At 48.1% G+C, this 125,686-nt stretch overlaps 1 protein-coding gene and 1 long non-coding RNA gene across 5 annotated transcripts; both read right to left on the bottom strand.

Annotated features, from left to right (window-relative positions):
• Nucleotides 1-15,028: 15,028 nt before the first annotated feature.
• Nucleotides 15,029-87,402, bottom strand: JADE2 (jade family PHD finger 2). Of its 4 annotated transcripts, XM_053956475.1 has the most exons (13): nucleotides 87,032-87,155; nucleotides 84,284-84,402; nucleotides 80,544-80,601; nucleotides 78,049-78,134; nucleotides 66,844-67,001; nucleotides 50,538-50,707; nucleotides 40,774-40,985; nucleotides 36,913-37,080; nucleotides 36,287-36,403; nucleotides 30,317-30,778; nucleotides 25,833-25,950; nucleotides 21,802-21,930; nucleotides 15,029-19,565 (listed from the first exon to the last, which is right to left on the bottom strand). In XM_053956475.1, exons 3-13 carry the CDS (start codon nucleotides 80,599-80,601, stop codon nucleotides 18,709-18,711), a joined length of 2,535 nt encoding a protein of 844 aa, XP_053812450.1. In that variant the 5' UTR covers nucleotides 84,284-84,402; nucleotides 87,032-87,155; the 3' UTR covers nucleotides 15,029-18,708. The 4 variants fall into 4 exon arrangements, with proteins under 4 accessions (XP_053812450.1, XP_053812449.1, XP_053812447.1 ...); XM_053956474.1 differs by lacking the exon at nucleotides 84,284-84,402 and having other exon boundaries at nucleotides 87,032-87,402; XM_053956472.1 differs by lacking the exon at nucleotides 87,032-87,155 and having other exon boundaries at nucleotides 84,284-85,913.
• Nucleotides 87,403-90,275: 2,873 nt separating this feature from the next.
• On the bottom strand, nucleotides 90,276-92,945 carry LOC128795596 (uncharacterized). Its single transcript, XR_008433591.1, has 3 exons — nucleotides 92,869-92,945; nucleotides 91,934-92,029; nucleotides 90,276-90,745 (listed from the first exon to the last, which is right to left on the bottom strand). It is a non-coding gene; the product is annotated as an uncharacterized LOC128795596 (long non-coding RNA).
• Between the last annotated feature and the right edge of the window lie 32,741 nt (nucleotides 92,946-125,686).

Here is a 125,686-nt window from a genome sequence, read left to right as displayed (position 1 = left end):
ATCCAGCCCATTGCCAGAGGGAGTGAGTAGGAGGGTGGCACTGGGCAGGTGCTTGCTGGGACAAGGAGCAGCCTGTCTGTGCAGGCACAGGAGTCCTGCCAGGTGGGAGGAGACCCAAAGCCTGCCCTGGGAATTGGGTGAAAAAATCATGCAAGGAGGGAGAGCAAAACTCCATCCAACCTGGCCCTGAACAGGGACAGGACAGCCTATCCTGGACCGCTTCTCTGGGCAGCCTGTGCCAGGGCCTTACCACCCTCACAGGGAAGAATTTGTCCCTAATATCCAGTCTAACCCTGCCCTCTGTCAGTGTGAAGCCATTCCCCCTTACCCTGTGACTCCATGCCCTTGTCTGAAGTCCCTCTCCAGGTCTCTTGGAGCCCCATTAGGCGCTGGAAGAGCCTGTAAGGTCTCCCTGGAGCCTTCTCAGCTCCAGAATGAACAACCCCAGCTCTCTCAGCCTGTCTCCAGAGCAGAGATGCTCCAGCTCTCAGAGCATCTTTGTGGCCTCCCCTGGAGTTGCTCCAACAAATCTCTGTCCTTTTTATTTACTCCATTTCCATTTCTGATTTTCTCATTTTGCAGAAGAGGCAATCAAACTCCCACCTCATTTTCAGCAAATGCTTGAGCACAGTCCTTTCAGAAACAGATGGTGCCCCTCTATTCACACACAGCATCCCCCAAACTCCTGGAGCAGCATGTGCCTTCATCTCCCCCCTGTGTAATGCAGCCTATAGGGCATGTGTTGCAGCACTGCATCTGACTCCTGTAGCCTATGTTGCTGTGTCTCCATGGGGAATAGCCTGCTCCCAGTCCTGACCTTAGAAAGTTTGTGGGTTTTTTAAGCTGAGTAAAAAATCAGGTGAAGTGGAAAGAGCAAGCCTTCTAGCCCACAAACCCTCCACAGGACTGGAAAGGTTCTCGGTGGAAAGCTGTGCCTGATGGGAAGGATTCAGTGAGAAGCCTCGGCTGGCATCTTACTGCTGTACAAGAGCCAAAGAAAACCCTAAAGCCCCAAATTCTGCTCATTCCCCCCTGCAAATGCACCCATACCCCACATTGTCTGGCTGGGCAGCTCTGCCAGCAGGGAAGTGTTGGTGACTACTGCGGAAATTTTGACTAGAAATTACTTTTAAATAGTTTTACTGTGATCTTCCTAATTTTGTACAAAGGGCAGCATAGAACAGTAGGACAGCAAGAAAAAAACTGTTAAAATTTCCCATCAACTGGCTACTTGCTGTTAGGGAAAATCAGAAATTTATGCCCCAGTTTAAGCTTATCATGGTGTGCAACCCACTTTTGAGGTACTTAGCAGAAATCATCCCAGCTGTAGTTGAAACATTCATTTTATTCCCCCTTTCAAGTTATGTTCTCGTGCTTTTCTTTGCCTTAAACACACAGAATCATAGAACTGTTTAGGTTGGAGAAACCCTCTAAGATCAAGTGTAACCATTCACACAATTATTGGTGCTAAGGCTGCTCTGTGCCCTGTGCATTCTTCCTACCCTTGAGATGAATCCCAGCCCAATTGGAACATGGCAAGGGTTTGCTAGAGCACTCATACTACAGCTGCAAGAGATTTGAGCCATGATTTGATTTATGTCCCACAGGGAAGTGCAGCATCAGGTATTTAGGATAAGATGCTGAGTGTAATTTAATTTTGACAACTATGGGGTTAGAAGGACAAATGCTGCCAAAAGTCATAGTTTCTTTTCTTTATTGGCACTTATTCAGTTGCAGAAGGACAGGAGGAGAATTATTCAGGTTTTGGTGCATAGGAAAAGCAGGATCAAGCCTTTCATTTTGCACCTTTAAACTCTCAAGGCTCAGTTTTGCTCATGCAAAATTTGTTCATCCCTCACATGCTGCTGGTGCTGCATTTGCTGGACTGGGGTGATGTATCTCTGAGTGACGGGGGATTCTAGCTCCAAAAGAGCCCCTTTGATTCAGATTTCAAAAATATATAGTTAGGATCTGTGTAAGAGCTTCAGTGAAGTGGATAATTTGGATGGCGGCCTCCTTTTCCTCATGAATTTTTGTAATTAGAGGTGTCTCATTAGCAAACAGTTGTGTTTTCTGCCTCATGGCAGTTCATGGAAACTTGATATTTCCAGGTATTTCAGCTCTGTCGTTTAGATACTTGACTCTCCTTGCAAGCAGTTGTATTTAAACAGCAGACAGATCGGCAGTGAGATGTGGTTCATGTGAATGCTCCTCATAAAAAACTATTACAAAAGCAAACAGAATGGTCACTCCAGGTTCACCGAGGAAAAGGAGCAAACCAAGGCTTAACCAGCCGTGAGTCAATGCAGAAATTAAGTGTCTATTTATTGGTAAATAAAGGCTGGCTCCCATTCCCTGCTTCAAAGCCCACGTGCCCCCAAGGGGTTTGGAAAGTGGTGATGCAAACTGATGAGTCACAGTTTAGAACAATAGTTTCTTCATGTGAAATGACTCAGGATAAAAGAAAAACAGGTTTTTCAAGAAGCTGATGAAATTTAAAAAAAAAAAAAAATAATAAAACAGTAGGACATCTTTAACCCTGTGCTGAAAGTATATCTGTTTTTAAAGGGTAAGGTGGTGGGTGCCTGGGATCAGGGGATCAGGCTGTACCTGCTTTCAGCTCATTTTCTACTTCCAGAGCATGCATGGGGATAACCAGAGCAATAAATAAAAAAATGTGTATGAGCACCATGTATTGAACAGCATCTCATTTAACACTGAAGTGTGGTCTTTGCAGCATAGTCCCTGCCCTCTCCTCTCTGCCCAGTGTGAGGTAAAGGTTGGTCCTGCTGGGCAGAGGGCAGCACGGCTCCCTGTGAGGTCTGGTGGGATTCTCTTGGGATGGGAGAGGTCCCCTGCCATGGCCCAAAGAGCCTCTTCATGAACTGCTAGGGACAGTGCTATAAAAATAACACATCCATATTATAGATGTGTTATCTATAGCATTACCTATATTAGACATCTCCCTGTTTCCTCCAGTGAAGGTGGAATATGCTGCTCTGTAGTTGTCATGGCCCCACAAATATCCATTCCAGGTGTTTTGTAGAGTATTATTGCAGAAATTATCACCTCAGAAATCTGAATGCAAATATGTACAGTTTTTTTAAGGATTTAATTACAACAGAACAAATAGGCAAAGGGGAAGGCAAGCTACAGTCTGTCAATGAAAACACCATAATCAGATTAATACAGCAGGCCAAAAGCCAGGCTCTCTGCACTATTTGTATCACATGATGGGTAGCAAAGTTCCCAATACATTTCCTCAGCCCTTTGTGTCCTGCACTTCGTTGGGCTTGTCTGAAGAAGGAGGAAGCTCGTGTCTTTCTGGGCTGCTGGCATCTCCCCAGTGCCAAGGACTTCACCCACAGTTCAGGTGTCCTTCCAGTCAGGCATGCTCCCTGGAAGATTCCTGCTCTCACTGCTTTCCTTCCATCCATAGGTGGCAGCAGGCTTTAAAATCTTTAACCTCTCAGCACTGATGTTTTTTAAGAGCTCAGGGAGTTGTGCAACGATCTCCAGAACTACTGTGCACAGAGCTGGGGTAAGAGGAACGGATTCTTTTCAAGGAATGAAACATCCTTTGCAGCTGTTTACCGAATTGCTGAATTGTGAAGACAAACAGCAGAAAGTCAAACTCGGGAGCAAGAAAGGGCAAACAGGTGCCTGTTTGGGGCCAACACACCCTTGCAAAGGGCAGCAATTTCATCAGATAAGCAGCTCAGGAAGACTAATGTGGTTAACAGCTTTCCCCTGCAAAAGTATGTGGATGCAAAAAGCTGTGATGTGGATTTTAGCAGCTCTGCTCTAATTTGCTTCTGTGTGCCTCTGCCTGCAGCTGGGGAATCTCTCCTCTCTCTGCCGTGGTGCTGCTTGGCTGCTGTCTGGCTCAGCTGCAGGTGGCAGGGGACTCTGCATGCTGGGGACACAGGGACAGCAAGGGGCAGAGTGGCTGCTCCTGCTCCAGCAGCACATGGACTACCATCTGCTCCATGGTGGTGTTAACTCCAGCTCCAAAGGCTGCTCAGGATCTCCAGGGCCTGGGATCTCCACCCTGATGCCTCCACCTGCCACAGCGTCTCACTGGCTGCCCTGGGCTGGGCAGGGCTGTGAGCCAGCCCCCCTCCAGCCTCCCACCCCAACTCCTTCTGAGCATGGAGCAGGTGGAGGAAGGTGGTCAGCATCACTGTCTCTCCTCACATTAATTTTGGGTTGTGAGTCCCTGCTTGAACTGCTTGGCACATCCTGGGGACCGTGGTGCCACGTGCCAAGCACACTCCAGTGGCTGGCTGTGGTTTGCCTTTTATTCCCATGTGTGTCGTGCCAGGCTCACACAAACAAATCAGATCGTGTTGACAAGTACCAGCCAAATCCACGTGGGCTGGAGGCAGGGCTGGAGGTCAGAGGCCTCCCCAGAATGAGGCATGGCTTGCTTGGAGGAGGCACTGAGTCACGGTCACCTCCCAGGGTGATTAATTGGGAATTTGTTAAAGCATGGAGAAAGAAAAGGTCAGCAGCCCGTGCACTGGCCAAGGGTGAGGGAAACCCTGCACAGAAGTTATTATACTTCAAATTAATCACTACTTCAATTGAAGGAGACATTCTTTTCCACCTGCCCAGTAGCTGATGGGGTGTTGCTGGAGCAGTGGTAATGACTCACTTGGAAACCACAAAAGTGACAAGAATTTTGACAGACAATCCTAAACAAAACCTTGCAAGCTTTACAGGGTGCTTGTAAGATTAAATAATAATAAAATGATAGTTACAGTAGTGCCTACATGCACAGGGAGCTCTGCGACTTGGCCTGGAGGAGAGGCATCCAAAGGAGAAGAAGAAAGCCTGGGATTGTGGATGGATGTCTTGAGGCTGTGAGGGAGCAGGATCAGGCCTGGTGAGCAGAGAGGCTGGAAGGGGACATGGTTTTCCTTCAGCAGACACAGAGCCCATCCAGCTTTCTGCATGTGCTGGACTGGGGGCTGTGCTCAGCTGAACCTCAGGGAAAGGCATCTTCCCCACATTTATATGCTCAGCCTCATTTTCTGATCCTGCAGGGAAAAGTACATGCTGACTTAAATTTAACTTTTCCCAATACCGTGATTAAATAGATGTTTTACAGCTGCCTCGCACAAGGCAAGGAGGCGATTTCATGTGGGGGTGCAATGCTGGTACCGGTGCTGGGACGTGGGCTCCGAGGCTGCCACATTCCCTGGGCAATCCCTGCCCCACACCAGTGGCCAGGGGATGTCCACAGCCCCTGCTGCACTGCAGAGCTCTGAAGTGAAGCACGGCCGCTTGTTTACAGCCACGAGCTGGCTCTGCAGGCAAAATTACCCCTATTTTGACACCTCTCAGAAGCACTGAGTGACGGCTCTTGGAGAGGAGCAGAAGCTCCACTCAGGCTGCCGTTGACAGATCCAGATGACAGGAATATGAAGGCTTAATTATGATATAATTAAGTTGAAGTGATCATCTCGCGTCTGTTTAGTGTCGAACATAAAATGATCTGGTGATCTCCGTCTAGTTTGCAGTGGCCTTTGGTTACAAACCAAAGCCTGGGGGTGGGAGTGGGTGCTGAAATCTGGGGGGAAAGGGGGTCAGCGAGAGAGGTCCTGCCTGGGCAGTGGAAGCTGCTCAGGAAACTGGGCTTCTGCAGTGTTCTGCCTGTATTTGGGTGGCTTTTTACTTTGCCTCCTCCAGGAACTTCCCAAAGAATGATTTCTGTGTCAGACAGCTGTGAGAACAGCAGTTCTTCATCTGCTGTAGCATAAAATGCAGATTTGTGCATGACACAGGCAGAGGCTGTCCTGTGCTGCTGCCTGGCCGGGGCTGGGAAAGGGGCAAGCCTTCAGCCTGGATCACCCTCGCTGGTCCTGAGCATCCATCTGCCATGCTCCCAATACCCAGGAACACCAGAAAAAATAAAAATATTTTCAAGATAACCACTACTCAAACCACTGATGTATAGCCCAGCTTCTTGGTAGCTGCCAATGTCATATTTCCTTGGAGGCAAAGTTCAGAGGATGGATCCTATCCAGGATGAGCACCTGCCATGGGGCTGCTGTGAGCAGCCCAAGACTGAGCCTTGGTGGTGGCTGGTGCCACACAGGATCAGAGAATATTCTGAGTTGGAGGAGACCCACAAGTATCATTGAGTACAGCTCAGCACACGAGTAAACACTTTCTCTTCCCGTGTGGAATTGGATTTTTCAACTTTAAATTCTAGGAATATAGTTTTTCATTTACAGATATTCAATTTATCTTGACCATCTGCAGATGAAAAACTGTATTTATAGAGGTATCTATAGGTATCTATAGGTATCTCCCCATATAGATTTTCACATATAGATATCTCAAGATATTCATAATAGATGTGCCTGTAATATACTTTTATAAGGCTAAAAACATTTGTAATTTCAGGAAGTGTGGATGCTGGCATTGGTGGGTTGCTCAGCTGTAATTCCTGAGTAGCTTCTGTGCCTGTGGGTGGGAGCTGACTAAGGAGAAGCTCTTTAACCCCACAGCTTCAGCACAGATTTGCTCCTTGGTGGTTGCTGGTGCCATCCAGCCTGGTATGGTTGTTCTTCTCTCATCAAGACTAGGGTAGGAAACGTTAGGACAAGTGTTGGGCAATGTTTGTATTTTAAAGGGATTTCATACTGGGGTTCACATCTGCCTTGGGAAAACCCAGAGAGGAGCTGCAGTGAGTGGGGGACATTTACATTTTAAGTGTCACACTCGGTAGAAGCCCGTCCTGCTCAGGCTGGGCTCTGATCTGTCATTCCCAGCCTCCATCTGTCCTGCTGCTCCAACACACCAAGGGCCTGCAATTGTTTCCAGAAGTTCAGCCATTCCCCTCTGGCTCAAGCAGTCCATGCCTTTACCCAAAAAAGATCTCCAAGTGCTTTTTGACTTTGAGCTGGGGATGCAGCAGCTTCTGGGCAGCTGAAACAGGGCTCTGTCTGTGTCATATGGATTCTGCTCCATCACTACAGCAAATGCTGCTTTCAGTTATTTTCACCATTTCTTTGCATTAACCACATGGGAAGTAGCTGCTGTACAGCCAAGCAGTGTTTGTACCTGACAAGAGCCCACGATTTCAGACTCTCCACCCTTCCCCTGTGGCTTTGCTGCATTGTTTGCCACTCTAGTGGTTCATGTGGAGCTCACTAAAAGTGCCAAAGCTGGGAGCCATAGCAGAGTTGTCCCTCCACTGGCACAGCAAGTGCCGCTGCAGGCAGTAGGACAATTTCCTCAGCTGCTTCCAGGCTATCCCAGGGAATGAAATCGCTCTGCAGGCACTCAGCGTGGTCCACGTGGCAATGCAAACCAGCCCAGTGGCACTGCACTCCCAAAAATGCTTTCCCCAGCACTGGGATGCCTGCCCAGAGTCAGCAGTGTCCAGACTGGAGCATGCACAAGTGGGGTGTTCATCATCAGGATCTTGGCAGTGGCCTTGTTGGGGCCTCATATTCCTGCAGAAAAGAGCAATTCCCACGTGCTGCTACCACAAAAGCTGTTCCTTCATCCACAGCCCTTTGTCACTCTGGGCCACCTCTACTCCCTGTTCCAGGGACTGGTCTGGGAGAGTTGGAGTGGGCTCGGGAAAACCCTGTCTGCAGCAGGCTGAGTGTTGTTCCTTTATGAAGGTTTTATTTATTATGGATTTATTTTGCCAGCTCCAGCCTAGCTCCCACCCACCAGTTTGTTGGGTGATGAGCCACCAGGACAGGCACACAGGGACCACCCAGTGTCCTTTGAAGGAACACGATGGCTCTGGTGTTCTGCAGCATAACCACCTGCCCATGGGGCTGGAGTGCCAATTTGCCATCAAACTAGACTGGAAAAGTCATAAAATTATTGTGGTAACGTCTTCACACTGTTTACATCACTAAGCAAAAACTCTGCACGCACAGAGCACAAGGAAGCCGGTCCCCAGGCTGCAGTGGTGCTGAGCATCCTGGCATGCCCCAGGCTCCATGTCCTTATCCCTGTCCCCATCCCCAGGCTGCAGTGGTGCTGAGCATCCTGGCATGCCCCGGGCTCCATGTCCTATCCCTGTCCCCATCCCCATCCCCGCTGCTGGAGCAGGAAGGTGTCCAGCAGCGCTGTGCAGCAGCAGTGAGGGGAAGCTCTCCTGGAGCAAAGCCCCTCTCACTGCAGCAGACCCAACACAAACTGCTCGGAGAGCTGCGTCAGGGAGGGGACACCAGCCCTGGTTTGTCTAAACGAAGCCAGCTGGCCCAGATCGACCGCATAAAACCCCCAGCCTTCCGACAAGCAGCAGAGCCTGGAGCAGGGCCGGTGGCTGCGGGGCGGCGGCGGGGGCAGGCAGGAAGGAGGGGGCGCCGGGCGCTGCCGGGAGCCGAGCGCGCTGCGCCGGGCCGGCTCTCCCGGCAGCGAGCGGGTCCCGCGGCTCGGCCGACACCGGCTGCTGCTGCGGAGATGACTCATGTGTTTCGCAGCGAAAATGATGCTCTCCGTGTCGCCAAGTGATGCCTTTGCTTTCCTCCCCTCCTCAGGTGAAGGTGCCAAAAGCCTTCCAGTACCTAAGGGGGCTGCAATAATGCTGGAGAGGGACTTTTATAACAGCATGGAGTGACAGGATAAATGGGAATGGCTTTAAGTGGAAGGGGGTAGATTTATATTCGATATTAAAAGGAAATGCTTCCCTGTGAGGGTGGTGGGGCACTGGCTCAGGTTTCCCATAGAAGCTGTGTCTTCCCCATCCCTGGAAGTGTTTGAGGCAAGGCTGGATGGGGCTTGGAGCTACCTGGGACAGTGGAAGGTCCCTGTCTATGGCAGGCGGTTGCAAATGAGCTTTAAGGTGCCTTTGAACCCAGTTCAAACTGCGACTATGAAAACTGCACTGAGGGCAGATGATGGCTCTGGGGGATGGCAAAGCAGGGGTTGAGTCCTGCACGGGACCGGCAGCACCACAGCTCCTCTTCTTCCTTAGGAGGGAGTCATGTTCCCTGCTTTGATGACTTGGGGACACAACTACTCATGCTGGAGTGGGAACTGGGCATCCCCCAGTGCTGCTGAGCTGCACCAGAGCTCAGCTGTGTGGGACCACTCAGGGAGTGGGATCAAAGCCAGCATATGGGCTGGGGGCTAGTGATGAGAGGAACAGAGCTGGGGCTGGGTTGGGGGCAGAGGTGTTTCAGTCCAGGCTTTTCTTTCAGATTATGTTTGATCGTGAAACAAATTTGTCGGTGGAGGATCTGGGCCTGTCAGTCCTCTTGCTCAGATGGGGGCTAAGAGCATCCTAAAAGGGGGTGCAGCACCCATGGGAGACCAGGCTTGGGAGCAGAGGTCTGACAGGCAGAGGTGCAGGCACTGAGCTGGTGCCAGCCTGCCCTCGGCTCCCGCTGTGGGTACAAGCCTCCCCCGGCTTTCGGTGTTTCACGTGTCATTTGTTCCTCCACCCTAAGAGTTCTGGTTCTGACTTTTAGTCTGGCGTGACTCAAACTCTAAGACCAAAGTGTGAATTAAATTGCTGCCTGTGGCTGGCTTTCCACTTGTACCAGATCGCAGGAGCACCCTCGGGGGGGACAGCCCTGCTCTGAGTGTCATGTCCTACAGGGGGACACAGTCACAGCCCCACACAGTCTCCCTGGGAAAGACAAAGAGGCACAAAATGAAGAGAAGGGGATGGGATATTTTGCCAGCAAAGCCCCTGCTCCTGCTGCTTCCCTTCTGAGGGCTGCAGTTGCTCATTCCAGCTGGGTTTAGCCTACGGATGAGTCTGGAAGGTGCTTCAGTTGCTGCTGCAAACAGACTCCTTGTTCTTTCCAATCATTCAGCAATGAGACAATTCCTTGCTTATTCACCCCAACAGTACAGCCCTCCAGGTCCACAAACCTTTTCCGATTCCCTCATTTCCAACAAACTGCTTTCATTGATACATTACAGAAACCAAAAGGCAAAATGAGTTTGTATATGCATGACAATTTCACTTCTGCCAGCCCCCAGCATCACAGCTCTCCAGCAGCCAGCAAACACCACCCTCAGACTGGAAAGTCAGCTGAAATGTGATTTCTGTGAGGGCCCCAGTGTGGTTCCTCTGGCTATCAGACAGTGCTGCCACCTGCATTAGTGTAAGGTAATTCTGTTTGCTGAAGCAGCTGTTGTCCACTTAATTATCAAGAGTTGAAAACCCTTAGCTAAGCCAAAGACTTTATGAAACTATAAAAAAAAACCAGCAAGCAGTCTCAGAAGCCAGTAATGGCATCCTGTGTTCCCCCATTAGGAAGCAGAGAGTTATACTGAGTTTCAACTCTCAGGTCATGTTTTCCAACAGGCAGCTGTGAGCCAGGGCCAGCAGTGACATCTCCCTTGGTGTCAGGTGCAGCTGTTACTTCATCATCACTGAATATCCTCTAATGCTTGGGATGGAAAACACTGCAGATCCTGTCAGGGGGGCTGGTGGGATGCTGGGCAGGAGCTGGGACTGTTGATGGAGTGGGGGAAGTGCAGCCACTCTTGGCACACTCTTGGCTCTGGTTGTGCCAGTGCCATGCCATGCCCTTGCCGCTCCCAGCCTGTGCTCCTGGAGCTCAGCTATTCATGCTCCTTTATTTTTACTCCTCCTTCCTCCTGGTGTGTTTGTATGAGCTGGTTTTGGAGCTGTTGTGCACCACACACAGAGGACTGGGGAGATGCTCACAGGCTTCAGTTCAGAGCAGTGACCTCAGTCCTCACGGCTCTTGCTGTGCCAATAAATGTGCCTTGTGGCTGACTGTGCCTTGGCATCCTTGTGACTCAGCCTAAAATATCAGCCATGGGTCCTTCTGCTGCTAGGAGAGAGCTGGTGCCGAGCAGGTGATGCTCGTGGCACAGGGATGAGTGTCCCCAGCCTGCCTCTGGCCACACAGTGATGCTGTGCTGCGCCAGAGCTGCTCCCTGTGGGGTGGATTAAAAAACCTGACTGGAACCAGCTCATTTCCCTTGGCTCTCCAGAAGAGCCCTTCAGGGGGGCTGGAGCACGCCAGGTCTGCGTGCTGGTCTCTCTGTGTGTCGAGGACTCCTGTGTCCCCCAGCATTGCACCTGGCTCAAGCTGGCTTTGGGAATGCAGGGCACAAGGGCTTGCATCCCTGCTGCTGTGCTTTATCCCCCAAACTTACTCATTTTAAAGCTGGAGCTGCAAAAATTGCCAATTTCCCTCTTTTAGAAATGCTTTATTTATCCTGCTTTCTTATTAAGGGCAGGAATTCATCCCCTGCCTGACAGTCTCTCTGTGGAGTGTCAGTGTTATTTGTGGTATCCCACACAACAAACACCTATTTATAGCTGAGCATTCTTGGAAGGGGTTTCGGTACCTTGTTGTCTGCAAAGAATTTTCTCTCTTCCAGGGAACTGCACTCCAGCCTGCACAGGGAGATGTTTGGATGGAGGTAGAGCACGTGGCAGGTCCATTCCCACATGCATGGCTGGTGTCCTCAGCAGCTCTCTCCTGAGAATAATTTTCCTAGGAGTTATGGCTGCAGATGTGTTATTTTGCTTTCTTGACCTGCCATTTTTTTCTCTGGAAAAACTCCATTTCATTGATCTGACCATTAGGAGCTCATCGCAGGGCTGCTAATAACCAGGTGTAACAGCAGTATTTTAACCTCTGCATTTTCTCCTTGTGCTCAGTGTCAGCATTATAAAGTACCACTTAAAATGTAAGCACAGGCAGTCAATTACTTTAATCTTTATTACATCTAAATTTACAGCAGCTATTCCTGAAGAAAAACACTGCATCTGATGCTCAGCAGAGTGGGTTTAGCTGGGAAACACCATCCCAGCACTTTGGGAAATGCTAAAATCCCACCACTTTGGGAAACTCCATCCCAGCACTGCACACACCAGCAGAGCTCAGACTCCCCCAGGGCTCGTTTTCCAGGGCACCCACAGCACAAACTGTACCACCAGCACCTGACTTCTGATTTTGGAAGGAAGCTGCATTCCTCTTATCGCCTAATTCCCCTATAAACTCTGCCGTTTGCATGACTTATACCCGATGGCAAACAAGGTCCAGGATCTGTGGCCATAGCACCCTCTCATGGATGAGGGATGGATATGGGCAAAGCTCTGGGCTCACTCTGTGCCCCCAAGACTTGGCTGGGGCTGGGCACCTCCCCACCATGACTTCATGGTGGATCTCCAGCATATTTTGCTGTCACGGGAGAAGGAAGAGCTGCCTGCAACCAATACCAGTCCCAATTCCTCCTCAAGCTAAACTGCTTGGGGGAAATGTACCTGTTTAAACTCTTCATGAAAAAATGTCTAGTTAGACCCTCCATAAGTCTAGTTTTCACTTGTGCATTAAACAAACAGGGAATGAGTTTGTCAAATAGAGTTTGGGATGGGCAAGACGGCAGAGGCAGTGCTTGTGAAACCCTCTGGATCAGCCAGGGTCGATACTGGCTGCAGTGGGATTTTTCCCTTGTTTTGTGGGTTAGTCATACGTTTGTTTATTTTTTTAGAGATTTTTTTTCTTATTCATCTGTTGCAATCACAAGAGACACATCATTTCACAGCCCTACATGGAAATCCAAGACCAAGGAACTATTTTTAGTGCCCCTAAATGTATTAACTTCGGAAGAGTAAATATTAAATATGGTCTCATCACATTAGAGGCATTTATGCAGAAGTACAGCACCAGCAGTTTTAATGGTTAGGGGAAATTATGTTATACCACCAGCACTTAATCAAACACAATAAAACAAGGTCTTACTGCAATTCTTTCAGGATAAGCTGAAGGAAAATTAATTCCTTCCACATCCGTTGCTGATGATTTACTGACACTGGGGGGTATTTGACCCATTAGTATTTATGGTGGCACTTGCAATCTGTATGCAAAACATATAGGGACTAGCCTAACATTTATTTTGAAATTAAATTGAAACGATTCTTTGGTTACTTGCTCCAAACCGAGGCATTCAGCACCATCTGTGATAAGGATACTATAGGCAAGCCCTGAGTGAGTACCATAGCCCTGTGATAGAGCCCTATGTGCTCTAACTGCCTGCAAATTCATGTTTAATGATAGCTTTTTGTAACTTTACTGAGGAATCATTTCTCAGGTTGGGCTGTAGGACAGTGTGGTGCTGCTGGTGGAGCCCCAGTGCCCCAGGTCTGCCTGTCCTCCCTGCTCTGTCAGCAGTGCCCTTGGTGGCTGGTAGCTCTCCTCTGGTGATGGTGATGGGCCGTGGGGTTGCTGCCTGGGTTTGGTACTTAGGGTTGGGGACCTCCCTCCTGCACCTCACTCCTTCAAAAGCCAGCTTAGAAGGTGTCTGTCTAAACAGAAAGATGTCAGCTGCTGGGCTGTTCCTGGTGAGTTGGTTTTGTTGTCAGCTTGGTTATTTTATCTCCTGTGAAATGGGGTCTCTGGGAGAGGAGGCAACATACAGAGGTGATGTAGTGTTTTCAGCAGCCCAAAATGCTTGCAGGCATTTCTGTTCCATTCCCCATGCCCATTTCCACGATACATCCAGCTAGACCATCCCAGCCATCTCTGGTCTAATGCAGGTGCCAGCAGGCAGGGATGCACCTTCCCAGGAATTTGGCTAGCTCTCTCTTCCATGAGCCTTAAATATTTTGGAGACAAAATCCTTGCCAGTTTGTAAAGATGATGCTTCATGTTCCCCAGCATCAGATCTCTGAGATCCATCTGGGCTTGGCATCATCCCCTTGGACATTTTAGGGCTGGGAAAGGAGTTGCTGTTTCAAGTTAAACAATAGCAGTCAGGCTGGCCTTGCTCCCTGCTGTATGGAATTGAACTCCTGAGTATCTCCCTGCCTAGAACAGGTGAAAAACTTGCTACAGAAAGCAACTCTCAAACTGGCTTTTTGACAGGTTCATGCACTGCTGTGGGCATCACACCTGCCCTGAGGGGCTTTGGGGACTAGACTGGACTTTGAGTTCCTCACTGTGGTGCCTGGAGAGCTGAGAGCAAGAACACAGCCCAGTAACAAAATCCTTAGTTTGCAATAAATCAATCCTTTCCCTTTTCATTGAAGAGCTACGGCCATGGTAGCTGCTCCACCCCGCAGAAGACCCATCTCAGATGAATGGTTTTGCACTGTCTTCACTGTGCACCATGACCTGCCCAATAATCACTTCACCAACAAATTGAACGAAGTATGTCTACTAAATAGCTCATTTTCCTTCAGCAGCTTGGGCACTTGGGCAATTTTACAGAGGGCAATTTTTGGCCGGTAGAGGCCAAAAAATGTGGAAGGGAAGAGCCATTCCTTAATGACTCAAATATTTGCTGAAGCAAGGCAGCACCCTTGCTTGTGGCCTCCAAACCAGCCAAGCTGCACAAGATGTGGATCCCATTCAAGTTTTTAAAGCTGTGTGATGACCCCTGTGCTCCCACCACACTCCACAGGTGGAGGGTCAGGCTGCCAACCACAGCCCATATCAGCAGTGTCACAGAATGGTTTGGGCTGGAAGGGACCTCAGAGACCACTTAGTTCCCATCTCCTTCCATGGGCAGGGATACCACTCACTAGACAGGCTGCTGGTTGATATCAGCTGGGTACAAAGAGTGTCTTACAAACAGGAACACATCACTGGAGTATTTTGGATTTCACAGCTTGCTTTTGCTCCCATGAATAGCAGATCTAGCAGTTTTTTTCCCTGCCTGTTAAACCAGCTCCTGGCGCAAGAAGCTGTTCCTCTGAGCATCCTGTCTCGCAGCAGGACTTCCTCTGTGGGCTTTGCTCCAAGTCTGCAAAACAAGACTTAAATCTCCACCAGAAAGGTGGCTACCTGGAATTACAGAAACTTTCAGGCATGGGGAACTTTGTGAACATCCTCTTGCTTGGGCTTGCCCTTCCAGCTGTTACAAATGTCTCCAGCTGTGTTTCCCAAGAGCTGGCTAAGATTTGGCAATGGAAATGCAATGAAAGTTCAAAAATGTGCTACTCACAGGCAGAGTGGCTGCATCATCCGGGCTGGACCAGCTCTGCATCCCCACAGAGCTGCATCCCTGGGATGAGTTTGCTCTGTGTGACCATGCTCACTAGACCGACACGGGGTACACAGAAAACACTGCTTTATTGACTGCATTAGCCAACACATTGAGGAATGCAAAGGGGTTTCTTTTCATAAGCAATGGGCCATGGTCCCAATGTGTATTAAAGCATACACTGTATCTAAACAGGATGAAAATAATGGCAGACAGAGCTATTCCAAGGCAACACAAATAGCATGCATAATACAGTCTCACACAGAACGAGTTTGATAACATTATATTGCTTTAAGGATTAACTAACATGGAAAATGTACAAAAAGGAGAAATAGGTTTTTGCATTAATGAAAAATACATTTTTTCTCTACAAAGGAATTTCTAATACAAGAAAATAAATATTGCAACATAAGCCAAAAATAATTTAAAATTGCTCTTTTCAATATATTTTCAATATTTCTCTTTTGTATTAACAAATGGCACATCACGTTCTTTGAAACAAAGAAAACAGAAGGGTTTCTCCTCCTGTGACATTCATATCGTTTCCTGTAACTGATGTGAAGTGGGTTGTTTTGAATGTGGAATGGTGCAAACTGCAGGGGATTTCCTTAAAGAACAACCAAACCTCATGCCCTGCCCTGTAGCAGCATCTTCCTGCAGCCTGTATCCATCCTGGCTCCATTCTGCATCCAACCTTGGGGTGAGCTCCCTGGGACAGCAGGCATCCCAACCCCATAAAATAGGTGCAAGTGGAAAAAAAAAAAAAAAAAAAAAAAAAAAGAAAAAATCAAAAGATGGGTGTGGGGAAAATAGGAGTGTGGAACGGGAGCTGTCCTGGGGAAACTCCCTCAATCATCAGGACTGGGGCTGGTGTGGGGCTGTGCTCCATCAGGGAATGATGCTTTCTGCATCCTCATCTCAACAGCGGCTGCTTCTCCAAGGAAACAGGTGCTCTTACAGTGCAAATGTCAATTCCTGCAGTTTATATATCTTAAAAGATAACATTTCTGTACTAAAATAAACCCTTTTTTCTTCTCTTTCTATTAATTTCAAAATACATTTACATTAACATCAAAAATATTTCCCTTGTGCATTTTCTCTCCAGAACACCAGACTCCCCTGCTCCGAGGATGCTCCAGGCAGGGGATGCTCTGGGGTGGCTGCAGCCATCCTGCCATGGTCCAGCCCTTGCTCAGCCCCAAAGCTCACCAGAGCCCTTTTCCTCCTCTCTATTCCTGCCATCCCATTCTTCTCCCTGCGCCCCACCAGCTCGCTTAGCTTTTCCCCCATCTCTTGATGGCAAAACACGATGCCTGATGTTTTGGGAGTGTTTCGAACTGTGCTATTGCCCAATGTTGGAGGTGCCAAGTTGGTTGTTCTTTAAAGTTTCCCCGTTTTTGCTTTCCTTTACTGAGAAGACAAGTAGTGCAGAAGCTGATGAATGGAACTGTGTACAGTGAAATTTGTGGATTGCTTTTTTTTTAACCATAATTGAGTGAAGCACACGGAAGCAAGATTCATTAAAAGGCAGCATATTGATTATTGTTATGACTCGTATACTAGGATACTGGAGCTAAAGCTAGCAAGCCTGATAAGATAAACTAAGTCCTATTTACTGTATTTAACATTATCTGAACATACTGAGCCTTAATTAATGAGCAGATTTTCATTTCCAACCTCAATGGATTATGCTAATTTATAACAAAGGTAGTTCCTGTTTTGTTGGTATTTTGCTGTTTTTTGTTTTCTTTTTTTTTAACACTAATAACTTGTGTCACATTTTTCCCATCTGAGGAAGATTCCTTCCCAGGCACGGTCAGTCTCAGCCAGGTGAGTGTTGGGCTTAGGCAGGGCTGGGCATCCCACCCGAAGCCCCCACCGGTCGCCGTGTCTGGGATCAGCTGGGCTGTCATTGCTGATCTTTGCTGCAATTTTATCAATAATAAGGACTTTGGAAGGCTGATAAAGATGATGATCTACTCTAAAACATCAATCGAAATAGTCTCAGAGTTTCAAAAAGAAAGCTCACAGTGAAATGAGCAAAAAGCATCGGAAACCGAAATGGCAGGATGCGGTCTCGGAGCAGCAGCATCCCTCGGAGCAAGCTTGGAACCTAATGCCGCAGCAGTGTGGTATGAGTGTGTCTTTAGTCCTTGGTTGCTAAATAACTTCCAATTTTTTTTCATAATGACAAGTTTCCGGTTTCTGGCTGTGCTGCTTGACTGTCAAAATATTTCTTTGGCATCCACAAAATTCTTTGACTGACTGGTTTAACAATTGCAAGGTTTTTTTGTTTAGTGATGGGTTTAACCGGTTGCAGAAGTGTCCCAGGTTTGGGTTGGTTTTTTTTTTTTTTTTTTTAGTTTTTTTTTTTAAACATTTTTTTATTTTTAAAAAACAACAACAACAAAAGTTTCAGTGAATTCCTTTTTTTTTTTTGTTCCCTGAGCTCACACTGGGGTCACTCCAATAAAACACGTAGCATGACTTAACTGTGACCTTTGAAGCCAAAACCGAAGTAATGGTGCAATTAAGTGCAAACATGGAAATTCGCCTGACTTATAGGTAACATGGGCTTTTAAACAACATTTAAGGCTTATTGGGGACATTTTATGCATTAAATTATTGTAATATTTATAATGTCAGCTTCTGTGAATCACCCCTCCACAACGAGTCAACAGCTTGTAACCAGGATTTAAGGTAAAAAAAAAACCAAAAAAACAAACCAAAACAAAGGATGGAGAGGAATAAATTCACCATTTCCATTGTAGCATTTAGAAGGAAAACATAATAGTGGTGGCAAGGATTGCCATTTCCCCTCAGTGATGGCACATTTGGCCTCGGGGCCATGGTTTTGGTTTGTAAGGGGGATTTCAAATGTGCTGCCCTGGCATGGTGAGACCACAGCAGCACTGGAGGGAAGCATGGGCAAAAAAATTGCTCAAGCTCCCATGTTACACCAACCCTGACTCCCCATGGTGGTTTTAAAGGACGCTTTCCTCCTCCTCCATCCTGCCCCACATTTCCATTTTCCACTTGCTGATCTATTCACCTGAGTAAACCACTTCAGTGTTTCTAAGAACCTCAGTGAGGGCATGGACGGAGAGGACTTTTGCGTCCTGGCCCCTGGACGGATCCCAACCAGATGGAAAGGTGAGGGGAAAAATAATGACCAAGAGGTTTTTTCCCTAAAAATAGAAATGTAACATTGCTCTCTTCCACCCCAAGCGTTTTCCTCCAACAAGCTTTTTGTGCTTTAGTCATTATTTATTTTAGAATCGCTTATTTCGCCTCCTTATCTCCACACACACAGGTGGGAATTTCCCCTCCCACAGCTGGCCACTGCCGGACCCTCTACTCGCTCCCTGCTCTGAGGGCAACCGTCCCAGGCAGAAATCTGCCCCTCATTAAATAATGCCCATTAATTGAACTGTCATCCCTGCAGAAAGCACGGGTACCAGCACCCTCCACCCTCTCAGCACCCTCGACACCGGTCCTGGTGGGTGCCAGCTCATGTTCCCAGGAAGTGGGGTCTGGCAGGGAGCCGGGGAGGGACCACTGCTGTCACAGTCGTCGATGTCGGTGAAGCTGAAGCTGTATCTCAGGCGTATCGAGAAGAGAAAGACAACAGTGCCGAATTTCCAACTATATACACATATTAAAACCCCCCTCGCCGTGATACCAGGCAGAAATTGGACATGGCAGTTGGAACTGGGTTGAGGCCTCATCGAGCCGGCGCGGTCGGAGGAGTTAGGATGCCAGGATGCTCATCCTGACGATGTCCTCGCCGGCCGCGTCCAGCTGGCCCCGCGGTGCCCGGCTGCCGCAGGACTCCCCGTCCGAGTCGCTCATCTCGGCGTCGGAGAAGTATCCGTCCGTGTCGGCGTCGAAGCGACGCAAGGGAGCTCCGCCAGCGCCGTCAGCCTTGGGGGGCTGCGAGCGCCGCGTCCCCCGGCTCTCCTTTGGTAATTTGAACCGCACGATGGTTTTGGGGCTACCTATGGAGTCAGGCACTTCGGCCGCGGGGCTGGGCTCTGTCTGAGCGCAGCGCGGCGTCTCCTCCTCCTCCTCCTTGTTGACGCAGCCCCGTGTCCCAGCAGGGGGATGAGGCTCGCTGGCTTTCTGGAGAGAGCCCTTCCTGGCCACCTTTTTGGCCTCACCTGTCCCTTTGCGGTCGGTGGGAAGCTTTGCTGCCCCTTTTTCCGACTTGCTCGGTCTGGAATCCAGAGCGAAGGGCTTGGCGGGATCATCCGACAAGTTGCTGGCATTGTTAGTCCAGGGCTCTGAGCCCTCCGGGTGGCCCCCACCCACTGCAGAGGGGCTGCTCCTCGGCAGCTTTTTCTTAGTGTTCGTTCTCGTTCTGCTTTTCACTTTCTTTGTGGTCTCACTCTGCCTGAATGGGGACCTGAGGGAATGGTCCATCATGAAGCTCAGCAAGGTCTCCTCATCCTGGAGGAGCTCCTCGGAGAGGCCAGGGGTGCTGTCCTCATGGTGGGCGTTGTTGAGTGACCACTCGCTCATCGCCATGTTCTCCGCAGTGATCTGCACTGACTGCGCCAACCAGCTGTTGAAGAAGGTCCCATCAATGGGGAAGGAGGTTGACAACCCTGGGAAAAACAAGAGTGGAAGATTGCCTCAGAAACCAAGAACAGCTATGTTGCCCTCTATCACCATCACCCACTCCACCAAAACTCCCTGGCACTGGAGAAACACTCAAAAGATCAGCTATAACACACCACACCAGACAGAGAGCAGGGTTTACTCCAGCCCTAGTGCTGAACTTGGGGTTCACTGAGGTCACAGCACAACAACCCGAGCAGTCCTTCACATCCAACTCTCCATAAACCTCTCTGAATCCAAACCAAGCTTCTTCCTTCAGCGAAGATGACAAGCAGTGACACATCCCAGCTAAGGTGGAAACACTCTCATGCAAAGGCAGAACACAAATAATTCAAGTGTAAGTTAAAAAATATGGTGACAGAGCAAGACTTGTGCCCAGACAGGGGATGACAGGCTCTCCAGGCAGCAGCTGCTGCAAGGCGACCACCAGTGTGGTGATGGGACCACTCCACTGCTACTTCTGCAGGTCTGAGAACATCTCAGAAGGCATGGAAACTGAAGAAGAGGAGCAGAGATGAAGGCTGGAATGGAAAAAGCTGAAAAACTTCCTTATAATGATCACTGGGAGCAAGAGTGAGCACTGTGGGCTGGGCTAATTGGGTCCAATTAGCAATGGGATGGTGCACACCTACACAGGCACAGGCAGTTTTAATCTCTGAAACAGAAACCCACAGGTTCAACATTTGAGTTGGTTTTATGGATGGAGGAAAAATGAGGTCTAATTCTGGATTTCAGGAAGAGCTTTCCTTTGAAACAGTCAGTCTAGCAACAGAGAGGGAAAGAGCAGTGGCCCGGGCAGGGTGACTCATGCCCGCAATGTTTGCTGGTAGCAGTGTTAGCCGTACATCACTCTCACCTGTGAGCAGCAACACAGGCTGTGACCCTGCACCTCCTGACACTCACCACAGCCTTTTTGGAGAAGACAGCACCCCACCCTGACACCAGCCCAAGGCAGAGAAGGTGAAGCAGGAGCAAGGATGAACTTTGGGCATTGCGTGATGCCCAAATACCAAAAAGCCCAAGTTCTGTGGGCAAGGGCATTGCCCAGCTCACCTTCCCCAGCCCTGCTGTGATGACAGCAGTCCCAAGGGATGCTTCAAATCCTTCACAAAATGCAGAAGGTAACAAGACCTTGGTGAAGCTTTGGGTCAAGTTGCCTGGTTTCCCAAGCTCGTAGCCATGCAGCTTTCCTCTGAGATTCTCCAGCCTCCATTGTTTGCTGGAATTTGCCCCAGTAAATCTAAAACTTCTTTAGCCAAGAACAAAGCAGAGACAGAATGAGTGCAAAAGCCCCATTTCCAAAGATCCACCAGCTCTGAGATGACCAGAAAGCAGTATAGTCAGGTGAGCAATGTGCAAAGCAGAGCAAGGCAGGGTGGTCCAGACCACCAGACCTCCCACAGAAATGCCCTGTACCCCCTGGAGGGTTTTACAGCATCTCCAGACTGCCTGAGAGCCTCACAGGACCAGTGCTCCCCTGTGCCCTGGCAGCTAGGCACACATGAACTCATCACCTTCTGCCTCTGCTGGTGGAGGTGGCAGCACCAGAGGAAGTCAAGCAACAACCCAATTCCATGTAAAAACCATATGCAGCTGTCAAGGACCTTGTCCAAAACAACCTTTTTGTTCTGTTTCTTTTTCTTCCCCCAGTCCTGCCTGCTGCTGTAGGCGATGGGGACTTGCTGGAGGTGGCTGAAGCATCTGTAGGGCCAGACTCCTCACCCCCTGAGCAAATTCAAGAGATGGATGTGCTCTGTGCCTGACTTTTGGATGTTCCTGCACCACTGGCACAACCAGCATGGCCATATGTGCCATGGATGGTACATGAAACCTCACAGCCCACGTGCTGTACTCACCATCACTGCACAGCACAGAAGGCACAGGGGAGCAGCCCTGCCATGGGGTGGGTAAGTCTGATTTTATCACCTGAAAGTGAAATCCCGCTCCAGCAGCACACCACAGGTTTTGTAACACATTCTCCCAATCCTGGAGCTACAGAGGGGAATTTTAAATCCCCTGCCCTGCCAGTGAGCATGTTTCTGACCCAGTCTCTCTCGTAGGACCTGGATAATTCAGGCTGATTCCCACAAAGGAGAGATGGAAAGTGTAACTCCACCATGTTACGTGCAGGAGGGATCAGGGGCTGGGACTCCTAACCCTGCTCCCCAAAACAGGGAGCCTCCAGCATCACGGGTCAACTCTGCGCCATAAAATCAGACTTACCCAGTTGTCCCAAAACAGTTTCGTTGACCGATTTCCTTTTCTCTGTCTTCTCAGGACTATTTTTTCTACCATCTCTTCCTTTCCTTCTTGGGTCACTTTTCTTACCCTTTGTCTTCTTCCCAGTTTGTTCTGGCATTTTTTAGAAAAAAAGGAAAACGCCGTGTGAGACGAGGCATCAGGGATGCTGCGGTGAGCAAGTTCCCCTGGGGCACACCCCTGCAGTGGAGATGTGGAGCAGACCTGCAAACAACTCCAAGCCAAAGGGAGAACAAGGGCCACTCTTTGGCCAGCTGTAGGCTAAGTCTCTACACGTTAAGAAAATCTTAATCCTGCAGGTTATAAAAAAAGGAGATTTTAGCCTTGGAGAGGAGTGGCCACAGGAGCAGCCCCACTGAAGCAGGTGGCTTGCTGGAGATTCTACAGGCACAGACCTGGACTTTACTCCCACTAGGGAGTAACCCCAGATCCTGCTCAGACACCTTGCAGGAGCCATGGTGACCTATAAACCTGGTGCTGTGTCACCCATCACCAACAAGAGCATCTCCAGAAGGGATTCAGCTGCACAGCCAGACTGGCAGAACAATGGTACCAGCAGTTCTAAAGCCAACCTTGATTTGACCTTTTGACAAAACTATGCAGGAGTGAAAAAAACCCAAAGTGATACAGGTACATGAAGTAGGAAAGATGACCAGGAGTGCCAATGGAAAGGTAGGGATCTAACTCTTAGCTGTAAAGACATTCAGCTAAAAATTAGCATTTCCTAAATGGCTTTGAACTTCTACTGGATGTATTCCTCTTGGGTAAACAGGACAAATACCCTATAAAAGTACAAGTTGTATTGCCAAGTAAAATACTTTCAGCCGTTTTTACTTACTCTGTTAGGCCATTCTTCTCCAGAAGTCCATGCTAAAACTTCTATTAATTTTCAGTGAGGGAAGGATATTGCCCTTAAACCAAAATGTGGGTGGCTCATGGAAATGGAGGCAAGACAGGCAGTTTTTCAGAGTCTGGCCCACATGCCAAACAATGATCTTAAGGAAGAAATCAGTTTATTGTGTCAGCCAGCAGCAAATCCTCAGCAGAGAGGCCATGGGGTGGATGGGTCAGAGGGAATAACCTCGGCTCTCCCCCTGCAGCAGCAGTGGAAATGTACTGGGTGAGCAGGGGAGAGACTTTGCATTGCACCTGCCTGAGTCTGAATTAACAGAGGATTTACAGTCCTGGAGTTGCCAGCCAGGAACCCCTCCTGACCAAAGGACTTACAGAAAGAAAGAAATGCAAAAGCAAATTCGGTATTTGCTACGTTCCTGCCAAGTAATGGGAGGAAGGCAGACACATTTTTCACTTTGCTTACAAAATCAAAATCTAACTTTGTTTAGACAGCACAACGGGGCTAAAGAGAAACCCGAGCAGCACTTTTTGAAGAGGAACCTGTCAAAATAGTAGCCGTGTTTCAAAGCCAGACAGTGTTTACTTTCCACTCAGTGCAAGAAAAATACAGGGAAGAGAGGACAGTTCACTTTACATGGGAAGTTCTCACTGATTTTATTAAGAATCTCCTGCTTAAATGATCATTTGACAGCGGGAAAAATAAACCCCTCCTGTTCTGAGTTTTGTGTGGGAGCCAGTCCAAAAAAACCTTTGTGCCAAAACCATCTTTGGAACAACCCCAACAGATCTCAGTCAATGGCTACTGTAACAGCAGCTAAAAACTACCCTCATCCTGGTGAAATAATGGAGACTTCTTCCTTTCTCCTAGGAACCCCAGGTATGGAGAGCACCCTGGTCAGGAGCTGTGGGGGAGGATGCTAATGGAACCAGCCCCACTTTCCAAACCAGTAAGTGCTTTGTAATGCTGGAAAAGGCAGCAGAGAGTTATCCAAAGCTTTGGTTCCACTGGATGCTCAGTATCTGCAGCTCCTGGTGTGGTCTTGGCAAGGGAACCCCGTCTGAGCTCAGGACACTCTACAGACTGATGCTGAAAGGCACGCGGGGCCCTAATGTCCCCCTGGCATGGGAAGGACCCAGATGCCCAAACCACCTGGAGACCCCAGGACTAAATTCCTGGAGCTGGGCTGTTTCCCTGGCAGCAGGGACTCATGGGAGCTGGGTCCCAGAGGAAGCAGTCAGTCCCTGCTCAGGCTCATCCAATAAGTTCACTTCTCCTGGGGGAGACAAGCAGCTCAGCTCAGTCAGTTCAGAGTGGAGAAGTGCAAATGCCAGCCAGGCAGGGCAGGAGAGAAGGGCATCTGCATTGCAAGGTCTGAAGTGATCCTTGCACACCAATCCCCACCAAGCCACCCTCCCTCTGTGGGTTTGTCTTTGATCACTCACCTTTAGGCAGAACAAATATCATGGGCACAGCAGCCATGCTTTTCTCAAGTACACCCGTGACATTTTTGGGAAGGGCAATCGCACAGCACTGACACTGGGCAGGGCAGACAACCCCAGAACACCATCAGCAGAGCCTCAACATCAGCTCCCCATCATTGGCTGGCATCTGCACCCCACTGGTGAGGCTCCCAGCTCACCTACTCCAGCTCTCCCTGGGAGGAGCTGCCAGCTCTCATCCCACTGCTGCATCAGAGAGAGGGTTGGACATGTACCCCCAAGGCATTTTGGGGAACACAGGTCCCCAAGGGCATTTCCAGCTATCTAACACCTTGTCTCCAAGAGAGGAGAGCTTAAAAACCCATCCTGGCAAACTACCCTGTGTCTGTCTCCTTCTGAGAGCTGAGAATGCTGGGCTGAGTTTGCCCAGCATCCTAAAGTTCCCTGTGATGCCTCAAAACCCACAGAAGCTGGCAGAGACAGCACATGGCAGGTGGTGCTGCTGGCTAGGGCGGTGAGGTGGGGGTCCAGCTCAGGAATAACGTGCACATAACACCCTGGGTGCCAGGGAATGGGTGTGCAACGTGGGGTCCCAGTCAGTGGAAACACAATTTGTGTGTGCTCAGACTGCTGAGCTGTACCTCTGGTCCAGTAAGGACATGTGGAGCAACAGAGAGTATGACAGGGACTGGGATTTACAGGAACCACATCACCCCAGAGCACACCCGGGGGCCCCAGCCCTCCTGTGCCCCATCGCTGCCTGGCCTTGGCTATCAAGAGGAATTTGCATGGGCCTGAGTCACAGACATCTCAGCATTCACATTCCTCTGCCTCCAAAACTTCAGTCAAAGGAGACTTTTGTCAAGGAAAGCTCAGCCCAGACAGTTCCTGAAGAAACCCCAACCATGTGATGGCTTCAAACACAACTCCAAAGCCACAAACACAACAACCGTCGGAAGCAGCTGCCAAAGCACCAGATGCTGCTGCTGGAAAAACTGTTCTGCAGCCACGGGGTCTGGCCTGCCCTGCCACAAGGCAAAGGAGGAGAAGGAGGAGGGAGCAGGAGCTGTGGGCTCCGGCACTGCTTGTGCAAAAGGAAAAAAAAGTAGGACAAAAGGAAACCAGCTTTATTTCAGCTCCTTAGTAGAAGTTGGCAGAGGCTTTGCAGTCAGCAGCATGATCTCCACTAAGGGGTATGTGAAGCAGGGAGCTGCAGCTGACTGGAGCTAAAGGAGCTGGTCTCCTGGAGCAACAGACTCCCCACCAGCAGCTTAACCCTTGATTCTTGACAGAATGCTCAAAGGCATCTGCAAAGAGCCTGAAGCAGGGCTTCCACCCTGTGCCAGGGAGCCAGCTGCAGAGCAGCCCCATGCCCAGAATGTGCCATCTCCTCCCAAGCAGTCCCAGCTCACAAAAGTCACCAAATACTGTCTTAGCATCCCCACCTAAGCAAATGCTTGGTCCTTCTGACTGATTTCTGGGAAGGGGAGGCTCAAGAGGGATCTGTGAAAACAAAAAGCTCCAGCACTCCAGTCACCCAGAGTCTGGTTTTATTGAGTGTTTCTGAGTCAATATATGAACCATGCCAAAATAACATATCAGGGGAGGGGACAGCTCTGGCTTCCCTGGTGAGGGGAGCTGGGGCACGCAATTTGGCTTCAGTGGGAAGCATCTGTGAGAATGAGTTTTGTGGTACTGACCTGGGTAAAGATCTTTTTCAATAAGCTTCATCTGGAGATGGAAGATCTGCTCCTGCAGTTTACAAATGGTGTGTTTCATTTTCTCCCGTCTTGTCACCATGTAACAGAGATTTCTAACCTACAGAAACACAAGAAACGGCGTCTGTTTTAGGCAGGGTCAAAGCAGGTCCCCTCAAGCTGTGCTGCTGCTCCTGCTGCCTAGGGAAATCCCCACTCCCTGGGATTCCATCCTTTTCACCTCACCATCATCTGTGCTGCACTCCTACCATGGCCCTTTGGGTGAGCCAGGGCTAGCAGTGAGGGCTTCTGATCCAAACTGTGTGGTACCAATGGGAAAAACCAAGCAGTGAGTAATTCCAAGCCCAAACACCTCCATCCTGGCTCCAACAGCCAGGACCCCACGGAGGGCAGGAAGGCTGGGAAAGGAAGATGCTGTAGAAGGAGCATTATAACACAGTCATGCAAAGGGCCAGCACCAACCATCTGAGCACTGTGCTGAGTCCTTGGCCCAGCAGCTGCATCATGCACATGTTCTGTTCACACCTGACATGGCCACCTGCACAAAAAAATGCCAAATTCAATGAAGCAGCTTGGTGCCCTGAGTCAATGCACCAGTTCTCATACACAAATTGCACTTTTGCAGAGAGGGATAAACCCTCTTCCCACAGCCAGGGAAGGGACTGAGCTGGGATGGGGATGTCAGAGCCTCACAGAACTGCCCTAAAGCAGATACCAGGAAAAAGCATAGAAAATACAGCAAAATACGCTGGTGGTGCTGACCCAGGTCAGCAGCTGGAGCAGCTCCCTTCCTCAAATCTGGCCCCTCCATATGGTTATTCACACTTGCTCCACAGCTACCTGCAAATCACTGGTGCATTGTGTCCCAGTTCAAGAACTTTCATTAACCATGGCAGTGGGGTTGGAAGAAGATGATCTCTTAAAGACCCTTCTAACCCAACCCATTCTATGATTACCTGAAGCTCTGAACACAAACAGCAAAGCACAAAATGTAACTGCTCACGTGAGCCAGTGCAGCAGCAGCAGCTAAACCCTGCTGCTGATAAACACCCCCAGTAGCACAAGATGACAGAGCTATTGCTGATAGCTCCTGGCACCTGGCACTTGATGAGTTTCAGTGCCATGCTTTTGCCAGCCCCACGTAAGGGTGGCTGGAGAGCCAGGCTCTGGCACTGCTGCCACAATGGACATCAAGGCTTTTGGAGCAAGCAGAGGCTTTCAGCTGCAGAGCATAAAATGCTAATGGCAGCTAACAGGATTTGACAGCATTTACTCAGCTTTTTGATGCTCTGAAAGAGCAAAGCTGACTGTAACAAGGTAAGGAGGAGGTGGCCTGAATAGGGGAACATGCACATGGGTATGTCCACACTCACATGTGACCCTGATGTCTCCGATTTCCTCCCCTCCTCATGCTCACACCCTTCTCTGCAGAGAATATTTCCAGGCTTGGGGGACTGTCCCAATGTGGCCAGGAGCCTCTGTGCCTCTCACAACAACACAGCAAGCCAGGACATCATCCCACGCTTACCTCATATCTGCCACCAAAGGCTGTGAGGGCAGCAGGACAACTGCAGTCAAGCCTAGTACTACCTCACTAAGGACAATTTGGGAATGTTTAGAAAAAAAGGAGAAAAAGCTGCTCTTTTGTTGTTGTTGTTGAATCCCCTAGCTGTAAATACAGGGCAGGGAGTTATATAGTGTATTTTACTATGTTCTCTCTTTTTCTTTCTGGATTGGAGAAAACATCAAACTATTTCTTTATGAAGAAAACAACTGCTTCTGGCAACCTGACTCTTCAAGAGTTTGGCCATATCTCTTCTCTATGATTTGATATTCCTGGAAGAAAACATTACTTTAGCTTTGCTTAGAGATTGCTGGTATTTACCCACACTTACACAGCTCAACACCATCCAGAGCTGCTTCCCCAAGCCAAGTTTAGATGCTGGTGTGAAAGCCTGGAAACCACAGCTTTTTGTTAAAGCTAATTTAAACACACAGTCCTTGGAAGAAGTTTTTTTTAAAAAGGCAAAGAGGGTTAAAAATGTCCAAAAATAAAATGGAGGGACTGTATTAGGATTCCCAGGTAATAGCTTTAATTTGCTGACACTGTGAAGTACAGAAAAGTCAGGGATTAAGAAATTACAGAGAGAACCACCATCATTCTGGCTGTCCCCATGTCATCTGCTCTCTCCTTCTGCCTCTCAAACTCCTGAACCCCTATACCATTATCAGCCTCAGAATCACTTCTGCCAGATTAATTGCTGAAATTGCTAAAATCCAACATGACCTCCTGTGGACACTCTCTGAAAGCCTTCAGAGCTTTTGAGGCTGCTCCTCTGATCCCAATTTGATGTGATTCCTCACTATTTGCAAGTGAAACAGGGTGGCCATGACCTGCCAGATGCGGGATCAGATACCTGGGATGCTCTGCTCACAATTGGATTTAAACCCCTATCACCCATCTGAGCACTGGACTTTGATCTGGCTGGTGTTTATTGTTCCACTCTTGGAAGCAGAACAAACAAACAGCTCTTCCAGGGCCAGGCAGTGAAACCTGGCAGGGAGTTGCTAAGCAGAGGCTGAATGCTGATGGGCACACCCCACAAAGCCTGGAGGCAATTCTGGAAAATGAGAAATCTGGTAAAACACAGAGTTTTGACACAAAGAAATCAAAGAGAAGCTGCCGTGAGCAAAGCGTGGTACCCAGGGATGCACAGTGGTTCAGTGCAGCTGGAAAAGCCAAGCTGGAACAAAAGGAAGCAGCAGGAGGCTGGTTTAGATTTACAGTATAGAGCAGATGAGGGGAAAAAGTGAGTTGAACTTGTCACCCTTGGATCAGGCAGATGCAGCCTGTTGCTGGAGACCCACTAATGGTGGCACCAGCCCAGCACAACACAGAGATGGAAATGTGGTAAGTAAAGGCAGGAACAAAGTGGGGACAGACTGGCAGAGGGATGGCAATGATGACCACAGGGATGAAAGCCCACAGAAGGACAGAAAATAGACCAGTAGGTTCAAATCCAGCTATTTCTACACAGAAGGAGGCTCTCAGGCTCCAGGATCCACAGGGGAGGTGGGTGCAGCAGGGGACCAGGGCAGGCTGGTCCAAAGCTGAACCCCCACCTGGACATGAACACAGTGCCCACCCACACTGCCCTTCTCCCCATAGGTTCAGTTATGCTACAGACCCACAGCAGCTTGAAGAGAGGGTTCAGGGTTCAGGGACATGCAGGGGCAGCATCCCCACCACCTTCACCTCCCAGGGAACGGCATGTCACCTACAGCACCCTCAGCCCCTGCTCAGGAAACCACAGCATCATATCCACCAGGTCAAAACAATGCTATTTTCCTGCTTTCCTTCTTCCTTGCTCCTAGAGACTCCCTAAGCCGTGGGTGGGTGGTCTAACAGAGACCTGGGCAAGGGCAATGGATTCACCCCCCTGGCAGGAACAGGGGAGAGGGGACCAGGCAGGGCTTGGGTATTAAGCAAAGGAGGAGAAGGAGCTTGGGCTGTGCGTGCCAAGCTGCCCTGCCTGTCCCTGTGCCACTGCTGCCGTGTGCTACGCCCCTGTGCCTCCCCAGCAGCAGCACTACTGCACCTGTCCCCTCTCTGCCATCTCACCCCAGGTTCTGTGTGTGCTTCTTCTTCCCCTGTGCTTCTTCCTCTTGATGCTTCTCACCTTCATGGCTGCTGCTCCTCTCCAGCCTCTGCCCCATCCCTGCTCCAGCCCTCTGTGCAGCCATGACAGCCACATCCACAGGCAGCTGCACGGTGTGGCAGCAGCCCAGCCCAGGGAGCTCTGGCACCACTTGGGCACTGGTGCTCCACCAATGCTCCCTTCTCACCCAAAAAGCTGCTGTGGAGGCTGCATCCTCTGCTCTGGCTGGGAGGATTCATGGATGCCCTGCACCACTGGGAGCTGCAGGTGCCTGCATCCTCCATCTGCATCCTCTGGCCTGGCTCTGCCTCCGCCAGCAGCTCCCTGAGGAGCTGACCCACTTTTGGCTGCAGCAGGGCAGGGGATGCCCAGTCCCACTGGCCCTGCTCTCACTCTGCCTTTCACTCATCTTTGATGTTTAATCTAAGTAAATAACGATGTGTTCCCAAGCCTTGCTGCTGCAAAGCATCTGAGGGGCAACACAGGATAGTTTTGTGAAACTATTTAGGTATAGTGGACATAACCTGAAGCATCATCTGCCTTCCATCCACCCAGCCCTGCCTTGGCTCTTCCTGCACACATTTGTTCTTTTGAACACTGGATGAGCCCAACACTAATTTATTCCCTCAATGTCAGTGTTCTGGCAGTGATGATGTACACACACCGAGCACTGCTAAGTTTCTGAATGAAGATGAAAGAACAAAACTGTAAGGGGAGTCAAACTGAGTCAGGGAGAACAGGGCTTGTGCTGTCTGTGGGTGCCAGCAGCCCTGATGGGTACACCACTGAAGGAGAAGCTGTACTCACCCTCTCCAGGTCTTGCCTGAGGTGCATGAAGAGCTTTAAGCGTCGGTAGAGAACATCCTGCTCTTGCTGAGCCAAGTTGTCCACTTCATCAGTTTTTGGTGTCAGCAGCGGTTTGTTGGAGTTTGCTTTCCTCTTCAGCTTCCAGTACTGGTAGACAAAGTCCACCAGTGATTCACTTAAGTCAAGGTTCTCTGCCACCTCTGAAGGCTTCACGAGCTCATAGAAGTCCTCCTCCAGCTGCTGGAGCTTCTGCTTCCGCAGCGTGACCTTCTCCAAGTCCAGCTGGGCTTGGTCAGGCTCTGTCCGTGCCTCCTCGGGCAACTTGGTGGCCCCGGTGCTGTGCTCAAGGCAGAAGGACTTGAACTTCACTTCATCGTTGTCTGCAAGGATAGTCCGCATGTCGAGGTTGTGGTCGAAGGCGCAGGTGACGTGGAACGCGGTGACACAGGCGGGCATGGAGCACTGCGGGAGAAGGACAGGGCTCAGGGCCAGGCACCATCGCTGAGGGGACACTCACAACACAACAGGCAACGTGGGCATGCCACCAACCCAGGGAGACCTTCAGGGTGACACCTGCCATGAAGTGATGGATGCTCCGCAGCAGGAATCCCTGATGGAGGAACACCTATATTGCCCCAGTCGCAGAGACCCAAGGGCCCAACACCACAAACACAAGCAGAAGAACCCCAGAGTTCAATAGGTGGCATTTTCCCACCTAACCTTCTTTAATCCACCTCTGTAATGGGCCCTGCTCATCTCTCACCTACCATAACCAGAAGCTTCCAATGGTTCTTCCAACAAGACACGTCCAAAGCCAAAGAACAGCACGTGCCAATGGGATGCTCAAGACTGTCAGTGGATTTCTCTTGATGGAGAGATGCTCACCTCTATTTCACCCTCAAGCTACTCTCCCTCTGTTATCACATCTAAAGCCAATATGCCATTTTTACTGGAAGCATACAGAACATGGCAAGATTTAGGAGTGAACATGGGATCTAAGAAGCAGGAAATACTCCTAAATGCCTTCCTCCTCAGGAAATTACACAGCCTCTAACTTGCTCCATTTAAAAAAGAAAGAAAAATACAACTGGAGCAAAACATCACAAAATGAATGCTATAGAACTTTTACATTGGCTACAATGTTGTCAAACATGCATCAGAACAATTTTTTTAATGATGTTCCAAACTTACCTCAGGCTTAAATTACATTGGATCCCACAGGAAACAAATCTCAGCCTGGTGTCCTACAGAGGAACTCCCAACAGCCACCTGTGCCTGTATCCATGTCAGCACCTTCTCCCCCTCCACTCATTAACTGTTTTTAATGGCTCAGAGTGTCAGGTAATTATTTCAACCATAATCCATAAGAAATCAGTCTATTCCAGCTGCTAATGACCAGTTAAACTGCAATAATGAGACCTTTTAAGTGGGCTATTACTGTAGGCACTACTTTGGCATTAATACAAGAATTGTTCTTGTGGGGGATGAAGATGCACTTGTGGCCTGAAGGACCAGGTGGAGGCATGTGAAATTTCCTGAATGTTGATGACAAACCATTTAATTTAACTGGGGCTCTGCTGCACCTTAATTCTCAATAAGAAAAATATATTCTGGTAGTAGCTGAGGAACAGAAGTTTTACAGCTTTTTATCATCATCCCATCCATCAGCCCTGAATCCTGCTCAGGCACCCAGGGGCAAACTTTTGACGCTGCTGCTTTTAGGTATTTTCCTTTGAATTTTTTTATGAGTCTGCTGGTACTCAAGAAGCTGCCAGGACCAAGAAAAGCACAGGCAAGCATTGTCCAAATCCTTCACTTCCAGAGCTCTCCAGGCCCTGCTCCAAAGCCTCAGAGTGCAATGGGAAGAGCTGGATGCAGCTCTGACTGTACCAGCATGGCTCTGGGCAGCAATGCTGGGCACTAAGTTCTGCAGGGACCACAAGCAAGCTGATTATGAACTCTGACACCACCTTCATCCAGTTTAAAAATGGTCATTTGGTCCTAATTTCAGTCTGAAATTGTTCACAGAAATATCTGGTAACTTGCAAAACTCAACTCCTTCTGCTATGCTGCTGGCACTCGCTTGGAGCCTGGCATTGTGAGGGAGCCACTGATGCTCCCTGTGCCAGCCCAGGGCACTCACCACCGCAGCGGGCAGAGGGTGCCTGCCCTGCCACCCTGGCCTGCCCCTGGGACAAGCCCTGTCACAGCCACACACGCAGCTGAAGCACCAGCTCCGTTCCCAAGTATTTATTTTTGGCAATGAAGGAGGGACAGAGGAAGCCCAGCCTGACTTGCAGCTTCCAGATTTACTCAGGGCAGTCAGTATATCACACGCTGGCTTTGAAAGCACACACAGTGCTGTCCCTTCCCTTCTGTTTCTGCCATCAGTGCTAAAAACAGCATTAACAACACGCCCATGTCTTCTGCCAGGACAGTGTCCTGCTAACAGGAATGACCATCACTCCACCTTAGGAATAAAGCAAATCCAGTGACACTCATCCTGGATCTCTCTACTCCAACAGATGGCAAGCAGCACTTGTCAGAAACTGTGCCCAAAATGCAAACAGAAAATAATTGGCAGTTCAGCTGACAGGGCAACAAAGAAAGATACCTGGTTGGCTACAGCCACAGAGGGACGCTGGATAAACTAACGATAAAAACATATTGATCCATCCCAGAATGGCGCTGGAACGAAGCCACTTGTGGCAGGAGGGAGGGATCTGCCACAGAATGAACCAGGTTCAAAAGACTGGAGCAGTCCCCACTTCGTTATCGATTGTGCTTCATTATCTTACGGCACCTTTCATTCAAGCACTTCAGCACACTTTGCTTATCCAGGCAAATCCATTCCCAAATAAAATTCTGAGAGAGAGAGAGGGTAAAAACTGCCCCAGAGACTTAAAGTGGGCTCCTAATTAGTCCTAAAAATCATTCTTACTGGGAAGAAACAGAGAGATGATTTTAGATGCCAAGGTCATTCAAACAGAAGTTTAGCAGCTTGCAGTGGTGCTCTGCTGCAGTTTGGGGCTGAGGGGAAGGAAGTAGCTCCTCCAACAGACCTGCGAGGGGAGCTCAGGAAGGAAAAATTAATTACCGGTGCTGAACACTGGCCAAGCCATCAGACACAACACTTCTGCATCCTTAAAAAACTACCATGTCATTTTTCATGACCACAGATGGTCTGGAGCCTGGTAGAGCTTCTCAGCTAAAAATGGCAATTTCAGCCTCACAGACTCCTCGGATATGTGGGGCAGAGGATGGATGGGACTGGGGCAGCATGGGCAACACACTCTGCTCTTATCCCTGATGCCTTTTCAGGACTACAGGCAGAAGACAGCTTTGGGAACTACCAGTTATTCCAGTGGATGAGGACTAGGGGCACTGCTTGCTTAATGGGAGGGGGCGGCAGTGGGCAGAGAAATGATGATGAATGGGGGAGTGATGGAGGATATTTCCAAGGGCTTTTTCTCCAAAAAGTGACAACAAAAAGAAAGCTGGAAGATGATGACTTCTTTGGAGAAGCTTGCCAACAATTAAGAGAGCCCTGGCATTCTGTGCTGCCTCTGTGATCTCTTCCAGTCGCTCTGACAAGCAAGGAGGAGGGAGCAGAGTCCCAAAAAAGCGTGGTCAGGACTCAGGCTGCTCCAGAGTCTGGCTCCTGGCACTCTCTTTTCCATCTCAGAAATGCAAACAAGAAAATTCCTCCTGCGTTCTGAGCTCTCTGGCATCTCCTGATGTCTGACCACAAGAACCACCATGAAGTAATGACTTCCCCTTAACAGGAGTCAGGCAAAGGGTGTCTCCAGAGCTGCATCCCTGCACAGCATCCAGTACTTTAGGCTCGGTCACGGTCACACCAAGTTACACTGGGCTCACAGCTCTGTACCAGAGAGCAGGGGTTGAGTTACGTGCAGCAGCAAGGCCAAAAGCATGGACAGAAGCAGGGAGACCTTTCTCGAGCTTCTCTGAGTTTCTTTCCCTTTTGATGGTCAAATTTAGATGGGGGAAAAACACCTCCACACACAGAGGTCCCTACAAAGACTTCTCATGTTTGTCTCTGCAAATGTGGCTGAGGTGGGTGTTTTCTCAAGCTGCAGTGCTGCCTCTGAGATGCCCTGCTTGGATGACAGTCCTCTACTCCTCCAGCCTGCCTCCAAGATTTCACCTTCACAAAACCCTCTTGGCCACTTGGAAAACTCCCTCCTGGAAGCAGCTTCCTTCTTTCCGCAGACCTGCCCACCTGCAGCACCTGACTGCTGCTGCCAGGAACAAACACCCAATGCCTTTGCAGAAAACAACATCCTCCTTTCAGAGCTGGGTCACCCAAAACCCAAAATGCTGACAAGGGTAGATCCCACCTGTATAAACAAGCACTAGCAAAAATGTGCTTCATAAAATGCACTTCATAAAATATGCTCCAGAAAATATGCTCCATAAACACAAGCTTTCAAAACAGAGCTCTGTGTCATGGATGAGTACAGAGCGTATTTATTTACCTATGGATGTTAATTTATCCCTTAAATAAAGGCACTGCCTGCTTTTTTGTCACTTCTCCCCCTTTTCCTTGAAGCAAAACCATCCCGCAGGCACACAGCAGGGTGGCCTCAGCAAATGCTCCGGTGGCAATCTCGTGAAGACTTAAACCATCTGAGCACATGAGGCAGCAAGGCTCCTGTTCTGTCTCAGGTGACCTTTAATGCAGATCCATTCAGTACCCAGGCTCTCACAGCTCCCGTGTCATGATGGCACTAAGAGGATGAAGCCTGAGAGACACTGAATTCTTTTTGATGCTGCCAAGCCTGTTTGCTTCCTTCCCTGCCCCTCTGTTCTTTGAAAGCAGTTGCCATTCTGACACAGTATCTCCATCTGGCAGGGTGAATAAGCACCCAGAGCCATCAAAAAAATGAGTCAATGCGACAGATTTAAAGAAGTATTGTGAGATTTCATTTCAAACTGTGGGGATTACTTTTAAATAGCTGCCTTTAAGGTATTAAACCCAAGGCAACAGCACAAACACAGCTCAGCACTGCAGAGCTCCTTTCCCTGTTGTCTTTCTGCCACCAGCCAGCAGCTCCTGGTCTATGGTCACTGCTGCAAACACTGACTTCCACCGTGCAGCTCCTGCTGAGGTACCAGAGCTGATCACTTGGGGTCAGGACACATCCCTAAATTTCTCTCAATTTTTCAAAGCTTAATGGCTATCCTCTGGGACCACCAATACATCACACTGGCCAAGCAGCTGGAAGGAGGGAGAATCATGGGGTTCAGCAGGGCTCCCCAAATGCCTTCACACCAAGAGTGCTGCATGATGGATGGGAGCTTCTGCTCTGCTCCCCAGGAATAGAGATCATGGTGTAGGAAGCTATGTCTCACTTTTGCAATAGAAAAGCCTGGAGAATCCTGCTTTCTATCTGAAAACAGAATGTCTGCCCCTCCTGTTGTGGGAGGGCGGGCAATCAGGTATCTGCAGTGGTTTGTTTAGGTGTGGCACAACAGAAAATGTGGAAATGTAATACATGGTAAGTACTTTATTTTCCCAGCCAGCAGGTCAGTGAGGACTATCCAACTCTGGTGCACCCTGATACCCCCACAGCTGAAAGGTTGACCCCCTGAGGTTTGTGAAATACTTATTTTATGTATCCCATGAGCATCTCACTTTCCTGGCAGCCTCACAAAGCCCTTCTCCTGGAGGTTTCTGATCTAAATCAAGGTCACTTGCAGTCCCAGTAATTAGTGTCACTACAGCAACACCACTGTGTTATGCAAATAAAGTTAATCTAGATTTCTAGCACTCAGTGCATTAAATGATTGCAAACAACATCTGACGATGCCTGACAGGTTCTTGTCATTAGGTTTACTCAGAACAGAAATAAGAGTCATTCACACCATGTCCTTCAGCATCTCAAGACTCTCAGGTAATACAGGTACAACCCCTGAGCTGAGTTTCTCCAGTGCCAAGTTACATACCTGAATGCATGTCCCAGTGCACTCCTTGCAGAGGCTGCAGGACAAAGCCCATCTGCTTGCTGGGATATGTGAGATCTTCGTAATGGGTTCCATTTTTTCAGGACATCCAATGCTAACCTGGCCACAAGATAGAAGACAAGTTGTAAATACTGGCTATGGTCCCAAATCTCCTACAAGGGGGTGTCTGTGGCAGTCTGAATGAGGGATGGATTATATTTCTTATTCTTCAGGGTCAGTTGTAATTTGGAAAAAAACCCAAACCCCCAAAACCAGAAACAAATCTGGATGACAAAGAAGGAAAAATTTATGTTGGTTATCCCTCTGCATGAATTCCTCATCTGAGGTGTATCTCAGATGGGCATATGAAATTAGCTTTACTCTGCTCAAAGATATGCCTCCCACCTCTGTGGCCTTGCAGCCCAATTCTCTGCCCTCTCTTAATAGGGTGCTCCTTGGCTGCTAATTAAACACACGGCATGATAACTGCCTGGCGCTGTGGCTCTGGCGCAGCTTGACGAGCCAAACGGCACTTGTTATTTACACTGTTAACCAACACCCTGGGCCAAGAGCTGGAAACCAGGACTGTGCCCACCCACGTGTCAGGAGGAGGCTGGAGAACGTCTTACTTCAGGTATCCATAAGGCACAGCTAACGTGGACCCATTTCGTCCCGCTCCGCGTGGGCTTCAGCGCTCCCCCCCTCTTGGGGCACAGCAGACACTTGGGCTGAACGCCGAGGGCGCAGGTCCGGCACAGCCAGCTCCCGATGGGGACCTTCAGGATGCCATAGCACGCCTGTGGAGACGTGAGGGACAAGGGTTAATCCAGCAGCCCAGGATGAACGCCCTCCCAGACCTCCTCTGTCATTCCCACCTTTCTCACTGCCGCTCCATCCCAATAAACAGCAGACAACGCAGCACAGACAGGGAGCTGAAGTTCTTCCTTACTACTTTCCCTGTTTTCACATGGATGCTCATGGTGGATCAATGTGTCCTGGCTTTTAACTAAAAGCTAAGTATAAAAATGTGCTGTGCATCATGCCAAGCACACACCTGGCTCCAGGCTGGGGGTGGGCAGAGCCCCCACCACCAGCAGCTCTGCGGTGCAGACATCTGCCCGCTCATGTCCTGCCTGTTCCTGAACCACGATGACTGGGAAAAGGCAGAAATGCTGTGCAGAGAAATCTTCTGAGGTCAATGAGGGCTGAAAAGCCGCAAGCCCATGATTGAGAAAGTTGACCACACTGGTTAGAGACCCAGCACAGCCCAAAGGGGAAGCAGAAATAAATACGGAAAGGCAAAAAGGGGAAGCCAATAGTCATGAATGTAAATGAGATGGGAGGAACCAAAAGGGATAATAAATCTTAAGGATGACACATCTAAAGGGGGCACAGACAAGTCTCCAGCCAAGAGAGTGAGAACTGAAGGACTCGGGCTGCCCATGGAGCTCCCTGACCTGCTGGGGTAACACAGGACACCGAGAAGCTGAAGCGTTCCATAAATATTTCTCTTCCGTACTTGGGGAAGAGCCAAATGATAAGCCATATCACATAATGATAAATACTTCCCACTTTCACCACCATTTATGACTGTATTAAACAGCTACTACTAAAACTAGACAGTTTTTAACTGGCAGGTCCTGATAACTCACACTTAAAGGGTTTTCAGAGGTCAACACATTGCCTTGGGCACTAACACAGGGTTAGTCCCTATTTAAAGCGAGGAGATGTAATTAATTCTACATCTGGCTGCTCTGACAACCCTGCAGAAGGCAAGCAGCCAGTGCTGACAAGGACCCCCAGCACTGGTGGCTGCAAATTGAGCCCAGGCATTCATCAGCTCCACTTCTTGAAGTTTACCTCCAAAAAGAGCAGCTTTTTCTCCTGCTGCTTCAGGTCATTGTCACTGTAAGTAACAGTGCTGTGCATGGAGACAGGAACAGAGGGGGCACATGGAGATGTGTGAGCTTAGCAGAAGTACATCATCAGTCTCTACTGGCCCAGAAGACTACAACATGACTTTAGGTTGCCCCAAATCACAAATTGAGAGTGGTTTCCAAGTGGAAAAAGCCACTTTGTGAACAGATTATTGGGATAACAAGGAATTAAGAGAGGAAATATTATTGCTGCAAGTGTACATGGTTCAAAGAGACTTAACTGTATGTTTCACAGTGCCTCCAAAACTGATAGATAAATCATTTCTGTAACACAGTTTTATAAAACGTGATTTACTACCTACCAGGCAGGAATCAGCCTGATATGTACTAGCAGCAAAATGAACTGGCAGACTTATCTCAAAATCCAGGGGAAAGCAGGAATTATGACCATCTCTAGCAGACTCTTGGATCTTGGTTATTGATTTCTAGTGATTTTAGAGTGCTGAAGGTGTAATTCTGCTCCTGTGAAGCAAATACAGGGCTTCCATCCCAGACAAGGAGCAGCTCTAGAAACAAGGTGCATTATCAGCTAAACACACTCTTCCAAGTCCAGCACCAAGCAGAAGGTGCTCCAGAAATATGAAGCCAGAGGAATGCTGAATAGGAGCAGCACAGCTATTTTTATTGCTGCATCTATTTGGGGTGCAACATCACTGAGAACAAGATGCCAAAAAAACAGGGAAGATGCCAAGCCATAGACAAGCTTGGTGTGATCCATGGAACAGAGGGTGGGTTCAGCCCACAGCAGGGAAAGGGAATTCAGTGATGACAGGCCCATGGCATGAAGGTGGATCATTCCCATGCTAAACAGAAGTGTGATGTTGTCACTGTGAGAGCAATGAACTGTGATTTAGCAGCGAGGGGCATGGTTCCACCTCACTGACAATTTTTAAAAGGACAACTGCATGTGCTTTCTAAAAGCTTCACTTCATAGGAGTTAATTAATAGCAAGCCTCATGGCTTGTGTTATGCAGATGAAGTGAGTACAAGGATATCACCTGGCACATAACCCACCACCGTGTGTCTTGAGCCCCTTCCCAATGGGATGCAGGAGGACAAGGCATGGCTCTGGTGAAGCCCATGGCACCAGCACCCATATGCCTGCAGGGAAGTGTTATTCCCAGCAGGTTTTGGATGTGGTTCTGGCAAAGGCATGGTGCAGGTTAAATAACCATGATGCCATGTAAGACCCTACACTGTGGCTCTGGACTTCGTGGCTTAGGGTGTAAATCAGGGCAGAGATTAGATCACGGGCAGCTTATGGGCTGGCACAGGGCTTAGGGCTGGATTTTGCTTCCTGAAAACAACTGAAAATCCCTGTTTTCTTTCAACAGCCTTGAAATCCAGGCTGCTGTGTCCCCTTCTGCAGCACTGGGGCTGCTACTTAAAGTGGAGCCCACATGGTGCCATGGTTCCTCCTGAGTCCCTGCTGTGGCTCATGCCAGCTCACAGCCTGACAGTGGCACTTGGGCTTGTTAAAAAAGAACCCAAGACAAAAAAATACCTTGAACCCAACCCTGAATCATTCTGGTATTTTGTGGAATCTGATTCACTGATGGAAACCATTCAAAACACCCACCACCCGCAACTATAGATATCTCCAGTGCCCTCCCACCTCCAGGAAGCACTGATGGAAAAGCTGCCCAAAAGATGAGCAAATGGCTCTCTTTAGAACGAAAAAACCCCAAAACCATTCACACAGAGGATGAAGCCCAGGTGCTGCTGCTGCCATCCCAGCACCACACAGCGCTTCCCCTTGAAGCACGAACAGTAGAACCTCCCTGGGTCCACGAGGGACCCAGGAGACCCTCACGTGGCTGCCTTCCCCTTGTCAAGGCTTCCCCAAAAGCAGGAGGCCCACAGAGTCCCCTCAGCAAGAGCTTGAAGCATTAGTATTCAATTCTAAAAATAAAATTATTTTCCTCCTGGCAGCAAAATAAAATGAAATCCCACGCTCACAGAGTGGGGAAGTTGGAACAGAAACCCTGCGATGTGAGACCGCACTGGTGGAGCTGGAAGGTCCAACCATTCTCCAGACAAAGCAGAGGAGGAGGAAGCTGGAGGGTCTGTGCAAGCCCACCCCTCTAGTGAGCACAGGACTGCAGACCCACATCCCATCCAGCCACCTGCCAAGTCTTGCACATAGTCAAGTGTCACCTGAAAGTGCTAAAGATCCCACTGGGGTTCAATAAATGGGGTAAAGAAGAATAAGCATATTAAAGGACGAAGAGATATAAAATAAAATATTACAAAGACCAGAGAATAAGGAGGAAGGGGCACTTCAACCTCTGGTTGTGTGTTTCTGTGGGCACTTATAAATGGTTGGGGGTAAGAAACTAAGAAAAGCAAGTCTGCTGTCAGCCAGCTATCCAAGACTGTCACAGGTGGGGTGCTATCCCCACTCCTGTGGAGCTGCACTTGGGATCCATGAGGAAAGCTTAACAGGCATCTACAGCAGCCCAGGGGAAGGGATGGGAGGAACCCAGAGCAGGAGGGTACCCGAGTGTGATGAGCAGAGCCACGCGCCGCCACCCCGGCCCAGCCCGGGCTCACCTGGTGCACGCAGACGTTGCACTTGTCACAAAACACCATCTCGTTGCCGTCCTCCCCCTCGGGCGAGCGGCACACGTCACACACCACGTCCTCGTCGTACTCGATGCCCAAGCCCTCCTCGGTCTCGATGGCGATGTTCATGTTCTCGTAGCACATGGTCTCCAGCTCCTCCAGCACTCGCTCCAGGGTGATCTCGTCCAGCTCGGGTTTTTCTGCAAGGCAGAAGGCAGAGCGTGAAGGCAGAGCCACCGGTGCAGCTCCGATGCAGCTCCGGCACAGGCGCCCACCCGCCTTCGGGGAGCGTTTTGCCAGGGGCTGAGCATTTCACATGGCAACTCAAGAATGTGGCAAATCCACAGCGACGGTAAAAGCGGCGATTCGTAAAACGGCTGCTCCTTACTCGGGATGCAGTTTATATTTCATAGACAGTAACAAAATATTGCTGCTGGCTGAGAGGAAGGAAACCCATTCAGCTGAAGCAATGCGGATAATTGGGGCTGACAGTTTAAATGTTCAAGGAGACAAGTTTTGCAAAGATGCTTTCTGCAGCGAGGGCTCAGACAAGCTTTGGCAACACAAAGTCAGTGCTTTAATTGTTAAGACTGAAAATTGACCATTTTAAGGCCAATTAAACGGAAATGTAAAACTGAAGCCAAAGGTACAAACTGAGGATAAATGAGGGGCTTTTTTTGTGTTTGGGTTTAGTGAAATCAGGAGGTCAGACCCCGCTGGGTCTTTTATTCCCCCCACACCAGGATCTTTAATGGAGAGAGATGGCAGAGATGCTTTACCAGAGCTTTCTCCACAGAGACAACCAGGAATATAAGGTCAATAACCAGCAGAGGTTTTTTAGAGCAGCAGCCTCTAGGATTGAGATACCCAGCTGCCTTTACACAGGGCATGCTGCTACCAGGAGCTCAGCAGCCCTAAAACGGTGCCACACAGAAGGCTTGTCCCAGAAGTGCTGCATCCCACCTGCACACAAAGATCCTGGTGCCACAAATGCAGCGTGAGGTCACTCCAGGCAAGGAAGAAAATCTGTCAGGAGCAGGAGTGAGATTTTCTGTAAAGGGTTAGACGCAGGTTAAGCCCCCATCACACCCTGACTCCCAATGAGCTCTATGTCATCAGAGGAGAAGGGGCAGGGACAACAGAAGTACCAGCAGGATGCAATACAAAACAATTAAGACTTTGTAGTTCATTAGTGTGAAATATCCACAACTGGCCAGACAATGGAGGAGCCTGACCGAAACTGCTGTCCACCCTCCTTACTCCAAAGCAATGGAAGAAAATGCCTCATTTATAAACAGAGATGGAGAAAAAGGGCTTGAGGAAGAACCCATAAGGACCAGTTACTAATTAAATGTTCAGTGAAAGATCTGGCATCCTGGTCATCTCTCAAGCCACAGTGTGATGTCCCAATTCTGGGCTGAACTCTGGGCTGCTCTAAAGCCCCAAGGGATGGGGTTGCAGGGGTCCCAACACCTCTGGCTGGATGGGGCTGGCAGAGGCTGCATCTTTCCCCCCATAGCCACTGATCAACTGAAAAAACTCTGTCAAGGGGGAAAGCATCACGTAGGCGAGCCCGGCAAGCAAACACACCATTGTCTGCCTTTTTAAGCTCTTCCCCAATGTTTCACTGGCACGGTTTCCCTTGGCTTGACAAGTCCCTGCAAACATCCAGCCTGGCATTTTACACGTCTGTGTCGAGTCTGAGATACCATCTAAGACAGACAACACTGTTCCCTATCACAGCCCTTTCAAGAGCTCGGGCTGCTGTGCTACAACATGCCAAGGAACCTGCTGATACCTGTTTGATTCCACAGCAGCCCCGGCGATGGGCGTGGGATCTCAGCCCCAGGCTGGCACAGGCTGCCTGTGGCCTCTGCAGCTCAGCAATGTGAAGCATCCTGCACTAGCACAGTGAGTTCTGAGCACCAGGGCTGGGATGGAGCCACCATCTTGCTCTTGGCATAGTTCCGGTTGGATGTCATGGCAACATGGAATGGTTTAGCTTGGAAGGGACCTTAAAGATCTTCCTGTTCCAGCCTCCCCTCCAGGGACAACTTCCACTAGACCAGGTTGCTCCAAGCCCTGTCCAAGTGTTCCCTTGAACACTTCCAGCCACAGCTTCTCTGGGTAACCTCCCCACCCTCACAGGGAAAAATTTATTTCCAGTATCTAATCTAAATCGATCCTCTTTCAACTCCAAGCCACCCCCCCTTGTCCTATCATTGCCTGCATGTTACAGAGAAAGTCAGAGCATTATTTCTGCCTTAATGGAGTCCTTTTACAAACACACCACCCGAGGTGCACTTGCTCAACATGACTTTATGTGAGTATTAAACCAGTCCAGCAAGAATATTCTCCTCTTGGTCAGGGTTTCTACTCCCCATCTGTGACTATGAACCTGGGCATCAGAGTGCCAGTCTGGAGTTACTCCATTCCTCCCAACATTTCAGGCTCTGCTCTTCTGGAAAGCAAAAAGATCAAGGTGCTCCCAGTGCTTCTCCCCACACACTTTCCAGAGCTGCCCTGTGCTCATGGGAGAGGGCAGGCAGAGAGCTGGCAGCTGCAGGCAGCATGAGGAAGGAAAGGGAGGGGGTTTTCCACAGGAATCATGAACTCAACCTTGCCCAGGGTCAGGATCGTGCTGGCATTGCCACCGTTCCACTTCACCTCGAGTGGAAAGAAGCAGCACCCATCCCACATCCTGAATTTTCCACCATCACCTGCTTAACCCTGGGAAGAAAGTTCATGCTGATCCCAAAACTCCTGCTCCAGAGGAAGGCCAGGGGCAGAGGGAGAGCAGCACTTTGGTGGGGTTCCCTCATCAGCCTCTGTGGCATGCAGCTGTTACAGCACTACATGGGGAGTATGGATCTGTCCCCTCTCACACTCCATTTAGGTGTAATTACATTAGGAATGCGCTTGCCAAGCGGCATCCCAAACACCTCGGAGCTTATTGAATTGACAATTGCACTTGATGGGGATGAAGCGATTAATCGTTTATGAAACACTGAACAATGGGGCCTGGGGGTGAAGTGCTTTTTCCATTTGTGCTCCATTTATCTCCTTCTGCATCACATGAAGTTTGTGCTACTAAACTCCATTCATAAAATTGTCATCTTTTTGGCTGCAAAAACTCTCTCTTTATTGATCGTGGCCAGCTAAACAGCAAACAAAAAAATTCTCCACCAAACGCTCCCTGTGTACATGCACAAGTGACACTATTATTGTCCCCAGAGAAGGAAAGCAAAGACACAGACAAGTGATCTTGGCCACAATTAACAAATCCAGCGATGTCCACATTTGGGACCATCCCCAGGTCGGCGGATTCTACCTGCTGACCAAGAGAACAGTATTTTCACCTGGTTGAGGTGTGCCAGGGTATTGGGCAAGAAAACAAAGCTTTTCTGAGTCCCCAAAGAAGACAGCAGTGATAGCCATAAACTTCTTCAGAGTTTCTGTCTGGAGAGACACAGGCAGAGGTGAGACTTCAATCCTGTGCTAATATAATCCCTGGCTATTTCGTTCAAACCACCAACACAGGAGGAATATGTCCCATCACCCCTTCCAGGAGGCCACCCACACCCTTTCCCAATTAACACTGAGTTCATTAATGATGATGGGTTTTGATGTGGCTACCCAGCCTCCCTGGAACACCCCAGTATTGCCCCACAGTGGGAAGGGCAGTAATCCAGGGAATGTTGCCTCTCACGGCCTCTCAGATGCACAGGGCAGGATGCTGCAGGGTAGCACCTTCCCAGCTAAAGGAAGCACCAGAAAATGGGGCTTGCTTCAGAAATGGAGGAGAAGAGGTGACAGATAATGATGCACTACAGGAGGTCTCCAGATCTGATTCATGAAAAGAAAATAGGAAGGAACTTTGCTTGAAGCAAAAAAAGTCTTCTCTGTGTGTCTGTGTCAGGGTCTGCCATGATCCCTGCAGCTCCACAGCCACCCAGCATCCCCATCATTCCAGGGGCCTCCTAAGGAGCCCAGCTCAACTCCACCCAACTCAGCCCTTACAACTGCCCATACAGCACCTGAAACACAGAATTTTAGCACTCTATCCCAAAGGAAGTGGGATTACTGGGCTGGCACTGCAGCCACAGCGCCGCGCCGGGGAGAAGTACCAGGCACATTCCTTCACACAACGCCGCCCTCCGTTGTAATTATTCCTGTAATATCGTAATTTATGTGGCATGAAGGAGCAATATTCTTCTGCTAAATGAATTCTCAGCTACTCCTTGCCGTGGTGTGAGCCAACACTCTGTGAGGGGAGAAAAAAAATAGCTGGAGAGCCACCTTTCACAAAATAGAGACCTATTTCTGACTGAACTGTGCTCCACTAATATCAATTTACTGAAACAATAAATCCTTTCCCCCTGTGGAGAATACCTGGAGATAGAAACAGCTCATGAACAAACAGCTATCAGGACTGCAGGCTGTGCCATGCGCTGATTCACAGACTATAAACCTGGGAGTCTACTTTTCAGGAAATATATATATAAAAAAACAAGCAAAATTACTGCTTTTTAAAATTATAATGGAAAAGGGAAAGCAATTGTGAGATGATGTAGGCCTGTCTCTGACTATCTTTGAAAATCTGAGGTGAAAGAATGACAGGTCCCTGATGGGATGGGGTGTTCACACATGGTACAGGGACCACACACTCCAGAAATCTCCTTCCAGCTGACTGGCCCTCCAGCTCGCCCCAGGCAAGCCACTTCAAACCTGCCTGCTTTGGCACTCGTGGGGACACCAGCCACCCTGCCCTGGGCTGAGTGCCCCCCTGGGCATCCTGCAGGGACATCAGGGGATGACAGCCAACCACCTGAACACCACACCAGACCACCTGGGACTCCCACAGCCACCTCCAGCCCACCACCTGCAGACACATAACCCTTGGACAATGCAGCAATTGTACATTAATCTTTTATCAGTGTTATTTATAAACAGACCATACATGTAAAGCGTGACCAACACACAAACAGTGAACTGAGCATCCACAGTGAAACCTCCAGACATTTTGTTACAAACACAGCCTGCTAATGCACTTAAAAGATTTACAGGAACCAATTATCACCCTTTCTGCCACCCACCGACATCAATTATTGCTCAAATTTAAGATGATGACAAAATGTTTCAGAAGCCACTTTAGAAGCTGCTGTCTCTCTGCAGCGATGCTTGGCTCTGACAGGGCTGTCCTAGAGCACTCCTGATGAAAGCCTCCTCACCCCATCAGCAGCAAAACTGGAGTATTGCTGGAAACTACTGCAATTACTGCCAGGAATTTATGGAAACAGCAAAACAGCGACTTGATGTGAAAACTGATTGTGCTGAAAATGTGGAGGGAAAATGTGTTAGGAGTCTCCCACTGATCTCCAACCCTGTTAATCTATACATTAATGCATTACATACAAACAATTAATACATTCATTTACATGTGGTATTGATTATCTGAATCTCTGAGGAGATAAATAAACTCAGATCCAGAGGCTTGTGGTATTTTACAGAGGGGAATAGCTTCAAACTGACAGAGGGCAGGGTGAGATGAATATTAGGAAGCAATTCTTCCCTGTGAGGGTGGTGAGGCCCTGGCACAGGTTGCCCAGAGAAGCTGTGGCTGCCTCATCCCTGGAAATGTTCAAGGGCTTGGGGCAATCTGAGCTATTGGAAGTTGTCCCTGCCCGTGGCAGGGGGCTTGGAATGGGATGAGCTTTAAGGTCCCTTCCAAACCAAACCAGTCTACAATTCTATCCTGGGGTGTCCTGCACAGTGGGACATGGGCACATGGTGGTGGGCAGCAGCTGCTTGGAAACAGTCTCTGCCTAGGGAGTACCAGCTTCCTGCCTCAGGGTGAAAACAGGGCTCCCAGAACCCCAAAAGGATGCAGTGGGACGGGATCAGCCTCCGAGTGTGACACCCAAGACTGCCAGGGTGGGAAGCAGCCACGCTGGGAGGAGCAGGATTGACAGCAGCCTCTGCTCCACTGAGCACATCTTGCCCAGGGTACTCCACTGACTCCAGCTGATTTCACATCTACTTGACCAATCTCACCTCCGCCGAGGGAGGTATCATCTCGTTAGTGCACAGACATATCTCAAGTATGCAGCGATGAATTCCCCCCGGAGCTTCAAAAGCAATCCATGTGACCTTTGCATGTTCCTGCCATAAAATACCAGGAACACCTCCAGCTCCCAAGATAGAAGCTGTGGTGGGCATATGTGAGCAGAATACACCATATGGATTAAGTCAAGGGAATACTTAGAAACTTCGACTCTGCCTTCAGCAAAATTGATTCCGACAACAATTTTAGCAATTTCTTGAGGATTTTCCGTGTGTTTATGAGGTGCCGATCACTGCAAAAGGATCTTTCAGCCTTGGCCTTTGAAGTCTCTCTAGCTCCACTCTTACAATAGCTTTGGATTTAGTGGAGATCAAAAAACACAGCATAAAATGTTAATATAAAAATGAAGACTTATGGCATGGCTCCTGTCTAAAAGGACAGGCCTGTGCTGCCTGGAGTGGCATGGACATTAATCTGGCTCCGGGCTTCATTCAGTCTTCTTCAGATCCACTCTTTTTACAATCTCATATTGCAGCAGCAACAAATAAAACACTTAGGCATGCCTAAACACTGACTTCATCTCTAGCACACAAAGGTTCTTTAAACAGCACATTTCCATTGAGTACAGCAACAGCTACTGAGGCATCTTACTAGGGGGTTTAAAACTATTTAAAGCTCTTTTATGTTTAAAACTTTTGCTTTTCAAGTAAAACCTTTGCTTTCTGGAGCAATTCCACTTAATTGGGAGAAGAGTCAGCAGGCAGAATGCAGAGAGCTGGAGCTATCTGGAGGTTTATCTGATCTTGGTGATAAAATTCCATCCCTGGGGTGACCTAAAAAGGACTGGAAAAGGCATGTGCTGTGTGCTACGTAGACCCACGAAAGGCGAGCTGGATGATCTCATAGGTGTTTTCCAGCTCTCCTCCCCACACATCCTCAGGAGCCAGTCAGAGATCTGGATCCTTCTTTGTCATTAAATATTTTGGGAATGACATATTGTGCCCCTGGACAGCCCAGTGACAACAGTTCAGCCAAACACCCATGAGGAATTTAAACTTCTGCCTGCCTCCTAAATTAATGCTGGGAGATAACTCCTGACTCCTCTGAATGGGAGGAGAGGCTGCCCTTCTCTAGTTAAGTCATGTTAATGATCTCAGAGATTAGCAAAGCAGGTTTGGAAATCTCAGCGAGTCATTAACGGTGTCATTAATGTCAAGGGCTTCCGGGAGAAAGCGCTATTTATGGACTGCCTTTGGACCAACCCAGGCAGCGGCAATCCTCTGCCTTGGGTGGTGAAGGGCACCCAAATCCCACCCTGGCTTTTCCCATCTGGGAAGCAGAGGGAGTAAAGCCCCTGCTCTGTCCCAGCCTAGGAGCTGAGCAGCAATGCATTTGCTACAACAGATTCCCTCTATGAGCTCCCAAACCCCATCATTTCCATGGGAAGGAAGATGCATCCCATCAAAGAAGCCCGATGACCTCCAGCCTCCACGGCAGGCACAGCTGCCACAGGTGATGTGACCGTGGCCCTGCAGCCAGGAGCACCAGCTCCCATCCTGCTTCCCACCTGCCAAACCCCCAGCTCCCTGCAGCATCAGGGATGGGGTATTATCAAAGCCACACCTTTTCCTTTCCAAGTCACTGGAAAAAATGTACTAGCCCTTGCACTGCTAGAGAAGTTGGGAGGACTGGGGTAGGGGGAAGGATAGCAGAATCTATTGGGCTGAAGCTGTATCCACAGTGGATTTCACATGCCAAACACTGGTTTTCAAAGCTACTCTCTCCTCAGCATATTTAAGGCTCAGCCAGTAATGACAGTGCTCCCTCAGTGACAGGAATGGGCTGGAGAAGCAGGTGATGGGCAGTGACGTTCTCTGCACTAGCACTGCTGAGATCACCTTGGTCCTTATCACCATCTAGAGGTGGTGATGGCAGGAAGGCTCATGGGCTTCCTCAGATTCTGTGGTTTCATCCAGCCCGGCCCTGGACAAACATCTCCTAAGGACACTCCTTGGAAAAGGTGACTGGCTGATAAATGATGAGATGGAGAGGGAAAAATGCAGCTTGCTCAGAATGGCCGAGGGTCAGCCGCCAAGCACTGCCTGTGCCCTGACTTGGGATTCCCTGGGGTGCTGAGGTGCCAGCCCACGCACAAGCACGGAACAGGGGTATGGCTGGCATGAAACTCAACTTCCCCTTCTAAACTCAACTCACTCCCAAGGCAGTGCTGCTGGAGAAGCTGGCACTCTACCCCAGCACTCGTGGGTTTGGCACATGCCAGCCCAAAGGTGACATGGGGACAGCCAGCAGCCAGTCTGGTCTGGGGCAGGGACCTTTCAATGATCTCAGCCTTCCATCACCCCAGGAGCTCCACATCTGGACACTGCATTTGAAACCTAAGACTTTGAAGAAATTATAAAGCAAGGCAAATTTAATCCAACTGAGCTGGAGAAGCCAAATCTCTGCCCACTTCATTTCTAGAGACTTATGAAATACACACAAGAAGAAGTGGAAATAGACACAATGCTTCTCTGGAGCCCAGAGACACTTCTGATGGCCACGAAGCCGTGGAGATGGCAAGGGAAATGTAGCAGGGGATACAGTGAAGGCACAGTGAGGTCAGAATGATGCCCAGTGTGGTTGAAGGTGGTTTCTCGATGCAGCAACAGCAGCTGCGCAGGGTTAGGAAGGGTGGATCCTCTGCAAGTCCTGAGCAGAACTGAGGCACTTGGCTTTATCCAGCAGCACCCTCTGCTCTGCCCAAGGATTTCACTGTAGCTGCCAGTGCCTCAAAACCTGTGTGTGCTAATGACAGAGCTGAGGCTGCTAATACAGGACCAGCTAATGAGGGCAGAACTGACTTGTAATTTCTCTGTGATGCTACAGGCTCCACAATGTTGAGATTATGGGAAATCCAATACACAAGATACCTATACCAGATAATCAGACAAACTGTGAAAGCAGCTTCTACAGCTTTCTCAAGCTCATGGTAACAAAATTTCATTGTAAATCATGAGTACACCAGAAGGACAGATCTTCCAAAACCAAGATCAGTCAATGTCATGGCCAACTTCTGAGCTCGCTCGTGCTCCATGCAAGCTCATTGAACTGCATCTTCCTGACCTCATCCTGAATCCTGCTGCAGCCCTCAACCAGCTGCCTGTGAGAGCCAGCACAACCCTCCTGCTCCGCAGTGCACGATCCCATCTGCTCAAGCACCTGGTCAGCCCTCACTGACCTCACAAGGTGAATGCTTTATTGAGGTATTACTCTTACCTGTAGAGCAGCAGCCACACCACAGCAACCCTTCCCTAACAAGGACTGGAAAATCCCTCCACAGTCTGGCAGGACTACACACACCCATGGGTCTGTGCCAACAAATTTGCCCAGCAGACCATGTTAAGCACTCGTGCCAATGGTCAAATTCCAAGCTCAGGTACTTGCACTCAACCAAAATCCACTAAAGGATTTGAAGAATGCGCAGTGATATAACAGCAGTGATGCAGGCAATGTTATGCTGTGATATCTAGAGATGCCTGAAACAGGAAACAATCAGGACCAGTGTTTCTGACATTTCTTCTTCAAGGCCTTTAGTTCCACATGCTTACTCAAAAAGCCCAAATGCCCACTGTGGGACACCCAGGCCACAAAGGAAAAAAAAAAAAAAAAAAAAACCAGCAATACCCACCCATCTCCTTGAGCTCCATGTTAACAAGTTCCAACCAGCAGGCATCAAGCTCGTCCAGGTCATAGCGGCTCATTCCTTGCAAGTAAGTCCTTGTGGCTTCTGAAATCTCAGAGACAGGCAGGCTGCTTGGTGAAACCTGTGAAAGAGAGCTCTCCAGCTGGGGGATGATCCTGGAAGAAAAGAAGGGGAGGTTGAGAAAGAGCTACAACTCAGAAAAATATTGTGTTTCTTGCCATGGAGGGTGAGACCACACTGGGCACCTGACTCTGAAGGAAAACAAAGCCACTGCACCTGAAGTCAGTCCATGGGCCAGCACTGACAGACAGCCTCAGCAGAACTACTATAGCAGGAGTGTTCCCATTCATCCACAGAAATTAACTCTTTACATGAGAAAAATGAGGTGCAATGGAGATGATGATCTAGTACTGGCAGCAAGCCCCCCAGCCATTAACTGCTCCATGAACACCTCCAGTGTGCCTTACACTGCAGTGCCACATCCACGCCGTGCTAGGCAGCATTTCGGCACGCTTGGCACTGGGGAACATCCCATGGAGGCCTGTGAGATTTGCTCTGAGTGTTCTCTAATCACAACCACAGGGATGGGGAGAGGAGCTGCCTCATCTGCTGCAAACTCCCTGCACAGAGAGCAACCAGGCGCTGGCTGTCAGCTCTTCTGCCTCTCCTTGGCAACTCTGCAGCAATATGCATGATACTTGCCATGCACATGTCAACAGTGTCACGCCTAATGACATGCAAGCAGAGGACAAGCTGGAAATGAGAAGCAGCCTGTGGTGCCAGCTGACAGATCTCAGCGAAGTTGGGAGCTGGAGCTTGCTGCAGTATTTGCACAGCTCAAATTTCCTCCCCTGAAATCCTCCACCTGGCACAGATATCAAGCCAGAAAGATGCTGCAAAGAAACAGCAACCAAACATACCTCACTGCAGCACGTCAGCCCCTTCCAAACAGCTTCTCCCCATGCAAAGCTGGAGGACCCAGCCCTGCTTTTGCACCAGTGCCAGCTGGGAAGGCTTTTATTTGCCTTCTGTCCTGCTATGTAAGCTAATGTCAGAGCATCGAGTGCCTTGTGCTCTGTGATGTGTCTGAGGCAAAGCCATGGTGTCCATCACAGGACCAGATGAATTGTGGCACCCAATGCTCCAAGGTCTGTATGTGCCAAGGAGAGACACTTGAGCCCAGCTGTCCTTGGGAATGAGACCCTACCTGCCTTGCCCATGGTCAGGAAGGAAAACTGTAGCAGGGCAGGAAAATGAACCTGGAGGTCCTATAGACCCAGACATGCAGGTTAATTGCTGTCCTCTGTGGTCACAAACACTGGAGGTACTTCCAGAGCCACCAGCAGGAGAAGCAACAATTTATGGCTCAGAGAGGGAAACATCAAGAAGTGGGTTCTTATAATCTCTTTTGCTTTACTTTCCCCATCAGTATATTGAAAATAAACACGTGACCCAGTATCCTGGGTACATCTCCAAATTTAAATTAAAGAACCAAAAGGAGCCACATGGAAGGACAGGTCTCAGTCCCCACATTTTAAAACAATCTCACTGTAATCTAGGATAGGACTTGGGGATTTGTCTCTAATGCAGAGAGCAGTCATTAACACTGAAACTAGGCATGCTCCAGCCACAGCTACAGGATTGGCATCTAAGGAGCTCCCAAACCCCTAAAATCACAGAATCACAGAATAGATGGGTTTGGAGGGAACCTTAAAGATCACCCAGTTCCAACCCTCCCTACCCTGGTCAGGGACAACTTTCCCTATCCCATGTTGCTCCAAGCCCCATACAGCCTGGCCTTGAACACTTCCAGGGATGGGGCAGTCAACAGCTCCTCTGGGCAACCTGTGCCAGGGCCTCACCACTCTCACAGAGAAGAATTTCTTCCTAATATCTAATCTAAATCTGCCTGCTGTCAGTTCAAAGCTATCCCCCCCGTCTAGTCACTACATACCCATCTAAAACATCCCCACCCAGCCTTTCTTGTAGTTCCTTTAGCCATTGGAAGATGCTATTAACAAAAAAATAAAGCAGGAGCTGCTGGTGCAATGTGCATTGGTTCATGTCACACTGAACCTCTCCTTCCCACGAGCCCAAGTCTGGTGTGGGAGCAGCCAGGCTGGGCACAGCCTTGTTACAAGAGAGAAAAAACCAGTCTTCCACCTGCAATGAATGCTTCTGTTGGGAAGAGCTGCCTGAGCAGGCACGAGGTCAGGGCCATAAGCCCTCATTAAGCCAAGTTACACAAGCTGCTCACCCAAAAGCCCCTGCAACAGGTGATGCTCTGATACCGAGCCAGCCACGGATGCTCAGGATGGCAGGAGGAACAGGGCTGCTATTTTTACCATGGCATAAAATTGCAAAGATTAATGATCTGTGTACATATCAAAGGAGTATCCTGAACAGGTCATTTACTGTATTGACAGCACTGAAATGCACTCAGTGTGATAAGGATGCTGATGTGACTGGAGCAACCCCTTGGGGTTATCTCACACAGTGCACAGGATACTGCCCGGGTGTGGGACACAGCACCTGCCTGAGCCTGGGCACGTCCACTCCCAGCTGGGCACACAGCCTCCACCTCCCTTCTGCAGATATCTTAGAGAAGTTTTGCTGAACCTGATGCTCAGAGACAGGAGACAAGTGACTCTCCCCTCGAGTCATGCACCCGCTTCCCAGTGCTCCCAACCCCCCCCCAAATCTGGATTCATGCTTAGACTCTCAGGTCCTGGCTTTGCACAGTCCCTGGTGATGCAGAGGTCACAGGGAGCTCAGGGGCTCACCGATGGCAACAGCTCCACCAGTGATCAACACCCAGCTTTTTCTAACACTGTAATTAAATGCAGTTTGCTTTGGTTTAATGGGAACTGGCACTTAGAGAGTGACATTTTGCCTCTCACCACATCACTGATGATGAAGATCAAGGTAATGAAGATACAAACATCTAACAAGCTCACCAGCAGTCTGTTAAAAGGTCTGAAACATGCCAATGCAGTGATGGCAGGTGCCTCTCCCCGTCTGGGAACACAGGGATCAGGGAGGAATGATAGATGCTGCAGCACTCAGCAGATACTGTCCTACAAGGAATAAGTATTAATATGAAAAGTATCTTCTTAAGAGGATCACTAAACTTTACTTTTGAAGTTTCCTTCCCATAACCTCATGCTGATCTGGCAGCATGGGCTGGGATCCCCTGGAGTTAACTCAGGCATGGGGATGTTGGGACATGTTCGTGCCATTTTCTCAACATTTCAAATATCAGCAAACAGAGAAGGTCAGAAATTAAGAAACTGAAATAGCTGCTAAATTATTTTTCATACAGTGAGAAACTTGTATAACCCTATGAAGACCTGCTGGAAGCCTGGTCCAGATCAACTCTCTGACTCATCTGCAGCACTCAGTTAAACACAAAGGTTTTATGGCTTGCAAACAATTCAGCAAACCCTAAGAGAGCCTGTGCCTGCTCCCATGAACATTCCTCTCACCCTGAGGGGAGCTGGAGGCTGCCAGATGCTGAGGCTCACATGGGGCATCCCAATGCCCCAGAGCTGCACAGCTGCCATTGATTCCTGGATTTGCTTTGGTGGATAAAATCACGTTCCTAAAAAGCAACCCACTCCTTCCTGACACATGCTAACACACCTGGAAAGGGCTTCCTGGTGTTGAGATATAAAGATCAGTGACTGCACTGACAGTGCCTTAGGCTAGGAGGAGCTTCAGAAGTTTAAGTTTACTACAGTTACTACTTAAACTACAGTTTAAGACAAGAGAGCAATCCTTTGGAACAGACCATGCCCTGCCTCACAGCAATACAGAAAACAGACCAAGCTGGGCACCCTTCCTCACCTCCAGTAGCTTCAAGAAACTGGAGCCCAAAAAGTTGCAAGCTTTGTCCTGTCCAAACACTGCAGAGGAGACACAGCGAGAAAAAGGGAACAAAGCAGAGGCTGCCCTCACCAGTGTCTATCCATGTCCTGCTGGGCTCCAAGAGATGGGGATGTCATCAGGGCTCCCCTGTTGTGCAGGGACAAGTCTTAATCCATTGGGAAACCATGTTTCCAAATAGCTGCTTGGTAGACAAAGAAATACCCAGGCTGGGTGATGAGGAGTCTGCACATGAGCCACCAACCCACACAAATTCCCTGGACCATCATGGCAAAGAATCACAGAGGCAAAGCCCCAGCCAAGAGCCAGAGCATTCACAGAAGCTCGATTACACAGGAGGAGCATTTACTCCTTTATTTATCCAGAGACACAGCATTTTTTTAAAATCCTGTATCAATCAAAGGCTCATTTAAATGAAGGGCTGAAAATTGGGATCAGCCAGAAAATCACAACAAACCTGAGGCCATTAGTCTGAAAGTGGGTCTCAAGGGCACTTGAGGAAAAGGAGTAAGTGGACCCCAACACTCTTGAGGATCACATCTATCCCTAGAGAAGATTACACAGTAATAAAATATACTCAGCAAATTCCCATGGTTAATCATCTCTGTAAACTGAATGCTTCACGTGGCTGAAGGGAGAAGGCTTTTTTTCCTGTGTGCTCCCTTTTAATATATCAGATAGAAAGAATTAATCTTACATAGTGTTTCTCATCTAAAAATACTTAATTTTATTACAACGAAGACATTAGTCAGTAATATTTTCTTTACCTCCATTCCAGTCTAAATTAGTCTTGTCCAATGTCCATAAATAAGAGAGCTTAAGGAAGTCAGTGGAAAGACAGCTCTGCCAGCAACCTTCAGTGCTGATACTGTTCCTTCTGCCAGCTCTGCTTATGGAGGAATTCTCCTGTGGCACACAACGGCTTTAAAAGGGCAATTTAAAGGGATGATTTTCACTTTCTGTTTATTAAAATAGTATCTAGCAGGCCATTTGGACTGAATGCCCCATTTTCTTATGAACTTAAGCTAACAGATTTTATAGATGCTGCTGCCTCTCAACAGCAGAGCAGAATTTAAGCATTTAAGTTAGAAAAAGTGCCTGGGGGTATAAGGGTGAAGGATAGCGTTGGAGATAGTGGTGGATGGTCACAATAATGAGCCACAACCCACACACAAGGGTTTGTGATCCTCAGCATTCCCACACCCAGATTTACTGACCATGTTACTCCTACTTCTTGTATTTTTATGGCTTCTAGTAAAGGCTATAAAACCATGAGCCAAACTGTACTCCCAAAGCTGGGCTCAAAGACGAGAGGGAACGCCAAGAAGATAATATATGTTTGGGTTTTAAATTAACTGGCCTGAGGTTCAGACCTGCAAGCAAGCTGGCCTGACCAGCTGGATGAGCCTAAAAGTGTCTTTAGGATCCAGGTCTTGGTGCTAACAGGTACCTGTGCACTTCACCCATTCCCTCCTTGGCTGAAGATACTCCAGGTAACATCTGGAGCACCCTGGTCACCAGCACAGAGAGTTCAGAGCCCTGTGGGCACCCTGCTGTCACCCCTGGCATAAGCCACCTGACACCAGAGCCCCTGGACCCTGCAGGAGGGACCACAGGTACCCAGAGTCTGTCAACACATCCTCCTGTGGATGGAGAAGAGATGGCTGGAGGCAGCTGGACCCAGAGAGGGAAGAGAGAGGTGACACAGTGTCTCTCAACAGGGCACTGTCACCAAACTCTTTTATTTTAAAACAAACAAGAACCTGAGAAGAATGAGATGGCACTGCTGGGACCACTTTGTGCAGAAAATAAACAATTTGCAGTATTTCCTTATTGGCTGCTGGAGCCAAAACCCCCTCAAGATTTGGCAACAGCCTCTGAAAATCCATGAAAATTCATCACACATACATCAATAGAGCAGCCACGGGAACGGGAACCTCTGGTCTGGGAAGGGAAACCTGCAATGCCTGATGGCCCCCTCTGCCACCCATTTTGCACCATTTGTAGGCTATCTTCATGGCAGGGGCTGTAACAAGCTCATTCCTAGCACTAAAGGTTGATGGAGGGAACTTAACATCAGCCCTTCTCCTGTACATCCATGCTTGAGCACACAGCTCATGCAGTTTGTCCCCACTGCCGCTGATGGGCACAGTGGGTGGCTGGGCTGGCACTGCCCTTTGCTATAACCCAAACCCTCCTTTAAGTGCTTGTCCCAAAACCTGCACGGGCAGTTACACACACAGTCCCGCCAGCAAGCTCCACTCGGCTTTTGCTGCTGTACTGAGAGAACAGCGCGGCTGAATTTGGCCCCAGGAGGATCTACCAAACTCCAGTAACAGGAGCAGCTGTGCCCAAAACACACCCCCGACTGCACAGACATCGGTGGCTAATGCTCAGCTCTGTGAAGGTCCCTTTGTGTTACCCAAGCGGCACTGAGGATGTTCAGGAGGGGGTTAATGCTGCTTGCAGCAGCGTCCTGCCCCCGGGTACCAGCAGCCAGTGAGCGCAGCTCCGGGTGACGTAATGCCTGGGTGGCTGTGCAGGCTGCGCTCCCCATCCCTCCCGCTGGAGATGGATGCGTCAGGGACCACAGGATGCGTCAGGGACCCCGGCATGTCTCAGGGACCCCGGCATGTCTCAGGGACCCCGGCATGTCTCAGGGACCCTGCTGTCCCCTGCCAGGCAGGGACCAGCCCAGGACAGGGTGCCGCAGCTACGCCCACCGTCCCTTTAGCTGCCGCTGCTGTCTTTCCCAGCTGAATTCTGACACTCGACGCTACCCAGTGAATGTTAGAAATTTTCATTATCAGCTTTTAAAACATCCCCAGCCATGGGGAGCAGCTGATCTGTGAGCAGCACAGCACAGCTCCGCAGGGCACAGCCTCGGCGCCCGCAGCTGCCGGCACATCAAGCTCCTTTCGGCTCCAGGACCATTCAAGGGCTCTCTCTTTGGGCTTGGAAATCTCCCTGTGACAATCCCATTTCCATGCAGAACATTAGGGATGGGGTAAGGTGACCCCTCTGGAGCTGCTAGCAATTTAGGATTTACATAGGCAGGTTCTGGAAGTTTTACAGAAATGCAGCTGAAGCTCCCAATTACAGTTAACAGGTGCAGTAAGAAAAATGCTTAGTTGTTCCCTCCCCACCTGAAATCTCCTGTAACAGCCTGTAACCATAGTGGGTCCTTCCAGGCCCCTGCAATAACATAATCCTCTAAGCAGAAAGTGATTCACTCTTCTTTGATGTGGTAAAAAGAGGAAAACAAGTGAACAGGAGGCACTAAACAGCCATCTTGTGAAACCCAGACAGCTTTTCCAATTCCATTTCTGAGCTGTTTATCACCACATAAAAAGCCTGATACCCAGCAGACTGGAGGAAGACCACTGCTGATGTCCCTGTCTTTCTCACATTTATATTCCAGCCTAAATCTCACTGAGATTTAGCTCAACAAATGAATTATTTAAATGCAGCTCTGATTCAGTGCCCAGAGAATCATTTTGATATAGATGGGAGCAGGGACCTGGTACAGAAGAATTGAGGTGCAGAGCAGTGTCTGCTTTCCCAAGGCAGAGGAGAGCACCATAGCACAGCTGAGTTCATCTCCACAACTTCTGTGAGAGGAAAACCACGGCTGCAGGGACACAGCAATGGCTGGGCAGTGTTTTGCTGGTGGGCTGATTGAAACAACAAAATGCAGATGTTTTTCTGGCAGACTAGACAAAAGCAGCATCTGGGCTGAGAGCAAAATACACACATAATTTCTGATGCTGTGCAAAGATCTTCTCCATATTCCTTTCCCCCTTTTCTCTCTGTGCCATTCAGCTCTAACAGTGGTGTTGAAAGCAGCAGGGGGACTGTGCCCTGATACTGGGAGGTGACACAGCCTGTGCTGCTCTTCTGGCTCTGAAACCCAGCAAAACGCAGCAGCCTCCAGATCCAGGGCAGTTAAAGAGGATGCTCACACAGCACCTTCTCCCTGCAGGCAAGCAGGGCAGAGCCAGCCCCAGTACCCACAGGTTCCTCTCCCCCTTCTCCCAGAGCATCACTGACCCACCTGGGGGCCCTTCAGGGACCCACATCACACAGCAACCTTCTCCAAACTCAGCCTGAAGGCTGCCAGTATTCAGCTCATTTCCATTTATGCAATATATGTCATGGAATTGCTACTAGAGAAGCCAGGGACATTTGAGTGTGTGCTTTCTGGATGTAAAAAGACAAAAAAAGTTGCTTCTTTATGTAACTTAAGCCAAGCTACTAACATTAAAGCATCGGGAATTAATTATCCCAGCCAGATAATGTTTCCATAATTACTTCAGTAATGCAAACAGCTCCACTTGCCTTTGTATGCACCTACTAATGGAGACCAGAAACAGAAGACATGAGCAATGGTGGCAGCTCTGCACCTGCCATGGTCTGAGCATGAGCCACGGCAGATCAAGAACTGGACAAATCCCCCTGACACTGTTACTCACAGAGCTGAGTATGGCAAAGCTCAAAACACAGACACGGGCACAACATGACAGCTCCCATCCACCAGCATGGTGTCTTCACATGGGTCTCCTTAAAGAAACCCAGCCCACTGAAAGCAAAGCTTTGAGGAATTTGAAAAGGCAGCATCCAGACTCTTTTAATGTGTTCTGGATCACTGAACTAACACTGAATCCTGAAACACATGAGAATAGTTCTGACGCTGAGACACTCGAAGCAGCCACAGCCCATCCCAGAAAACAAGGAGGGATCAGTCTGCCTCTTCCACCATCCCTGTGCAGCTACACTTGTTTCGGTGCACCTCATGAAACCCCAGAATGGTTTGAACTGGAAGAGACTTTTAAAGGTCACATAATCCAAGCCCCATGCCATGAGCAGGGACACCTTCAACTAGATCACATTTTCCAGATCTTCAAGTGCACCGAGAGAAAGCACTACTGGCTCTCCTCCGCCTCCCCAAGGTCCTGGCAACATAGTGAAGCTCACTTTCCAGCAATACTTCACCTAAATTCAACAGGATTACCCACAGCAGCACCAAGAACTGAGCAGCTGTTCCTGCTGCTGGGCTATCCCGCTCCTCCCATTACTCTGGAGAGCACTTAAAAGTAATAGTTGCTTGCATTGTTCAAAGGGGACCCAAGGTGCACTAAATCACTAAGGGGTGATTTCATTAGCACTGCGGTTGCAGGCCCAGCAATCAGAGCTGTTGGGGTTTGCCTGGCTACACAATAAATCCATGGTTCTGGATGGAGAGCAGAGGCAATGGAGTGAGATGTGGAAGCTCCCAAGGCTGTACCAAACCAGAGTCAGTCCCAAGAGCTGTAAACCTTGTTACAGAGCGCAGGAAATCAAGCTCACTCGTTCTATACATTTGCTGCTGAAGTACACTTGACTTTCTGTGTGCTTGATCCAGTATAAACCACAGGCATCCACTGGGAAGATTAGCAAACATTCAAAATAAAAGTCCAAGTGGCTCAGAATGAGGTAAGAACAGGCTGGATTAACACATTTCCCATAGCAAACTAATAAAGGTGAGGACTTGCTGAAAGCCCACACAAGAACTTGTCAAGCAGAGAGTAAACCAGAAATGACAAGTAACAGGCAGAGTAAATCACGCTTACTCCTTTGCGAAGCACTCGCAGGCACAGGGCATGAGCCAACAACCTCCTGCAGCACCAGTACCACCTCCTGCAGCACCAGTACCACCTCCTGCAGCACCAGTACCACCTCCTGCAGCACCAGTACCACCTCCTGCATGGCCCAGACCCTCTGCTGCCCTGGGTGTGATTCATCCCATCCTAAACCAGGTACCTGAAGCACTGGCAGGACAGACCACCCTGGGCACAGGCCATCCTTCCCCACTGCTTGCAGGGACAAGGGTTGCCTGAGCAGATCTGGCTGGAAACCTCCCCTTGCCAGTGGCAGAGCTGGAGACCAAACTCAGTGATGTAACATCACTAGGATTATTTTGCAGTCCTGGATCAGTGCCACTGGCCAGCCCATCCTCACCACAGCCAGTTGTCACTGTGGGGGTCCCCAGGAATGGGCAGGCAGGGAGCCTTCTTCTCCCCACACATAGCCCAGGGCTTCTGATCAAAACATTTAGGCCTAGGGCAATTGGGATTTTCATTTCTTTTGATCAGAGCACAGTCTCTGGGGGAAGTGTACATGTATTTCTGGAGCATACCAGAACCCAAGCATATTTAAGGGCAGGCAGCCACAGAACGGGGATAACCAACCCAAGAAATAGCCCTTTGTAAAATCGCCAGCATGCCATCTGCAAGCTCCAAACTCACACATTTTTCATGATGAGCTGGAGGGAAGGGAAAAAAAAAACAGGGAAAAAAAAAAAAGAAAAAGAAAAAAACGGATTATGTTAAAAGAAAAAAAGCTCTGCTCCAAAAGCTACTCAAACTGCTGCAGAATCCTGCCTGCCCCTTCTGCAGCAAAGCCCAAGGGAAGCAGCTGATGAGTCAACAGCCAGCCTGCGTCGCCGACCGAGGAAAGGAAGTCCAATCTCACCACTTGAGAACAAAGTGTGCTGGTTCATCGAGTACACACTGAGAACGCAGCCTCGGGAAGCCCTCCCCGGGCTGGGAGCTGCAAGGATACAGCCTGGCTGCCAGCCAGCCCTCCCGAGGGACAGGGAGAGGTGACGTCCAGACATAGCTAGGACATCTGCATTGTGCCACCCTGCTGCCAGGCCAGCCTGGCCATCTTTCCTCAGGCTACCATGCTCCACATTGCAGCAGAGACTGCTCCTGGAGGGATTTTCTGCCTTTGCTGGAATCGCTCCCTCACAGCACTGGGTGTTCTGGATGCAGCACCCAGCCCTGTGAGGAGCTGTGGTGTCTTTTCACTGCAAGATGGGGGAAGGGATTTGTCCCAGTCCTACACCCACTACTGGTGCACCAGTTCATTCTTCTCCCCGCCTCAGTGCACTCATCTCCAGCACTGCTTCCCACAGACAGACCTGCTCCGTGTGCCTCCTCTGCCAATGACACTGGCATCACAAAAACACCACCTGCCAGCAACTACAAACCCTTGGAAAGAGCTACTGGAACTCCTGGAGACATGGGGGTAACTCCTTATGGGAGTCCAGTAAAGGACAACGCAGCCCGGAGGAGATGAACACCGAGTGGGCAGTGCCACACCATCACAATCCACCAGCTGGATGTGTTCCCCTGAGCAGAGCCAGGAGCTGCCTGAGCTGTGTGTGTGGCCATTAGAGAAGGGCAGCAGGGACTGAGGGAGGAGGACAGGACAGGGACACAGCCATCGTGCCCACATGGCAGACGGCGTTTGTGTCGGTGCCGCTGCCATCGCCGAGCTGGTACTCGCCAGGGTTGTGCCTTCCTGTTAGCACAGCACTTTCTGTTTTCTGTTCAAACAGGGCCACAGCGACGATGCAAGTATAGATCTGCAATGCCAAGAATATCTGGGAAGCCTGCCAGCAAGAAGCAGCCTTCCTGCTCGTCCTCCCGCTGTGTGCAAATTCACAGGAAACAGAATCTACAGCACATACTAATGTGGCTTAATGCAAGATCCAAGAGCCACCTTGAGATCCTGCTTCCATCCCTGTCAGCCTGGGGAAGGAGCCACATGCCAAGAACATTAAATCATTAAATAAAGGAGGAAATAAAACCTGCACAGGTGCATAAAATCCCATATAGGTGCCGCTGCTTTACGAAGTGATGCTCTGCTGTGCAAGCTCAACATGCTGCCAGCATTGCCACCAGTAGGAAGGGACAAGCCCAGGTCCCTGGCACATTCACTGCTCAAAAATGGCTTCACAGCCTCCTACAAGCACCCATATCAACCAGCAAAATCTGTGTCCTTTGGTGTTTATCATGGTGTGACTCTGGGAATACAAAACTCACCTGAAACATCTTCCCATTTACAACAGGAGGGGTACCCAAAGACCCTGATGCTCCCAATCTGCTGATAACTCTTACTTTACCTTTTTTAATCCTGAAGCTGTACTGCAATGAGCCAACTTTGCCTCCAACACCCAACTGCACCCCACAGGAGACTGAGACCTTTTAGCTGGATCTCCTCATGCTGGAAATCTCTGTGCCTCTGTTTACACAACTGTAAAATAACTGCAGAGTTCACACAGGGGCTGTAAGGCTCAGCTCTGGTCCAAGAAAGCCAGTGGAGATCCTTCCACTATGGGCTCTAGCAGAGGTGGAACACAGGGCACCACGGGGATGCAGTGTCACCACCACCCACACTGCAGGTGGATGACCAGGAGACACATGGGCAGGGGATGCCAGCCTGCCTGTTGGAAGGGAAGACTGTCCTGACTACTCACTCCTCTAACAGCTCCCATCTGACTGGAAGTGGCTTTTATCTCCACAGAGGAGCCCTTCAAGCTCCGGGCAGTTCTCAGGCCAATAAAATTCTCAGGCTTAAATAAAACCCTTTTGAATAGCTGTGAGCCAGAAGAGATTGTGGAGAGGAAACAGCTGATCTCCTGTGCTGCCTCTGATGACCCTGGCATCCAGGTGGCTGCCAGCAGCATCCTCCTGGGACAACAAGCCAAGATATGCTGCACCTCTTCCTTCCCTGCTTTCCTCACAACTGCACTGCAATTTGTGCTAACCTAGAAAGGACCCTTGAGTTTAAGGTGGCTCTTAGAGGCGGCATTTTGAGACAGCTGCTTTCTGGAGAAAGCATTCCTTAAAATACAGCTCTTGCCTTCTGCCTCTACCCCAGCTTTTGACATTTTACATCTCCAGTAAAACAAAATGTTTTTAAAATCTCATTTTCAGCTTTGGAGGCACAAAACCTAGAGCCAGTTTCCAAGCAGCCAGGCGGGAGATGAAAAGAGCAGCAGCGGCTCTGTGCACGGCACCTTTCGGACGACTCCATCTCTGCTCCAACACAAAGCACCTTTTGGACAACGAGCTCCATCTCTGGAGTGGGAAGCAGCTCCCACACACCCCACAGCACAATCCACTGGCTGCTGATGGCTCAGCCCAGGAACCAACTCCTGAGCATCAGCACCATGGGCTGGCTATTATTTTGCAGGCAGTGCTTGTCTGCTCACCAGCTCCCGGGGCTCTTCTCTCCAGCCTCCCCACCTCCCTCTAGGAATCTCACATGGAAGTGGCTGTCAGGAGTGATGACATCAGGACTGGATTAGCACAGGCATCCCCCCCTAAGGGCAGGATGCTCTGTTACACCTCTGAGATGGGGAAAAGCAGAGCACTGACAGCGAGGAAGAGCATCAGCCGCTGGGCTCCACATTTCCAGTCCATAAGAAGCATCAATGCTGGGACTTTTTTCAGCAGATTAAAGGAATTTGGAATGTCCATACCCAACACAGAGAGGATGTTCGGTTTAGACAAAATTTTTTGAGTAGGGAGAAAGGAAAATTTGAAAGCAAAAGAGGAAAGCGATGCCAAGGCCATGGGGCAGCAGCCACAGGGTGAGGGGCAAAAGCAGCAGCTCAGGCAGGAGCTGCCCAGGGTGGCTGCTCCTGGGAGGGAGACTGGGGTGAGCAATTAAACAGGGGAGGTAAATGGAGTTGTAAGGCCTTTTAAGGCTGCTCTCTTAAGGCAGATAAAATAGAGTCATCTCTTGTGAAAAAATATTTGACATTTCTCCAAAACAGGGCAAGATGCAAGGAGTTGTCAACCCTGGAGATAGCAAAATTACTGCAGTCTGCACTGTCCCTGGCAGTCCAACACTGCCCTCTCCACCTCCCATTCTCACATCAGTGGCCCAAGTGGGAAAACCTTGAGGGCAGGGATGCTTTGGGAGGGAGAGCTGCTCAGCAGAAGCACACCATCTCTGCTCTGCCTTCTGGCGTGCATTCTGTCCTGATTAAAAAAAAATCTGGCAGTGTCACTGCCTGTCCCCCTGGGAGTGCATCATGGCTACAAACCAGGTGCAACCATTAACACTGCTGTAAAATGAGCTCTTCATTTCACTCCCATCACACTGGGGAAGGCAGAATATCCCAAACAGGCTTCTATCAGAGGACAAAGCCCTCCAGGCCATGCTTGCTGTCCAGCCAGCAAAGAGAGATGGTTCAGGCAATTGAGACACAGTGCAAGACAGAGCAGAAGGAGAAAAAAGAAGAGGAAACTGAAGCTGTGAGCAAGCAGCACAATCTCCAAGCAGCCCAGGAGCAGCCTGGGATAAACTGGGTGTGACACAAACTAGAGGGGCTACAGAAATCCACCTGGGATTAGCTGGGAGTGACAGAGTCAGCAATGAGTATCTGAGTGGTCATAGAGAATGGGTCAGATTTCAGAATTACAGACCTACAAAGGACTTTAAAGGGATCATCTAGTTTCAATACCCTGCCATGAGTGGGGACACCTTCCACTAGACCAGGTTGCTCAAAGCCCTGTCTACCCCGGACATTCTTCCAGAGATGCAGCCACAGCTTCTCTGGGCAATTTGTGCCAGCACCTCACCACCCTCACAGGGAAGAATTTCTTTCTAATATCTGTTGCTTTAAAAACAAAACAAACTCTTTGTAGAGCAAGGCTTGAACTCAAAACAATGTTGAGGTACTGAAGAAAGAGCTGGAACTATTTCAGGAGGCAATTCAACAAGGATTATGGAAAAGTGCCAATTTTCAGAATAATCAAACAAGCAAAATAATCCAAAGAATTAGGAAATTCTTCAGAGGATAACACTGGAAGTGAAACTGATACTGGAAGTGAAACTTCACACTCAAGATGATAGGGCAGCACCAGGATGTCCCCTCCAGAAACCAAAGGGGAACACCACCACCATCATTGTGGTGCTGGGGGTGCCAGAGCAGGACAGAGTGGGATGGGGACCTGGGAGAGAATGATCTGTTCCAGGCACCACTCTAGGGATATTCATGTATGAAAACATGCAGCAGAGCTGCTCCAGGACCCCCAAATCCACGGGCTCGGAAACAAGAAGAGAGGTGCATTTCCAGCCTGTCCTGCACCCCAGGAGCCCCTGGCTGAGAGGTCTGGGATGCCAAATCCCACTGCTGGGAAGCAGCACTCCCTGCTCTCCATGGGCACTGCCAGCCCAGGCGGTGCCAAGCTATCACTTTTCAGCTGGAAATAGCCCCAGCACGAGCCCTCAGCTGGGAAGCAGAGCACTGGCGAGGCCAGACTGCGGTTAGCTATCAAAGACAACTAAAAAAAGATATTTCACACACAGGCTTTTTTTTTTCCTCTTTTTTTTTTTTTGGTTGCGTTTTTTTTTTTTTTTTTTTTTTTTCCAAGGATTAAATCAACTCAACAGCCCCCTTTACAACTTCCCTTTTGATGTGTTCAGACTCATTAAAGTTTCATTTCTTTCTCTGTTTTCCCCGGGGGAGGAAGGGGAGCGTACACAAAAGTTTATTTCAGAAGCGGGGTCGGCAGCTGCAGCAGCAGCAGCTGCTGTTGCTGTGGGACAAGCGGAGCCTCCACCAGCCTCTGCTCCGTGCCTAAATCCCTTGGCAGAACACATCCCCCAGCAGCCACCCCACTCCCATGAGCAGCCCCAGCATCACCCTGGCATGATGCTGCAGGATGCACACATGGTGTCACACATCACAAAGGGAACACACAAGAGATGCAAAGCTCCTCTAAACCCTGTGGGGAGTTTTGGGTCTGATCCTGCAAGTTTCCAGATCTGACCCGACATCTACAACAGACCCTACAAGTTCTGGGGTGCCTTCCCAGCCTTTTCCATTCCCCCCACTGGCAGCACCAACCTTTCCCCCACAGCTTTGGCCACTGCCCTGGGATAATCCCCCGCACACGTCAAGGGAGTAGCAGCTCCCCCATGTTTCCTTCTCGCCTGAGCAGCTGTTTAAGTGTCTATTTTAAAACTCAGTTCCCTATTTTAAAATAGCTAATGAGCCCCCAATCTCTGCTGACAGACGTCGTCTCTACAAGGTCTTGGGAGATGCTTCTGTGTTTGCCGGGCTCCTTTTCCCAAGCCCTGAATCTCAGCATGCCCAGCACGTCTCCAATCTGCACAAACATGGTAAAGGGGGAAGTTTTTAATTTAAGGGCCAACTCCTGCTTCCCTACTGTGAAATACCAGCGGTACAACCACGTGCTCCTAGACAGAAAAGCATCGAGCAGCCAGGCAGAGGCTGGCACTCTGCACGGTTTTCTGTTGTTATTTTTTTATCGTTCCTTCAATTTTATCAAATCTTTTTTAACATTTCTTGACCAAGAGCAAACAAGGAGCTGTCCCAGCTGGCCACTGCCCAAAAAAAGCCACGCGCATGAGAGGGACTTTTCAGGATGCAGTGGGAGGTCCCCTTGCATCCCTGTGCAAGCCCAGGATCCCAAAACCCATCACCTCTATGTGCTCTCCAAGATGCTGTGCACCCCACCAAGGCAGAGGGAACCCCACAGAGAGGACCAGGCACAGGGGGCCCCGTGGACAGAACCAGAGGGACGAGACCCTGCTCACTTACCTGACCACAGGTTCAGGGATGGCCTCGGCACTTGCTGGCACCTGGACACCCTTCTCCCACTCCTGTCTCCAAGGATCAGCCAGAACGTAGTACTCGTCAGGACTCAGCTGGAAGGAGTCAGGGATCTTCATGGCTGTTATCAGATCAGTCCGGAAAACCTGCACCAGGAAAAAACCCATCCTGAGTGCAGAGGCCAGCAGAGGCTGGGGGCACACGTGCCCAGGGGGGGTGCCTTGGGAAACTGCCCCCAAGGCACAGCTCAGGGGGTGTCTGCATCACCAACTGAGTGGCTTCAGGGTGTCAAATTAAGTCCCTGCAAGGCAAGTTTTGGGCAGGAGAACATGGCAACAAGCAGGGACTCCCCTCCAGCCAGGCAGTGCCAAGAGCCCAAGCCCTGCAGCTGCAACCCCTTCAAGGTCCCCCATACCGGGCAGTCAGGAAATCCAGCCACAGGGAGTGAGCTTGGACAAGATGCAGATCAAAAATTAGTTTTTAACTGAAGAAACAGGCTGCTTTATCTTAGAGGATTGATGGTTTCAGCACAACCACACAAATCTACTCCAAATGCCAAGGGATGTACAGCTACTGGGCTTCTCCACATTTGGCCTTCACAGGACACAAGAAAATGTTGTTCTTGTCTTGAATGAAGATGTGGGAAACACAGAGACACTTTGTCCCAAGCACCTTCATATCCTCCTCATGTCACTTCACCATCCTGAGCACCTTTGTGTCCCCTTCAGATCACCTCCCTGCCCCCCAAGCACCTTCATGTTTCCATCACATCACCTCATTGTCCTGAACAGGGACAGACAAAAGCTTAAGACAGAAATTATCCAGCTAAAATGTGATCTAGGTGCTGCTTACATATCCACAAACACAGATTTTTCCTGACTCAATAAACCCCTTTTGAGATCAGCACTGGTCCCCTCCTGCAGGAAAATCCTCCAGTCCTTCAGTCAGTGAATGGGCTCATTCTCCATCTCACTTGTGGCCCTGCAGCATCTTCTCCCAATATACAAGGATGAAAAACTCATTCTAAAAATATCCCTCACGGTAAGTAAGGTTTTCCTTCCAGAGGGCTGCCTGAAAGCAATGACTCGAGCAATCCTGCCTCTTGCAGCATAAAAATAAATTGTAAATGAAAATGGATGACTTCTCCTCTCTACCATCTGCTATTAGCTGGAATAATAACTGCCAGTGCCAGCAATCCTGCCTGGACACCATCTCGCTCCATCCCTGCTACTTCTGCATTCCTTCCACAAGGCTGGGATGGATCAGGTGTTTTCTCTGGATATTGTTTAATCTCTTCACAGTCTGTTCTCCAAATGAGAATTGCTTTGTCAGAATCACAAGATATAATACAGTATAGTTTTAGATTTTTTTGACACAAAGATAACACACTTTGGAGAGTATTTGGGAACCCAAATCGACTGAAATGCAGGAAACTAGACATTAAGTAAGACCACTGAGACCAGTATTTAGGTCAGTTTGTTTAATCCTCAGAGCCTCAGCTGCTAACCCAATTAGAGTTAAATACAATATATAAACAACCTTTGCTATGTTGGGACCTCTGAATTTCACTGGTACTCTCCTCCTGATGCTGCTGTTTGGAGACATTTTTAACTATGTCCATATAAACCTGATTTGAGTTGGTCAGACACAGTCTAGGCACACCCTTCAACAAACATAATTAACAGCCTATATATTACAGTCAGCTCAGCTTGGGAAAGATCAGGCTCCTCTAAGCCTCTGTGCGTTATAAACACCACAGTAACCTTTTAACAAACCGCCAGTGTGGGAAATTAAAAAAAAAATTAAAAGAGACATTAATTAAACATGAGAAGGGATATGTGAGATATCATAGTCCCTCCAGCAGTGTGGGTCAGTGATCCAGACAAGTGCAGGAATCCCACTGTAGAGTGTTTTCTAAAATAAAGGGTAGGAATACACCATGTTCTTGACAGCCCTGGCTGACAGGTCACAGTCTGGCTCAACAACATCTCCTTAGCCCAGTTTCAGTGCCCAGCTCCAATGAGGACAACACAAACCTGAGTAATCCCTCACACCTCAGAGCTTGGGTGGATGAGATGCTCCCCTGTGCCTGAACCACAGGGAGCTGAGGCCACCAGGGAGGTCAGTGCCACCTCCTTGCTCTGGCCACCAGCACCATACAATCATTGAAGCACAGAATCATTGCAATTGGAAAAGCCCTACAAGATCACCAAGTCCACCTGTCAACCCAGCACTGCCAAGCTCAGCACTAAAGCATTGTCCCCAAGAGCCACAGCCACATGTCTTTTTAATTCCCTCCAGGGATGGTGATTGCACCACTGCCCTGGGCAGCCTGTGGCACTGCTTAACCACCTTTTCGGAGAAAAACTTTTTCCTAATATTCAATCTAACCTTCCCCTGGCAACAGCATGATACTGTTATAGAAAATACTGTTTTGAAGACAGATGCCCTAGGGATTTGTGGGCATAGGCAAGCAGGAATGGTTTCCAAAGGTGCAGGGCACCCAAAAGCTTTTCTGAACGACCTGGACTGGATCCTGCTGACATGTGAGTACCCTCCTCCCTCAATGCCAACTCAGTTGCCTCCTGGGGACACCTCCTTTGATGCTGTGGGGTGCAGGAGCATGCATTCTTCTTTCATGCAGGCAAATACACCCAATTCTGCCAGGAAGCTGCTCAGGGCAGTGCTGGCAGGGCAGGATGGCAGCATGTTCCTGCTCCCACCTCAGCGCACAGACCCGGCAGCCAGCTCCAGAGCAGTGCAGAACAGTGGGAGTGAGACTGGGAGTGGGACTGACCTTTCCAGAACAATCAACCATTGGGAGGGTCCAGCCATATCATTACCCTGCCCTGAGGCCTCCCCAGGCACCCACAGCAGCTGTGGACTTCCCAGACCCTTACCCCATGCAAAAACCACCATTTTCTTTTGCTAGGTCAGCACCAGATGACAGCAGTGAGGTGACAAGCCCTGTCTCTTTGGGTAACACCAGGGCTGGGCATCCATGGAACGGTGTCAAAATCCTGGCCTGTCACCCTCCTCCTACTGATGAAGAGGGAGGCGGAGGAGCACAACGGGACCAGCCCTCGGAATAATTTCTCCCCTCTGCACGGTGCAGATCCCAAGCCCATGGTTTCCTGCGTTAAGTCTTCCCCAAATTCATCCCTTCTGGCCTTTCAGCTCGCATCAGAATAGAAGCTTAGTTTTAATTTTAAGCCAAATAAGCACGATTGTATCTATTTCCCTGAAGATAAGGCACATCGCAGGCTGGATTTGCAATCTCACTACTTCATTTATTTAGTCCTTCTTGGAAAACAGATAAGCTCACCCATCCGACGGCAGCACGCGCGCCCGCACTTTATCACAGCGACGCCTCTGTCTTTTCATGAAGAACTGGATATGCTCAAATTATTAACTATCAAAGCAGAACACTTTAGAAATGATAGAACAGCACAGAAATTGTAAAGGAAAGCAGATCAGTTGTCTGGAAATCTCCCAACAGCTAATACGCTCAAATTGTAATCTAAATGTCTTTTTGTTTTGAATTGTCTGGGATTAGGGTTGGGAAAAGACTCAATTATTCTACTCAAACTCTTCTGAATTATTTATGAAAACCAAATAAAGGATAAATTGGGCACTGATGAACCAAGGACCTGGCGATGAAGAGAAAGTTGGGTACCAGAAAACAAGCAATTTTCCCTCAATAGGAGTGTTTACTGTTTCTCCCCGGCCGTGGGAGCTGACAGATTGTCTGCTGCCCTGCACCCGCTCCCCCCACCACCACCACAGCCCTGGCCAGGCTCTGTCCTTCCCTTTCAGCCCTGAATGGGATCTGAGTTATTGTCTATCGATCTGCCAGCAATGGGAAAGGCCAAACCAAGACGTTCCTTTATTACCTCTGCTTGCTCAGGAACCTCATGGAGGTTTAGTGATGCTCAGAGATGCATCACACCAGTGCCCAGGGCCAGCCTCTCCCTTTGTTATTGTCAGCTTTAAAGACAGGGAAAAAGAACATGAAATTTCAAAATCCCAAGATATTTTTTCCTTCATATTTCCAAAAGAAATGGACATGGAGTCCACAGCAGGTCGGTGTGGTTGTGCAGCCTCACACTCCAGGCAAAGAAAGAAATGTGGGGAAAACCTTAATCTCCCTTGTATTCCACAGGCCAGGCAAGCCTGGACTACCCACCCCTAGTACTTCCCCATCCTTGCAGCCCACCAGTTTGTGGTGTTGGACTGACTCACCAGTAGAGCCAGTCCTGGCAGTCCAGCAACATGAAAACACACTGGGACACCATAGCCATGGTGCTCCCCAACAATACATCGGTACTTTTGCAATTTCTGCAATTTGCTATTTTGAGGCAAAAGCTGTATTGCTTTCACCTTTAAAAAAACAAAACAAAACAAAAACCCAACAACAAACCCTGAGCTAATTAAATGTAACATCCTCTGATGTTCACATCCCAATGTGTCACTTGGATCCAGCCTGGCATTGGAAGGACGATCCTGCAGGTATGGCAGAAACCTGCAAGGCAGGGGCTGGGTTTGGCTCCTCCTTGAGCCCCTGGCACCTTGTATATCAGCTGCTCCACTTTGTTGAGGAACTGCTGCTTCTCCCACTGGACACAGCCCTGCAGCCTCTCCCTGTACCCTGTGACACCTGTGAGGCATCTCTGGGAGCTCTCCATGGACCAGCATCAATTTGTCCAACAGCTGGACAACCTCAGAGAAAAACATACCCCTGGAAGCTGCCGAGGCAGAGTGCCTCACCACAACAGGCAGGACGATGGACGTGCCATGAGGCATCAGAAATGCTGCTCCCCATCCCTCCCTTAGCTAAGGACTCCCAGGCTGTGCTGCTTTCCAGCATTCTCCTCCTTCTCTGCCTCTGCCCCATCACCATCCAGCCCCTCTGGGAGTATCTCCACCACCTTTCCATGCAATTCTCACATCAATTTCTAGGCTCTGTGATTCACTCACAAACCCCTCTTAATGAAGTGGCCAGCAATCTCCCTGCCATTCAGTTCCCACTCCATGTGCTCTGTCAAGGACGTGGCTTTTCCAGTGACTGTGCTGTAGGTCTGAGCCTGCCAAATATCCCCTTTGCCCCAAATATCCCACCCGAAAGCACCAAACTCAGATCCCGTGGTAACGACTTTCCTCTTGTACGAAACCAGCTCTGGGCGAGAGCCAAAGAGCCGGATCTGTTTTGGGCTTTAAATCGAAATGAAAAGAAACACTCGTCTAGCACTGGGTTTAATTAGCTTTTAAAGCAGCAGCCAGCCCGGGGACTGCTGTGCCGGATCCGGCGCAGCCGAGCGCGCCCGGCGAGGCGGCACGGCCTCGGCATCCCCCGGCACGGGGACTCGGCTCCAGGCGCCTGCTGCAAGCCAGCCCAGGAGAAAACAGCTCCAGAGGGACCAGGCGGCTCAGCCCAACACAGATGGGCTCCAGCAGGCTGGGTCCCTGCACACCAGGCTTCCTGAGCTGGCAGGAATTCTGTTACACATTTTCCCCTGCATCTGCACCCAGCTGACTTTGGAGCTTTCAGACCTTGCTCTTGGGGCAGAGGAATAAACTCAGTCCCTCCTCCTTCAAATCCCAGGATGGGATGCTGTTTTTTTAATACATAATAACAACTCTGTTTCTAAAAAGTTTTAGCAAAAAGAACTCTTTCCAAAGCACTCCACGCTGCAAAGCAGCGGTACACAATGTAAGAGAAGAGAAGCCCAAAATGAAGTGCGTGCAGAAAACACAGCACTCACTAGGGTGAGGGTGGGCAGGAGAGGTGAGAAGGGATGGTCACAGCCTGCATCCGAGATCTCACCTTTGAATTCACTCCCTCCATCACCCAGCAGAACTGTAATCCTCCCTGATGCCCTCACACCCACAGCAGCCATGTGGTATCTCACAGTGATGACCCCTCCATAGCAAGCAGGGGTGGTGGGTGCTCTGAGAGCTACTCCCAAGCAGGGGCAGCAGCAGATCACTGCAGGCAGGGTGTAGGACTGCTTCCTGCCATTGACATAACAGGTTTTCTTCAGGCTTTGGCTCAACACTCTTTTTTCCCTCCCTGACTGCAGTCCTGGCAGCTGACTCCTGCATACTCCCAGCCATAACCACCTTCCTCCATCCACACTGGGACCAGGGAAGTCTCCAGCTGCCTCATGCACAGGACTCCCTCCTCATTGCCAGCCAGCTCTCTTAGCCCTTCACTCTCTCAAGCATAAAATTGTTTGTTATAGCTCATGAGTCACAAGGATCTTTAGAGAAAGAGAAAACAACGGGAACAATGGGAGCCCTGAGAATAGGTTTTGGTTGTACAAACTGTCTTGATATCAGCTTGAGATGGCACCTCTGTCCGTGCAGCCCTGGCTGCCCCACCCCACTCCCCTTTGGACCTCCCAGTCCTACATCCCTGCTGCTCCATCACATTTTTCCAACCCTTTCCAAAATGAGAAGAGAGTTGATACTCAGTAGCAAGGTTTTGAAATGTGGCAATGCCAGGAGTGTGTTTGCAACCAGATATTATGTGCCTGTGGGGGAAGGAATCCTGAACTCCCATGTCCATTTGGGGAGCCAGTCTCCTATCTCTTCATCTAGTCTTGTTTCCTCTTGAAATGCTGGGTGTTAAAGATTCAATGAACAACAGAACTCAAAAGAGGAACAAGAGACATTTTTGTCCAGTCCTTCTCAGCATTCAGAAGACAATGGTTTTAATCTGTTATCCCCATGCTGGCAAGGGAAAACTGACAAAGCCAAACTGCAGTCAAACCTTTCAACAGAAAGGGATTTTCTCCCCATCCAGCCCCATAAAAGCATGTCCAGTCTTGCTTGGCCACATCCATTAAAGCTCTTCTCCAAGCACAGGAGAGTACAGGAACTAAATTCACACTGCACTGGGTCATTATATATCTAATGCAGGAGGAAAAAAACATGATCCAATGCAGTAAGAATTACTTTTTAGAAGGGAAAAGAGTTAAATCCTTGTAAAGAGATACAAAAAGGCGCCTTTCAAAACACGGAAGTAATATCTAAACAAGGCAAGCAGAAAATAATGTAAATTGTATAAATTTGTGGTTTCCCCTTCATCCTGAGCCCAGCCTGCAGCTGCAGTCCCCTCGCCTCCCGAAGGTCCAGAGTGAGGGAGAAGGGCAGCGAGGATGTCCGGTGGGATGAGCAGCACCTGCACAGAACAGCCCAGACTGCACAGGGCTCTTCAGCTGAGGAAGGACAGCTGGAGGGCTGGCAGGCAGGTGTTCTGCACAAAAAAAGCAGGCTTTTGTCCCTCCAAAAGATATTCCAGGTGAGCATTGTGGATCTCAAATAGATCTGGAGGTAATGACTAACATAGCAGCTACGGCAGTGACTCAGAGGCAGCATCCGAGGGAGTCCCTGGGCCGCTGATGGCTGGGAGCTGGCAGATAGAACCAGAGACTATCATTACATACTTGCCTTGTTCTTAGATTCTCTCCTTAGACACTGACAACTGTTCCCTGTCAGGAACAGGAAAGAAGCTTGAAGACTGCAGTCAGACCAGCGAGGCTTGTGCTCACATCCCCAGCAGCTCTACAGCCGGGGGCAGGATTGCACTAATGTGCCACTAACAGAAGCAGAAATCCGAACTTCAGGCATGCGTTACTCCCTGCTGCACTCAGATCCATGGCAGGGATAACCTGAGCGAGCATCCCCTCCTTCCAGCTCCCAGGGTGGGGAGCATGACCAGCAGCTCCTTGCAGGGACTCGGGGAGATGGATACCAGCCACCATGCTCCATTTGCAGACAAGTTAAGAGACAAACGAGCACTAATGAGATTAATTAAAATCACCAGATTGGTACTGCTATCACTGCAGATGCAAGAAGCTGTTGGCAGCTGCCCACGTTCATCCTCTGCCTTCAGGCAAAGCAGTGCAGCAGAGCCATGCCCGGGGCACCATCAGCATCAGGTTTTAGCCTTGAAGGCTCCGCTGCCCAGGCAAGGGGCAGGGAAGGACAACTGTCACCTCTGCGAGGGAGAGAGCCAAGACAGAGGCCTGGTGCCTGGGACAGTCAGGAAAGAGCCCGGGCAGAGCCCCGTGACAGGCACAGATAAATATAATCACCCTCCCTGGCAATGGCCCCTTTGCGGATGTTTACAAACAGCTCAGTACTTTTCCATGTTAAGAAGCTTGTTTTTCCAGATGCCTTGTATCGGATGGTTTTTAATGTGTATAGTTAATCCCTTCTCACAGAGTCTTTCATAATAAACATCACCCCCTGACCTGACTAATAACTATGTAACACTAATGCTTTCGATTTTTTTATCTCCTGCCCAGTTGTCAGGAGGAATGTGTGTTTCTCTGGGACAGCAGCTCCCACAGAAATGGGGACATGACTTGGAGAAGGGCAGGACAGGCTGGTGGGTCCACACACACAAATGCCATTTCCCCAGCCCATCATCCAGCATGGCCTTCCCTCAAGACAGGCCTGCACCCACTGCAGCTCTTGAAAAAGCTACAATGTGTAAACCTGGAGATTGAGTTATCCTTTGATGTGTCCAGACCCAAAATGGCTGGGGGTTCAGTATCTGATAATGCATTCATCCTGCTCTCCCTATTATTCTCCTGTGGTTTCTATCTGTCAGTGATGATGAGATCAACATCCATCCTCAGCAGGATGGACAAAAGAAAAGGTGATTCACTATTTCATGTGAAGTAGTTTGATAGTGGTGTAGTTCGTGTTTTACATTTCTCAGTATTGCTCCAAGAGGATATGATGCCTGTCACAGTCTATGCCTGAAATCCCCCAGTGTTCCTGGGAGGATGTGCCAAACTCCACAGTGTTTGGACCAGACACGTTCACGGGTGCTCACAGGAAGAACAGAAGTTGGGTCACTTATGGAGAAGTTTAGAAGATGCTGTTGGAGAGGAAATTCATACTGGAGTGATCTCCAAACCATCTCCCTGCACTGCTGCAGGTCTTGAGGTGATATATCCACCTCCAACAATCTCCTGACCCCTGAGTTTCAGCGGGTGCTGATTTCCAGCAGAGCCAGACACCAGCAAGTGCAGGGGCAAGGCACAGTGAGGGGAGCACAGCTGAGATCTGGACTGCTCCATCTGCTTGTGTGCCCACCATGCTTTTGTAAAAGATGGTTTGTCAGCTTGAGCATCCTGGCCAAACTCCAGCTTGAGTAATCACACATCGCCTCCCCAAATTCCCCTAGAGTCTCAGCTCACATAAGCCACAGAGGTTCACTTTCTGTCCCAAATGTTGCTAAGCTGGGCACTGTTCAGCTTTTGCTCCACTTTATCTGTTCCACAGCAACATTTCACTGAGAACCCTCCTCAGGGGATAACGGAGCAGTAAGCAGAGGGAGGAGCCCTCTGCAGGCATCTGATGTCTCCCCAAGTGCCATGGACTAATATCTAGTTTTCACTCCAGCTGTTGTAGAGCAGCAACTTGGATCCAGCTCTTGCCACACTTCATCAAGTCCAGAAGCATTTGCACTTGAAATCTTGGACTTATATTCAGTAGCAGCCAGGTAAAATCCTAGATGGCTGATTAAACTGACTCATATTAAAGACAAAAATGTGTCTGCACCAGTGAGGCAGAAAGATGTCCCAACTCCTGGAGAAGGATTTTGCTGCTGGGCAGCAGCAGGGTGGCACCTATGACACTGTTGTGACATGAGCCACATCCTCTAACATGAGGCATCTCTGTGGCAGGGACTCCTGACAGCACCTGAAGGGCTCACCCAAGGCCTTTATGGACACACCAGGCACAGGGATGGGCAGTTATTTCAGAGAGGGGTAACAGTGCCACAGGAGGAGGAGATGCCCGAAATGCTTCACTTTCCAAAGGAGGATTCAGCTCACAGAATTCTCTCCCACACCCACATTGAGAGACACATCTATAACCAAAACCCAACATTACCAGTGCTAATATTCAATTTTTCAACAGACTTGTTAGCAGTCAGTGACATCTGCACCCCTGGTTCTTGCTCTCTGGAGTATTTCCAACTAACTCAGCTGGTAGTAACAGCTTTCCAGTCCCTCTCTTTACCCAAGGCACAAATAACTTTGACTCTTTCAGTCTGTATCCTTTGCCAACACAGATATTTCAATGTAAACCCAACAGAGCAGTAAGAACCAAGTGCAGCTGTAATTCAGGCAGTGACCACAGGAAAACCTCAAAATCTCTACTCAGATGCAAAAGGAGGATGTTACAGAGGTTTGTGCTCACCAGGCCACAGCGTCAGGAGAGGTGAAATGGGGAGTTCACATGAGCCATGCCAGCTTCATCTGCCTCTAAACTTAGCACTGTTTGACTCCAGACCCCAGTCCAGAGGGAAGGGAATGTGAGAACAATGTCCCTCTGGCTTTGCTCAGGCTGCTGCTGAAATGAAGATGACCACTGCCAAACACTGCGGTTGCTACAACAGCAGCTCATGCCTGGTATAGTTTCCATGGCTAGTGGAAATGTATCCGAGGCACAAAAGGAAAACAGGACATAGCACCACCCCTTCCAACACAGTCCTGGGGACAAACAGCCCCTCCCACCCAGGGCCCAGACCCTGCACTACAGAGCCAGCAGGTGAAGCTGGGCAGTGTCCCCAGGATGGGCAGCACTGCCCAGACCAGCGAGGGGAAACCCTGCAGCAAGGTCAGACACTGATGGCCTCAGCTTAACATGAGCCCCGTGACAGGGGGAAACAACACAGCACAATCTGCAACTCAGCTGTGCTGTCTCTCATTTCACAGCTCTCCACGCCTCCCACTTGCTCATGGGGAGGAGTCTTTACATCACCCTCCCCTGCCATCAGTGCTGTGACCTGTGCCATTAATGAAAGGGCACCCAGGAGGGCACCCAAACCCAAATCTTGGTATGCAGACACCCAATACTGCAGGACCTCCCAGTCCCACCAAACTTAACTTCTCTTTACTTGCCTCAATAGGGATGGAGTGGGCACAAGGACCCCCACCCTTCACCAGAGATGCTCATTGTGTGTCCCCATCAGCTCCCTCCCCAGGGGGGCTGGGGTTGACACGGCTGTTGGGAGTTGTGGCTCTGCACCATGGGCTCTGGCTTCTCAGGGATACCTTGTCCTGGCACCCACTGCCCACAGCCAGCCATGGGCACGCTGGTTGCCACATCTGGGCAAGTGCAGTCCCATGGGAAAACTCTCCTTCAGGAAAAGCCTAAAAGCCCACGTACCTCAGAGGGCTTTTTCTCCTTCTGCCGTGACCAGGGGGATTTGGTATTCGGAATTTTGGAGCATCTGGAGGTGGATGTGGTGTGACCTGCAACAAGGCAACAGAGACAGGTTACCTGGGAAAGAGCCAAGGCTTTTCCTTACCTCACCAGCCCCACAGCGCCAGCCTCAGCCAACACTTTGGGTCAGCACTAAGATGGGATAACACCTTGACATGGCTTTTTTTTTGTGCAGTATCATCACCACTGCTGCCACCCCTGAAAGGGAAGAGTAGCTAAAACCTGAAATGTACTGGGACCATACATTACTGATCTTTATTTCCAACCCATTTGTGTCATTACCACTTAAATGTAAGACTGTATTTGTTAATAATAAATAACAAATTGATTATTAGTATTTCTGTATAATAATGATGACAGTTCAGTCTTCTGTACAGGAAGCCCTCCATATTCCAGGATATAAAAATGTTTCTGTGAGGTTGCAACAAAATAACTATCAATAGGCCCATTTAACACTGATTTTATCCTTGGAGGGCTAAATAGGAAGAAACAGCACTGTGCACATTAGCAACATCCAAACACGATGGAGCCAGGAGCTGAGCTGACTCAGGGATCAGGCTGTGGTACCACTGCAGTGGGAAACTGCTGTTCCACCAGCTCAGGCAGCTGAGCCCAGGTAAATTTCACATGTCCACTTTTCCTGGCAGGGGAAGAGGCACCAGCTCAACCTGTATTCTTTACTTGCAGTGCACTTTCTTGTATTTCACAAAATTAAGTGAAGGGCCATCACCTCTTCCCAAAAGACAGCTTGTTTTTTGAAGTTGCAGGCTAGATGTTATTAAAGAGGGTTCCATACAAATGAAATTCTTTATAACACTTCAGAGCATAACAGGACTGTGTAGACAAAGCCCAGAGCAGACATCCTTATGCTGCAGCCCCACGGACAAACTCCTTTACTCAGCAAGCTGCTCCAAGAAGTGCAGCAGCAGCTTTCATGGAGAGATCAGCCACTAATTTCCACCTTGCCCCCTCTTCTCAAGCTACAATGTGATGCTACAGCTCTACAGGCTTGGATAACACACCACAACTACCCTTTCCTGGCAGAGGCATGGAAAAGAAGGTCACCACTCTGTTTACAACTATCCTGCAGGAGAGCATTTGTCAAAAGCTTGGATATCACCTGCAGCATAAATATCCAAGCCCCATAGAGATAAGGCCATGTTGTTTAATACCATGATTAAAGATGCTTTACCCCCGAAAGGCAGTGAAGCCAGCGAGCACAGCTCGGCTCTGTAAGCCTTTGAGCATCTGGGGATTAGGAGACGGGAAGTTTGGAGCAAGGCTTCCAAAACAAACCCCTTTCTGAGATAGAGATGTTTCATTTTACGAGAAGCGAGGGTGTTGACAGAGCCTGAAACGCTTTCTGTAGGCACGGCTCAGCCCCCAGGGCCCCGGGCTCCAGCAGGATGGGGGTCCCCGCTGGCAGCCGAACAGCAGGTTCCCGTCGGCACTTGTGGTGCAAACTCCACTCACACTGACTATTTTTTTGGCTGAAGCTGTGGGAACAGCAGCCAAACCCAGCAAGATCAGCCTTTCCATAACCCCCTGTAATCTCTCCATCATCCTGTTAGGAAAAAGCCCACAAGTTTAGTGTCTTTAGTAAAGTCCCTTTCGTTCTCGGATATCCAGCAGCCAGATCCTGTAAAGTGTGGAGAGCAAATTCCCAGCATGGCCCAGATGAAATTACTATGACATTTGTAAGAAACCAAGAGCAACTAGTAAGAAACTCCGGAGTCCAGACAAGGGATTAGGCTGGTGCCTTGAGGGTACTGAACACCACGGCACTGCAGTATGTCTGCAGTGGGTGAAACCCTGGGATAAGTGGGAGAGGAGAGTGCTCCTCTATTTATAGCCAAAATTCAGCACATTTGCACATGTTTATTGTTGAACACATGCTTCTGTGCCTTCCTGAATGAGGATGAAGTGAGGTAGATGTTGAAAAGCAAGCGTGGGCTCGCAAGTTTTGCCAGCTTGAGCCTCATCCCTTTTCCCACATCACTTCAGTTTGCAAGAAGGGAACAATGTGGCTCCAGTTTTATTCTGACTCCAGTAAAAACTTCCCTTTCCCCTGGTACAACCCAGATCAAGAGCAAACTAGTCTGAGGTTACAGCTCACAGGAAAGGACAACTCATCTACGAAGGGTGTTTGCTGCTTCACCAGTTTGCTGCTTTGTTAGCAGATCTGCAATCAGCAGCTCTCCTCGCCCAGACTCCTCACACGAGGGAGACACTCTCATCAGTTAAGAGGAGCCACAGCCAAGTGTTTAAATAAATTAGTATCAGCTTGTTGCTGCATTTCTGACAAACCCAGCCCTGTATGCTATTCATTGTGCAGAGACTTCCCAGTAAATGCAGTTTCCTCCACTGTAAAGTAATTATTCAAGCATTTTGACAGCTGGAGGTGAATCTTGTTCAAAGCTTTGAATTAAAAGTCTTACTGTCAGTGGTGTCCGAGTTATCACTGCTGATGGAGTACTTGCGCCGTTTTTCTTCCATCTGTAACAAAAGAAATTGAACATTACACTCCATGTCCAGAAAACTCATCTCAGCACCAAAGCACTGCTATATGAATATCCACACACCCTCTTATCCCAGCACCAGTCAGTCCTTACCCTCAGGACAGACAACTACCCAGAGGCTGAAAAAAATGCAACAAAACAATTCTCATGGATTTTTTAAAAAACTTTAATTGTCTTTCTATTAGCTTTTCCCGATCCCAGTAGATCCCAGTAGTTACAGTGGGTGCATTTGGATCACTCAGCTTTGCACGGAAATTTGTCTGTGCAGGATTTGCATCCAAATGACTCTTCCTCTGCAAGAGCACTGCCAAGGGAAGAAGCTCCAACACAGACTGGAGGATGCCCTCCAGGAACCGTGGTGCTGTTGGATGGGAGAAAAGATCTCCTGGGAACCACCTGTCCCAGCTGCAAAGTGAAGAAATGTGAAGACAGAAGAACAGAAACTGCAGACTCTCGGTATGTCTGCAGGGGGAAGTACGAGCATCCCAGAGCTGAAGAGAACCCCTGTGTACCACAAGCCTGGGGTTTTACCCTCTGACTCATCTTCCCATTCAGCCGCTATCTACTTCTTTTAAGGCTTCGGGAGTATCTGTCTACACAGGAAGCACCTCCCATCACTGCGCACTGCCCTGCCGGAGCTCCCCCCGGCAGCACCGCGGGCACCAGAGCTCCCAGCAGTGGGCAAGCGGCTTCTGCACACCTGCCGTGCCTTCTCCATCCTCTCAGAGCTAAAATCACAGCAGCGGGTACCATTGCACTGATGGAGACCCGTTTCAAGCTCAGCTGATTTGCTTTGAGACTTTGAACAAGCCACAGGAGCGCTTGAAACCAGCAGGTTCTCCTGAACTTGCCCCTTGGGAACCAAGCACTTGGAACTCAAAGTAGGTGCTTCAGGAAAAAAAAAAAGAAGAAAGGTATTTTAACTTTTGAAAATCCAAATTTTACCAATGTGGCTGGTGGCTGATCAACATGGCCCCCAATACAGGGCTTGGGCAGCTCTGGATGGAAAGGGCTGCCTGTGGACCAGACAACTGTCCAAGAGTCTGTAAGCCAAAACACATCCACAGAAAACAGTCTTAACCTCATTGAAATCTTCCTAGTACGTTCTGAGAATTTTTCGAAGAATCTGAATGTGTTCCTATGTCATACTCACTATGGCTTCCACAAATGGTAAGTGGGAATGATAATGAAACACTGGGTTTGTGTGGTTTGGTTGCAGCAGGTACAAGCAGCACACAGACTGGGATAGCAAGCTAGAGCATGACATTTCCCCCCAAACATCAGGAAATGTTCTACATAAGCATATAAAAACCTTGTAACAGCTGTGTTTTACAATATATGTGCTATCACAGAATTATAAAGGAAAATACTACAAAATATCCTAAACATTTTAACTGTCAGTGTTGTGGTAAGGCATTGCCCTGTCAAAACTCCCTAAGAATATGGCAATATCAATACTTTTCCCCTGGTGATTCAATGGGCAACAGATGTTATTAAAACGGCCTTGCTCCAAATAGCCATTAGATTTTGCTTGGGGGAAATGAAATTGAAGATAGCTCTAACTGCAACTTATTTACTTTTAGTGAAAATCCTACCTCAACCTTTGAAACTGGTTCCTACTGGTCTGAAGTGACAAACAGACATTTGGAGCACAAAGATAGAGCAATGCTTTTATTGATTCTGGAGTTCCTAATCACAGAGATTAAATAAGCCAAAGCCAAGAGGAGGGAAAAAAACCACCTAAGGTGAAGCAAAGGAATGCTACTGATAGCCAGTGAGATTTCCCAGGTTTCCCATCTTTGCTTTTACAGCAGGGCAGCATCACTGACATCACTCTCCTTTCCAAGGCAGGGAAAAAGGTTTGCAATCAATGCTCAGCACAGGTAGCAGGAGGCTGGCACTGGTTTTGGCTGATATGCATGAGGAGATGCACTGATCATCCCTCTCACTGAACTTGGTCTCTGCATCCTGCTTCTGTCCTACAGCTGCCTACCGAATTAACACACTCACTACGTAACAAGATGAATTGATGTTCACATACAGAAATGGTTCACATTGCAGGTAAAAATAGCGTCTGTACTTCAGTAAATCATTTTGCCACTGTTTGGCAGGATGCATGACAGCATCCTCCAAACCAAACTGCGTTAAATTTGTGAATGAAATTCTGGCTTGAGCAAAGTACGGACATCTCTGAACAGCAGCACTGAAAGGCCGGGCAGGGGATGGCACACAAGCTATTGTGTGCCTCAAAAGAGCAAAAGTTTTGGCCAAAACCAGGCCATTCCAGAAAATTGTTACATTCCAAGCTGTGCTAAGAAGCTGTTTTCTGAGGGACTCATCTTGAGCAGCCAAACAGTAGGAAACCGCATGGCACTTAAGAGAGGAATTTACTGTAGAATGGTAATTGGGCCATTTCCCCATCTGTAACCCAGAGTTATAAAGTCTGATGGTGGCTGAGCTCCTACCACCCTTTTGGCACCCTCGGCGGGGCGAGGGGGTGGCTGGGGGGTGGGGAGGACTCACTGCCCACATCCCTCCCAGGGCTGGAGCTCCAGCTCCCAAAAGCTCTCAGGAGCAATTCAGTTGGTGAACTACTGAGCAAATTAAGTCCCCACAAAGTATCGTCTCTGCTCCAAAATTAATCTTTTGTTTACATTAGAAGTTAATTTCACCTTTAACTGACCCATTCCCCACATGGCATCATTAATAAAGTCATAAACAAATACCAAAAAAATTTGTAATACTTTGAAAAGGTCACTGTTAGGTCAAACTTGGCCCAAAATCTAGTTTTTACAGAGCCAGAAACCAAGTGAAAGGTTTCTATGTAGGCTTGCTTAAAAAATTCAAACAGAAACAGATGTGGGTTTCTTTTATAAACAAATGAACATCCCCCTGAAGTGTCTGCAACTCAAATCCACAGGCATAGCCCTGGCTAATGCCTGGAAACCAAAAACTGAACTGCTTGCAAACCAACACATGTTTAGCATTGCCTTTGTTCAAAGCTGAGGAAGGCAGATAAATGCTAAACCAAGGAAGATGATGGCCCTTCATCAGCCTAAACAAATGCAAATCACTATGTCCTTGGACAAATTAGCACCACGATTGGTGTTGAAATGGAGGAGATGGCCTGAGGCTGGCTGGTCCTGCCTCACAGCAGGGGAAGGCTGGAGAGGAGCTCTTGGGAATGCAATTTTGCCCAGCCCATGCAACCTGGGAGAGGTGAAGGCAACTACTGCTGGCACACAGAGATGCCTGTGCCCAGACCCTGAGCTCAACAGGGCACACTGCCAGGGACAGGCACCGGCTCCCATCCACACTAAACCGAAATGCCTCATCCAGCCTTTAGCTAGCACAGAAATCTTTCTCTGCATACCCCTCCTCCACCAGCCCTGTGCTCTGGAGAACCCCCTGATGCTTCCCAGCTCCCTGCAAACTCTTCTGCACATCAACTCCACGTGCGATTTGGAGATTTTTAGTGGCATCCCAGCACCCCGTGCAGAGGCTGTTTCCACTGTTTCCAAGAACGAACCATTCTGAACTGTGGCAAGCAAACAGAGAAATTCATACATGCCTGTGATCCTCACTTCCACAGGGAACAGGCACCAGAAACCTGCATAAGTTGCAGCAAAAAAAAAAAGAGGAAAGTATTTGGTCATCACCTCTTCCCAGCCTCCCCGCAGGTTGAGGGATGCGCCGCGCTCGGTCCCCGCGCCGTCACCTCTGACGCTGTGAGCAACACCGGCTGAATGATGTGCTCTGTTTGTGAGCTGCAATGAGACTGCAGAAAAACCACTTCCCTGTTTGTTCTTCCAGCCCAGAAATAGGAACACAAACAGAACATAGTGCCCCCAGCGGCACGCACACGGCTCCGGCCACCGACCCCGCGCCGGGGACCCCGTCCCGGACCCGTCTCGGCACCTGCGCCCGCCGGCTGCCACCGAGCCCTGGGGCTGCTCCCGACGCATCCCCTCAGCGCTTCCCCTCTGCCTTCAGTGTGTTTTTCCCTCTGTCTAGGAACACCAGCCAGTTGTTAGAAAGTGTAATAAAAAGGGTGGAGGGCTGGAACATCCCAGTCAGTACACCGTGGGAGGGTTGTCCTCGCCCCACTGCGTTTTCCCAAGAACAAATTCTGTAGCCAAGCGCTGCTACAGGAGGCTCTGAGAGAGCGGCAGCATCCCCCAAATTGGCACAGCTCCAATTTCATAGTAACAGGACAAACTTTTGGACCAAAGGATGCACATCAGCGGGGCCAACAAGACCCACAGCAAATCGTGGTGCTCAGCCCCTGCATCTGGGAGAAGCTTTTCCTGACCTCCCTGGCAACCCTGCAAAGCATAAATGCTAAAGTGCAGGATCCTGGTACCTAGAACAACCATTTTCTGGGCAGCAGGAGCCTGCCCCTGCCTGCCGGGGCTCGTCTGTCCCTCGCCTCCTCTACAGGCTGCTGCCAGCCCCAGCTTTCCAGCAAAAGCTCAGGTGCCCAGGTGAGGAGCAAGCCATCCCTCCTCTCCTCCATACCAACGCTGCTGTCTTGGCTCCCCAGGGCAAAATTTAATCTCATTTCAATTTAAAACAAAACAAGCCCTCTTTTACTTCCTGCGCTTTGCCTTTCTCCACACCTACAAGGGGCTTTTTTTCTTTACTACTCACATTTACAACTTTACTTGCCTCTTCTGATTCGTTACCTTATAATTATCTACTTTTTCTTTAGCAAGCCCAGACAGAGCACAGGTAATCAGAAAGGTTACTGAGGGCACTGGGGCCACCCCTGCCTTCGTGGGGGAAGGTGCAGGCAGGGACACAGGGCATGAGAAGGGACACCAGGCACAGCTCCATGCCCACAGCCAGCTGCCCCATCCTGCAGGTCTCTTGAGTATCAAAACAGGAGCTACAGACATGCCAATCTTTGTGAATGGTGAAAACCCACAGAAAGGTAAAGACCAGACCTCGTCTGAAGGACCACCCACCCACCAACTTTCAGAACTTGGGTGTCAAACACTCTCAGCAGCCATCAATACTTTAAAGGAATTGCGTCTCCCCGCCTACAGACCCCCCTAACATCCTTTGCTCCAAGCCTACATTTTTGAACATCAGCTCAATTTTCTTAAGAAAAACAAATTTAACCTTCGATTTAACCTTTCTGCGAGCTATTTTTACTCCTATCTCAAGCTTATTTTAACCCCAGTAGCCAATAAATGCTTAAAGGTCAAACACCATTCCTAAAAGCTGGGCTCCTTACCCCTGAGGAGAAGGCTGAGATCAGATAATTGTTCTTTTTTTTTTTTTTTTTCCCAAGCAAAACCTCCTCTTAGAACTGTCCAAGCGGTCGGTCGGAGGATCCTGGCTTCAGCCCTTCAAAACAATTTTCACTGTGGGGGCTGAGAAAGGCACTGAGAATTTTCCCTGTGAATGCCATGCCATCCTTCTCTTCCCACTCGAAAAGCGCTCAAAATGTATAGGTATGGAGACAGAGAATTTTATTTTCCCCTAACTGCGATCGAGGTTGACAATCCAGCAGCCTCCCGCCTTTACAGCGCTTCCCAACTTCCAGCTCGCTGCTCCCACCCCGGGCGCGGGGCAGCCGGGGGGCGCTGCCAGCCCCGCATCCTGACTGGGGAGCGGCTCGGCAGGTGGGGAAGGGGCAGGAGCGCGGCGGGGGCGGCGCGGGCGCCGCCGGCTTCCCCGGAGGATGCAGGAGGAAGCCTGGGGAGGGGGCAGGTGGCCGGGGAGAGAAGGAGGGGCGGCCCGGGGGCACAACGGCGCGGGGGGACGCGGGATGTTTCCGAGCGCGGGTGATGCCGTGGGGGGAGCGGCGGTGCCTCCGGGCTCGGCAGCCCCGGGACGCAGCGGCGGGGGGAAGGCGGCGGGGAAAGCCCCGCGGTGGGGAGGGAAGGGGGGAGGAAGGGGAGGGCAGGCGGGAGCCGGCAGCCGCCACGCCCCCGGGCACCGCCATCCCGGCCCCGCGCAGCGCTCCGCGCCCGCGGCCCCTCCGCTCCCGACCGCGCTGCCCGGCCCCGCGCTGCCGCCCGCCGAGCCCCCGCTGCCCGCCCGAGCCCCGCGGGGCGCCCGGGCGTCCCCTCCTCTCCCGGCGGGCAGGGCAGGGCGCGGGGCCGCTGCCGCAGTCATTAATTCGGGGAATAAAGGGGCGAAGCGGCGAACCGAGCCTTGAAAAGTTCTTGTTTACGTCCCCGCCGCCTCCCTCCCGCACTTCCAAAGCGGAGTGACCACCGTGCGCCATCCGCCCCGGGAATGCTGCACATCCCCCCGCCCGGCAGCCGGGGGAGGGAGGGAAAAAAAATAAATAATAATAAAAAAAGACATATATACAGCAAAAGCAGGGGGAGCTGCAAAATAACCATCCGCTGCAAACCCAGCCCGCTCCCGCCGCCACCCCGCCGAGCCTTTACCTTGGCCAGGAGTGTCCGCCCGGAGTTGCGCCGGTCTCTGGGGTGACAGGCGGGAGGAGGCGGGGGCGGGGGATGCTCCCGCAGTCCCCGGCCGGGAGAGCCCCCTCGGCGGCTCAATCCGGTGTCATTGCCAGGGCCGCGCCGCTCGGGCCCTCCTTAGGAGCGCCCGCCCGGTAACTCCATGGATGCGGTCCCGCTCCCAGCCGAGATGGCCGCTCCGCCGCGGCCGGGCGAGCCCTGCCCGCCTGTTTCTCTTTCTTTTTCACCCCGCACTTCCTCCGGCGCTCCGCGCCCCGCCGCCGCCCGGGCTCCGGCTCCGGCAGGGAGGCGGGGAAGCGACTTTCGGAGCGGGGACGGATAATGGTGGCGGTGCTTCCACCCCCCCACCCACCCCCCCCCCTCCTCGGCCGCCCCAAATCTTCAATTTCTTTGCCTTTTCCCCTCCCCGGGCGCCGCGGCAGGGCCAGGTGCGGGCAGCGCGGGTCCCATCGCGGGCCGCGCCGCCGCCGCCGCCGCCCGCCCCGCGTCACCCCCCCGCCGGCCGCCGGGGCCCCATGGCGCTGCCCGGAGCCCCAGCGCCGCTCGCCCGCAGCCCCGGCGCCCCGCAGCCCGGCCCTGCACACGCACTCACACTCGCACACACTCACGCTCTCCGCCCCCCCGCCCGCTCCCCCTCTCCGCGCTGTGCACACGCGTACACGGGGCGGCTTCGCCAACCTTAAAAAAAAAAAAAAAATAAGCTTATACTTAAAAAAAAAAAAAAAAAAAAAAAAAAAAAAAAAAAAAGAAGGGTTTTGGCGCCATATTAATGACGTACTTAAAATTTGCCATTTCTCCTGCGTCAAAAAGACGGCTCTTGCCCATCGCGGGGCGGGCGGGGGCCGCGGTGCGGAGCTGCTCTCTCCCTCCCGCACCCGCGTAGCAAAGTTCCGCGGCCGCGGGGCGTGGGAACTGCGGGGGGCTGGGGGGGGGGGGGAACGCGGAGCCTCCGCGCTGGCACCGCGGCTGGTCCGGATGGGTGAGGAACGGCGGGGCTGGGGATGCGACCGCAACAGAAGAGCCCCCCGAGGCGTGCGTGTGTGTGTATGTGTGTGTTCCCCCAAAAAAACTTCGCAGAGTTTCCGCGGAGAGGTGCGGAGCGGCGCGGCTGCCGCGCAACTCCGCACAGGGTGACCCTCCCCAAACGAGTATTCTGGGCTCTGGGTGGTTCAGGGCTGCCTGTTGCCAGCTGTTTTCCTTAGGATTAAAAACAACGACAGCAGTGCTTTCGGGATAGAAACGGCTTCTTAAATTAAAATAATTATAATAATAATAATTGGATGTACAGCATACATCTACCCCAACTCCCAAGGGCCTTACAGAAGTTGGCTTGCACTGTTTTAAACCATTGCTGCAGAAGATTAAAATTCAACTTAAAGACTGTCTTTCAATGACAATCTGCCATCATCTCTTTCGATTCATTAAGCTGGTCAGCCCTAAAACTGTGAATTACCAATTATAAGCCATTAGGAACCAGAGCTACAATAGCCAGATGCTCCCCAACTTACATCCCTGTTGTGGCTTCTTATAAATCACCAAACTTGAATGAATTAGGCTGTAACTTTCTGCCTTGGCAGCCTGGGCTGGATATTTTCCGAACGTTCCAAGTCCTTTCACGCTTCCAAGGATGACAGCAGAGTAGAAGAGCATCACTTTGGGAATTCTTGAGCTTTCTGTGGTTCTTAGGACTAACACTGAAAACAGGGTCTTGAAATTTGGCATGAAGCAGCCTTTTATGGTCCTTTAGATAAATCCACCCAAATTAGTCCTGTTACTGGGTTTTGAAGAGCAGTTCACTACATAGCAGTAAGCATGCCCAGTTCTGGCAGCTGAAATCTCTCAAAATGCTGCTCTTAGGGCACCTGCTGCTTCAGGTGCTCGGAGCCCTCTCAGCAGCCCCCCAGGGGACAGGAAACATCAGCTACTGACTAAAAAGCTTTTCCTTGGATTACAAGAACAATGGGATTCATGAGCACAGCTCCTGTCTTTAAGACCCTGACAGGACTTCACCTACACATCCCACCTCGTCCACAGCACAGTCTGCCTTAAGGGATATTGTGAAGGTCGCTGTGTTACCTGGTCTGGACATGAGAAATGTCCAAAGTGAGGCATTCCATACCAATTTCTGTAGATTTTCTTGTGCACACTTACTCTAATGCAGTTTTTTAGTTACACTGTCACAATCTGATTTCTCTGTGACACCTGCACAGCACAGATCTGCTCTGTAAGTCAAAAAGGAAACAAATTTTAGCCAGGTTCTCATCTTACCTGCATAACCAAAGACTGCCCAAGGAGCGATGCAAGGGCTGTAAGACACAGGCAGACTGTGACAAAAGGATAAAACTCTCCCAAAGAAGCAAATTCTTCCCGTGCCCTTGCCACAGGCTATGTAACACTACAAGTCATTAACCCAAACTTTTGGCTGCTGATGGCTGTATTGCCCACACTGTGGTGCGTGGCTGGAAGCCTTTAGCCTGAATTGCTGACATCCATCTTTGTGCAGCTGGAAGCAGTGGGTGCTGTGCTTGCACGTATGAAGTGCTGTATCATGTTAAATGCTCTGAAAACGCAGACGTTATGCTTTTCAGATGGAGTACCCTGAATTAGTCAAAACTGACCTTAATCCATCCATGTGTCACTCTGAGCCATCTTCAGAATGAGTGTTTGGGGAGGATTAATGAAGGTGCTGAAGCACTGAGGCAGTGTAGTGGAAAGTGCTATACAAAAAGCCATGAGGAAATTAATAATTCTGTCTTTTGAGGAACCTGCAGGTTCCTGCTCTGGTCCTGTACAGCATGCTACAGTCTTACCACCCTCTGGGCCATTTCTCCAGGATTTCTGGATACACCTCTAAAGAAGGTCACAGCACAGCACGGCAGGTCCACAGCATGCCTGGTTGCAACCTCAGCAGATTTTTACCATCCAGAACATGAGCACCTTGCTCTGTTTTGACAACTGCACAGAGAAATATTGGAGCTGTATTTTCTATTGCTGTGAAATCCAAAAGTGGTCAGACATGTGAATAATGTGGTGAATAATGTGCTCTGCCTAGGCTCATGTGCTGAACAATAGGCATTGCTGAGCCCCTCGCTGACCATCTCACTGCACACACAGTGATGCAGAAGGAAAAGAGTATCTGGACATGCAATTGAAGTCTTGTTCTGCTTCAACAAAAGGGTGTAGATGAAGTTGCACTGACAAGAGTTTGGACATTTCAGCTTTTTGAGTACTCCCCTTAAGAGATTTTTGGCTACCATATATGCACACTTAAACACAGCTTGTGTACAAATGCATAAACGTGACACACACAGAGACAGTACTTGATGGATGGTTCTTCAGAAAGGTCATGTATATGTTATATACAACACTCAGTTTACATAGTATGACATTCATGTAACACTTATGAAGAGCTCTGACAGGGTGTTGCAGGGTGTTGTCAGTTGGCATTTGCTAAGAGAGGAAATAAATCTAATAATAAAAACAAAAAAAAAAGCATTTTGGAAGAAACAATACTGCACAAATCCTTTAAAAGGACAGAATTGTCTGCACAACAAAGGCTTGGCTGATTGATGCTAAAATAAGCAGTTATGCAACAAGTAAGAAATACGATCTCCAGGGAAGAAACCAGCAACATTTCTCTTTCATCTTCATTCACCAGTGCTTATTTTCACAAACCTGAAAGGAAAGATATAGGCAGCCTTTCGGTGATGAGCACACAAGTAGAATTAACAGATGTTTTGAAGTGAAGGACAGAGTCTCTGTGAGTTTTGTATGAGTTCTGCAGAGTTAAATCCCATCACTTACCCTGAATCCCCCAAAATGCTGCAGAGCTGTCACTTCAGCACTGCTTTCCCACCTTGGAGGAGCATCCTGCTGGGAGTGATTAGGTGTGAATACCTGAATTTTAGGGGTGAATTGGCTCACCTTAGAGCTACAAAAGTGTTAAAGCAACTTCAGGAGAACAAGCATATGAAATAGTTACTCTTCAACACTTTGATTGAAAAAAAAACCTCTCAGTAAGAGTTGAGACCAGTGAAAATCTCAGTGCAGACAGGAGAGAGAAGGAAAGTCCAGTTGCCATGTTGGCATCAAATTTGATTACCAGAGTACAGGAGAACCAGATGGATAGGACTGGCCCATGGGAGAGCAAGTAGTCACCAAAGAGAACAAAAATCCAATGTCATTTTGAAGATCTTTAGAAGTATTTTGTTTTCTGACATTAGCTAGGGAAAAAGCCACGAGAGAAGCTCAGCTCCCTTAGCCCATTCCTGCTGCGACACCCAGCCAGCCCTGGTGCTGGGTGTGGGAGGACATCATGGAGCAGGGAGCTGCTCCAGTGACAGAGAGTTCCTAGAGACCCCTCAGAAACACCACACAACTTGAAAACAGCACAGGAGACACACAGCTACTACTTTACTGCCTTAGATGCCCTCTTTTGAGGCCTCTGGTAGCCAAAAGTCATCAAAATAGCCTCATGGCTACTTTAATGCCTTTCGAGGACCAGGGCAGTGCAGAGTCATTCCAGGAGGGCAATGCAAAGATGATAAGAATCTTGCTGCATCCATATCCCAGCTGGGGCCATCCTCTATCCCAGCTATAGTCAGGATATTTAGTTTTTATTAAAATATGTGTTAATTTGGAGAGTGGTAAGCAGATGCAGCAGAAGGAAAATGAACAAGCTCTGTTCTAAATGACAATGATAATAATTCACATCTTTGAGAATGAACTATGACAGATCAACAGAGAGATGGCTGCGATGGTCATTATATAAACAAATCCCTTTCTAAACTAACCCCTTTTCTTTCTCATTCATTCTGCATAATTCTTTTCCTTTCTGAAGCTAAGGAAAAACACTATACTTACAGGAGGAAAAATTTGATTTGGCAGATCAGTGGATAGTGAGATTTTGTTTGCAGTCTCAATTACCTTCAGTAGCTGGAAATTTGGTATCAAAATAAACTGTAAATTAAAAAAAAAAAGTAGCTATAGCATTACAAATGTCCATCCCTTGACAGATAGCTCAGTAATTCTCTGTGTTCTAGCAACAGCTGCTTTAATATCTTTCAAAGAAATGGCAGCCTCATACTGTCTGAAGGGATTACCTTTAAGGAATGCATCCATAAGTGGCTTTGTGCAAAGATACTCATGTTCTTGTGGGGTTTGCACTACATTTTTTTCTGCCAAATTTCAAGATTCCTTTTTTCTTGTTGTTGCTGTTGATTTTCCTGTTTTCTCTAAGTTTGCTGCAATTGCCGAATGCATCTACTACATCTCACATTTCATGCATTCCCCAGAGTGGAAGAGCTGGGGCTTTTAGAGGGCTCTTAAAGGTAGATTGGGGAAAATGAGGACCATCAGTAGTCAGGTGAACAGCTTCAGTGTCCTTCCTGGGACAGGAGAGATGCTGCAGCTCCTCCTGCTTCTGAGGGATCCTTGGGCATCTCAGCAGACTCCCCTGCAAATCCCTTCCTGGCTTCCTTTCCTTTGCTGCCTTTTTGCTGGCTTTTCACACTTTCCACATGTGATGTGGTGGGGGGATAGCACAACTCCTTGGACCACACAGGGCTTCATATGAAGACATTTGACTGCTACAGGCAAAACTCTGTGGTTCTGGGTGATGGATGGTGAAAATAGAAGTAGATTTAAATAATTCATTTGGAAGGGACCTACAAGGAACATCGAATTCAGCTGCCTCAGTAGCTCTGCTCTCCCTCGTGAGAGGCTATCCCGTGGGTAGGACATGCCATTGCAAGCCCTTGTCCTGCCCAGTCCCACCCCACAACAGAGGAAAGACCAACCGAGGTAAATGCCGTCGTGCTTTATCCTTGAGCAGGCCAGCAGAGCTTTCCTCCTCCTGTGGGTCTCCTGGCTTGGGAGGGAGGTTCACAGTCCAGTGACAGTGAGTGTCTTTGTACCTGCAGATCCCACCACAGAACATGCAATTACTCTCCCAATTCAGAAAAAAAAAGGGAAACATTAATGATCCCAGTCACAACTCAATGCACCATTTGAGTGAATGGTACATATGCTAAACAATACATGCATCAGGACTGCATTAATCCACATTTCATATGGATTCCCTCTAGACATTCAGTTTATAACCAAGTTGGCTATTTCCCTGTATTTCTCTGGAGTTGGAGGGTGTGAAAAAGACATTTCCATTTCATTGACTAAGTTCCCAAGGGGAGAGTTTATGAAAGTGCAAGTGCATAATTTACTGCCTGACAGGATGAAGATGGTATCTGGTTTTAAAAAAATAGTGCACCCTGAAAAACAAAATTGCTAGAACAGACATTTGTTTTCCTTAAGTACCATATTTTAGAAGCATTTAATTTAGCTTAGAAGCACCGTTAAAAATATATGCATTGTAAATTGCAGCTGTATAACACGATATTTATCAGATAATGTCACTGAATAGTCTCCTGTTGCAATATAAATGCCATGGCATTTATAGAAAATAAATGTTGAAGTAGCAAGCTTTCTTTTCAAAGTGGAAAACCATTATCTCATCCAAAAGCCATAAATAAAATTATGAAGGTTTGCTTACAGGGTTGGTTTTAACCATAGGGGGGCTGACATGGACACTCCATCAGTGTTCCCATGCAGCAAACCCAGCCTGGATGAGGGAAGCACATGGAATGGGAAAGTACATCTCAGAAAGACCTGAGAGTAGCCAGAAGGACAAGTCACCTGCTAATGCATTTAGGGAGAAGCAATAAAGATGGAAAGTCAGGGATTTCTTGATCTACAACTTAACATGATATTTATAATGAGATTCCTGCAGCACTCTCCTGGCTTCATGAATTTATCTTTCTGTGGTTCTGCTCCTTTAACCACTTTTTGAATGGCTCACATGGTGTATTGGTTGCTTCTTTCTCTCTCTCTTTTCTCTCTCTGCATTTTTCTTTGGACAAACCAAATCCACTGATCCTCTTCAATGATCATACTCGTAGCAAATTATAGTTATCTGCCTTTCCATGCTCACTTGTTCCTCACACACTTTGGTCTGCCCTGTAATATCACACAGTCAGAGCTGAGGCTGGATGTGCTGAGCTGAACCAAATCCCTCTTTCTTCTCACCAAGTTCCTCCATCCATCCATCCATCCATCCATCCATCCATCCATCCATCCATCCATCCATCCCATCTCCCAGTCAGAGGAGCAACACACACCTGCACAGCTCATTGTCAAAAGCATTTTATATGATGAATGATATATGTCTAAAATAACTTTTACATACAAGAAGTGGCTGGATGGATGGACAGCTGATTCACTGACACATCAGCCATGGAAGGGAAGCAGAGCACATCAGCAGAACACACCACACAACAGCACCCAGGTTTCTGGGCCACATTCAGGAGAAGATAAGTCAGTCTTGGTAGCTCCTTGGAGAGGGAGTCCCACACTGAGCATTTCCCATCTGTGAACACTGAGGACCTCTAGGCTATGCACTATATTAATAAAATGTCAGAGCAACAAGAGCATGGAGACATGTGAGATCACCAATTCTCTTGTCTCCTGGGACAGGATTACAGCCCTTCTGCAGAGGATGCTACTGATTTGAATTTACCTTTTCCCTTTGAAAGTAGCCACTCTGCTACCCTTTCCAGACATCTGTCTGAGATCCATGGATGAGCTTTGGTGAGCTCCACAGATGACGGGCAACCATTGAAGCAACAATTCCTGCATGCCAGGACTTTAAAACATTCTATATGCAATGCATCCCCCCTTTATAGTGGTTGTAATCTTCAAATCAATCCTACCTGGCAGTGGAAGTTTAACATTAATGACTTTCCTATTATGGATGGAAAAACCTTTCAGAGCTAATGAGCAGAAACAAGATCGCTTGGCTCCTGGCTGAGGAGGTGACTCCGCGGTCACGACCAACATTTGGAGCAGAGCTGTACAATGCTTGCTTTAGCACAGCCTCAAGAGTTTGTCTGGCAGGTTACACTGCCTCTGCCTTTGGAGCTGAGACCTGAGTTCAGAAAATGCTTTAAGGGTCTCAGCTCCTTAAAATAAAGATGTCAGGAAAAGTTTCTTCCCCCAGGGGGTGGTTGTGAACAGGGGCAGGCTCCCCAGGGAATGGTCACAGCACCAAGCCTGACCGAGCTGAGGAGCATTTGAACAATGTCTAAATTCCCTTAGGATGACACCCTCAGGCACATGGTGGGATTTCTGGGGTTGTCCTTTGCAGGGCCAGGAGTTGGACTCGATAGTCTGTGTGGGTCCCTTGCAATTCAGGGCATTCTATGACTCTATGAGCGCTGTCAGCAGGGAGGAGGCAGCTACCCATCACCCTTCCCTGCAACAGGAGCTGGGACTGTGGTCCCAGGTGCAGCCTTGCTCTCCCCAGCCAGGGACAGCTGCTGAGGTGTGAAACGGGGTGGGGGGTGTGTGTGGGGGGGTCAGTTTAATTTTATCTTGACAGCCAGGAGAAATCAGGACCCGACCAGTTACACATTTAATTTCCAAGCTGGTCCCGCAGGGCAGGAGGAGCGGGTGAGCCAGAGAGGGTGAGCTCCTGCCCCAAGCATGTCAGGCATCCCACAGTGCCCTGGGGTGGTGGCATCTGCCCTGGCATACCTCAGGGAGCAGCAGCCGCAAGGCTGGCTGCTGGAGGAAAAATAAACAGCTACAGTGAGTCACAAAGGAAAGCGGCATATGACGGGGACAGGTACTTATGCAAATAAACTGTTAACACCCAGCCAGACAGAGCTGATAAGCCTCCTAGGCCAGCTGGAGGCTTCTTCATCCTGCTGGGGGAGGAGGAGGAAAACAGCTCTAGGACAACAATAGAAAACCGAAAAGCAAGAGCAAGGCAGCTCTGGAAAGGTTGCACAGGGATGCCTGGTTTGGGTACCAATCTGCTGCACCCTGCCATGCCAGTGTGTCCCTGAGCTGCTCTGCTTCCAGAAGCATCCTGCCGTGCCAGCGTGGGCTGGTGTGTGCCGTGGTGCCCATTGCTGAGCTCTCCTGGGGGTGCTGGGTGCCTGCCAGGACGCGTTTCCCCACACGCCCACGGCAGCAAGGTACTGCATCCTGCAGCAAAGTTTGAGATACGTGAGGCTGTGGCACAGGGGCTGCATGGGGAGCTGCCTTCTCCCCATTTGGAATATCCCTGTAACTCTTCCCCTTGCCCTCTCAGCTGACCAACGCCCTCAGAAGCATGAATGAGAGGCAAATTATCCTTCTGCAACACTGCCGGGGATCCCCCAGAATCCCCATATCTGGCCTGGCTGGGCTGCTGATAATCAGATAGAGGAGTTTAAAATAATCAAGCCTAAGCAGCTGAAAACCAAACTGGAATAGGTAATGGGGTCAGAAAACAAACACTGCAGGGCACCACGCATGCACTCGGAGTGGGCTGAGCTGGAAGCTGTGGTGCTTCCTCAGGATGCTGCCCAAAAACCCAGAGTCTACCAAGCCCTGTTCTTTCCTGGTAGTGGGAAAGCTGTGCAAAAGTCCCCAGATGTTTCACAGGGAGTCCTGAGAACCAGGTGGCACCCTGCTTCAGCCACCACCAAAAGCCTGAGTCAAAGGAGAAAGGATTTTGCTGCCCCAGAGCTCTGTTAGTCCCAACCCCAGCAGTGCCAGCAGCTCAGAAGATGCAGGACACCTTCCTGCTCCTGTAGCATCATCAGCCACTCCTCGTTCCCTGGTCCCCATCCCATGCTGGCTCTGCCAACAGCTCCATCTGCCTTGCCTGTGGGCAGGGAAGAGGGACAGAAGCACCAAGGGAAGGGGGAATTATTAAGTTCAGGGAATTTGTTTTGCCCGCTGCTCAGATTTCCAGCTAGTTTTAATGACGTAATGCTCCAATGGTGAGAAGCCAAAGTTTGCCCTTCCTGTGGTATTCCCTTAGGAAAAGCATATTACTGCAATGTAAAACTGAAAATTGAAACAGGCTGGTGCTTCACCAGAGAAAATGCCTCTCCCTTTTCCCTATTCAGTGAGGCGGGGATGAATGTTGTGAGGTTTGAAAGAAAAACTGAAAAAGCCTTTAATTAATCCCTGGAGGCTAAACCCTGCCAGATATGGACAGGATTTCTCCTCTGCCTCCTTTTCGGAGCAAGAACATGAAGCTGCCTTCCTGCTGCGGCTCTTTCCGGGGGATTCTCAGGTCCCAGAGGAGGATCCAAAGCATTTTACAGAGCTTTTTTTATGGAGAGAATGGCTGCCAGGGAAGCCTCACTGCTGTCCCAGGACAGTGAGGAGACAAGGATCCCCTGCTCAGACTTTTGGAAGCTTTTACCTGCTGGGAGGAAACTTTTTGAGTTCAAGGTCAGGTCTGTTTGTCTTCCCTTCTGACAGATGTAAACTGTTATGCAATATTCAGGAAGTCACTTTTATCAGACTCAATTCAATTTCTAAGATTAAGAGCATGGAAAAACAAATACTAGTGCTGGATGGAAAGTGCTGGCACTAACCAGTCCAACACTGTTTGGACAGGGATTGCTAATAGGGTATCTCTTATTTCCACAAGTCGGTAGGAGCAGGTCACAAAATGTGCTGCTTTTTATGGGGGGCTGATGAGGAGGAAAATTAACCCTTGCTTAGAGGGCAGAAACCATAGCAAAGTTTTTTTGGAGAGCAACTTCTGTGCTTGCTACTGCAGCGTCTGGGAGCATCCCAGGATGTAAATTCAGGGCTCAGCCCCTGGCAGAGGGCACAGGACTGCTTTGTTAACAGTATCTGTGCTGGACACCTTTGCCCCGGTGCCTGGCAGGGCCGTGGCTGCAGGACAGGTAAAAGCTTTGCTCACAAGAAACCTGACTTGCAAGGGAACAGAAAAAGTACAGAGCGTGTGCAATTTTCACAGGGATCATCACTTGGCACAGCACAACAGCCCCATTCAGAAAATGCTCTGGGAGAAGGCACTGGAGAAAAGAAATCTCTACTTGCAGAGGAAAATCTGTCCTAAGCAAGACCCAAGCTGGTCCTATGATCCAGAAGTCCTGAAGTCCTTAAAGAAAAGCACCAGGAACTGCAATGGAGGAGGATGGATCATTCGATCTGTGGAGATCCATGCCAGGGATCACACCAGCCTCAGCCCAGAAGACATCCCTGCTTTCATGACAGTTTTCCCAACCAAGGCCCTTATAAAGTTTCAGTAATAACCACTATTGAGATTAGTTCAGTGCTTTCTGTTGGTACAAGAAAAAAATTTTGAAATTTAGCTTCCAGCACTGTGAACTCCCTTAATTCAGTACCTTGTATATAGATATTATACACAGAGAAAGTTAGAATGTAGAAATAAGGAGCTCTGGAGCTCGATAAAAGCTAAGGGAGAACCTGAGGTTTGAAAGAAAACCATTAGCAATAGCAGATTTGCAAGTTCAGCTGTGGGAAGGACCACAAAATCCAAGCACATGTTATATATCTTCTTTTTATTGACTGCTTTGTGGGAAGCTGCATTTCTTGTTGGAGTTGGGAGCTACAGCTTGCACTCTGTGTTGATTTTGATTATAGAGTGGTGGTAATTAAACCTCTGGAGCATTAAGTTACCATTTTAACCAAATGCCTGCATTTTATCTTGATGGGAAATTGAGAGTGAGACTCAGATTTTCACAGTAAATAAAAACTGTTAGCTGTTCCACAGATAATCCTTTTCCTCAGCTTATGTATGAGAAAATCCTCCTGTACAGTTTCTTCCAGCCTTTTGCAAAGGCACACACTCCTTGAAGAACCTCAGCAGCAGCCCTGCCAGCTTCTGCACACTATTTTCAGCTTGTAAAATAATAATTATAATCATAATGTGCCTCTTTAATGACACTTTTAATCCAGAGACTAGTATCCTTATCTCCATGTAAGCAAACAGAAGCATGCAGAATTTTGCTCCAGTGATATGTGGCCAAGGTCAAAGTCAGGAGTTACCGAGCACCCAGGTTCAGTCTATCAGCAATATCCCCTGCCTGTCTCTGAGGTAACGCTCTTATCTGCAGACAGATAGGGAAGGTGCAAATGTGGTTAATTTTTAGACAGTTCTGTGCTGACAGGCACAGGTCTGCCTCGCTGCACACCTGTAGCTTAGGATTTGGGCAAGTGCAGCCATTTCAGGTTGTTGCTGTCACCGTGTACCATCCTGACCTACCCGACAAGTGACTGGAACAGGTGAATCCCTTCAATCCACGGTTCTATTGCAATTAGCAGCAGATTGCTGAAGTAAGCCTGCGATACTCAGCAGAAGGCTGCGAGGCTGCAGTGTGTGCTGGCTGCCTTCGGTGCAGGCAGGGCATTAATGCTCTGGAGATCAGTGATTCTGATAATAAACAGTTGCTTGTGCAGAGGATTGGGCTCAGCCCTTTCAAAGAGAAGCCGTTGCCACAGAGTCTTTCATCCTCTGCTTTCGGAGTAAAGTGCATCCTCCCTTCCCAGAGCAGCAGCAGCTTTACCACAAAGTGTTTGCAGGATTTGTGTCTGCAGAGGCAGGTATTACTCACCCAGTGGCTCTTTATGCAAATGTGCTGCCGTCACCAGGATGGCAGAGCCAGGAGCTGGGATTCAGGCTGCTGGAGATGCCCGTCTGTGCGTGCCACCCCAGACCAAGGACAGCCACAGGGTTTCTTGGGGCCGTGTGTCTCAGCAGAGAGTGCTCCTGCAGATCTGTGGGTTCGCTGGTCAAACTGGAGCCTCGGGAGCTGCATCTTTTGGTGGGGACCAGAGTCTGAGACTGCACCACTTCACCTTCCTCATCACTCCCCCTCCAGCCATCTGTTGAGAGGAAATGTCTGTCACAGCACGTGGGGGCAGGTACAGCGACTCCTGCAAACCTCAGGGAGCTCCTGGCTGCGCAGCTCCCTCGGGGAGAGCTCTCAGGAGGAGATGCCTCAGGCACACAGAGCTGCTCCCTCCTCAGCAAGGCCACACGAGCTCAGGTGTGATCCACATCACCTGCCGGAGACCCGGAGCAGCACTGCTCCTCAGCATCCCACCCCGCTGCACGAGGGGTTTGGGGTCTCCTTGTGCAAACCCTGAGCCAAGGTTGTGATGAAGGTTTCTCCACACAGAAACACAGCTGTTCCTGGTGTGGTTGTGAGGTCAAATAGAGTTAAATCTTCCAATTTGAAGAGGATCACAAAGAAGTCACTTATTTTGGAGAAACCTTGAAAGAGTACAAATTATTCCATTATTCTTATCTAATAAAGGTAATGAAAACTGAAGGAAGTGTTGCTGCTGATGCTACTGGATGCAGGGTTTCACCCCTTCTTCCCATCATACCATACTGAGATATGATGTCCTCCAAGATAAATCCCCCAGCCCATTTGCAACTGTTCTACATCCTGGTCGTATACTCCAACACAAACAAACCAAAAAAAATCAATGTAAAATCCCTTTTATTTTCCCAAACCAAGCACACTAAGGAAGGAAAACAAATCTACTTAATGTTTCTAGATGTAAATATTTAAGGTAAGAGAAAGAAAAAGCTGATTATGTTCTCCATTTGACAGGACAAATATAAAAGTGTCTTCTTTGAAAAATTCATCTAAGCATTATTCTGCATTCTGACATTAAGGGAAATAGTGCCTGATTACATCTTTTCCCAGAAATGGTAAACTGCTCTGGTGGTTTGGAAAAACATAAGGAGGAATCAATTTTTCAATTATTTTTTTTTTCCACAGACCACTGCCATTTTTTATTTGAGTGATGGCCAGAGTTATAAAGGATAAGCCACCACAAGACAAAATTTTCTCAGAGTATTTTTCTGCTATGAACTTCTGGAAATATCAAAAGAAACCAAGTAGGTGTGAAGCTGTTGTCCCATGAGAAGAACCAGGCTGGGTACACTCACAGTCACCAGTGTTTTGTGACACTGGGTAAGTTACCAGAATCACTAGTGATATTAAAAAAAAATCCATTAATCAAAAAATAAATTGGGGAAATAGCCAAATAACTCAAAAAGACTGCAAGAGCTCTACAGAGCAGCCCAGTCAGCATTTCCCCCCATCTTACACCCTCCCAATCAGTCAGGAATAGGTTGTTTTCTGCCATCCTCCTTCTTTTCTCCATTTCCTTCTCACCAAAGTGATACCAGGCTGGATTTCTTGGAACTGTGTCTCAAATTCACTCTTTTTATCATGTCTAAAATTTTATTTTTAAAAATCTCCTCCAAGCCTCCCTCTTCTTACATGAGTTATTACAAACTTCAGGTTTAGCAGCTACCCTCAAGGCCACATCAATTCACTCCATGACCATACCAGTCCTTCAGTTACATAATTTACGAGCTTCTTGCCTTCTAGTCTTTATTCCTGTTACCTCTGCACATCTCCTCTTACCTGGCTGAACCAACAATCTGCCTACATATGGCCAGCCCTCAGCCTTTGCCCCACCAGGCTCTATAATCCTTCTGTCATCTCCTTCCCAAAGCTCAGACTCACATTCTGCCCAGCTTTCTTTTAAGCCTGGGAAAACCTTCCTGATAAAATCTGAACAGCCACTCCTTTCTCCTCCTTCAAAACTATCCTTACAACTCACTTCTGCCAAAAACCCAGCCAAACTTAGCTTCAGCTGTGGCTGGGCAACATGAATCAGGATTTTCTTCCCTCCTTTCCTTGCTCCCTATGTCTGCTCTCAGCTAAGCATTAGCCAAACCAAATTATGCTACCAAAGAAAGTTCATTGCCATATATATATATATATATATATATATATATATTTACACACACACACACACACACACATATTTTGTGTGTGTGTGTGTGCTGTATATCCCCTTGGCTCTTAGTGCCTGCAGAACATAGACTCAGGGCAGGGATTGCCTTTTCCCCTCCACTTTTGCAGAGCACCTTGCAGAGCCATGGCTCAATTCCTGTACATGCTCCCAGAATATAAACATGAGCTGATAACAGAGCATTCCCTGGAGGAAAGGTGCAGCAGAGCTGGGAGCCACCAGTGAGCTGCAGCTGTCACTGGCACAGAGCAGAGGGGGACAGGAGATCAGACTGGTCAGATAAGGGCCTGGAGTGTCAGGATGAGGGGAAATGGCTTCAAACTGACAGAGGTTGGTTATTACAAGAAATTCTTCTCTGTGAGAGTGGTGAGGCCCTGGCACAGGTTGCCCAGAGAAGCTGTGGATGCCCCATCCCTGGAAGTGTTCAAAGCCAGGTTGGATGGGACCTTGAGCAACCTGATCTAGTAGAAGGTGTCCCTGCCCATGGCAGGGGTTGGTACAGGATGTACTTTAAGATCTCTTCCAAACCATTCTATCATGATTCATTGATGATTGATTAATCAATATTACAGTTAAAATATCCTTTATGTAGTAAAACACTTGAATTAATAAGAATTAAGCACAGAGGAATGAGATAGAAGTTTCTCACATATCTTTCCAATGATTCCAGGACATGATGAATCTGAGAAATGCAGCTGAGGTGTGAGGATACAACCAGAGTTACTGTGCCAAGGTGGGTGTGTACCAGCCAAATGTCCCTTTTCCTGTTGTCATGATGTGGGACAAACAGCAGGTCCCACATAACACAGGGCCAGGTGTGTTCCCAGAAAAGCTGAAGCCATGGCCAAGTAAGGGGCTTGGTGCATGTGCCAGAGTGGATGTTGCTGTGGTTCCAGGTAAAATATTGTGTATAAAACATTAGAGGTGGGGAGATGAATAAATCACTTGACTGGAGAGGATTGGGACTTACAAAAATCCTATTAGGATGTCTTCAGTGTCCAGGTACCCTTAAAAAAGCTGTTTCCAAATAGTTAATATAAATTGCAGGTTTTTTATAAATACAAACTATGTAGTTTCTGTGACAAGAGTGAACTACAAGAGCAGAGAGCACTGAAACTGGTGGTATCAGGTGTGGGAGGCAGTGACCACCAGCATGCTCAGAAGCTCCTGTAGTTCCCTGCTCCAGTCCATCACAAAGCTTAAACACAGAAGTGTTAGAAGCATCCCAGATGCCCTGCACTTAAACCAAACATCATTTCCAGCAAAACACTCCCAAAGTTTTCAGCCTTAACTCCTAAGCCAAACCCATATTACAACAGCTAAAATGTCAGAGCTAATTAAGAGGAGGAAGCCATGCATAAACCAGCCAAGATGTGCATCTGCCACCAAGGAGAAACCCCATTCCTGCAGCGTGTGCCAGGACCTGGCGTGCATACCACGTCCTCCCAGAGGCACAGAGCTGGCTGGCAATTTGGTCAACCCTGAATGACATGCTGGAGTGCTGACTTCCCTTGTGGTTTCAAAAAAAAAAAAGGGAAAAAAAAAAAAAAAAAAAAAGCCTTGAACCCATGATTTTAAGTGATGCCCAGGGGGTATGTTTAAGGAACAGCCATTACCAAATTCCACCCTGCCTGCTGGAGCACCATCAGACTCTGGTGGGGTTGCACAGCAGATAAGAGAGCATGGTGTTTGGGCAATTAGTTTTAACCATCATTATATAATATTGATGTCATATTGACTACACATATATATGCTGGCACAGGGACTGGAATTACATTGATTTATTAAGTTGATAGCGTGCACCGGTGCCAAGCTACCAGGTCATTGATCAGCTGCCTGGGCTGAACTTCAGCATGTAATTTCCAGCACAATGTGACTGATCAGCAATACCATAATTGGTTGCAAATGTCCTTCCTTCTATTTGTTTTGTTAAGTGGCTTTTTCATTAACACAGCAGAGCCAAGAAAATAAATATGACTTTACTATTGGACTGCAGGCAGAGAATAGCTGAGAACTGAATGCAGACTGGGACAGGACTGTGCAATATTGTCAAACCAACACTCCTCACTCCATTTTTTAGTTATAAATTTTCAATTTTGCTGCATTTAGGGCCCTGATTGCTTCAGAAGAGATGGCCTTTGGCTAGAAGGGACTTGGCCAACATTATGTTGAGTAAAATACAAATTAATTGAATTCATGCCCCCAAATGCCCTAAGTCAATAGGTTTATTATTAGGCAAAGCCATGATGTCTCTACTTGGAATATGGCCCTTGGATGTCTCTGCTAAAGAGGAAAGTCCAGTCCCTGGGAACAGGCTCTCTGCTCCTTACAGCAACACCCAGGCATCTGAATGAGCTGGAAAACTCAGAACTGGGCACAGAGACTTTAAGGGAGGTGGCACCTCCCTCCTGAACACCAAATCCAAGGCTAACCAAGGAATGGGTTCCTTCTCCAGAGCCTCATCCCAGCTCAGCCCTGCTTCTGCAGCACAGCCCTGCACATCTGCAGGATCACACGAATTGGGATTTGCTCTTTGAGACAGCAAAAAGTGCCAGATATGGTCTGGGCCTAAGTGAGTTGCAAAGTTCCTGAAAATATTGACTAAAGCATTGTATCTGTGAGCAAGTGCAATTATTTGAACAGGAGAAAGCGAGCTGCTGTAGCACCAGCTATCCCATGAAATAGCTCTGTTTATCACCCAGATTATTGCATGCCCTTTCTGATTTCCAACAGACACATAAATCATTGTCTTCTGGGTGTGTGACTTCCCAGTACCTGCTTTTAGATGCTCTTTCCACCTCTAATTTACCCTGTTCTATTAATGTCAGCCCATTTCTGGCTGTATTCTAAACACACATAACTGTGTAGGGCCTGAGCAGGAGTAGTGGTTATCTGGTAACTTCACAGCAATGAAACATTATTACAGACCTTTCACATGAGTCACCACAATGCATTAGAGGAGAAAAGGCAATAAAAAAATAAATGTCAAAAAGAATAAAGGTATTGAGTCAGGAGAGAAGAGCCAATCCATTATTTTTCACTATTTTCAGCAGTTTAGGACTTTATACTCTTATACTTTTCATCCACTGGACTCTGCCAAATAGAGCTATTGTTTCTCTCCTGTTAGCTCCCTGAAAATCTCTGGCAATGGTTTACTTCAGTGTGAATAAAACTAAAGACTAAGCTACTTAACCAGGTTTGTAATTTGGTTTGTTCAGAGGGTTGTAAATTATTAGCATTTACCATACCCTGGTGCGTGTACAACCCAGGGAAAACACCCTTCATGTAAGGGCCTGTCCTGCAACTTCTGCTCAGAGTGTTTTCTCTTTGTGTGGGGTCACAGAAACATCACCCTATTCATGTCATGAAGCAGCAGGTGCCCTCCTCCATATTTAGTTTTGGATGTGGTCTTCTGTGCTCTGGTACCTGGACCTGCTGAGCATCCCCACCTCCCATCCCGACCTGGCTCCTTCCCGCATTGCTGACTACTTCTGTCCCGTCAGGCTGCTCCTTCCAAAGCCTAAATCCCAATTTCATGGGAGCTCTACCTCCCCATAATCCAGAGCAGTGCTCCCAGCAAGGCACACAGCAAACCAGAACGTTGCTTTCCATGCAAAGGGCAACATAAATCTGCCCAAAGTGATTGGAGGGGATGCATTAATTAAGCCTTGAGTATTTTCACCTCTGCTCTTGGTAGGGAAGAAGGTTGGTTTGGTTTCCAGCTATTCCAGAAGTTTTACATGAGAGGGAAATGCTCAGCAGCTCTCAATGATCTGTCAAGGGCAGTGTCTGCTTCTTGGCAGGAGCCTCTGCTGAAACACCAGCGAGCATCTCTCCCACTCCCAGCACAGCACTGCTGCCAGTGACTAAGCAGTTTCTATAAATCAAGCTGCAGCAGAGTTCAGAAGCCTAATAATAATCTGAAAATGTACAATAATGATAATGTGGTGGTTTTAATGGTAAGAAGGTCACAGATAAGTATAATAGGCATTCTGATGTTGAGACTTGTAGCTTGGTTTCAAATAATTTTAACATTCTATTTGATGTCTAGTCTTAGAGCAGTAGAAACTGGAATTAAGCAATGCGATTCAAACACAGCAAAGCTGTAATCTGATTTTATGTCCTACTTCTAGCCTTACTGCTTCACCTTTTCCTCTGAGCCCTTAGTCTCTCCCACGATGAAGTATTTGTCATTGCCAGTTTGGGGGCTGGAACCAGCTTGCCTGCTGGGATGCCAGCAGTGCTGCTGTTCCCCATCCGGCTCTATTTAGCAGCAGAGGCCACCACAGCAGGTGGATGTTCACGGCTTGGCTGTGAATGTCCTCCCCAGTGCCACAAGCACCCAAGGCTTTGCATCCCAAATGCCTGACAGTGCCCCTGCAGCTGGCACAGGACGAGTGCTGCTCATTCCATTTACTGTAACTGTCTCATACTTTGTTTATATTGGTGCAACTTAATCCAGCTAATTGCCATCGTGAACCAGCAGCACATCAAGGCCCTGGCTCTAAAGGACTGTTGTGCTGCACCAAACGTAATCCTTCTAAAAATGTCCTGTGTTGGTACCTGCCAGTTTTCCCAGATTCCATCTGTGTAACACACTGACACGGAGGGCTTTGCAGACCTTTGATGTCCGTGTGCAAACGTCTCCAAAGCAGGCACAGCTTTGCACTGCTGGCTCTTTTGGGGCAGGAATGGTTTGTTCCACGTGTGCTCAGTACTGAGCAGTACCAGACACCATGGCTGGAAGTAATAGACATTCCCAGAGCAAGGTTAATGAAAACCTTACCAACGGCAGTCTTCATATTGTTTTATTGGGAAAAGCCATTTTCCTGAAGTTTCCCCACATAGTCTCAAGTGCAGTGTGGTTCAGGACAAGGCAAGCTCTCCTCAAAAAAGCTGAAGGTTCAGCTTTGGTTGTTTTTTGAGGAAGATGGCAATGGATGCTGAGCACTTGCTGATCCAGCTCTGTCCAGTGCCATTCATTAGACCTTTCACCTGGTCCAGTGTAAGTCTCCCTGCCCAGTACAGGGGGGTTGGAACTAGGTGATCTTTAAGATCCCTCCCACCCAAACCATTCTGTGATTCTGTGATTCTGTGATTAGCCAGAGTTGTTCCTGATGGCATAAAGCAGGGATTTCGGTGATGCACAAGCTTTGCAATGGTCTGCTGTGCCGAAGAAAAGAAGGAAACATCTCTGGATGCATAAAACCATCCCACAGCAGCAGTTTATCCACCAGCTCAGGGAAAGATTCCTGTACCAACAGCAGCCCTTTGCCCAACAGTCATCCTTCACTGCCAGCATGCACAGGGCATTCCAAAGCTGCTCCATCGTTAGGGAATAAAGAACTTAATCCATAATGTGTCATCACCTTGCAAAACAACATCATGCTTATCAAGTATCCAAATAGTCCAGCCCCTACATCACACTCTTGTCACAAAGTCAAAGACCTGAAACTCAAGCTGGAAAATAATCCAGCTGTATGTCACTTCAATGTGGTGGTTAACTATTACCATGCATGATTTGTGGGTGGGGAAACTGAGGCATAGAGGGATTGCAATGTGCTTGGGATCCTGCAGATCCTGCAGCCTCATCAGGCCAGGGGGGAGAGCCTTGCTGCTCCATCCCCTGATCCCGTGTGTACCCACACAGCTCCTGGGGAGCCCTGCACTCCACTTCTGCCCTGGTTCACAGGCCTGGCTCTGGATCCCCTGCAGCTCAGCTCCTGACTGAGTCTGAGGGTAGCTGTAAGAATTAATCAAACTCTCCACCTCCTGTTAATCCCCTGCTCTGTCAGCAAGTACACCACCAGTATTTAAACAACTAAAACTCAGCCTAATTTTCTGAGTTCCTGGATATCTGCATTGAGTCCAGAGACATCTGAGGTTCCTCAGAACTGCTAAAAATCAGGGCATTGCTCTAGAATTAGTATTTATGTCTCTTTATATAATCTTAAATGAAGAGAATGCAGAAGCCCACAATATCCTACCTGAGCTGAAACTCAGATGAAGGTGGTGGTACAGTCAAGGCACTGCAGTGGGTTACAGGAGATCCTGCAGAAATCACTTAATTTCCGTGTGCCCTATTTCCACATCTGTGAAATGGGGATAACAAGACATCATGTTGTGAGGTGCTGAGCCACGAAGAGTTATTATGGGAGCTGCAGAAGTTGCTATAAATACCTGAAGAACGAGGGCATTCGGTGTTACACTAATAGAATACAAAGTCTATAAAAGCCTTTGCATTTTAGAGATGAAGGTTTGAGATAACTACAGGAAGCTTAAAAAAATCCTCCCAGAGCTTCTTCCACGGGCACTGATGTTCCCCTACAGAGAGGGGTGGTGGGAAGGCAGAGTTTATTCTTTACAGGGATGGGGATCTAAGAGCCTTCAAGCTGGTGAAGCTGCTTGAACTTCACTTGCACTAGGAAAAGGCTGTACTTTCAAAAGTGAGCAGCAGGGCTTTGGAGCTCACTTTCAAGTTCAAATTAGGGCAGATTTGGAGACCACAGACATTTTACCGCTGTTGGGCTGGTCTCTTGGCTTTCTCATGAAGTCAGGTTATGTCAAGTCCTCTTCACATCACCCAAATGTACAAAAAAGCTTTAGAAGGAATCATCCCAGGCTTCCCACAGCAGTTCTATCCCTTTCCTAAATTAAAAAGGTCCTAAATTCCTGCATAGCTGTGACCTCCTACTCCTTGGACTTACAGAGACTCTCCTACCAGATCCAGCAGATGTAGACAAAACAAATGGGTGAATTCTAAGGAGAGGGGAGGAGAGAGACCTGCCCCAGCACAGGTGGTGCAGCAAGGCTTGTCTGGAATTACAAACCTCCCTTCAGGTTATAGAGCCTGTTTCTGTGGGCAGCCACAGCTGGCAAGTCTGTGCAGCACAGCCCCGAGCCGGGAGGCAGGAGTAAGCAGGCTCAGACAGGGGCACAGCTCCACCTGGTTGTACCTGCACTCCCAAGGGGTGGTCAGCAGCCTCTCCAGCTTAGAAGCCCCCAGTATTTCCCCTAAGGGGCTGCAGTAGGTTGGCTTTCCTGAGTAACCCTTCCCAGACCTTTGGAAGGAGCCCATGGACACCTCAGCACTTACTGCAAGCAAAAAATGTCTCCAGAGGAATCTCAAGACTCCTGCAGAACTGAGGATCAGAGGGATTTGGAAAGGCTAATCCCCTACCTCCTCCACAGCTATCACCCCTGTGCAGGTTAATTTAGCAAAAAGGCAGCAAGGGAGCTTCCCATTGAGGGTTTTTTCCCCATGCTGTGCTGGTGGCTGTGATGAGAGGCAAAGAAGAAAGAACAGGGGAAAGCTGTCCCCATCTCACCACTGTTACCATCATCCCTCCTGTATGTTATACTGGCAGCAAAAGGGAGGTGCCTCAGGCAGAAAAATACCGTGAAAAGTATTTTGCTACCCCCAACCTTGTCAAACAATATTTGTTCCTGGTGAGATGTTTCATTTCTCCAATTGAGCTGTTTTCCCAACAAATGGATCTACACCTTTCACTGGTTGCTTCTGCAGGTTAAAAATTGACTGAACACACTGATTTCATGAGCCCTCTGGAGCTCCAGCAGCTCCATCAAAGCTGCAATCAAATGTATTTATTGAGCACTATATGTGAGAGAGATTAAGATGAATTGTGAGTATCTCCCTGTTAATTGCAGGATCTACCTGACCAGCCTGCATGTGCCAGTCAGTGGGGAAGGAGAAATTAATTTACTCCTAGAGCAGCCATGGTTAAAATGTGCTGGACAAGGTCAATTTGAAGTGCTACTCTGGCAGAGTAGCTCCCATTCACATGGGAAATGTTCAGGAGAAGGGGATGAGAACTCAGATCAGTAAGTGCTGGAGCCACTGGAAAAATATGTGAAAGATTCCTGTTTAATTCCTCTGGGCTTAATTCTTATGAATTTGAATATATTACTACATAAAGGATAATTTAACTGTAATATTGTTTAATTAATCATGATAGAATGGTTTAGGCTGGAAAGGACCTTAGAGCCCATCTCATTCCAATCCCTCTGCCACATTTTCTTCTAGACCAGGCTGCTCCAACCTGGCCTTGAACACTTCCAGGGATGGGGCATCCACAGCTTCTCTGGGAAACCTCTTCCAGCACCTTACCACCCTCACAGGGAAGAATTTCTTCCTAATATCTGATCTAGTAGTCAATTAATGTTCACTAAGGTGAAGAGGTGAACTCAAAACTGATAAAGTAGGCTGTAAGATCTGCTGGAAGAAATCCTGTATGCTCATAAATCAGCAACAACCAAGGAGAGCCCCAAGTCCTGTGTGGGTAAATATAACTGTATATCCAGAGCCACAGCCTGGGAAAAGATCAAGTTTTCAGCCAGTTCCCCCTAAGTATTAGGCTAACATATTTGGGGGGAGAAAATACTCCTGGGGAACAGGCTTTTGTGCACATGCCCACCACCAGATCTCCTGGGTGCTCTTCTGCAGCCTCTGAGACAGGGTGAGACTGAGCCTGCTGGAGACAGGGTGAGGAGCCAGCTGGACCCAGCATGGTACAGTCTGAGACTTTCCCACTTGACAGAAGCCCATCTCAGTCACATGCCTATAGTTAGGGAAGAACCAGCTTTTAGAGATTTTGACTGCAGAGCTCAGTTACAGCAGAAAAAACTGACCTCAGAAAGAGTCCCAGCCTCTCTCCTGCACTTGGGGAGAATTCAAGGCAGAGAGGATGCAAGGGGCAGCCTCACATTCTGAGATGGAGCAAATGAAGAATTTGGATCTAAAAGTCTCCAGACTCTGGGGTAGTTCAGGTCCAAATCTGTGCTTTCCAACTTCACACTTCTCCCTTGTTGTGGTATCTCATTTCACTTGGCTCTCTGCATGTTTTTCAAGAAGCAGCCGTGGAAACCTATTGGTTTCAGTCCTGTCTAATATTCTGGGAAACAGTTCAGAAAGCTGGAATTTGACCAAGACTCATGTCTAAGCTCCACTGGACCTTTCAAGCACCACTGTTAGCATTCTAATAATAATAAAGTTTCACATGTAAGAGCTCTGGATCCAAATCTCACCCTTAAAGAGCTGCTTATCACAATGAGGAAATGCACGGTGCAGATCTCTTTGAGGCACCCATCCTCTAAAGAGGCATCCATTTCCACCCATTTACAGAAACTGCCAGTTCATTGTTACAAACCCAAAGCAGAATCAGTCACATCTGGTGGCTGCAGTTCCAGTGTGGGGTTCAGGGTGACTTTGAGGCCACTCCAGCTTTTCCTGGCCCCCCAGTGTCGTGCCCAGCCCTTCCTCATGCACCTTAAGCAAATCCAGCACCACTATCCAAAATCCCAAAGCAGTTTTATTTAAATTTTTAGACTTCCAGCACATGCATGTTTCCTGTTATTTCATCAAAGACTTGGATTTCTTTTTGGTGACATAATTTGTCAACACATGCAGTTTGTAACAGAAAAAAGGTTGATCAAAGAATAGCAGGTAAGTCTTATTTACTGCCTGATAACAAGCTAAATTGCTGCTATAGCTTTGTATTAGCAAGCTCCACATTTCGGGCTTTTATCAGCATTTCAGCTGCAACACATTCTTCAACTTTGGATAGACAATTTAAGAATCAGAAAAGAGGCTCCCCCCCCCCCCGACAGAGCTCAGTGCTAATGTTAGGATGCAGAAGACTGTAACTTACAGCCCATGATTAATCCAGACAAAATACTGGATGTGCAGAAAGATGGGAGCAATGCTCAGCTGACTAACCAGGAGATAAGAGTGCAGGTCTGCAGTGCTCACAGAGAAAGCCTCTACCTGGGAGTGGAGCAAAGGCAGCAGAAATGGTTCAAAGTACAAAAGCAAGCTGTGGGCAGCAGTAATTGTCAGAATTTAGATTCAACTTCGGTTTGGGGTAAACCCTCAGTTATTTGGATTGATTAGTTCAATTATCCAACAGAATAAAATACATTGTTTTCATATCATGTAGCCTTCTTTAGGAAAATGTCAGACATTCAAAGATGCTTCACAGATGTTACTGACTGCCTCCCTTCCTGGTAATACCAGCATCCCTGGGTTTCAGTCTTGGGTGGGATGCCAGGGGGTCGGGCAACATCTTCCAGACTGACAACCTAGACACACAGTACCTGTGGTTTTAACCATTCATGTCACCTATAAATATAATTTTTATCTTTTTTCTTTTAATTCATAATACTTCAGGAGTACAGGGCTCTGGGAGCATGTGGTGCTCCTGTGTCAGCTGCAGTCTGTGGGTGCATCTGAACACTCCACATCCCTTTGAACTTCCCATTGCCCTCCTGCACCCAAAAAAGGGCATGTCATACCCCACACTGCAGTAGTAAGCCTAATCCACCTAAGCCCAGAAATACAACTTCCATTTACCAGCTGGAAGATGGCCCTGGACAACATCATCTCCCCAGCACAAGCCCTGTAGTCCTGGGGAAGGGTCATATTTTACTGACTTCTTCAGCCTCTGCCACGAGTCAATTCACTAAACTTAACTTTAAACAAAGAGATTTAAGGTTTAAAAATGCTTCTAGGGATGGAAGGCAGGAGCCCAGCCTGGTAACACACCCAGCAAAGCCCTCAGAACCTGAGCAAGGGGAGCAGAGCAGACCCACAGGTCACAGCCAGGCTCAGCCAAAAGCCCACATCATCAGGCAGGTTCGTGGAGCTGGGGCAGCTCAAAGGACACGCCACAGGTCAAGGTGAGATCTACTGAAGCTGATCCAGGTCAGACACCATCCAGCAATTCCCAAGCAAGTCCCTCATGGCAGAAGGTCCATAACCTGATCCTGAGGGAGGGGATGGACAGCCAGCACAGCCTGTGGCTGAGCTGGAGCCCAGCACCTCCCTGTCACTGCTCAGGGAGAGATGGAGGGTCCTGGGCTGAGCTGAAATGGGCTCCTGGGCAGAGGGTGAGGGGTGTCCCCAGCTGAGAGGGACCAGCTGCTCCAGGTCATTAATGTCTGTGGGTGCCCACACCTGACCCTGGAGCTGTGAGAACATTCACTTCCCTTAAAAGTGAAGAATATGTGACAATACCTCTACTTTCCATGTGACAATAACCAAACCTGCATCTGTACCGTGCTTCAGATGTTAGAAATCCAGCCTGGGCAGGGTTAGCAGTGTGTTGTAAGACTCTGCTTCTGGTTTTCTGTATGAACTGTAAATAATGCCCAGCAGTCAAGGTTTCTGTGAAGGAAACACACGGTGAGACAAGGCCAGCTCCTCACTTATGGCTACATCAAAGGCAAAGCTGCTCCCTTTAAAGGCAGACAGCAGACTTTTTTCTGGAGAAATCCACACCCTGACTCCCAGGCATATGCACAAGGGAGGGTTTTCCACTTGTGACTTAAGTGACTTGAAACAAATCAGATGTTGAACCATATGGGCTTGGGGCTTTTTGAGATTGTAAACTTTTTTATTACAGATAGAGGTAATGATGAGGCAGCTGTGTGCTCCAGAGCTGCAAACCAGGAGGGATGAGGACAGACAGGTGGAGTGGGACGGAGGGTGATGCCATAAAAATATAGAGAGAGATAAAATTGCAAAAGGTGATTGCGTGCTGCTGGGTCTGGCACGACAGCAGGACATCACATAAAGGCTGAAGGGCAAAGTCTGCTCCCTTGAGAGGCACAGTGCTGGCTGAACAGCAGTCTGAGGGCAATACCTGGGCTCTGCAGAAGACAACAAACCACTCCTGCTCTTGGCTTCAGTTCAGCTGAGCAGTCCAGAGAGGTTAGAGGGCTCAGACCACACATTATGCCTGGTGCAAGTGCCCATTACTCACTCTGTGCAGCTCCAGAGGGCCATATTTTGGCTTGTAAGCTGTGCACTTGTCATTTATCTCTCTGCTTACTGCTGACTCTTTCTACTGTGCTCATCTTTGCTTCCCCTACACTATTGCATTGTGCTTATTTCAAAAACAAGACCATTTTTCATTCTCTGCAGTCTCACCCTTTTCCATTCCCTATTTCCAGTGGTCTCCATTAGGTAAGTTCGTAACAGAGAGGTTGAGAACAGCAGAGTTACAGAAAAAAAAAAAAAAAAAAAAAAGAAAAAACCAAAACAAAACCCAAAACAAAAGCACATAAACAAGCAAAAAACCAATACCCCACAAACAAACAACCCCCCCCCCAAACAACAACAACAAGAAGAAAAAACAACAACCAAACACTCACACCAGAAAAAAAGAGAAAATAGGGTGTCTGTGTCTCCTTATCTAAGGAGAGCCTGCAATGGGAAGACATCTCATCCCTCACATCTTTCCTTGTGTTCATGGGTTGCACAGACACAAACAACTTGTCACCTAAGAGGGGTGTGAGCCCTCATAAGAGTTCTTGAGAGGTGAGGGGAAGTTTGTCCTGTCACCCTTCAGAAATTGTAATCTTTATCCTCTGTTTTATACATTATATTGAATTGCTAAACTTTAAAGGGTTTTTAAAATTGGTTAATATTAGATTTTAATTTTCCTCTAGATTATTTTTTAAAGAAATTATATAAGAAAGGGAAATTCTGCAAGGGACAAAAAAGCAGAAGACAATCAGTGTGTCAAAAACTTTACTGAAGTCATTATATTTGATATCTCCCCTTTTTCTTCTATCCCCATGGCCTTTTACTCTTTAAAATTAAATTAGAGCACTGTGACATGTCTTGTGCTTGGCAAATCTGTATTGGATGTTGCTCATCTTCTTATTTTCCAGGTATGTGTCTATTTGCTCCAGCATTTTTCCAGATTTTAAGAGTAAGCTGCCAGTTGTACAATTCTCCTCTTCTTTTTTCTCTCACCTCTCCCACTTTTTAAAGATAGGCAATACATCAGTCTTCTGGCATCACCCCAGCCCATCCAGGAATTCAGAGATACCATTAGTAGTTCTGAGATTACAGTTTTTCAAGGACTGCAGGATTAAGTCAGGCCCAGCCAATTTCAAAATCTCTAACTTATCTAAGTATTCTTTAACTTGATTTTACCCTAATCTGTGCTGAATTTTCTTTTCCTTAGTATTAATTTAGTAAACTTTTATTCACTATTTACTTTCTACTGAATATTGTGAAATAGGCATTAATTCATAGAAGCATAGAATCACAGAGTGGGTTGGAATGGACCTTAAGGATCATTTGGTCCAAATCCCTCAGGAGGACAAACCTTTCATTGGTTTTTCTCACATTATTAATGGGCTTAAGGACTATTTCTTGTTGACCCTGATGTCTCTTGCTGGCTGCATTTGGTTTTCTACCTTTTTCATTTGAATTTTCCCTTATGTATTTGAGCTAATCCTTTATGATAATTTTCAGTAATCTTAAAATTATAGTTCTGGCTTCTGATGTTGATAAAGAATTTATGATTTAGTAAATAAATTGCATTTCTTGTGCTCTCTCTAGGATAGTAAATTTCTGCCTTTTCTCTCCAATGAAAATCTGTCCATTCTCTGATTTTACTGAAGTTCAAATACAAGGTTTTTGTGTGGGGTTTTTGGTTAGGGTTTATTTTGTGTGTGTTTTGTTTTGTTATCAGCTTCTTTTACAGCAAACAGCTCATGAAAGTGGCCACGGGAGTCAGAACTCTCTTGGCAGTATCACCCAAAGAGCTGAGGGTTTGTGGCCTTGCTGTAGGGCTCATGAGGCTGCAGAGACAGGCAGAAGTGGCCACACAGAACTTTGCACTGCTCTGCAGCTGGGGCTGCTAAAGAGCCTGTGGTACCAGATAAGGGTCTTCAGACTGTGCTATCTGCCTAGCCAGTAAGACTTGTATAAAGTGCTCATGTTGCCAGAAGTCAGTCTGAATTTGCAATTCCCCGGCTATTCATCATTTTTTCCAAGGGTCATGAAGAAGATATCATTGAGCTGGCAGTGCTGAGCCTGGGATGCATCAGGGAGTTCCCTCTACCAGGAACTCAGCTATAAGTCTGCTTTACACATCTGGAGCAATGGAAATGGCCTTAATTGAGGTTATAAACTAGCTCATGATGACATTTCCTGCCAGTTCTGTGTATCATAGAGGATATGCATGCACTGAAAAGTCTTAAATCATTTCTGAGCTGGAACAGAAAATCAATCTATTTAAATATGTTATTAAGAGTAAAAGGTTCATTGAAAACTGCCTTATACTTTCAGGAGTAGAGACTCAATGGTGTGTATAGAAATATCCTTCACAAAGTTTCATCCCATACGTTTTGTTTGAGATGCTTCTGGGGCAAGTTGAGAGTGGCCAGTTCCCCTCACTGCATCATTTTCTAGACTTACATCAGCAGCAGGTTTCAGTCAGGCTGAAGATCAAAGGCTTTGATCTCCAGTCATCTCAGCATAACTAAAAGGAAGCCACATCTGGAGAATTTATCTAATTCTGCAAGCTATAAATACGTATGGTTTTGGTACTATGCAGTTAATCAAAAGGCTGAAAGAGAATACATGTGCCAACCTGCAAAGGTTGGATTGTACTGTAGGAACTGATGAAATACCTTGTGATGCCTATTTCTCTGTCTAAGTAAACCACTCAGTGGTTTAGAATTTTGTTATGGTGAACTCAGTGCTGAGGACACAAGCCTTCCAGAGTCCTTAAGAATTAAGTCACTTATTCCTAAGCAAATATAAGTTTACTATAGGGGAATAGCCCAGAGACTTTCCTTGCAAGATTTTGAATCAGCCCACTCTGAAGACAGGGGCCTCAGGATAAAACTTGGATCTAGGTCTGAGTCCTGAATTTTTCATTCTCAAAATCTGGATCAGCTTAAAGTGCCTGGATTACATCTCTGATTTTTCCCATTTGCTCAAAATCAGCCTTAAACAGCACCAAGTTTAATTTAATCAGGCAGTACTTAAAATATGTAATCAGGCTCCAGTGGTGACTCCCCGCTTCAGCCTCCGAAATGCAACTGATTTGTGCGCAGAAACACCGAGACAATCGGAACTCCTGATTAGCTGAATGCGCCACTTGTGGGATTATTTTTAAGCTTATGCACTTTTGCTGCAGGTTTTTCAAGAGTGTGTAGTTGCTTTCTTTGAAGGCTGCACCTAAATGCTCATGGCAGATATTGGAGTGGCTGAAGGACGTGTTCATAGGTCAATGGCCAAAGTCTGTGCTGGGAAATGGAGGGATTTGCAGATACAACACCTGATTGGGAACCTGCCCCAGAATTTCTGAAGACAAAATGGAAGAATGAGTAATGAGGATCCCCCAGAAATACTCCCAAACAAATAAGCATCATGCCTTACACCCACCTGTGCTGCTGCTGGTTTTCCTTGCAGGGCACCACTGCTAAGGAATCTCCACCTGTCTTTTATCTGCTGGACCCGAGACCCAACTGCAAAAAATACCAAAACTCAGAGAAAGAATTTTCTTTGTAGTGATTGTTGTTTCTCTCCTTTAAACCCCCATTTTCCACAAGTAGGGAGGAAAGATCTGTAATGAAAGGCAAATATTGAGGAGCAGCCCAGGACAGGTCCCAGTTTCCCAGCAACAACAGACACTCCAATCATGACTATTATGATTTCACCTTTTAAAGAATCTCCTGTCTATGGCTAAATTTACATAATGGGCTTTATTAATATTAATTATGTCTCAAAATCATGTGTGATGTAGCTAAGACATAGAGTTTTGAGGCAAACCTCAGCAACATGGCTGTGAAAGGCATGAGGATTGTAGTGCAGTCAGAAGCACTCCCCTCTCCTGACGCCCTCATCTTTGGGACCAAACCCAACCCTGCCTCCTTCCCAGCTGCAAGGATGGCTGATCATGTTTTCCCAAGGAATGATTATGCTCTGTAGCTTCTCATAGCATCCTTCACCTGGCACAAACAACCATCCAAATCTGAGCAGTACCTCCAAATCAGAAGAAATTGAATAAATAGTATCATGCTATAAATACAGCATGAAAAGTCATGTCTGGGAGACAGTCTCACCATACTTTTAAGCTTCTCCATGTTATAAAGAACAATTTCAGAGCAGGACTGATTCATTTACAAAGGAAACCACTTCTTTTCTCTTCAGGCACTTGAGGGAGGCTTGTTTCACTGATCTTGTTCCTGCCAAATACTTGTTACAGTGAAATACTCAGAACCACACTTACTCATCAGAGGACCATCCTCTTGGGAAAATATTCCCTTACTTTGCCATATTTAAAGCAGGATACTCACAGATCTCTAATTGGAATTCTGTCGACTAAGTATTTTTCTTGACCGTTCACACCCATCACTGGGTTGGAAATTTGATTACTGATGGTTTGCACCAGAAGAAAATAAATTTAATGCTTCCAACTGGTTATGTGTACATGGAGTCTGTCTATACCACTTTTTAAGTTATCTGGCTTAGAGTAATTAATTATTATTAAACCTTCTGTGCTCAGTTTGGGTAACTACTTTCAGCAGAAGAGAATTCTGGATGGTGAAAGGGCCATTTAAAACCTGGTCTCCAGGGTTTATTTTACCAGATTTTTGCATGCTTGATTGACCAAGTTTGCAGTGTGAAACCCAGGGGCAACACAGAAAGTTCGGCTTTGCACTGGTTTTGAAAAAAATTAAATAAATCGTAATACTCTAAAATTTATCCCCAGGGTTGAAAGAAGAGAGTACTGTAATTGTAATGGGTGTTCAATAATTAGTAATGTGAATCACTGGAGAATCATTCCAGCAGTAGCAGTTAAATATTCTCTACAGGGGAAAGTGAACATGATGAAAAGGCTGCAACTACAGATGTACCTCCCTAAATACACTTCCTTTGCAGGACAGAGTCACCAGACTGAAGACAAAAAAGAAGCCACAAGGCAACCAAAAATAAAGAAATCTGGCCCTATGTGTGGATGTGTTGGTGAAGAGGGTCACACAACCTGCTGTTCTCCAGCCTAGGTGTGTAAATCCCCACTGTAAACCCTGGAGGGTGAAGGAAAACCATCCTCTCACTGAATGTAACCTGAAAGACAATTTTATGGGTATCTCTGTTTTGCTGTCTTACGGAGGCCAGACATAAAGTGAGCTCCGAGGCTGTGGGCAGCCCTGGCTCCTGATGGGTGTGGAGAGGTCAGTGTCCCAGCCCCTGGATGCCAGGAAGATCTCCCACCCAAAATGCCTGCACTGACCTCTACAATGTTAATTAGCTGGAAATGGCCTAAGGAGGCCTCTGCTCTTGGAATGTTCTGACTTCACATGGTTACTTCTCATAAAGGGTGAAGCCTTTCTTCTTTCTTTTATTTATCATAAAGTGTGAAGTGTCTGGTCCCTGTGCCTATTGCCAGCAAAGCCTGACCAGTGTGAAACACTAGCTAAAGGGATTTAGGTAGAATTTAGAAACTCTGAGCTGGGGTCAGTATTTTATTTGTGTGTGCTCATCCATCATGGTTCATTCCTCAAGTACTCTACAGTCCATGAGTGCCAAGACATTGCTCCCAGCAAGCAAAAAATCCTTGTAGTGGTGAAACTGTAAATGGCTATTTTATTTAGTATTTAAAGACCACTTTTCCTTTTATGCAGGTTAGCACCCTTGAAACCCCTCTGATCAATACTGGGGGGCTTATAACCAACATAAACCTGGGAGCTGCTGTAAATGTGTCTCTGCTGTAAATGTGTCTCTGCAGACACGGCTTCTGTGCACGGGCATTACTGCTCAGGAATGAGACTCCACATTCCAGCTGCTATAAGACTGCTGGATACTCAAAACCACCCTCACTTAAGCTCTGAGTCAAGGGTACTTCAGTTTGTAGTTTAACCCTTGAGGAATAAAGCCCGAGCCGGTGTGCTGTGCACAGGGCTCTCAGAGGAAGGCAGACAGGCTCACGAGGCATTTACTCACAGGCTGAGCGTGCACACAGATTTAAGTGGTATATTGAACGTCTCCAGGCAATTCCGAGCCCTTCAGAACCCACATCATCACTTGGTTTCTGCTTTAATTTTGTCATTTGCCTCCTGACCTCTGTGGGCACAGGCTGCTTCATGATTCCTGTTTGTAACCACTCCTCCCATCACCAGATACGTCCCCTCTTCACAGCCCTTAAGTACACATCTGCCTTTACTCCTTTCTGCTGGGGCTTTCCCACTGCTGTCAGTCGCTTGCAGAGCCCAGATTTCCTCTACCTTTTGCCCAGGTCAGCATCCTCACCTCCCTCCAGCAGATCATTGCAGTAAGTGACACTGGGTTGTTCCTCTCAAAACTCTTTAAGCTCAGACCTGAAGCAGACAACATAAATTTTGAAACAAAGCTCTGAGTCTTTATACAGTGAGGCATTAAATAATACAGCAGCCTCATGAATTCAGGCAGAATTCATAACTTTGATACAGCTGAAATGTCCTAAGCCTTCACTTCATATTTCCATGCCTTGATGCTACAGGAAGCTGATGACTCTCCGAGGGCTTTGCTACAGAAGAAAGTTGTATTGCTGCAGAACTTAATGTGAATCCATAAATGGATACAGTTCGACTGGAGCGAGGGCTGCGCTGACACTGATTTCCATATAAAGTGGCTTATTATAGGTTAGTCAAATGTGGTCCCAACCAAACCAGGAAAAATTGATATTAACTTGTATTGATTGAAATTTAGAGATTAGGTGAAGCAGGTGGCTTTCTCCTGTAAATGATCTCTGAGCTGTGTGGCTAAGGACAGCACAGTGAGGTGCCAGCACAGGGAGCTCTGTCCCCAGAGGGATTCTCTGCCATCCCTGCAGTGCCCTGTCCTGTGCTCCAAACGTTGGGCCTTTCCCTGGTTCATGGCTGTTTGGTTGGTGTGGAGGTGCTCATGCTGTACCCCAACATCTGCCTTTACAGAACTGCAGTGGTTTTACCTTCACCCTACACACGTTGATGTGAAAAAAGATTGTACAGAACAGTGTTCAGCTATTAGGTGGAGGGAGCAGATAAGAAGCTACTCTTCCTCTAATTTTAGTGATTCTTTCATTAATAGATATCTATCAGCTGCAGATCTTTCAGATTCATCAGGACATGTAATTTTAAAAGCTTCAGGCACCATATAAAGCTGTAGGTCTGTACTGTTAGACAGTCACACAGTATACCAATGACTTCGCTTCAGGAAAAAAACTCTGAGTTGCAATTTCCTATCCTAACTTTTGCTACAGAAATAACACATTGGATCTAGGTAGTAGCTAACACAAAGAACAGTGGGTGAGGAGATTCCGATTTTAATGTGTTTCCCTGGTTATTTTAGGGACTTGTTGAGTAACAGTGTGAGGAGAACCCACTCCATTCCCTGTGTGTGTTTGGAGTTTGCGCTGTGATTAGTGGCACTTCACAGCCCGTCTGTGAAGCATTCTGCAAAGTTTTCAGACTAAGTCACAGAATTACGCACATTTCCATAATTATGCATGTGTATGCTGATGCATTTTTATTAATTGAGTAGCCAGCTGGGAAATTCCAGTCCTAGTAATAAGTCCTAATATATGTACAGGCCACATATTAGCTAGGAATGACTTAAAATACATCTCAGGGATGGGCTGTCACCTGGTGTTAACACCTGCAGAAAAGACATTTGTTCAAAGCGGAGGAATTGGGAGGACAGATCCATCAAGGCAAGACACGAGGAAGCCCTTTGCCCCAGGACCAGAGTGGGAACAAATGGAAATAATTATTCTGGAGAGTGAGTAACTGAAATTCCTGTTACAAGGACTGTTTTAGCCATAAGCTAGTGAAGAGATGAAAAACTGCCATCAGAATGAAAAGTGCTAGAAGCAGCAAAAACACATGCAACAGCAAGGTTAGCAATTGGGTAGGAAAAAGGAGAAAAAAACTCTGTAGAATCTTCACTCTCAGCAAAAATTGAAGGCAAAACCCAACAGATTCTGTTTAAAGAAATCGTTTACAGCGATTTTCTTTACTCCCAAGTTAAAGTGTGCATGTTCTCATTCCAGCTGAATAAGGGAGCCTTTTTGCTGATGCAGAACACATCTTACTAGTTCATTTTCAGTACAATGCACAGAGAATTAAGTGCACAATTCCTGGTAACAAGAATGGAGATTGCACACGTCTCCTTCCTTCCTGCACATCGCAGAATAAATAACTGGGAGTGTAGGGCAGAGAATGCCAGACACATCACTCTGGCTTTGGTTATCAGAACTTGAAGGGCTACAGCTAAAGACTACCCTAAAACAGAGGAAATATTTCTCTGTATAGCAATTCTTCCTATCTACCATTTACAAGAGCAATGACCAGTCTTAATATGCAGCAGCTGAATACAAATCAGGCTGAGAGCTCTGCGCTGTGCAAAACCATCAGAAATAAATGCCTGAATTTTACTTTCTCAGGAAATCATGTCAACATCAGCACAGCCAGGTCTTCCTTCCAGTATAATCTCAATCAGGGCACAATTCAGCTCTGATGGGCTTTTGTAAATATGGGACTGACCTTTCTAAGTATGTGGCATGGGCTTCAGTGGCTTCACTGTCAGCCTGATCCGCCGAGGTGATGAGCTCCCTCCGCGCTCGTTGAGCTCATCAGGATTTAACAGTGTGCAGGCTCCGAGCTCGGCCCTAAGCACTTGGTTCAGCATCTGTGAAACAGGCATGACATTGATCCTGGACTTGGATGGGTCTAAGCCACAGCAGAAGCAGAGCTACATTCAGTCATGCAGGTGGGGTGGGGAAGTGTTTTTTTCTTGCAGCAGAAAGGCAGAAAAGATCTTATTAGAGCAGGGCCAAAGGAGGGCCATGAAGATGCTCTGAGGGCTGGAGCACCTCTCCTAGGAAGACAGGTTGAGAGAATTGGGGTTGTTCAGCCCGGAGAAGAGAAGGCTCCAGGGAGACCTTACAGCACCTTCCAGTACCTAAAAGGAGCTTATAAAAAAGGAGGGAGAGGGATTTTTTTATACTGGCAGACAGTGACAGAACAAGGGGGAAGAGTTTAAACTAAAAGAGGAGAGATTTAGATTAGATGTTGGGAAGAAATTCTTCCCTGTGAGGGTGGGGAGGCCCTGGAACACAGTGCCCAGAGAAGCTGTGGCTGCCCCATCCCTGGAAGTGTCCAAGGCCAGGTTGGATGGGGCTTGGAGCAACCTGGGATAGAGGAAGGTGTCCCTGCCATGGCAGGGGGATTGAGATGGTCTGTAAGAGCCCTGCCAAACCAAATAATTTTATGATTCTATGAGTATTGAGAAAATAATTTATGACAAAACTTCCAACCTGCTTGTAAGATTATGTCTGTTGGTTTATGGCTTCATCTAATTGAATGTTTTCCTTTCTCAAGGAAAAAGGGGGTGCCTCCCTGACTGAATGGAAGGTGCTGAACCCCTCTCTGGAACTGGGGGTAGCTAGGAGAGGGTCACTGCCTTCTCCTCCCTGGTGCAGAGGGGGCATGGCCAAACCACAGCTTGAAAATGGCCCAAACTACTCTTTAGCCCTACCTAGGATACAAATGGTCTGGGAAAGTGCTGCAGCTGCAGCTCCTGGTCTCCAAGCAATGATTGTGAGGCTTCTAGCTGGAACTCTGAGCCCAGTCTGCCCTTTCTGCCCTTATTTTTAAGGAAATCACTAAATCATGACACCCTTTTACCAAGTGACTGAAACAAACACAATCTCTTTAGTTTTGATGGAAGGTGATGAGGATGCTAGATACAACTGGTTTTTGTAATCATCAATGTTTCTTTGAAGAGAAGGTTACTGGATTTAAGTACTACAACTCTAGTTTCCAGAACTGGCTGAGAAGAGAGTCTTCCAGTAAATAAACTGGAATAATTAATTCCTGAATAATGAATTCCCTATCATAATTATAGAACAGTTTGAGTTGGAAGAGACCTGTTCAAGGTCTTCCATCCAACCCCCCTGCAATGAGCAGGGATGTCAATGACATGGTGTTGGTTGCTCAGAGCCCTGACCAACCCAACCTTAAATGTTTCAATGGACCCACCACCTCTCTGGGCAACCTCTGCTAGTATTTTACCACCTGCATTATAAAAAAACCCCTTCTTTATAGCTAATCTAATCGGCACTCCTTCAGTTTAAAATAATGAGAGGAGGCTGCTTTTGGTGTAGAGGATAGACAGCATCATTTCATTCTTTCCCTGTAAAAACAAAACACACCAAGGAACAGAAAGATAAAATTCAGCAGTGAATTGCTAAAACATGCTGTATTTCAGGCTCTCATCAGAAGCTGCTGCTGCTGTGGCATGCCCATGTGTTCATACAACAAGGGCACCCTGAGACTCTGCCAGCTCCAAATTGTGTTTTGCTTGCAGCTCTGACGAGGAATCATTTTCGTAGCGAAGCGCAGAGTGGCCCTGCCTGGAGTTCCTGTCTCTGAGCCTCTTTGTGCATCTATAAATAGCAAATCATCAGCTCACCTCCTCTGAGCTCATCACACCCTCCCTGCCTTCCCCTCCTGCCTGCTTGTTGAAGCTGTCACCGTGACTCAGATGTCCCCTATCAGGTTCCCTGTGCAGGGAGATTCCCCATACATTATAAGGCATCGTGAAGCTATTAAGCTCCTTAGGTTTATATCACCTAAGCTGCTTAGGTTTCTATCACCAGCAGGGATATGATGTTGAAGAACCTGACATTTGAAGCAATGTAATTACAATTTAAGGTCTCAGAGCTCCTACACACTTAAGTTAACAGAGAAGGTCTGCATCATTTTGACGACAACACTGACTGAAAATAAAGTGTCGAAATCCCAGACGAATGTCATACATAAAATCAAGGACAAACATAAGCTATGACCATGTAGGACTGCAGCATTTCACAGATCCTCCTGCAGAATTCCCTAAGACACCAGGCATCAATCTATTTCCCTTACATCCAGCCCCCTGCTCAACAAAAATATTATAATTTACACTCTAAAGCACAATTCTCTGTTATTCTTCGCTTAAGAAATGCACCGATGAAAAAAGATATTTCTCATTTTAATCGACTTAATTTTGAGAGTTTATTTATAATTGCTGAAACGACTGCAACTTCAATCTAATATTGCTTTCAACCCCTTGTAATGGCAATTACTCGTGTATTCATCAAAGTGCAGGATTGTTTGCACTAGAAATCTCCAGATAACCTGCTTACTCTGTGACACTAGAGATATCTGTCAGGCCCTAATACTTCATTTCCTGAATAAATGTTTCATAGACTCCATACTCAGAATGTGAAAAGAGAAAAATATTCTTTTGATCATTCATTTGAAATATTTGCTTCATCCTTTGAAAATGAATGTTACCCAGCATGCAGTCAGCAGTGAGACAATTTAGCTGGATAAATTAATATGCAGAGATTTAATGACATTTTGTGGTCTTTCAAGTGATGTAAACCCAGAGTTTCACTTCTCCTGTATACATTTGGCCTCTGTCTTGCCAGCTTTAAGGATGAGATGTTGCTGAACATGCTGCCCAAACATTCCATTTGAGCTGAGCGTGGATGCCAGAGCCAGCTCCACCCCTGAGGTCCAGGGCAGATATGGAGATGTTAACAGTTTGACTCAATGATTTAAAAGGTGTTTTCCAACCTAAATGATTCTATGGTTCTGTTCTACATCTGTACCTGTACATGCCTAACATTTTACCTACTAATATTGCAGTGACTCCTGCCCTGCCTGTTCCAAATTCAGAAACAAGAAGTCTTGTGATTGACCCAGAGGAACTGTTTCTCATGAAATAAAAACTCTAGAGAACCATGTATTTGTTACTATAACCCACCCAGGAATGTAGTGAGATAAATACCTACAAAACTGCAAGGAAGGTGTAATTTCAGAGCTGTGAGTCCATCCTTTTTTTAGATGGATGTGCACCAGTACAGCTGGAGAGCCAGGCTGCTCTTCATGTTGACCCTCATAACTCTCACCTGCTTGGTAAGCAAATACAGTTTGCAGGAAAGAACAGAAACAAGCAGCAATTTAACTTGTGGTGCTTTACAATACTTTTAGAAATGCAGAACTGCAGAAAAACAGAGGTGGAGATCACCCGGTCTATGAGAATTATATTGTGTAACCTGCTTGTGGAGCTGAAATACACACACTGAGGACAATTTGGCTTTCTACTTCAGGTGT

This window comes from Vidua chalybeata, chromosome 15, assembly GCF_026979565.1.
Source record: "Vidua chalybeata isolate OUT-0048 chromosome 15, bVidCha1 merged haplotype, whole genome shotgun sequence".
NCBI classification, from domain to species: Eukaryota; Metazoa; Chordata; class Aves; order Passeriformes; family Viduidae; genus Vidua; species Vidua chalybeata.
This window is presented reverse-complemented; position numbering and strand designations above follow the sequence as displayed.

Excerpts from the sequence above, each read along its gene's own strand:
- JADE2 (XM_053956472.1), bottom strand. The coding sequence starts at position 84,589 with ATGCGTCGGGAGCAGCCCCAGGGCTCGGTGGCAGCCGGCGGGCGCAGG. Across the intron at positions 50,708-66,843 it reads ATCCCTGAACCTGTGGTCAG|GATCATCCCCCAGCTGGAGA; the intron begins GTAAGTGAGCAG and ends CTTTTCTTCCAG. Across the intron at positions 37,081-40,773 it reads GCAACGTCTGCGTGCACCAG|GCGTGCTATGGCATCCTGAA; the intron begins GTGAGCCCGGGC and ends ACGTCTCCACAG.